This window comes from Phoca vitulina, unplaced genomic scaffold (genome assembly GCF_004348235.1).
Source record: "Phoca vitulina isolate PV1807 unplaced genomic scaffold, GSC_HSeal_1.0 scaffold13, whole genome shotgun sequence".
Lineage (NCBI taxonomy): Eukaryota > Metazoa > Chordata > Mammalia > Carnivora > Phocidae > Phoca > Phoca vitulina.
This window is the reverse complement of record NW_022589716.1, coordinates 45,027,740-45,155,578: the sequence shown is the minus strand read 5'-3', so window position 1 is coordinate 45,155,578 and position 127,839 is coordinate 45,027,740. Positions and strand designations below refer to the sequence as shown.

General features: G+C 45.6%; 4 protein-coding genes across 6 annotated transcripts in view; 2 read left to right on the top strand and 2 right to left on the bottom strand.

Annotated features, from left to right (window-relative positions):
- EFCC1 (EF-hand and coiled-coil domain containing 1) overlaps positions 1 to 8,807 on the bottom strand; it is a 60,305-nt gene extending 51,498 nt beyond the window's left edge. For all 3 annotated transcript variants that reach the window (XR_004300402.1, XM_032412023.1, XM_032412024.1), the window contains exons 1-2: positions 8,048 to 8,807; positions 6,298 to 6,581 (exon numbers count right to left, since the gene is read on the bottom strand). Coding sequence is in view for 2 of the 3 variants with exons in the window: in XM_032412023.1 (XP_032267914.1) it covers positions 6,298 to 6,581; positions 8,048 to 8,767 (1,004 nt within the window). In the remaining variant the exon portion in view is untranslated. The remainder of the gene's footprint in view (positions 1 to 6,297; positions 6,582 to 8,047) is intronic.
- Positions 8,808 to 20,130: 11,323 nt separating this feature from the next.
- On the top strand, positions 20,131 to 85,105 carry CFAP92 (cilia and flagella associated protein 92 (putative)). Its single transcript, XM_032412021.1, has 17 exons — positions 20,131 to 20,402; positions 21,027 to 21,321; positions 22,497 to 22,687; positions 23,272 to 23,476; positions 26,940 to 27,071; positions 28,007 to 28,094; positions 29,376 to 29,500; positions 32,901 to 32,975; positions 33,059 to 33,205; positions 37,921 to 38,105; positions 52,453 to 53,357; positions 61,180 to 61,374; positions 63,395 to 63,692; positions 79,818 to 79,982; positions 80,562 to 80,774; positions 80,855 to 80,999; positions 84,895 to 85,105. The coding sequence occupies exons 2-17, from the start codon at positions 21,060 to 21,062 to the stop codon at positions 84,927 to 84,929; spliced, it is 3,366 nt and encodes a 1,121-aa protein (XP_032267912.1). The 5' UTR covers positions 20,131 to 20,402; positions 21,027 to 21,059; the 3' UTR covers positions 84,930 to 85,105.
- On the bottom strand, positions 82,896 to 127,507 carry ACAD9 (acyl-CoA dehydrogenase family member 9). The gene is made up of 18 exons (XM_032412022.1): positions 127,297 to 127,507; positions 122,167 to 122,260; positions 105,048 to 105,149; positions 101,298 to 101,404; positions 100,120 to 100,220; positions 99,186 to 99,264; positions 98,170 to 98,344; positions 95,877 to 95,950; positions 91,768 to 91,843; positions 90,342 to 90,412; positions 89,952 to 90,071; positions 88,990 to 89,118; positions 86,844 to 86,923; positions 86,044 to 86,170; positions 85,770 to 85,847; positions 85,117 to 85,245; positions 84,215 to 84,287; positions 82,896 to 83,422 (listed from the first exon to the last, which is right to left on the bottom strand). The coding sequence occupies exons 1-18, from the start codon at positions 127,462 to 127,464 to the stop codon at positions 83,322 to 83,324; spliced, it is 1,884 nt and encodes a 627-aa protein (XP_032267913.1). The 5' UTR covers positions 127,465 to 127,507; the 3' UTR covers positions 82,896 to 83,321.
- On the top strand, positions 108,291 to 108,739 carry LOC116636844 (small nuclear ribonucleoprotein E-like). Its single transcript, XM_032412033.1, has one exon. It carries the CDS (start codon positions 108,329 to 108,331, stop codon positions 108,605 to 108,607), a length of 279 nt encoding a protein of 92 aa, XP_032267924.1. The 5' UTR covers positions 108,291 to 108,328; the 3' UTR covers positions 108,608 to 108,739.
- Positions 127,508 to 127,839: the final 332 nt, after the last annotated feature.

Genomic DNA, 127,839 nt, shown 5'->3' with positions numbered 1-127,839 from the left:
TTTCATCTTTCTATTCCAGACAACAAAGCCACGGAGGCCAGGCGGAGGCCCCTCCCCCCTGCTCCAGCTGAGCTTGGTTTTTCAGTCTCCTTTTATGTGAGTTTGAGCCCAGCCCCTGCCCAGGGGTGTTGGCCCCAGGCTGCCTGCCCAGGTGTCCTGAAGGCCCAGCTGCCCCTCAGCGCAAAGCCAAGGCAGGCGCAGCAGGCAAATGGCCGACACACCGGGGCTTCGAGAGAAGGTGGAGATGCCCACAAACCCCCAGTCGCCCGAGTCAAGGGCAGATCCTCCAGGAGCACCACTCCTCCTGAAGCAGGATCTGTCCACTGGACCACTCGCTCAGGGCTCACCTTGTGCTGGAGTCCCATATGCCCACACCCTCCTCACCAAGACATGTTTCGGGTCAGTGTCCACCTGCATGCTCAAGCGTCCATTCATTCGCCATCTTGGGAGCCCGGGGCTGGGTGCTGGCCTAAAGAAATGCCAACACGGGCTACCTTGGTGAGGGTGCAGAGTACCCCTAGCCACCCCAAAGCGTTCAGCAACCTGGAAAAGCCAACTTTGAGACAAGCCTGTTCTGCGTCTAACCAGGCTTTCTCCTGGGGCCTCCACCATCCAGGAAGGCTCCAGCTGCCACAGGTGGCCTGTTTTTTGAGACAAGAAAAGGGATTTGGGCCACAAGCTCCAGAGAGAGGCAAGGGTGGGGGGCGTGTGCTGTTTAACACACATGGGCTATGCTCCTCCTTGATTCTCCTGGGAAGAGCTCAGTCCTAGAGTTCGATGGGGCTGGCTGTGGCTCCAGCAGGGGGTATGTGACCAAGGTTTCACCAATCAGAATATCAAATTGTCTTGGCCCCCCTGATGCGTTTAGGGATGAACATGTGTCCAAGTTGGTTCAATAATTTCCAGTTCCAGGAATTCCATGGGATGGCTCAGATGAGAGATGATCTTTCTACTGGACTTGGAGCTTTGAAGAGGTAAGCACCCCAAAGGCTACCAGGGGAGAGAACTTGCCTGAGAGCAAAGCAGAGCTTCTATATTCTGGTGACATTGTTGAGTACCTGGATCCAGCCATGCCTGAAGCTGGATGGCTACCCTTTCCAGGAGACACTTTTTTTTTTTTTTAAAGATTTTATTTATTTATTTGACAGAGAGAGATACAGCGAGAGAGGGAACACAAGCAGGGGGAGTGGGAGAGGGAGAAGCAGGCTTCCCGCAGAGCAGGGAGCCCGATGCGGGGCTCGATCCCAGGACCCTGGGATCATGACCTGAGCCAAAGGCAGACGCTTAACGACTGAGTCACCCAGGCGCCCCGACACTTTTTTTTTTTAACCCAAGTCAGTTAGAGGCAGGCTTTCAGGCATTCATCTAAGAGAGATGGCTAATAGGAAGAAAGAGAAAACAGAGAAGAGAAAGGTGGAGAGTGACTGGGTATAATTTGGGAGAAGTAACAGTGAAACACCCTTGTTAGATGTGGGGTCAAATGACATCTCATGAATCGTGATGTCAAATATTTATATCAAACTATCAATGTAACGTAATCTGTACACTCCCCCCCAAATCATCAGTAAGGTCTACTGTGCTCAAAAATATGTTGGGAGGAGAGACTATTTTGTGGGATTGGAAGAAGAATCTGAGTCTCTCCTCTGAGATGTGGTGTGACCAGCTGTGGGAAGTGAGAGCTTAGAGGCTGTGATGGAACAGGTAATCCTTCCTGGCTGATTGGGCTGGGTCAGGTGAGCCCCTGGGTTTTGGCCTGAAGAGCGCTTTGATTCCTGGAATACTTCTATATGATCCGGGACTCCCACAGCTGGGGCCCCTCTGCACCCAGCACATTTGTGTCCTAACATGCGTGTTCATGACCTGCTCCCCTCAGGCCCCAGAAGAGCTTCCGAGGGCAATGGACACATCTGTGCCGTTCCTGGTTACCCGAGGTATCCACTTTCTCCATAGAAGCTGCATAGGAAATGTGGAACTAATAAGTGAGCATCTCCAATTGCTTAAATATTTACTCTCCATTCTCTTAGGTTCCTGGCCAGGATGGTGCATTGAGGTGCTAGGGGAGGTTCCCTTTCCATGTACAAATACATAGAAGTACTGGATAAAATATAACCACTTAAAAGAATACAGAGCCAAGGGGCGCGTGGGTGGCTCAGTCGGTTAAGCATCTGCCTTCGGCTCAGGTCATGATCCCAGGGGTTCTGGGATCCAGCCCCGTGTCGGGCTCCCTGCTCAGTGGGGAACCTGCTTCTCCCTCTCCCGCTCCCCCTGTTTGTGCTCTCTCCTCTTACTCTCTTGCTTTCTCTCAAATAAATAAATAAAATCTTAAAAAAAAAAAAAGAATGCAGAGGCAAGGTTAAGAACAAGAAGGAGATCAGATCTCCAGCTTGCATGGGATGCAGGAGATGGACCTGAAATGCCCACAGAGGGGTCAGGACTGGGGTTCTAATGCCCAATGGGGATAGCTACTGAAGACCTCGCCTGGTGAGTTCATACAAGGAGGCTCCTGCATGAAGCTAGGGGCCCTCCAGAGGCTGTCTCATCCAGGAGCAGAGGTGAGAAGAACCCTACTTACTGGCCTTGGGATGGTGCTCAATTTCTCCCGACCTGTGTAGTTATGAAACTTCAAGCCAAGAAATGAAATTAGAAACTGGCCCAGAATCAGGCCCTGGTGGGACAGCTCTGGACGGAACTCCACAACCTTGGTGATGGGTGGATTCTCCACGATCATGGCTTCTGCCAAACAGGGGGTTACTGTCAACGATCACAATAGCACACCGAGAACTTGTCATTATCACAGAAAGAGCAGAGATAAAACACCAGGGAAAGCTCAGATGTTGTGGCAATCCCAAAGAGACTGGAAAAGAAGAATGTTTAAATGAGAAAGAGATGAAGGACTGGAGAGAACCCACAACACAAGGACTGAGCGGGATGGGAAAGAATGTGCAGTTTTGAAAAAGAAATACATGGAAGTCCGGGAAATGAGCAAGGGAGTCATTGAGATATCATTTTAGGGCGACAGTAGAGAAGAGGAAAGGACATTTATTCGGAGTTGGGAGACTCACCAGGTGCTGAAACAGCCAAGTGTTGGTTAGGAGACCACCCCCATGGCTCTATTTCCTCATTTGAAAAAAGGTGGCATAATACCAGCCTCCGAGCGTTATGAGAAGATCAGAGCGGGTCAGTTTCTGTGACAGCCCTGGAAAAGTGTGAGTCGGGTCATGCATGCTAACCAAATGGCTTCAAGCTGTCATTCCCAGGAGGGATTTCAGTCATTGGCACTGTTTTCCCCCCAGAGATACATCTGCAGAACACCTGGAGGCACTTGAGAGTGACGTCACTTAAGAGGGGGTGCTGGGGCTCTAGTCTTTGGGGTATGGTGCTCCTTCCATCCCCCAGTACCTCTACACTGCAGGCCCAATGGGTCTGGCCACGGAGGGAGGAGGTTCAGCTTAACAAGCAGGGGACGTCTTAGTTCCAGCCCCCCTGCAGGCTATGAAAGGTCCTGCAGATGTTTGGGGTGGGGCGTGGGGGATGGGGGGAGTCCAGGAGGACTTGTGCACGTTGCCAGGCTGGCCTGGGGTATGTGGCTTTGGGCTGTTCGGGCTGGGGTTTGGATCCTAGCTTGTCACTTGCTGTGCCACACCGGCAAGTTGCTTCCTCTCTGGCCTTGGTTTTCTCATCTGTGAAGTGCAGATGATAATTAATACCTTTCTCTTAGGCCAGTTGAGGGGCTCATTTGAGCGAATGTGGGGAAAGTGTCCGGCATCACGCCTGGTACACAGGTGATGCTCAATGCATGTCCTTGGCTGTTCTATGCCCTCCCCTTTCCTTTCTTCAAAGGAGAGCTTTGGGGCAAGTCAGCCCATAGACTCTGCCCATAGAAAGCAGGCAGAGGAGAGGTCTGCCTCCTGGGGCTGGGCATGGGTTAGGGGGCGTGTTTGTATAGGGACGGGAAAACAAGCAGCAGAGCCATCTCCTAATCACCATGACCTCCACACCATGTCACTCATTCTCTGGCCCTCAGTTTTCTCATTCACTGGACATCTCCTTGGAGACTGCAATAACTGCTCCTCTTTTTCCTCACCAAGAGAACCCAATTGTGTTTGGGGCATCAATATGGCCAGATCCTCCTGCAGATAGGAGCAGCCACGTGACGCGGTTCTGGCCCAGGAGATGGAGGTGCAAATTCTGATGGGGTGTAGGGGTATCTCTCCCTGAACACAAAGGCAAAGCTCACTTGAAGAAAGCCTTCCCCACCCTCAACCTTGCCCGTCCTCCTCATGCCTGAACAGCAGACATGAGGCCTGCAGCTATGGCAGCCATCTTGTAACTGTGCGTCAACAACAAAGGGTAAGGTGGAAAGAAAGAAAGAACACAGGCTGTAGGGGCAGGCCGACCTTACTTTTCCACTTCCTGGCTGGGTGGCCTCGGGTGCGTTACTTCACTTCTCAGAGCCTCACTTCCCACCGTCTGTAAAATGGGGATAACACCTCTACCTTGCACAGTTCTTGTGAGGATGAAATGGTGCCATGGATACAAATCCACCTTTTCTACTGTAAAGGGCTATCCAGATGTTCGTAGTGGCTCTTACATCATGCTGTAGAGGACAGTTACTTTAGGGTAAAACAAAGAAGAGACCCTTTATTTCTCCTCTTGGAGAAAGTTCCAAGGCTGGACACGGGCCCCAAGCCAGCCAGCCCAGCTCTTGAGCCGATCAGCTATGCAAACAGGAAGTGGCTATCCAAACATTTGGAGCTGCAGGACGCTGGCCCAGAATGGGCCTCTTCATGGAGGCCTCTCTCCACATTGTGCCTTCTCATCTCCCAGCTGTGAGCACCTCCAAAGTCAAGGAGGGAGGTCCCTCCTCTAAGGGCCTAGGTTCAAAGCCTCCCCTTCTGGTTGCCCTGCCCACCAGCCTGGGCCAGGCCACCTTCCTTTCCAGCTGGAGGATGGCAACAGCCCCTCTGTGGGCTCCCCACTGTCTCTTGCTCTTCCCTCTCCTCCCACCTCTTTGTCACAACTGTAGCCAGGGCAATTTTTTTTGAAATGCAAATCAGTTCTTGTCACCCTCTTGCTGAAAACTTCCGTGTTCTCTTTGAGGGAAAGATTGAAGTTCCTGACACAACCGTCCAGGCCCTGGATGGCCTGGCCTCTGCCTGTCTCTCCAGTTTTCCTCCTCCAGCCACCCTGGCCTCCTTTTAGTTTCTGGAATGTGCCAAGGTCCCTGCTGTCTCAGGGCTTTGCCTGTAGTGTTCCCATTTTCTAGAACACTCTCACCTTCTCCCCTCCTCCTCTCTCTGGCCCATCTTGCCACATGACATCCTATTCTGAGCTCTCAGCTCAAGTGTCACCTCAGGGGCTGGCTGAGGCTGCAGCAAGCATGATGAAGGTCCTGCTCTGCCCCCCACCACATTCATCCAGCCTGTTGCCATTCATCTAGTCACATGCTGATCTCACACGCTCAGTAGGGGCTACTCAGGGCAGGGATTTCGGGTTGCCTTGTTCCCAGTCACATCCCTGCTACCTGGCATGGCCTCTGTATGGAGCCAGTGCCCAGTCAGGCAGGCAGGTGTGCCTTATGATTCAGAACGGAGATGGAGCTGTTTACTGAGCACCTACTGTGTGCCAGGTGGGACCCCGCGGCCTCTTCACAGCGGCCCTGGCAGGCAGGGACTAGAGTCCCTGTGTTCTACCAAAAGGGGAAACAGAAGCTCCAAGAGGGGCAGTGACTTGCCCAAGGTCACACACCTGGCAGAGGCCCGGCTAGGATCTGACACTCCGGCCCACGCCCAGCTTCCTGCCTGGCGGAGCTAGCACCAGGGATCATTGCACATCTGTTTCCTCCTCTGTAGAACGGGGATGAGGCGGGACCTACCTCACAGGGCTGTTGTGAGGATTCAGTCGGCTAGGCCCCTCAAGGGCTCCGCTCAGAGCCGGGCACGCATTAAGCGCTCAGCGACTGTGAGCTATCATCATCATGGGTATCGTGTTGGTCAAAGAAATAAAAATAACTACATCCTCTTGGGACCCACGAAAGGGCAAGTGGAAGGTCTTTGTGGGTGAAAAGGCACATGAATGGATGGGTGGGTGGAGAGCAAGCGAACGAGGGAACGAATGACTGAAGACATGAAGAACAGCCGAGCCCACGGAGGGATCCACGCGCGAACGTGTGAACGAACAGAGGAACACGAGAACGAGCGTGTGTGCGGGGAGGATGCAGCCCTGAGGTCTGGGAGACCCGGGGCTGACTTGGGGCGCCCGGGCCGCGTCCTCCCCCCGCCGCCCCCCCATGCTCACCTGTACCGCCGCAGCTCGCCCTCCAGCCGCCGCACCCAGCGCTGCAGGCCGGGCACCTGTCGCGCCAGCGCCTCGAGCTCGCGCACGCGGCCCAGGCTGCGCAGCACCGCCTCCCGGGCCTCCTCGGCGCGCCGCCGCACCTCGGCCTGGCCCTGGCGCAGCCGCCCCGCGCGGGCCTCGGCCGCCGCCAGAGCGTCCCGCGCCTGCCGCAGCTCCCGCGCCGCCGCCTCGGGCCCGCCGCGCCCCGCCTCCTGCGCGCCCGCCTGGCTCTTCCAGAGGCCGACCTGCGGGGACAGGGCCGCGCGGACCGCGGTGAGCGCCTCGCCTCGGCCACCCGCCACGACCGCGGCCACCGTGCCCGCGCCCCCCCGGAGCTCCCACGGTGCACGTTTATTGCGCGCACTGCCTACCGCTCCTGGGCCGGTCTGAGCTCGTTTAATCCTCGCAACAGCCCAAATGAGGCAGGAGCTCTAATTATCCCCTTTTTCCTGGGTGAGGGAAACTGAGCCACAATGCCCAGTATTCTCATCTTTGCGCGGTACCAATAATTCCCGAACTTCACGACTCTTCTCTTCTCTTCTTCTGTGACTCCTCCGATCCCTAGACTCGAGGAACAATCTAAGCGTCTCAAAAAGGCGTTTCTGGACCTCCCCGGTGTCTGGTCAATAGACTCTTCTTGAGGGTGGGGTTTTTGTCTGTCTTGTTTACCAATGTGTCCCCGACGCCTTAACCAGGTCTGGCACACAGTAGGTGCTCAGTAAATACCTGGAGAATGAATGATCCTGGACCATCTTGCTGCGCACCATGGGAGTCATTTCCCACTCCCACCCTTTGCTTCTCTTGTGCTCCTAGGCCGCCAGCCCTTGCCTGTCCATAGCTATGACCCCTGAAAGCGGCACCCTGCCACTCCTCCGCATACGCAGCCTGCCCTCTGCCGCTCAGGGCTGGTGACTGGGCAATGGGCAGAGTGGGGCTAATGCAAGTCAGCTCCCTCCTGACCTATGGTCCCTTGGGGCAGAGGCTCTTCTCTTCCTCCTCCCACCCCCATCGCCCTTGGCTGAGCACAGTGCTTGAGCATAGTGCTTAAGTGTTTGTTGACTGAATCCCAGATGCTTGGGCTCGGTCCATATCTCACTCAGTGCTTCCTTCTCAACATCCTAGAGGTCTGGCCCTGAAGGGGTTCGGTGGCCAGTGACTGCCTGATGAACAGTGACACTATCTATTTAGCACCTGGCCCTGGCCCTGAGGGAGGCCCATAAATACTTGCTGAATGACCCAATGAGCCGCCAGTCTACACATTAGGCAGGAAGCTCCTTAAGGGTGGGGACAGGGCCTTTTTCACCCTTTATCTCCTAACCCACCCTTCATCTCCTAACCCACCCTTCAGCCCCAGCCTGGTACCACAGAGAGCTCAAGACGCCTGCTGAATGACTGAATGTGCGAGATGGCCCAGGTTTCCTGGGAGAGTTCAACTACTGGGTTAGAAGAGGCAAGATGACATAGTGAGGGTGGGGGGACGGCGTGGGATGGTGATCCGGGTGGGACGGGGTTTTAGAGGTGGAACGGGTGGGGGGGCTGGAGTGGGTTGAATGCAATGGGGGTGGGATAGGGGGAGGACGCAAGTGAGCCGAAGTGGGGTGGGGCTGCCCTCTCTTCCCCCTTCCACTTCGTCAGCGGGTCCCGGGCTGCTCAAACGACCCCCGCCCGCCTCCAGTCACGGCCGCCCCCCTCCCTCCGCGCCGGCGCGCACCTGCAGCGCTAGACAGCGCGCGTCACTGCTCTGCAGCGCGGCACGCAGGTCCTCCACCAGCTCGCGCAGGCTGCTGTTCTCCTCCTCCAACCGCGCCAGGCGCTCGCCGTCCCGGCCGCCGTCGGGGCCGCCGTCCGGGGCGGGCGTGCGGGGCGGACGGCGGCGGCGGCGCGGGCGGCGCAGGCGGATCTGCGTCTCGATGTGCTCGCTTAGAGCGCCGCGGGGCAGCCGGGGCCCTGCGCGGGTGCCGAAGTAGCCGCAGAGGCGCGCGTGGAACTGGCGGAAGGTGAGCTCGGGCGGCTCCGCGCGCAGCGCCAGGCGCGCCTCCTCTTCGGCATCCGCGTCCCCGTCGGTGGCCACCCCAGCGGCCGTGTCGCCAGCGGTCGCATCCCCCGGCTTCGTGTCTCGGGCGGCCGCCTCCCCGGAGGCCTCCCCGGCGGCGGCGCCCTCGGCGCGCAGCCCCAGCACGGCGCAGAGAGCGCGGAAGTCAGCGCGGGGCAGGCGGCCGGCGCCGCGGCAGTCCAGGTGGTGGAAGACCTCTTGCAGGTACTGGTCCAGGCCGGTGGCCAGCACCACGATCTCGTTCTCCACGCCGCGGTCCAGCCCGTAGTGGTGCGCCAGGGCGCTCAGCAGCCACTGGGTGCGCCGCGCGGGTCGCCGGTACGGGTCACCCGCCGCGCCCTCCATGCCGGCCTCCCGGCCCGGGCCGCTCGGCTGCATCGCTGCGGCGCGTCGCTCCTCCGGTCCCTCCGCCCCGCCACTTCCAGGGGCGGCCCCAGAGTTCTTCGAAAGGAGGGGCTTAGCGGTCGCGGTCTGGTTGGAGCGGCGCGGAGGGCCGTGTCCAGCAGCTGCGCTGGCTTGGCCGGGCGTCTGTGTTTACTCGGGTTGGTTAGGAGGAGGCTGGGGTAGGGGGCCTGGTCCCTCTCTGTCTCGCTTCTGCGGGTGACCCAGCTCTCTTCTCTCCTCATCACTCCAGGGGCTTCCCTGGCGTCTCCTTTTCCCTTCCCACTCCCGGCTCTGTCGGCTTTCAACTCCCGCACCCTCTGTCCCACCCACCCTGCGCTGAGAGTTGGCCCCGGGACCGGCGCGAGGCGTGGGCGCAGGATAGGAAGCCGGGGAGAGAGGGAGGGTAGCTGCCTGGTCTTGTTGCTGGGGGTGTGTCCCCCAAGCCCACGTGTCATTCCACCCCTTCTCCGGAAAGTCTTCCGAGGGTAGCCCCGGGAGCTGGCTCTAATCGCCCTCTCCCCGCGCAGGTGCGGAGAAGCCCCTCTCCCCCTATGTTCAGATACAGGGTTCCCAAACTCGTGTCACTCCACCATAGATGGTGCAGAGGCTCACGTGGTAACTAGAGCAGAGAGACAGGGTTGGAGAAGTAAGTGGACTGCTTTAGGGACATCCCGCTGGTAAGAAGTCGATCTGAGATGGACCCTTGTTCTCTAAGCTCTGTGTGTGTTTGGTGGGGAGTTGGGAGGCGGGGATAGAAAAGTGGTTTCCAGCCCTCACCTTTGTGCCTGTGGATGCTGAGTTGGCGATGCGATCTGAGTTCCGTCTCTGAGCTGGGGTTATGCTAACAGGGTTGTTCGGCCAACATTTTCTCTGGTACCTTACAACACATTTCTGGAAGGTGAAAGAAAAACTACTTCTCCGGGGAGACCTAGGCTGTTTTTCCTTTCTCTTTCACGAGATGTCATGCACCTGTTACCTGCACTGGGACCCGATATCCAGCCACGTTGGAACAAGAGGCAGACTTTATTCAACTGTCCTTGGCTGTAAGATGGGCAGAATCTGGCTTTCTGTATAACTCTAGGAATTTAAATGCTAAATCCTGGAATTTGAGGGGCGCCTGGGTGGTTCAGTTGGTTAAGCGACTGCCTTTGGCTCAGGTCATAATCCTGGAGTCCCTGAATCGAGTCCCGCATCTGGCTCCCTGCTTGGTAGGGAGTCTGCTTCGCCCTCTGACCCTATCCCCTCTCATGTGCTCTCTCTCTCAAATAAATAAATAAAATCTTTAAAAAATATATATAAATCCTGGAATTTGAAAAGGCACTAAAATTCTGTCTCCTGGGCTGCAGTATCCCAGAATCAGCACTTTTTTGGGGCAAATCCCTACTCATTCTTGAAGATTTAGCCCAAGGGATGGAGTTAGATGCTTCTCCCCAGCCATTTTGGACATAATTTTTTTTTTTTAATTATAAAAGTAATAGCATTTTGACAAAAAGTTTTACATCAATTCCACTTCTTGGGCACCTGGGTGCCTCAGTCGTTAAGCGTCTGCCTTCGGCTCAGATCATGATCCCAGGGTCCTGGGATCAAGTCCCACATCGGGCTTCCTGCTCGGCGGGAAGCCTGCTTCTCCCTCTCCCACTCCCCCTGCTTGTGTTCCTGCTCTCGCTATCTGTCTCTGTCAAATAAATAAAATCTTTAAAACAAAACAAAACAAAATAAATTCCACTTCTTGGCTCCTGCCTTAGAAAAAGACACATGCACAGGATGTTCACTGTATCATTGTTTATAATATTGAGAAACTAGAGACAACCTGGTACTCATCAGTGCATCAGCCATGATGAATCACCAAAAAGGGATGAGTGAAATAAGCAAGTTGCAGCCTCCTATGTACAATGTTATGATTTCTATAACAATAACAACAAAGCCACACCAAAGGGTATTAAATATTATGTAACTGCATAGAAAAAGATGGAAGTAGGGGCGCCTGGGTGGCTCAGTTGGTTAAGCCTCTGCCTTTGGCTCAGGTCATGATCTCGGGCTTCTGGGATCAAGTCCCACGTGGGGCTCCTTGCTCAGCGGGAAGTCTGCTTCTCCCTCTTCCCCCCCATGTTCTCTCTCAAATAAATAAATAAAATCTTTAACAAATCAAAATAGAAAAAGATGGAAGGAGTCAAAACTGATGCAGTGGTTATTTCTGGGGATCAAAGATGTTTAGCCTTTGCTGTAACATTTCCCTTTTTGCCAAGACGATTTCTTTCTTTCTTTTGGGGAGGACACACCTTATTTACCATTTACATACCATAAAATTCACCCACTGAAGGGTGTAAATAAATGCTTTTATTTTTATTTTTTTAAAAATTTTATTTATTTATTTGACAGAGAGACACAGCGAGAGAGGGAACACAGCAGGGGGAGTGGGAGAGGGAGAGGGAGAAGCAGGCTTCCCACCGAAAATAAATGCTTTTAGTACATTTGTAGAGTCTAGAGACATCACAATCTAACTTCATAACATTCTCATCACTCATTTCCCAAAACCCTTGGACTGGTTAGCTCATTTTCTCCTTCACCTTCCCCCCCCCCCCCCCTCGTCCTGTGCTAGGCAACCACTACTTCCTGTTTCTATAGATTTGTCTATCCTGGACATTTCATATAAATGGAATCATACCGTATGTGACTGATTCCTTTTTGAAAACATGAACAGTCTTGTTTTCCAGGTTCACCCACACTGTAGCATGTATCAGTACACCCTTCCTTTTTATGGCGGAGTAATACTCCATGGTGTGGCTAGACCATGTTTTTTGCTTCTCTCTTCATCAGTTGATGGACATTTGGGTTGTTCCCACCTTTTGGCTGTTCTAAATAGCACTGCTGTGAACATTCACGTGCAAGTTTTTGCGTGGACATGTTTTCATTTGTCTTGTGTGTAGACCCAGGAGTGAGGCCTCTGCTTGGACGGTAGTTTTATGTTTAATTTGTGAGGAACTGCCAAACTGTTTTTCATGATGGCTGTACCATTTACCTTCCTAACAGCCATGTTTTCGTGTGTTTCCTGACGGGTTAAGCAACACGGATGTTCTCAGTCCTCCATCTCACCTCACAGGGCCCCAGGCCTTCCTCAGCGAGTTCCTGCCGTCTCCCATTCTTCTCTGTGTTCACACCCCGCATGCAGTGTCTCATGCTCTACCCTCACAACACATCCTGAATCCCACTGCCTCGCTGCACCCCACGGGTACCACACGGAGCCAGCCCCCCAGCATCTCTCACCTGTATTCTTGCAGCAAGCTCCCCCGAGAACTGCCTGTGGGCTCCTACAGTCTGTTCTCCAAGCCAGAGGATCCCCTCCTCTCTGCTCAGGAACCCCTAATTCTTTCCCTCTCACAGGGACTTAAGGCAAAGTGCTCACATTCCCCCCAGCCTCCCCCTCATCTCCTGCCATTGCCCTTTACCCCTGACCTCCTTGCTGTTCTTCTAACTCACTTCAGGGTATTTGCAGCTGCTTCCCCCAGATGTTTACCTCCTCAGGCCATCACCTCCTCAGTGAGGCCTTTGGTGACCCCGAAGGCACTCTGCGCCTCTGACAGACTCTGTCTCCCTGTGTGCTGTCTGTCTCCCTGTGTTAAACTGTCAGTCAGCCGTGAGGGTAGCAAAACACGTCTGTTCCCCTGGAACCGTGTCACTGAAAGGAGACAATCAGCCTCTAACTTCCTTCTCAGCTGCCTCCCTGGTTGCCTTCGGGAATGGTGGTGTGTATGGCCTTCCACATATTTTCTTTGCCTGTAGATGATATGTATACTTTTTATTTGTATTATTTATTATGTATATTTTTTCAAGGCAGCTATTATGCTGCGTTGCTGTTGATCTGTGGGCCTCGCATGAGGTCTGAGCTTCAGGAGGCCAGGAACCTGGTGTCCCTCGTCCCAGCAGGGGCCTGGCACAGCGTAGGCGCTGATAATGTCGGTTCGTATGAACACACATTTGTAGCAGTGAACTCACTGCATCATATGGGAAGACTGCCTCTGGTCGGGGTTTGGTGGGATTTGGTGTCCTTTGATCCAGCGATGTTGGAATCAGGGAGACTCCAGACGTTGGTAGTTGATTGGATCCCCAGCTGGACCGCAGAAGCTTCTAGGCCTGGAGCCCCATGGCCTGTGGGTCTGCCTTGTACATTTAGGACAGGACTCTGGAACTTGGCTCTGGACCCCTGAGTTGCATCTGTGCAGTTGAATCCGATTTGATTTCATGTTAGTGCTGAGAGCAGGCAATGAAGCAAGAATGCTGCGCTCCCCACTGCCCCGGGCACTGCAGCTGGGGGCTGCTTCTGGCGAGGGAATCCTTTGAACAGTAACGTTCCTGGGCCAGTCAACATTGAAAAGAAAGCCTTTAAATATCAGGCCATGGAGCGTTGCCTGGGCCTCCGCCCCCCGCAGCTCAGCGGGGGCCAGGGAAGTCAGGGTTGATAATGGTGCACTGTCAGGCCTGTCTGTCTGCCGGGCAGTGTTACCAGGCGCCTCTGAAATCATTCCGGTCAGACCCACAAGGTTTTTGTTGAAGGTTTGAAGTGAGCAAACTCAGAGGTCTCCTGGGCTCTTTTGTCTGAGCTGGGGGATGGGTGTGTGTCTGCGGGGGGGAGCGCAGAAGCCCTGGCAAAGAGATGATTTTCTGAAGTCAGTTCACTATTGTTCGAGCCATTTCAAAAAGTATATTGTTTAAAGTGTCTTTAAACATCCCAGAAAAAATGCTTGTTAGCACAAATCACCACCAGAAGAGGGGATCCCAGATACTCCTGATGTATTTGTTTTGAGGCATTTTCCATGCATTTGGGCATGAAAGAACTTCCCTGGGGTGGTTGTTACACGACTATATACATCTGTCAAAGCACTTAAAAAGGGTGAATTTTACAGGATGTGAACTGTAGCTCATTAAACTCAACATAAAGAAACACGGTTGAAATGTTGTTGCTGGGATCTTCGCACATCGACCATACTTCCTAAACAGCCTGGCCATCATTAATATTCCTTTGCAAATGTTCTCGAACACCACTCATGTTCCGTCTCACGACTGAGCTGTGAGGTTCTCCATCGTCGTCCCCCAGGGATGGCTCATCAAGGTGGTTTGCAGTTTTTCTCCATTAAAACACCGTGAACTGTTGCCTCTGTGTCCTGAGTGATTTACTACAGCGCCAGGGAGTTGGAACATTTTCTGTGCTCTTGATACTGTCAAATTGTTTTTCAGAAAGCTTTTGTCATTCTGTGCGGCCCCCGGAGTGTCTGGGAGTGTCTGGGAGCCATCATTTTTAGTGACAAAGCTTTTATATTTTCAGGAGTCTTGGTTAGTAGATTTACGTAATGTTCAGACACCAAGTTTTACTTCTATTAAAAATCAGACTGAACTAGGCAAAGATTTCTTAGATACAACACAGAGTGAATGGTCCAAAAATGAAAAAAAAATCAGTAAATTGGACCTCATCAAAATTCAAAACTTTTGCACTTCAAACAGTGGTGGTAAGGACACCATTAAGAAAGTGAAAGGACCGGCAGGAGACCAGGAGAAAATATTTGCAAAACATAGATCCCATAAAGGACTTGTATTCAGACTTTACAAACAACTCCTACAACTCAATAAGAAGAAAAACAACCCAATCAAAAAGGGAGCAAAAGACAGGAACAGACATTTTACCAAAGAGGATATATGGATGGCCAATAAGTCCATAAAAAGATCTCAGTATCATTAGTCATTAGGGAAATACAAAGTAAAACCACAATGGAATACTATTTCGTACTCATGAGAATTCATAATAAGTTAGACTGACAATAAATGGTTTCTGGAGGGTGTGGAGAGATGGGAACATTCATACTATGATGGTGGGAACATGAAACAGTGCAGCCACTTTGGAAAAACAGTTTGGCAGTTTTCCAAAAAGAGCATGAAACTGCTGATGTGGAAATACTGGGGTTCAGGAGCGAATGGTCAGGAAAGAATTCTTGAGACGTCTTCAATGCAAAAAAGTGGTTTTATTAAAGCATGAGGACAGGACCCGTGGGCAGAAAGAGCTGCGTTGGGGTTGTGACAGGTGACTGATTATATACTTTCAAGTTGGGAGGGGGGTTAGGGATAGCGTAAGTCTCTAAGGAATTTTGGAAACAAAGTTTCCAGGACCTTGAGGGGCTAGCTGTTGGTAGGAAAAGGTCAATTATTACTGTCTAGTAAAACCTTAGTCATGAGACCCTTCAGATATATATCAGTGTGCCATATGCTTGGGGGATGATTGCCAACAGTTATCTTGGTTGGGGGAGGTAGAGATAAAGGAAGTTTCCAAAGGAATTTTTTTTAATCTTTTTAAAAAATTAATATATAATGTATTATTTGTTTCAAGGGTACAGGTCTGTGATTCATCAGTCTTACACAACACCCAGCGCTCACCATAGCACATACCCTCCCCATTGTCTATCACCCAGCCACCCCATCCCTCCCACCCCCCTCCCATCCCCAACCCTCAGTTGGTTTCCTATGATTAAGAGTCTCTTATGGTTTGTCTACCTCTCTGGTTTCAACTTGTTTCATTTTTTTCCTCTCTTCCTCTATGATCCTCTTGTTTCTCAAATTCCACATATTAGTGAGATCATAACGATAATTGTCTTTCTCTGATTGACTTATTTCGCTTAGCATAATACCCTCTAGTTCCATTCATGTCGTTGCAAATGGCAAGATTTCATTTTTTGGTGGCTGCATAATATTTCATTGTGTATATATATATATATATATACCAATCTTCTTTATCCATTCATCTGTCGATGGACATCTGGGCTCTTTCCATAGTTTGGCTATTGTGGACATTGCTGCTATAAACACTGGGGTGCAGGTGCCCCGTCGGATCACTACATTTGTATCTTTGTATCTACTATCCCTAGTAGTGCAGTTGTTGGGTCATAGGGTAGCGCTATTTTCATTTTTCTTTTAAAGATTTTATTTATTTATTTAATTGACAGAGAGAGAGAGGGAGAGAGAGACAGCGAGAGAGGGAACACAAGCAGGGGGAGGGTCAGAGGGAGAAGCAGGCTTCCCGCCAAGCAGGGAGCCCGATGTGGGGCTCGATCCCAGGACCCTGAGATCATGACCTGAGCTGAAGGCAGTTGCTTAACCAACTGAGCCACCTAGGCGCCCCCTCTATTTTCAATTTTTTGAGGAACCTCCATACTGTTTTCTAGAGTGGCTGCACCAGTTTGCATTCCCACCAACGGTGTAGGAGGGTTCCCCTTTCTCCGCATCCTCACCAACATCTGTTGTTTCCTGAGTTGTTAATTTTAGCCATTCTGACCAGTGTGAGGTGGTATCTCATTGTGGTTTTGATTTGTATTTCCCTGATGCCAAGTGATGTTGAGCATTTTTTCATATGTCTTTTGGCCATTTGGATGTCTTCTTTGTAGAAATGTCTGTTCATGTCTTCTGCCCATTTCTTGATTGGATTATTTGTTCCTTGGGTGTTGAATTTGATAAGTTCTTTATAGATTTTGGATACTAGCCCTTTATCTGATAGGTCATTTGCAAATATCTTCTCCCATTCTGTTGGCTGTCTTTTGGTTTTGTTGACTGCCAAAGGAATATTTATATGTAAAACGAGAATTACAGGATCCTGGAGGTCTGGCCGATGTTAAGCTAAGGTTGCCTTTTGCCTCTAGCAAAGTATTAACAAGGAGGCAGTTGAGTTCCTAGAGGAAGGTCACTCTGCCTGTCTCAAGGACTTGTCAGTGGGCTGTAGGTAGTAAGGGAATTTAATTCTTTTTCTTTTGCCTTTGTTCCCCACATCACTACCACATCACCCAACTATTTTACTCCAAGTGTCTACCCAAGAGAAGTGAACACATCTGTCCACACAGAGACCTTTCATGGGTGTGTTCATGACAACATTTTTCATAAATGTCTAAATGTTCAACCTCAATGTCTATTAACTGATGATCGGATGGAAAAAATGCAGTATATTGCACAATGGACCGTTATTCAACCACAAAAAGGAATGAAGTATTAATTAATGCTACAGGGTAAAAGAACTTCAAAAACATTCTGCTAAGCGAAAGAAGCCAGTCACAAAGCCAAGCCACGTATCATATGACTCCATCTATATGAAATGTCCAGAAAGGTCACATTTTTTGAGATAGAAAGTAGATTAGTGGTGGCCTGGGGCTGGGGCTCAGAACAGAGATTAATCGTAAATGTGCATGAAGGGTCTTATTAGGGAGATAAAAATGTTCCAAAACTTATTTATGGTGATGATTTCATCACTTGGTAAAGTTACTTAAAATCATTGAATTCTATACTTGAAATGGGTGAATTTTATGATATAAAATATACCTCAACAGAGCTATTAAAAAGGGGGGCTAGAGATGGCAAGGAGAAGGTGGGTATAGCTGTTCCCCAAATATACACCCAGCTGCCGGAGGCTTGGGAGAACTTCAGAAAACCCTCTGGGTGCCCATGGAAGCTTTGGGGTTCCTCTACCCTGAGAGGACAAAGGACGCAGTGATTGAATGCCTTCAAATTGCTCCCATCCAAGGGATGCCTCTCTGCACTGTGGCTTTGCCCTTCCTCCTATCCAGATGTGGAGTCAGTTCTTCATCCCCTTGAGTCTTGGCTGGCCCTTGTGACTTGCTCTGGTCAACGGATATGGCCAAAGTGACACTGTGCCATTTTAAGCCTATGTCTCAAGAGACCTTGTAGCTTGCACCTTTGCTTTCTTGGACCCCTGCCCTGAGAATGCCTTCTGAGGGAGCTAGTCCAGCCTGGTGGAGCATGAGGGGCCACATGGGGGGCAGAGGGGGAATTGAAGTCCCCCAGCCAAGGTCACCAACTGCCAGACATTTGAGGCCATCTTGGACCTTCCAGCCCTATCGATACAGATCATACAGACCAGTGAGTGAGCCCCGGCCCCACCAGTGAAGAACCACGCAGCTGATCCAGAGAACTGTCACAAATAAAGGGGCTGTTGTTTTATGCCATTAAGTACTGGGATGCTTTCTTATGCAGCGATAGGCATCTGGGACACATACTTTGACTTTGCCTGTCCCGAAGCCATCTTTGTTGCGGTGAGGTTGTGGACCCACCTCTCACATCTGAGTACCAGGCTGCACACCTTTGCCCTGACTCCATCCCATGACCTCTGGGGCTTGACCTAGATATCATTTCTTTCAGGGCAGTGGTTATAAACCTTGGCTATGCAGTAGAATCTTGGGGGAGGTAACTTTGAAAATTATGAGGTATATTACAGTCATTTATTATTGTGCAATAAATCATCCTAAACCTCAGTGTCTTAAGACAACAATAATTTACTTTGGTCATAAATCTGCAATTTGGGGAGGGCCTGGTGCTAACAGCTGTTTCTGCTACATACAGTGTCAGTTGGGGTAGCTCAAAGGCTGGGAGCCGGGATCATCTGAAGCCTGGCACTCTTGCATGTCTGGTGGTTGAGGCTGGGAGTCAGCTGGGAACTGTTGGCCAGAACATCTACATGTGGACATAACATAGTGGCTGGATTCTTAGAATGAGCTCCCCAAGAGAACAAGGCAGACGTACATGGAGTTTGGATGAGCTGGCCTCAGAAGTCCTAGTGTCACTTCTACCATACTGTGTTGGCTGAGATGGTCACAGAGGTCTATCTGGGTTCAAGGGGGAAGGGCCTAGACCCACCACTGGATGGGAGGAGTACCAACATCACTCTGTAAGAACTTCTGGAAGGAAATCTATTGAGGTGGCTAGCTTTGGAAAATACGATCTGTTTCTGGTTCCTAAGCCCCACCCCTGGAGAATCAGTACTGAAGGTCTGGAGTGAAGCCTCAGGAATGAAGTTTTTACATGTTCCCAGGTGATTCTGTTGTATATGCAGGACCAGGCGATGGCCCTTTGTCTAAGACCCAGGGCCCCTCAATCCTGAACTCAGAGCTGTCCCCACAGGAGGTGCAGCAGAGATTGGCTGCTTGCCCGGCATGGTAGTGTGACCAAGGACCCTTTGGAGGGAAACCAGCCTCAGGCCAGCAGGGGGGACCCCAGGAGCAAGAGGCCTGCTCTTGTGCAAGGGAGGGTGGTGTCCCTAACCGGCCCTTATTAATGGGACCTTTTGGGAGCTGGTGTATCCCAGTAGCCTTCTTCCAACCGTGTGTGTGTCTCGTTGGCACTTCCTGGCTTATAGACGGTAGTCTCCAGGCTGCTGGTGGTACAGTACGATAGGGTGGCATGGCATTTGGTGGGCAGAGTTTCAGTCCTTCTCCCCAGGATGCTCACTGCCATTTGGTGATTTCCCCTCACAGCTGTTCTCCAGCTTCAGTTTGTTTAGACTGAGTCAACCTGAGGAATGTTGGAGGACTGCAGTTGGTGGGCAGTATTCTAGGAGGGGCTGCCCTCAGCCCCTGGGGGTGGACTACGGAGGCAGGAGATGGGAGGCAGGGGACCTGGGTTCCAGCTCCAGCTCTGCTACAGTTTTGCTCTTTAGCCTTGGGTAGGTCATATCTCCCCTCAGAGCCTCAGTTTCCCCAACAGTCACATGTGTGGAGCCTCAGCTCCCATTCTCTTAAATGACCTGCGTGGAGTGGAGCTGCACTCCCTTACCAGAAAACCTAATGTGGCTCCCCATTGCCCATAGTCTTGGAGCCCTGTCTGCCCTCCACACCTGTGTACCAGGGGCCCTGCCCACCACTCCAGCCTCATCATCCCTTCCCTGAACGTGCCATGCACCTTCACCCCTCTGGGCTTTTGTATATACCGTTCCCTCTGCCTGGAATACTTTCTCTTGCTTTCACTGCCTGGCAAACCCCAAAGTTTGGCTTTTATCATCTCCTCCATGAAGCCTGCCCCCTCCTGCTAGTTACCTCTGTGGTGTGTCCCTGCACCCTACCCCTTGGGTATTCTGTGATCTACATTGGGATCAACAGCTAGCCTCCCAGCTGGGGGGTGGGGCGGGGATTGAGAGGGGAGTGTTTGCAGACCAGCCCAGGCTTTGGAGTCAGTCTGGATTTCAGTCCAGCGCTGCTGCGACACACTCGCCGGTGTGACCTCAGGCAGGTCGCCCCGCCAATCTAAGCCTCAGTTTCCTCATCCCTGAGTTGGGGCTCATGATCACTAAACAGAATTCTCATGATTTTTTAAGGACATCGGCGACAGAAGCAGAGAGTCTATGTGAAAGAGGTTTGGGGCGGGGTAGAGTTATCAGTGTTTCAGAGCTCATTGCTTCCCTCGCCTTTATCGAAGAACGTGGAGGTATAGGGGGAGCCGAGCCCCCTGTACTGTAGGTAAGGGGGAGGCGTATAATAGGTGCTCACGTTCAGAGTAGGAATATCCTTAGAGATTGGATGAATGAATGAGTGAATGAAACGAGGCAACTAGTTTCTGAATTTGGATACACCTTTTTGCCAGACCTTGTCTGTGCACCTGGTCCGGGGACGGCAGCCGAGGCGGGAAGTCCCGCCCCCAGGAGCCCCGCCCCCGGAGGAGCCCCGCCCCGGGGCCGGAGCCACGCCCGTCTCCTAGCAACTGTCAAACATAATTGCGCAGCGGCGTCCTGCTCCGGTGGGTAGACTGCGTCCTTGGAGCCTTCTCGCCTGGGGGCCGTGACGCCCAGGCTGCTGCCCAGCGCCTCCCCTCGCAGGTACCGAAGGTCCCTCTCTACCTGCCGCTCCAGCTGGGCACCCCGTCCTAAACAAAACGTTAGCCCGGGTTCCTCCTCCATGGACCCTGAGCTTGTGCCCTGAACCCAGCACTCAGGGCCCATTCGTGCCTTGCCTCGGGGGTTCGCCCCCTCTTTGACCTCACCAGACTCTTGCACGTGCTGTCCCCTTGCCCGGTTCGCCTGTCCCCACATTGCAAACTCATCCTGGGCTTTGGCGCTGCCCTCACCCTGAGGCCTCCCCTAGTGGAAGCACAGGGTTTTCTCCCAACTTTGCGGTTCTTGGGTAATTGCACTTAGCTGGAGCTGGCATTCCAGAGTGCCAATGATCGACTCGTGAAAGGAGGAGCAGCTGGGGCTGGGGGAGGATAGAGACTCAAGTTGGAGAAACGGGTTGCTTGTTATCATGATTACTGCAAGCCACCATTCTCTGTGGTTCATTGTTGAGTGCCTACTGCATGCCAGGCAGTGTCTGAGGCCTTGGCCGTTCAAACCAGGACGGGACAGGGGAAGGGAAGGAGGGGAAGGGTGGGTCATCCTGAAAGAGGCAGGGCTTACCTCCTGGGAACAGAGGGAGGTGACAGCAGCGCCTTTATTTTCTTGCAGCCAGGAGTGCCACGCCCGTGGGTGCTCTGCAGAATGTCGCTGCATGCCTGGGAGTGGGAGGATGAGGACAGGGCGAGCATGGGGCCCATGTCCTCCATGGCCAGCTTTTACCAGTCTGGGAGTGAGTGTGATATGGAGGAGTACCTGAAGGTCAAAGCCCAAGCCCAGGAGTCAGACTCTGAGCACCCATGCAGCAGCGAGTCCTCATATGGGCCTGCCAGCACCTTCAACTCCGATGTGCCCCAGGTCGTCCCCTGCAAATTCATCATCTCACTGGCCTTCCCGGTGAACACTGGTAAGTGCTGGAGCAGAATCCCAACACTCTCCGCAAAATGGGCTGCGCTAATGACCTTCTCGCAGAAGTTTGGGGCACCTGAGCTCCCTCCACTGGCTTCCCCAAGTGAGGTGGCCAATGCCAGCAGCAGAGGTCAGGAAGGAAACTGCAATTTTAGGGGGCCCATTGTGGGCCAGACAAGTGAGTGATTAAATAGGCTTCACATGCTTAATCCTCTCAACAACCCTAAAAAGCAGGTGGTATTATTTCTGCTTTTTGTGGATGAGTAAATGAGAAAGACGTTACAGCATGGGTTCTCATAATCTGGCTGTGCATCACCAAATTCCTTGTTTAAATTCTCAGATGTATTGAATGAAAATCTCTGAGTGTATAGGTATATCAATTACATGTTGCCCCCCAAATTCTGTGTAACAAACCCAAACAACTCCCCAAGTCAGGGGCTTCAGACTGGAATCCCTTGTTCTCCTGGATAAGCAGGTCAGCGGCTCCAGGCTAGGGTCCCTGCGGTGGCTCTGCTCTGCTCCCCGTGTCTCTCATCCTCCTCTTGGACCTGTGGGTCAGCCAGACACATTCTTGTTATAGAAAGGCAGAGACACATGAGAGGGCAAGCCCAGACAACCCAGAACTCTTCAAGTCTTTGGGCATCTCCCACCTGCTCACATTTTTTTGGCCAAAGGGAGTCACATGATTGAACCTCTAAGATTAGGGGCAGAGAAAAGAACTCCACTTTTGATGTATATCTATTTTTGTCTACTTGCACTAACCCCCCTGAAGATTAATTTCAGCTTCTCCTTGTAGTTCTATCCATTCTTGCCTCAGATATTTTGGAGGCTCTTTGGTTAGATGTATATATATACCATGTTTAGAATTGACCCGTCTTCTTGGTGACTTGAACTGTTTTTACCACCAAGACCAGGGGGGAGGCAGGTGAAGCGCCACAGGTGAAAAATGTAAGGAGGCGCTCCCTCTCAGCGTCATGCAGTGAATTTCTGCACCCTGTTACTCCACTGGCTAGGGGGCCTGGACCTGCATCTCAGCCCCAAGTGGGGCAGACAGCATGGGGGTGGGCGGCCTCCCACAGCATCAGGCTCTTTTTTGGTTCCAGGGAACTGTGGAGACGGGTGTGCTTTCCCATGTGAGGTTCAAACAAGACTCATTAAATCCATGTCTTCTAGGTTATAAAGGAAAATATACAATTTTGATGGAAAAATATAGGAAACACCCTAAAATGGACAAACCTGCTGCAAAGGTTCGGCGTTACTACCACATTGAGTATTTCCTTCTGCCCGATGATGCGGAGCCTAAAAAAGTTGACATGGTGGTGTTTCCAATGGTGGCCAAAGTGTTCCTGGATTCAGGAGTCAAGGTGTGTGTGTGTGTGTGTGTGTGTGTGTGTGTGTACACACCTCACATACAGTCTAATACTACAGAAAGTGTGCTTGCTTCCCTTGGAGCTTGCTAGAAATGCAGGATATGCACTGACCTCCTAATACCCATTACCAGACTATTTATATATCTTTATCTAGTCATTTCTGTGGTGTTTCAAAAGTTTTTGAAACTTTGGTGTTTTCAAAAGTTTTTGCCGCTCTTGTGATTTCCTTCTCTGTGTGAGTACCTGTGTGTATCCGTGTGTGTGCGTACCTGCCTGCCCGCACACACACCCACCCGCCTGCCTGTGGCCTGACTCTGGGTCAGTGCTTGGAAGTTACTGGAAAGGGCACGATTGGCAGGTAATTGCTTTGACTCTGTCTTTTCCGATGACCCCAGACGTGTGACGGGGCCCCGGCCAGGACAGCCATTTCCTGATGTGAGGTGGGGGCTGGGGGAGCGCCAGGCACAGAAGGCAGACAGGTGGAGGGCAGCGCCCTGGAGGACGAGGCTGGTGGGCGTAACCTCAGGCTGCTAAGGCTCCCAGTCCTGCACTTAGAGCCTCTTGGTGTTCTTTTACAGACAGTGAGGCCATGGCACGAAGGGGACAAAGCCTGGGTGTCATGGACCCAAACTTTTAACATCAACGTGACGAAGGAATTACTAAAGAAAATTAATTGTCACAAAATAACCTTGAAGGTCTGGGACACTAAGGACAAGGTTTCGAGAAAAGTCAGGTATTACCGGTTAAAGAATACTGGGTATTCAGAAGATACAGGATCTTGCGGTAAGTCAGGTATTTGTGTTTTGTTTGAAACGTTTCTCGAGGCGTGTGACTTCTCACCGGTAACAGGATCAAAACCAGTGTCCCCTCCTTTACTTCATCTCACTTTCCCGGGGCATATGTGGCTTCGAGTGTCAGTGGTGTGTCATCCCTCCAGGACAGGCTTGAGCATCAGGAAGTACTGCCCCCTGGAGTTGTGTTTGGGGGTGGGCGGTGTCTGTGTGCATATGCATTGGTCACCACCTCTACCTCCGTCACATTTCTGGACTTCCTGTCCCCAGGCAGCACCCACATGTGCATTCCCCACCGGCCTGTCTCCTGGCTGAGTATTGGGTGTTCACTGACAAAAAAACACCAGGAAACAAGAGAAAACTTAAGAATCCCATGACCCTGAGACCACCATATTAGTCTTTTCATATAGACCCTCGAGATTCTTATTCTTATTCTCACAAACAGGGGATGGGGCAGAGGGAGAGGGAGAAGGAGGTTCCCCACTGAGCAGGAAGCCCGACGCAGGGCTCTATCCCAGGACCCTGAGACCATGACCCGAGCTGAAGGCAGATGCCAACTGACTGAACCACCCAGGCGCCCCGGGTAAATATTTTATCAATGCCAGAAAGTCCCCTTTTGAGCTCACCTCCAAGGAGAGAGCTAGTAGGAGTGGAAAGATCCAGGCTTTGAAGTCAGCCAGCTCAATTCAACCTGTCTCCCTTCTTGAACTAGCCAATGACCTTGGGCACCTTCCCACTTCCTCTGCTTATATGCCCCGAGGCAGGGTGATGGGAGTGCACCCCCCCCCCCAGCAATAAAGAGAGTGTGTGTTGTCTATATTTAAAAACTAAAATGCTGCCAATTAAACTATGCTGTGGGGTTAATTGTAAGATGCATCCAGTTTTTAGAGACGTCAAAATGTCACGGGGATGTGCATCCAAGAATGGAAGGAGTGTGTACTATTATCACTGTTGTTGGTGGCTCCAGATAAGTATAGTTACCCCCATTTTACAGTGAGCAAAGGCGACTGACACCTGCTTGAAGTGTGTCACAGCGCCAGAATCAGAACCCATTTTTTGGTGACTAGAAACCCTCTGCTTTCTCTGGCTTTCTAGCCTGCCTTCTTGGGGAGCCTTTCTGGCACCAGGGACTTGGCACTTCTGACTGTTCATCTTTCACTTACATCTGGGGTTTCTTACCCTAGGTGCTGTTGGCATTTTGGATCAGATAATTTCTTTTTGTGGGAGCCGTCCTGGGCACTGAAGGATGCTCAGCAGCATCCATGACCTCCACCTGCTGGATGCCTGTAGTAGCCTCCCAGTTGTGACAACCAAAATTTTCTTCAGACGTTGCCAAAGGTCTCTTGGGGAGGGGAGCAGAATCACCCCTGGCTGAGAATCATTGGTTTATATCTAAACTACTCATTGTAGGGTTTCTGTGTGAGAAAATGGGATTCAAGGTGACTTCCTTGCTTGGACCAAACGAAAGACCCACGTCTTCAAAGCATGGGGTTCAAGACCACCTGCGTTAGATGCATTTGGAGGGCTGCCCAAATGCAGATTCCAGGGCCTGCCCCAGAGCTGCTGAGCCAGAATTTCTGGTAAACATCTGCCCTGAAGTGAGCTCACATTGGAGCAGGGGTGCTGGGGCAGGTGTATCAGGAAGGATTCCTGGAGAAGGGGCCATGGGAGCCAAGTGTGGAAGGGTAAATGGAGTCAGCTGGCAGGAAAAGGGAGGAGGAAGGGTGTTCTAGACCCTGCAGGGAGGGCCATGGGCCTTTGTGAGTGTTCTTGAAATGATAGCACTTCCCCCTCCCCAAGCCCCATCTCACGCCTGACATCACTGCCTCTTACGTTAAATCATTTCTTTCCATAAGCAGTGTATGTTCACTATGTAAAACAATTTAGGAATTGACTAGCATATGGGCGCCCAGGTGGCTCAGTCGGTTGGGTGTCCAACTCGTGATTTCCGCTCAGGTCAGGATCTCGGAGTCGTGGGATGATGGTCTCAGTGGGGAGTTGGCTTCTCTCCCTCTGCCCCTCCCCATGGACGTTCTCTCTCTCCTTCTGAAATAAATAATCTAAAAAAAAAAATTGACTAGCACAAGGGAGAAAGAAATAAGATCACATGATGCTTGACCAGAGGTAGTCATTGCTATCATTTCCCTGTGCATTTTATATGTAAGTAGAAAGAATATTTTAATGAAAATGCATCTGGTGTACATGTTGTCTTAAGTCCTGCCTTTTTTCACTTTAAAAGGTATCTTCTTGAAACTCTTGTCTGTGGGAGGGCAGAAACAGCACGAGAGGTTTGGCTCATGTTCCAAAGAGGATGGGAAATGTATTTGGGTGAACCATAGGTCCCATGCCCAGAACTGGTTAGTTTTCAGCCTGCTGGTCTTGAATGGAACATCCCATCAAAAGTCAGCATTTTTCCTCTATTAAATCTGCTCGGCTTCTTGTTTCTCAGTTACTGGACAAAGACTGCACCATTCATGAAGCCCCTAAGTCATATGTGACCCCGGCTATGCCCTTAGCTCTTGGCCATCACTCCACCCAACACCTGGTTAGTGTTCCTGGCTGTGTGGTGTCCTTTGGGACTCTCTACCCCTCAGCTGGCTCCTCCCTCTGCATCCAGGTCTCTTCCCCATCTCCTCTCTCCTACCACTGTTCCCTGACTTGTCTATAGCCCTGCTTTGACCTTGGCACTTCATTGCTCTGAACCTTTTTATGGCCGCCCAGTGGCTTAGGGAACCAGGTCCGTCTTCTGAGTCTGGTCTTGAAGGCATCCTCTAATTTGTTCCCCAAGCCTCTTTTCTCGCTGCTATTCTTACCTTCACTCCTGGTCCCTGAAAACACTAGGGTTTTCCCCGTTGTGAGACCTGCCTTCAGCTATGGGGCCGTACCTTGCGGGCTCTTAGCCTCATCTCTTTCTCCACAATTGGTATCTGTTGCAATCCAATTGCATCTCTTCTTTTCTTCACCTCTTTCTTGTAGCTTCCATTATCTGCATTCATTATTCCTCACATGTTGGTTGCTGCCACAAGCATACAGAGTCCCGTATTGATAGAAGTGAAAGATAGAGGGCTCATCTCCCTAGCTGTCTGCAAGGAGCCCTGGGGGGTAGTTCTGGCTTAATAAGTACCAGCTCTCTGACCACAGGAAAGTTATGTGTCCTACTCCCCATCTGTAAACTAGGGGAAGTGGGAGTGCCTTCCTTCAAGTGAAGTGCGATGATTAAATGGAAGGACGCATGTCAAGTATGTAATGGTCTTATTTGGAAGAAGCCATTGCCAGTTGAGGATTGGATTTCCTGATATTTTGAAGCAGTGCCTAGGCAACTGCTCCTGGAGGGCAGGGGCCCTGCCTGTCTTATCCACCTGCTCCGTCTACAGCACTAGGAGAGTGCCGTACACATAGAAGGTGTTTGGTAAGCATTTCTGATTGATTGAGTCAATGGTTCTCCTACATTCTAGAGGAAGTGAAAAATTTGGTTTTAAATCAGAGAAGATTATCTGCACAGGCCCCACACATCAAAGAGGAGTGGAACCAGGAGGATGCACGAGAAAAGGCAGAAAAAGCAGGAAAACACATCAAGTCTTTGCATGGTGAGTGGACATGACTTTGTGGACAAGCTGGGGGAAGTCGATGGCAGGGAAGGGGATAGATGGGTGTTGCTGGCGTCGTGCATGTATACTGGGATCCTTCCTGTGTATCAGCAACTCCTGCTGGTGCTGGTTCACTCTAGAACCCAGCGCTGTTTCAGTGCGGGAATCACTTTTGTTGTTGATCCCTTCTTTTTGTTTAATTTTTATTTCATGACTTACAAAACTTTTCTAACTATAGAAGTTATATATGTGTGGTTTGTTTTTGTTTTTGTTTTTGTTTTTGTTTTTAGAAAACGTCAGTGAATATAGAAAGTATAAAACAAGCAGGGAAATCAATCTATAGTTCTATCACCAGGAACAAGCATTGTAATTTTTTGGTTATCATGGCAAATTCCTTTGTTGTGAGATTTTTTTTTACATAGATAGGGTTGTTCTGGATACATAATTTTGTATTTTGAGATTTTGTATTCTGAGATTAATATGCACTTTCCTATTAACATGCACTTTCCTATTTACTTAAGAACTTTGCATAAACTCCATTTGTGGCGACTACATAATTTTTCATCTGCTGGTAGCACGGTAACATTCCCTGTAGGTGGGGATGTAGGGATCTTGGGAGTGTTACCAGTATCCTCTAATGTAAACAGTGTTGAATTGGACAACTGAATAGATAATAGACTTTTTTTTCCTTTGTTTTCCCTCTGTGGGATATTATATAAGAAATTGGAGGCTTCCTCTTGTCTCCATTTGTCCAAATAATCCTAATTAGTCTGTATATTCATTCATTTACTCGTTTATTATTAACCAGCCTTTTTATGCTCACCACACACCCATCCCTCTGCTTGGTGACTGCCATTACAAAATGAGTAAAGGGCCCTCATTTCTTAATGAACTAGAATGGAACAGGAAGTCCATTTGCTAATAAATATTATCAGATTCTCACCCAGCAGAGTCTGAAACTTTTCCCAAGATCTCCGAGGAATATGAAAAGATACCCAGAATGGAAGATCTTGCCACAGTTCGGTAAGGATGGACCCATGTTATTTTAGGGAGTGGGAGTGGAACCCCCTCTTGTATAAGCTGTACAGACTCTCACCAGGAGTCATGTGGATTTTTAGTAACTTAGTCAGAGCTCATGCAATCCAGGTGAAATTAAAGGAATAGAGAAAGGAATGCTGTGTTTATGAGTGCAAACATGCACTGTGCTTTTGCACATGTTGGTTTATCTCAATCCTCATCATGGTCAGTCTGTGAGGTGGTATTACTATCTCCGTTTTCTTCACAGCATAACAGAGTGGTTAGTGATTTGCTCAAAGTTTTAAAACTGGAATTCTTGGGAATCTTGGGAGTGTTGGTAAAGCCAGGACTCCAGCCCATATCTTCAGATCACTGAGTCCACAGCGTTTCCTGCTGTAAGTGCAGTTGCTCTTAGAGCCTAAGAAGGATCTGGAGATTCCTTGGATGCTGTGGGGACCAGAGGTAGAATGGACGCCCAGCTGGTGGCTTGGGAGAATGGGATGGGGAGAACAAAGGGTCTATGCCATTAAAAATTTTTGACTTTTAAAAAATTGTTTTTTGTGTTGAATTTATGCACTAATTTGAGAAGAATTGACATTTTTACATTGTGAGCCTCTCCCATCCATGATTATGGTATATCTTTTCACCTAATTCAGCTCCTCCTTTATGATTTTTAATAGAGTTAATTTTTTTTTCTTCCTATAGATGTTGGTTAATTCCTGTAAATGAATTCCTGGATATTTTAGAGTTTTGACTGCTTTCATAAAAATATATTATTTTCCATAATATTTCTAGTCAGTTAGAAATTGATAGTAAAAGTGTGGTCTGCTGAGCAACAGCATTGGCATTACTGGGAACTTGTTAGAAATGTGGAACGTCAGATCCACCCCAGGCTTACTGAACCATACCTGCATTTTATTTAACAGCATTTCCAGGTGATTCATATGCACATTGAAATTTAAGAAGCATCGGTTAGAGGAATGCAATGTCATTTTTTAAAAATCTGCTCACAGGATGCCTGGGTGGCACAATCAGTTAAGCGTCTGCCTTGGGCTCAAGTCATGATCCCAGAGTCCTGGGATTGAGCCCCACATCAGGCTTCTTGCTCAGCGGGGAGCCTGCTTCTCCCTCTGCCTGCCACTCCTCCTGCTTGTGCTCTTTCTCTCTGACAAATAAATAAATAAAATCTAAAATAAAAATCTCACATATGGTGCAGTAAATAGATTCTTAGATTTGGTCCCTGATTTTTTTCACCTTCATTTATTTTTCTCTCTGTGTATTTTCTAGATGGAGTATTTCGAGAGAAACAGCTCTTTCTTTGGGAGCAGCATCTGGGATGGAGATGAAGGAATTAACTGAGAGATCATCATTTAACAGCTTAACAAACATGTTAGAAAAGCAAAAATTTCAAAGTAAGTTAGGATGGGATTTTGGAATTTTATAATATAACTAGACTTAGAAGAATTATGAAATATTTCAAATTTAGAATACTTCAGAAAGATTCTTTGATATCTGGCCAAATGTTACTTGAAAGTAAAAGAACACTACATACACTTTCAACTTACCTATTCTGTCTCGCCTCACCCAGGCATTCCATCCCACCTCATCCCATTCACTTACCCGCATCATCCCACCCATCCGCACAACATCCCTTCCCACTCCACCAGTGTTTCCGTGCTCCTGACTCACGATGTCGTGAACATGGGGGGCATGAAAATCCCTAATGTTGAATGTAGACTTTCAAATAAATAACTACATTCCTATGTGATAGATGCTGTGGTAGGGTAGGTAGGTATGTTGCGGAAGCACAAGAGTCGGGTTTATGGAAAGACTCTCGGAAGATAAGCAGTTATTTGCTTCTCATGGTGGAATGAGGGAAATAGCATCCCAGGTCGCAGGAACCACTCATGCAGAAGCTTGTAGTCTTAGGAACAGACCGAGAGGCAAGGGTCCTCAGAAGCCACTACACTGACCTCTTCATTCTTGACCTTGTTCTCCTCACCAGTTTTTCAGCAACAGTTAGGTTTCCAGTATGAGGTGGAATATTCTAGAGCCCTTGCACTTGCTGCCTCCTGGGATGGTCCACTTCCTGTTTGTACAGCTGTAACTGCTACAAATCATTTCCTTAACTCTCTATCAATTAATCTGCTTTTCCTGGTTCGAGTTCAACACTCCAAAGCTGCAGAGAGAAGTGACTGCTTGAGGCGGGCTCTCTGCCAGGCGTCGGAAACACAGTTGCTCACATTCCTTTTTTAAGGCCCTAAAAGACTAGTCCATACTTTCATATCTGAACACCTTCGACTTAGTTTCTGAGTTTTCTCTTTTCCAGATTAAATAGCCTTGCTTTTCAGAAATACTCTTTAAGCATTTTAATGAGATTTTCAAACCATCTTTTTTATTTTGAAAAAAAAATAGAAGAGTACACAAAAAATAAACAATGTATGTACAATTTAGGTGTTAATATTTTGCCAGATTTCCTTCATTTCTTTCTTGCTCTTTCCTTCTTTCTCCTTGCTCTGTCCTCTTCTTTCTTTCTTCCTTTCTTCCTTTGTTTCTTTCCTTCCTTCCTTCATTCCTCCCTCTCTCCATCCCTCTCATCCTCCCTTCCTTCTTTCTTTTTGAAAAAGAAAAGTTTACAGATACAGGGTGTCTCTTTTGCACCCTGTGCTTTCAAGAAGCATACCCTAGGGGGGCGCCTGGGTGGGTCAGTCAGTTAAGCATCTGCCTTTGGTTCAGGTCGAGATCCCAGGGTGCTGGGATTGAGCCCCGAATCGGGCTCCCTGCTTAGGCCGGAATCTGCTTCTTTCTCCCCCCTACTTGTGCTCTCTCTCTTTTTCTCTCAAATAAATAAATAAAATCTTAAAAAAAAAAAAAAGCATACCCTATCCTACATAGAAATTGGTGTGACCCTTCCCTGCCACCCCATTCTTTCTGACACATTCATACAATGTTGTGTTGATTTTTGTTTTTATGAGTTGCGGAAATGATTTCATACTGTACATATCTTCCTGCAACTTGCTCTTTGCATCATCTTGATTTTTAAAGTTCATTTGTGTCCATATATGTAAGTCCAGCTCCTTCCTTGTGACATAGCCCCATCAGATGGCTATGCCATCCTTCACCCGTGGACTCCCCACCGAGGGACATTTGAGTTGTCTCCCATTTCCCGCTGTCACCAACACTGTGATAGCAAGCATTCTTGTGCAGGTCTCTGTGTGCCTGTGCCAGAGAGTCTAGGGCATCTGCCCAGTGGGGTCACAGGGCATGCGAAGTGCACCCTGACCCCTCAGGAGGTGTTGCTGGTTTCTACTCTCTGGATTGTACCTCTTTGCCCTCCTGACAGAAGTCCTGAGAATTCCAGCTTTTCCACATTATCAGCCATGCTTGACATGGTCAGGGGCTTACTTCCTAATTCCTCATGGGGTTGATAGCATCTCATATGCTTATTTGGTCACAGTCTTATGTGATTTACCTATTCCTGTTTCTTTGCTTATTTTTCTGTTGGGTCTTATGCTTTTTTTTAATTTTTATTTTATTTTTTGAAAGATTTTGTCACAGAGAGAAACAGAGAGAGAGAGTGAGTGCAAGCAGGGGGAGCAGCAGGCAGAGGGAGCCCTATGCCGAACTAGAGCCCAGGACCCCGGGATCATGACCTGAGCTGAAGGCAGACGCTTAACCGACTGAGCCACCCAGGCCTTCCATTACACTTTTTTTTTTTTTTTTTTTTTAAGATTTTATTTATTTGAGAGAGAAAGAGCATGAGTGGTGGAGAGGAGCAGAGGGAGAGGGAGAAACAGACTCCCCACTGAGCAGGGAGCCTGAATTGGGGGCTTGGGGCTCGATTCCAGGATCCCAAGATCATGACCTGAGCTGAAGGCAGATGCTTAACTGACTGAGCCACCCAGGCACCCCTGAGTTTTACATTTTTTCTTACTGATCCATAAGCTTTATTCTTTAAATCTTCTGGATAATTATCATGGTTACTTACATGCACTGTAAACATCATAGGCCAGGGTCTGCAACTTACCCTTTTACTTTATTTGTGCTGTCTTGTTTTGCATACCAGTTATGTAACTATTCCTTTCTAGTTCGTATTTTTGGTAATGTTTAAGAAATCCTCCTCATCCGGACATCAGTAGAGTCTCCTATATATTCTTCTAATTATTTTGAAGTTTTTTGTTTTGCACCATTAGTCTGCCTTTCATTTTGCATATGGCACGAGGTGCCCAATAATTTCATTTGCCTCCAAATGGATAGTCAGTATAATTAATTGACTAGTCCATCCTTTCCCACTGATCTGAAATGCCACCTCTGATATCTGTTAAGTCCCCTTATACATGCAGTGTATTTCTGGGCTTTCTATAGTCTGTTCCATTGGTCTTTGTATCACAGAACAAATAGCTCATGGCTTCAATTACGTTAGATATGTATGTCTCCTCTTTTCTCCCCTGGATGAGCTTAGCACAGAGCTGAATATTTCATGTACCTTTGCTCATTTACTCTTCTCAACACCCTACAAGGCAGGTGCTATTGCCCCCATTCTACAGATGAAGTGATTGAGGCTCAGGATGGTTAAGGATGGGGGAGACCTGGTTCTGGAACCTTGGTGGTTCAACTCCAAAGCCCAAACCTCAGCCCTACACTGTGGTTAAGAGCTGACTTGGGGGAGAAGTTTGGTATGTGGCGGTGCTGATCATCATCCAACCTCAGCCCCCTCTGCCTGTGTTCTCGGGTTGGACCGGGTGGGAGATCAGGACGGCCCTCACGTTCTTCCTGCATGTAACTGACAATCGGTCTGCTATCTACACATAGACACATTTTCTGGTTGCTGGGGAAGGGCAGCCGCACAAAGGACAACCTCTGCCTTCAGGGATCTTCCAGAACCTTGTAGGTATGCATGTATGCTTTCACATATGGTAGCTTGGGTATGAGCTCCTTTGAACGCTTATGTCCTTCCTTTGATTTCACAGTTAAACAGAAAGACTCAGAGGGGAGAAAGAAGAGCCAGAAGAAAAGGAAGAAGTCTCGAGCAGAAGAGGAAACTGACCTCAAGGTGGAAGGAAACTGGAAGCATGGTACCTTCTCCACTGAGCTGGTGGTGATGCCGCTCCTCGCAGGTGCTTACCCCTGGTCCCAACAGGTTCTGGTTGTCTTGTCCTGTGTGGCTAGAATGTCCATAAACAGGATGCTCGCATTGACCAAGCCTCTGTTCTGCCACCTAGCTTCACGCTCACAGTCACTTCAGCAAAAGTGCAGGCAAGCGTCTCTGTTGTACAGAGGAGGAGGAGGAGGCACAGGGAGGTCAGACGTATAGTTCAAGATCACACAGCAAGTAAGGGCGAGGCCAGGGTTTGAACTCAGGCCTGATTCCAAAGAAACCTGTGAGAATAGTTGTGCTGATTTTGTTTGCTAAATAAGATGCTGCTTTTTATAAACACCATCCTACAGATTTTTATGAAAACATCTGGTAGAGGAAATGAGGGAAGGAGCCAGTATTTCTGTCCCGTCCTGCTCATGGCAAACACTGAGCCTCCCAGTAAGCTTGGAGGGCGGCTCTAGGGGTGCCTGTCCTTTGTCCTGTGAGGAATCAAAACTCGGAGAAGGCAAAGCTACTCACTTGAGGTCACATAGCTCATGGGCAGAACAGGGGTTTCGTTCTTTGCTTTGTAAGATCTATCACAATTTGGAAACTAGGTTTTCTACGGTTTGACAAATAATAAGAAGGTATGCATGTTATATCCCTAGGTTTTGACAATGGAAAGCTCAGAATGTATTTTGGGTAAAATTATATGACTTCATTTTTAAAATAGTAACATGGAGGGGAAACCCTCTTTCTTTTCAGAGAAAATCATTTCAAGCCTATTTCATTGTAGGCAGGTTTTTTTTTTGGCCATCAGGGTGAATGTGCGCCCTCTACTGGCCAATCTGCAGAAATCTAGGCTACTATCTTGAGCTGGAACGAACCCTTGCAGCGGCTTGAGGTTTTACCTCGTGAAAGTCAGCATCAAGTTCCACAGGGCCAGGAAAATCAAATTCTCACAAGCTCTTGTGTTGTTGATACATCTTGAGGAAATACGATTAATTTTTTAGTTTTCACTTTCTTTTTTTTTTTCAAGAATTTATTTATTTATTTGACAGAGAGAGACATAGCGAGAGAGGGAACACAAGCAGGGGGAGTGGGAGAGGGAGAAGCAGGCCTCCCACCGAGCAGGGAGCCTGATGTGGGGCTCGATCCCAGGACCCTGGGATCATGACCTGAGCCGAAGGCAGACGCTTAAAGACTGAGCCACCCAGGCGCCCCTAGTTTTCACTTTTATATGGATTTTTGAAAATCCGCTTTCACCTAAAGTTGGGCCTTTCAGGCTGTCTTAGCTTTCCCGTGGCATTGGAGTCTTTTCTAGAGAAATGAATTTTCAGAGACGCATACCCACTCTCAGGCTGTGCCCCAGGAGGACCCAGCCTCCGCACAGCGCTTGCACGCTCCTGCCCGGGGCACACGTCGCTGGGGAACACCTTGTGGGCTGAATCCCCAAGAGAAACCCAAGCCTATAGGTGGGTGAGCTCCGGGTGATCCGCTGACTTTGGGTCGAGGTTGATTTTGCTGCTTAATTTTGCTGTGGGAGGAAGGAGAAGCTCAGATGGTCTCAACCATCCTGGCGTGACTTTTTCCAGCAGGGTGAAGCCCAGAAGTGTCTGGGCTTGCCCTCTCTCTAACCTGCACTGTCACGGCCCTGTAAGGAGACAATGATTCCAAGAGCACCAGTGACAAACGGACTTTGAATCTTGGCTCAGCCACTGCCCAGCAAGTTGCCCACGTTCTCTGAGTCCTTCGACTCCATGTCCTCATCTGTAGAATAGGGGTGAGAATTTCTACCCCGGGAGGCTGCAGGAAGGATCACGTGAGATAATGTGTATAAACTTGCACACAGTAGGACTCAGAGAGGTTACTGGTGTGGAGGTGGCAGCTGCTTGTTCAGAACATTTGGGTGGGCTGGGTGCAGGGTGCTGGGCCTCCAGCAAGGAAGGCAGAGAGGTAAACCTCCTCCCTTGTGCCGATAGCATGGTTTATGGTCCTAAGCTAAGAAGGACCTTGGCTCGGCAGGCCAGCTGGATGTTTGTTTTTGCCATAGAATAACAGCATAAGATCATTCCAAAACCAGCATGATAATTTTTGGTAATCATCTTCGATTTCAAATTAGGCCCTAGGCTTTGCATCCCCTAGTGGTGAATATTTGTTGGCCAGTGACCCATTAAGAGTTTCGAAAGACTCTGGAAAGAACTCTTATTTTTTGTTGCGTAGTGGAGGGGCCAACTGTCACCAGGCAGGCCTGGTTTGGACATGGGTCCCACCGCTTATTGGCCAAGAGACCTTGGATGACTTCTGAACATTTCCGGACCTTAGTTTCTCTGTCTACGAAGCAGAGACGGTAGCAGCCACACAGGGCTGTTCTGAGGATCCAGTGACGTTAAGGCACGCTCAAGTCTGGATGTTGTAGATGCATGCACCTTGCGGGGTCCGTTCCCGGGCTCCTTTTCTCTTACTCTGGAGCTGGGCTCCTCAGCCTGGGCACTTATGCCCCCAGGGGGACATTGGGTCATATGAGGAGGTAGTTTTGGTTGTCACAGGTGGGAGCAGAGGGAAGCTGCTGTCCCGTAATGCACAGGACAGTCCCCACAGCCGAGAATCTCTGTCCTCAAGTATCTGTGGTTTTGAGTTTGTGAAACCCTACCCTGGAGTTGTGGCTGACGCCTCCCTAAATTTCTGAATGATGATTTGAGTGCACGTTTGCACTGGAGATTTCTTCTCAACGGGGCAATCTTTTCCATGAAAAGGTTTACAGAGTTCTAGAATACAAATCATGATTAGTTATGGCCTTAATGAGTGAGCTTTGTTGAAGAGAAAGTCGTGGGAGCCCTGGGGGCTGCCCCCAGGAGCTGCACGTGGCCCCATGCTCAGGCCCATGCGCTCAGCTGCACACCCCGGGCCCGTGACTTGTTTTGGAAGGGAAGCTCTTTCTGAGCATGAGTGACTGGGCCTTCGTGTGCCCTACAAATACATTTACAAGCCTTGTGAAAGGAGCAGAGCTGATCTTTTTGAGCACCCGCTATATGCTAGGCAGTGTTCCCAGCAACTTCTCCTACATAAACCCTCTTAATCCTTCACCCTAAGCATGGTGGGCTCTCTGCCCATTTTGCACAGGAGGAAATTAAGCCCCACAGAGCCTCTAACTTGTTGTAGGCCATGTGACTATAAGATAAGAGAGCCAGGATGTGAGCCTAGGACTCTCTGTACAGCTGGAGGATTTGATCTCCCCCCCAACCCCCACACCGATATGTCTCCACCTGGTAAAATGTATGGACCCCTTTCATGAGAAAAATACTCTCCCAGCTATGTGTGTGCCACGTGGTGGCTCCGTTCACCCACTTGCGCCTTTTCCCTACTTGCGCTACCACAACACTGTCCTAGCCGGAGGTGTGCCGTGTTTGATTCGGCTCCGATGTACCAGTTATGATCTACATCAGGACCTATGCTTTTCTCGGTGGACCACACCTGTTAAAGCAGCACCACTGGCCTCCATGACAGAGACCCTGGCATTATGTGTTCTTGAATGTGTTCTGTTCTAAAGTAATTGCCTGGAGCAGCACTCTCCAAGAGGACTTTCTGCAGTGATGGAAATGTTCCAGATCTGTGTTGTCTGGTCCAGTAGCTCATAGCTACACATGGCTACTGAGCATTTGAAATGTGACTCATGTGATGAAGGAACTGCATTTTAAATTGTATTTAATTGTATTTATTTATTTATTTATTTATTTACAAAGATTTTTTTAATTTGTCAGAGAGAGAGTGCAAGCTGAGGAAGAAGCAGGCTCCCCGCTGAGCAGGGAGTCTGATGCAGGACTTGATCCCAGGACCCTGGGATCCTGACCTGAGCCGAAGGCAGATGCTTAACCAACTGAGCAACCCAGGCATCCCTAAATTGTATTTAATTTTAATTTTAATTTAAGTAGCCACAAATGGCCAGTAGTTACTATACTAGAACAGTGGTTCTGAATCACCTGGGGAGCTTTTATTATGTTTTTTTTTAAAGATTTTATTTATTTATTTGAGAGAGAGTGAGAGAGCACAAGCTTGGGGGCGAGGCAGAGGGAGAGGGAGAAACAGACTTCCCACTGAGCAGGGAGGCCGACGTGGGACCTGATCCCAGTACTCTGGGATCATGACCTGATCAGAAGGCAGACACCCAACTGACTAAGCCACCCAGGTGTCTCACTTGGGGAGCTTTTAAAAACCCTAGCATGGGGACGCCTGGGTGGCTCAGTCGGTTGGGTGTCTACCTTTGGCTCGGGTCATGATTGGGCTCCTTGCTCGGCGGGGAGTCTGCTTCTCCCTCTGCCTGCTTCTCTCCCTGCTTGTGCTCTCTCTCTCTGACAAATAAATAAAGTCTTAAAAAATAAAAATAAAAATAAAAACCCTAGCATGGAGGCTACATCTCAGACCAAGTAAATCAGACTGCTTGAGGGTACCACCTAAGCATCGATATCCCTATAGATGATTCAGGAAATGCTTATATTACAAGATGATCATCAAGATTAAATCACAACAATTAAATTCTCTTAGGGAACTTATGGGACCTCAGTTTGAGAAACTGGCATATAATATGCTGGTAGTAGGTGTTTGCCAATTCCTTTTTTTTTTTTTTTTTTTAAGTTTTCTTCTTTTGGTTATAATTTAACATTGGCTCTTCTCAGGTTGCCTGAACCCTTTGTACTTGTTTTGGGCTGTCATGAGTAACAGTCTAATGCTGTGTGTATTTCCCTCCCCACCCCCCAGGATGGCAAACTGTTGTGAGTCGTGGCAGGGGGAAGTCTGCCAGCATTTTAGATTGTTTTTTGACTTTAAAAACAGAAGTTCCTATCATGACTGAGGAGCAAAAACAGGACTTAAATCCCCTGACCATAAAGATCAAGTGTGTTTCCTGCCTTCCATCACAACCTGTTCCCCTCCATGAACTAGAGGTAAGAATGAGCCAGAAAAACTGATTGGAGAGCTCTTTTTCCCATCTGGTTGCCCATTACATGTCATCTCTAATTCCCCTCAGTGGCCTTCTGTGAGATGGATCATCATCCCCATTTCACCATTTAGGATCTCACAGCAAGACATGAGAGATTAGGTTCCTGGGTTTAGGAGCTACCAACTCTTGATGTCTCCCCACTACACCAAAGGTGTCCTTCAGATGCAGGTAGTGATCCTCCCTTCAGAAGGAGCCCCCAGATTTCATGGATACAGCAGCAGTGCTCACATAGATGCCACTCATTTTGAACCAACTAGGTATAGTACTGATGTTTATCCTGGGAGTTCCCTTTTTCCTATTGTAGGATCCTTTTTTCCTGGATTCTGTCTTCCTCTTGCTTTGTTTGCTCTCTGATTTTGCTGGAACACATCTTCCTGTAGCTTCTTGAGAAAAGGTTAATGAGAGATACTTGTTTTGAGGTCTCACGTGTCTGAAAATATCTTTATTCTACCCTTACACTTGATTGATATTTTAGCTGGGTATAGAATTCTCATTTTCCTTCAGTTTTGAAGGCATTGTTCTATCCTCTTTTATGTTCCATGTTGAACCTTTGTATTTGCTTTTTTTCTTCTCTCAAAGCTGTAGGATCTTCTTTTTGTTTTCTGAAACTGCTTGATTATGTGTCTTGGTGTGGGCATACCATATATTATACTTCCATTTTGAAATAAAAATTCAGAGGAAGTTGCAAAGGTAGATCCTATGTACACTTTGCACAGTTTTTTTCAGTGGTTATGTCTTATATACCAATAGTATAATATCAGAATCAGGATATTGATAAATGTGTGTGTAGTTCTCTGCCATTTTATCACATGCATGGATTTATGTAACTGTCACTGCACTTAAGATACAGAACTATTCCACCACCACAAAGTTCTCTCATGCTACCCTTTTATAGTCACAACCTCTACCTAACCTTGCACCATCCCTAACCACTAACGTGTTTTCCATTTATATAATTTTGTCAGTTTGAGAATGTTATTGTTGTGGGTTGAATTGTGTTCCCTCAAAACGGTATGTTGAACACTTAACTGCCAGCAACTCAGAATGTGACTTTATTTAGAAATTGGGTCTTTACAGAGTTAATCAAGTTAAAATGAGGTCATTAGGATAGGCCCTAATCCAATATCACTGATGTCCTTATGAAAAAGGGAAATTTGGATGTAGAGACCAACATAGACAGAAGACAAAGAATATATGAAGAGATGTAGGGAGAATGCCATGTAGTGAGTAGTTATATTGTCACAAGCCAGGAAATGTCTGGGGCTACCAGAAGCTGGAAGAGGCAAGGAAGGATGCTCCCTTAGCAACTTCAGAGGGAACATGGCCTTGCTGACACCATGATTTTGCACTTTTAGCCTCCAGAACTGTGAGACAATGAAATTCTGTTGTACTAAGTCACCCAGTTTGTGGTATTATGGCAGTCCTAGGAAATGAACAGTTATATAAATGGAAACATCCAGTATGTGACCTTTTGAGATTGGCTCCCCCGCCCCATTCAGCATAATGCCCTTGCATTTAGCTGAGTCATTTTTTTAATTTACTTTTAATTGTTTTTAAGACCATTTACATTTAGTGTAATTATTGATATTTTAGAGCTTAAGTCTGCCATTTTAATATTTTCTGTTTTCTCTGGTTTTTGTTTTCTTTTTCCTGCCTTCCTGTGGGTTTTTTAGAATTTAATTTTGATTTATATTATTTTTATTTTTGAATGTATAGGTTTTTAGTGGTTACTCCAGAAATTACATTATGCATACATAACTTATCACAGTCTACTGGTGTCAACATCTTTCCAGTTTGAGTGAAGTATAGAAACCTTACCTTCCTTCAAATCTGTTTACCCTATCTCATTTATAATTGTCTTAAATATTTCCTCTATATAGACTGAGAACCACATCGGACGATGTTATACTTTTTGCTTCAACTGTCAAGTGTAATTTAGAAAACTCAAGAGGAGAAGGAAAGTGTATTGTATTTACCTATAGATTTGCTCTTTCTAATGTTCATTTCTCCTTTCTGATGTTCCAAGATTTCTTTTTCTTTTTCTTTTTAAATTATTTCTGTTTCAGGAACTTCCTTTAGTCATTCTTTTAGGGTAGATGTGCTGACAACAAATTCTCTTAGTTTTTCTTTGTCTGAGGATGTCTTTATTTCTCCTCTATTCCTGAAGGCTAGCTTCATTTGATTTAGAATTTGGGGTTGACATTTCTTTTTATTCAGCATTTGAAAAAAGTTATGCCACTTCCTTTTGACCTCTATGGTTTTTTGATGAGAAATCAACTGTCATTTGAGTTGTTCTTTCCCAATACGCTGGGTGGCACTTATCTTTTGCAGCTTTCAAGTTTTTTTTCTCTTTGTCTCTGGTTTTCAGAAGTTTGACTGTGATGTCTCAGTATAGATTTTTTGGGGGTTTATCCTGTTGGGTTCACTCAGTTTTCTGAGACTTAGGCTTATGTCTTTTGCCATAAAATCACAAATTTGGGAAATTTCAGCCATTCTTTTTAAAAAATATTTATTTTGAAGGGGGGGCAGAGGAAGAGAAAGAGGGAGGGAAGCGGACTCCTCGCTGAGCATGGAGCCTGACGTGGGGCTTGATCACAAGATCCCAAGATCATGATCTGAGCCATATACTCATATAAGTATATGAGAGTCATATACTTAACTGACTGAGCCACCCAGGCATCCCAGCCATTATTTCTTTAAATACCTTTTAGCACTACCCTTTTTCTGCTCTCCTTCTGGGAATCCAATGTCATTACTATTAGTTCATTTATTATAGTCTCACAGGTCCCTGAAGTTTTGTTCATTTGTTTTTAGTCTGTTTTCCTCTATGTTCTTCAGATTGGATAATTTATATTGTTTTATCTTCAAGTTCACCAAGTCTTTTCTCTGTCCCTTCCATTCTGTTATTGAGCCCATCCACTGGTTTTTAAATTTTTAGTTATTGTATTTTTCAATTCTAAAATTTCCATTTGGTTCTTTATATCTTCTATTTCTTTGATAGGACTTTTAATTTTTTTCATTTGATTCAATCATGTTCACACTTGCTTTAAAATTCCTGTCAGATAATTCCAAGATGTATCATTTTGGTGTTAGCATCTGTTGATTGTCATTTCTTGTTTAAGATGGGATTTCCCTGGTTCTTGGTATGATAAATGATTTTTAAATTATATCTTCGACATATTAAATATTAAGTTATGAGACTCTGGATCCTATTTAAATCTTCTGTTTTAAATGTTCTGCCAGTGGAAGAAGGGGAATGCTGTCTTATTTCTGTCAGGTGGAGGTGGCAGGCCAGGTTCCCCACTCAGCAACCATGTCCTAGGAGCAGGGATGCCTTGCTACTACATGCTTCCCACATGATCTTCGCTAACCACCACAGTGGTGGGGAGGCCACATTACTGCTGGATGGTGGGGAAAGATTTTGGCTTCCACTCTGCCTCCCTCGATGCCTTGTTACTGCTGGGCAGGGGTGAAAACCTTGACTCCCCACTTGATCTTTTCTCATGGCACCCAAGTCAGGGGAATTGTTACAGTCGGACAAGGGTGGAAATCTGGGTTTCCCATTTGACTTTTGCTTATGGGAGTGGGGTGGGCCTGGTTTTCTTCATGGTGCTTGCCTGGGGTAGGGCAGTTACTAGCCTAAAAGTTTTCTGGCTCACTAAGCTGCCCCATTCTTGTTTCTTTGGCTGGAGAGAGAAGACTTTGGGATTTTTCCTACCTACTCCCATTAGCATTTCTGAGTTTCTGTCTTCTCCAGCACCTAGTCTAGAATATGTGAGACAAGTAGAAACCCCAGAGAACTCATCACTTGTTGTTCCTCAGGTCCCACAGTCCTTAACCTTCTTCTCTCCATCCTTCTGAGTCTCCTTATGTTTGTTTTACATATAAAGCCCAGAGTTTAAAGAATCTGTACTTAGCAGGAGAAATAGGAAAAAGTGTGTCTATTTCATTGTGGTCCAGAACAGGAAGCCTGTTGGTATAGAGATGTAGATATACATTTAAAATTTTTAAAAATATTTTATTTTTAAGTAATTTCTACACCTAATGTGGAGCTTGAACTTACAACCCCGAGATTAAGAGTTGCATGCTCCACCTGAGCCAGCCAGGTGCCCCTAGAGATAGATATTTTTTGTTTTTATTTTAATCACCTGGTGCTCATCATGTCACATGCACTCCTTAATTCCCATTACCTATTTCACCCATCTCCCTCACCTCCCCTTTAGGAACCATCAGTTTGTTCTTGGAAGTTAAGAGTCTGTTTCTTGTGTTGTCTTTCTTTCTCTTTTTCCCTTTGCTCATTTGTTTTGTTTCTTAAATTCCACATATGAGTGAAATCATATGTGGTATTTATCTTTCTCTGACTGACTTATTTCACTTAGCATTATACTCTCTAGTTCTATCCATGTTGTTGCAAATGGCAAGATTTCATTTTTTATGGCTGAATAATATTCCATTGTATATATATACACCACATCTTCTTTACCCATCCATCAGTGGACACTTGGGCTGCTTCCATAATTTGGCTATTGTAGATAATGCTGCTATAAACATCAGAGTGTATGTATCACTTTGAATTCGTTTGTTTTTTTTTTTTTTTAATTCTTTGGATAATACCTAGTAGTGTGCTTGCTGGATCATAGGGTAGTTCTATTGTTAACTTTTTGAGGAAACTCTATGCTGTTTTCCAGAATGGCTGCACCAGTTTGCAAATTCTACCCACAGTGCAAGAGGGTTCTTCTTTCTCCACATCTTCACTAACTCCTGTTGTTTCTTGTGTTTTTTATTTTAGTCATTCTTTTTTGGGGGGGAGGGGGAGTGTGCGAGCATGGGGGGAAGGGCAGAGGGAGAGGGAGAGAGAATCTTAAGCAGAGTTCATGTTCAAGTTGGAGCCTGACATGGGATTCAATCTCACAACCCTGAGATCATGACCTGAACCGAAATCAAGAGTCAGACACTTAACTGAGCCACCCAGGTGCCCCTGATTTTAGCCATTCTGACAGGTGGGAAGTGATATCTCATTGTAGTTTTGATTTGCATTTCACCGATGATAAGTGGTGATGAGCATCTTTTCTGTATCTGTTGGCTATCTGTATGTCTTCTTTGGAAAAATGTCTGTTCATGTCTTCTGCCCATTTTTAAACTGGATTATTGGGGGGGGTGTTGAGTTGTATAAGTTCTTTATATATTTTGGATAATTTTATCAGTTATATCATTTGCAAATATCTTCTCCCATTCCACAGGTTGCCTTTTAGTTTTGTTGATTGTTTTCCTTCGTCATGCAGTTTTTTTTTAATGTAGTCCCAATAGTTAATTTTGCTTTTGTTTCCCTTGCCTCAGGAGACATATCTAGAAAAAAGTTGCTACAACGAATGTTAAAAAGTTACTGCCTTGTTCTCATCTAGGATTTTTATGGTTTCATCACTCACATTTAGGTCTTTAATCCATTTTTGGATTTATTTTTGTGTGTGCTCTAAGAAAGTGATCCAGTTTCATTCTTTTGCATGTAGCTGTCCAGTTTTCCCAACACCATTGGTTGAAGAGACTGTCTTTTTCCCATTGGATATTCTTTCCTGCTTTGTCAAAGATTGACCATATAGTTGTAGGTTTACCTCTGGGTTTTCTATCCTCTTCTATTGATCTGTGTGTCTATTTTTGTGCCAGTACCATACTGTTTTGATTACTACAGTTTTGTAGCATAACTTGAAGTCTGGAATTGTGATGCCTCCCGCTTTGCTTTTCTTTTTCAAGATTGCTTTGGCTATTTGGGGTCTTTTCTGGTTCCATACAAATTTTAGGATTGTTTGTTCTAGTTATGTGAAAAATGCTGTTGGTATTTTGATAGGGATTGCATTAAATGTGTGGATTCCTTTGGATAGTATAAACATTTTAACAGTATTTGTTCTTCCAATCCATGAGCATAGAATGTCTTTCCATGTCTTTGGGTCATCTTATCTTGAATTTCCTTCATCAATGTTTTTATAGTTTTCAGAGTACAAGTCTTTCATCTCTTTGGTTAAGTTTATTCTTAGATATTTTATTGTTTTTGGTGTAATTGTAAATGGGATTGTTTTTTAATTTCACTTTCTGCTGCTTCATTATTAGTGTATGGAAATGCAATGGATTTCTTTACATTGGTTTTGTATCCTTCGTCTTTACCGAATTTGTTTATCGGTTCTAGCGGGGTTTTTTTGGTGGAGTCTTTCAGGTTTTCTATATATTGCATCATGTCCTCTGCAGATAGTGAAAGTTTTACTTCATCCTTATGGATTTCGATGCTTTTTATTTCTTTTTGTTGTCTGTTTGCTGTAGCTAGGACTTCCAGGACTATGTTGAATAAAAGTGATGAGAGTGGACATATTTGTCTCTTCCTGACCTTAGGGGAATGACTTTCAGGTTTTCACCATTGAGAATGATATTAGCCATGGGTTTTTCATATAAGGCCTTTATTATGTTGGGGTATGTCCCCTGTAAACCTACTTTGTGGAGGGTTTTTTTTCATGAATAATGTACTTTGTTAAATGATTTTTCTGTATCAAAATGATCATATGGTTCTTATCATTTCTCTTATTGTTGTGATGCATCACATTGATTGATTTGCAAATACTGAACCACCCTTGCAACCCAGGAATAAATCCCACTTGATTGTGGTGAATGATTTTTTTAATGTATTGTTGGATTCGGTTTGCTATTATTTTTTTGAGGAATTTTGCATTCTATGTTCATCAGAGATAATGCCCTATAGTTCTCTTTTTCTCTGGTATCTTTATTGGGTTTTGGTATAAGGGTAATGCTGGCCTCATAGAACGAATTTGGAAGTTTTTCTTTCTTTTCTATTCTTTGAAATGGTTTGAGAAGAATAGGTATTAACTCTTCTTAAATGTCTGGTAGAATTTTCCTGTGAAGGAAATGGTCCTGGACTTTTGTTTGTTGGGAGTTTTGTGATTACTGACTCAGTTTCTTTGCTGGTAATTGGTCTGTTCAAATTTTCGATTTCTTCTTGATTCAGTTTTGGTAGGTTATATGTTTCTAGGAATTTATCCATTTCTTCTAGGTTGTCCAATTTGTTGGCATATAGTTTTCATAATATTCTCTTATACTTGTTTGTATTTCTGTGGTATTGGTTATCTCCCCTCTCTTATATATGACTTTATTTAATTAGGTCCTCTCTCCCTCTCTCTTTGTTGAGAAGTCTGGCTAGGGGGTTATCAATTTTATTGATTATTGTTGATGAACCGGTTTCATTGATCTGTTTTATTGTTTTTTTGTTTAGTTTCTATGTCATTTTTTCTCTGCTCTAATCTTTATTATATCCTTCCTTCTGCTGGCTTTAAGTTTTGTTTGTTGTTCTTTTTCTAGCTCCTTTAGGTGTAAGGTTAGGTTGTTTAGTTGAGATTTTTCTCACTTCTTGAGGTAGGTCTGTATTGCTATAAACATCCTCCCTAGAATAATTTTTGCTGTGTCACAAAGGCTTTGAACTTTGTGTTTTTGTTTTCATTTGTTTCCATGTACTTTTTAATTTCTTCTTTTATTTCCCAGTTGACTCATTCATGTTTAGTAGCATGTTATTTAACCTCCATGTGTTTGTGGTCTTTCCAGGTTTCTTCTTGTAATTGACTTCTAGTTTCATAGCATTGTGTTCAGAAAAGATGCATGGTATGATTTCGATGTTCTTGAATTTGTTGAGTCTTATTTTGTGGCCTAATATGTGATCTATTCTGGAGAATGTTTCATGTGCACTTGAAAAAAAATGTGTATTCTGTTTTAGGATGGAATGTTTTTTTTTTTTTTTAAGATTTTATTTATCCATTTGAGAGAGAGAGAACACAAGCTGGAGCTGAGGGGCAGCAGGAGAGGGAGAAGCATGCTCCCCACTGAGCAGAGAGCCCAATGTAGGGCTCGATCCCAGGACCCTAAATCATGATCTGAGCTGAAGGCAGACACTTAACTGACTGAGCCACCCAGGTGCCCCTAGTATGGAATGTTCTGAACGTATCTGTTAGATCCATCTGGTACAATGTGTCATTCAAAGCCATTGTTTCCTTGTTGATTTTCTATTTAGATGATCTCTACATTGATGGAAGTGTTAAAGCCCCCTACTATTAATTCATTATTATCAATTAGTTCCTTTATGCTTGTTATTAACTATTTTATGTGTTTGGGTGCTCTTATGTTGGGTGCATAAATATTTACAGCTGTTAGATCTTCTTGTTGGGTTGTCCTCTTTATGATTATATAGTGCCCTTCTTTGTCTCTTGTTACAGTCTTTGTTTTAAAGTCTATTTTATCCAATGTAAGTACTGCTACTTCAGCTTTCTTTTGACATCCATTTGCATGATAGATGTTTCTCCACCCCCTTACTTTCAATCTGCAGGTGCCTTTAGGTCTACAATGAGTCTTTTGTATTGATAGTTCTGTATTTATTGCTATTTTATTACTTGTTTTATGGTTGTTTCTGAAGATTTTCTCTGATTCTTTCTTGTCTTTCTCTCTTTCGTGGTTTGATGATTTTCTTTAGTGATATATTTGGGTTTCTTTCTCTTTATTCTTTGCATATTTATTAATGGTTTTGATTTGTGGTTACCATTATGTTTGTATAGCAGTTTATATTAAGTTGATGGTTGCTTAAGTTTGAACCTATTTTTTACTCCACTCCCCTCTATGTTTTAGTGCCCTATGGTGTCATATTTTACATCCTTTTATTTTATGAATCCCTTGACTGATATTTACAGAAATGCTTATTTTTAATCCTCTGGTTTTTTTGTTTGTTTGTTTTTTACTTTTCATACTCACTTGTGTTCTTTCCATTCAAAGAGTTCCTTTTATTATTTCTTGCAGGGCTTATTCAGTAGTCATGAATTCCTTTAGTTTTTGTTTGAGAAACTCTATTTGTCCTTCTATTCTGAATGATAGCCTTGCTGGATAGAGTATTCTTGGCTGTAGATTTTTCCCTTTCAGCACTTTGAAGATATCTTACCAGTCCCTTCTGGCCTGCAAAATTTCTGCTGAAAAATTTGCTAATAGCCTTGTGGAGTTTCCCTTGTATGTAACTGTCTTCTTTTTCTCTTGCTGCTTTAAAATTTTTCTCTTTATCGCTACTTTTTGCCATTTTAATTACTATGTGTCTTTGTATGGACCTCCTTGAGTTGATTTTTGGGGGTGACTCTGTGCCTCCTGGATCTGGATATCTGTTTCCTTCTCCAGATTAGGGAAGTTTTTAGCTATTATTTCTTCAAATAAATTTTCTGACCCCTTTTCTCTCTCTTCTTCTGGGATCCCTATAATGCGAATGTTATTATGGAGTCACTGAGTTCCCTAAGACTATTCTCAATTTGTGTATTTTTCATCTCATTTGCTCATCTTGGTTACTTTCCATTACTGTCTTCCAGGTCATTAATTCATTCCTCTGCTTCACCTAGCATTTTATTTATTCCATCAAATGTATTTTAAATTTAATTTATTGTGTTCTTCATCTCTGATTGATTCTTTTTTATCTCATTGTTAAGGATTTCACTGATGTCCTCCACTATTTTCTCAAATCCAGTGAGTATCTTTATGATCATTACTTTAAATTCTCTGTCAGGCATATTACTTTTATCCGTTTCACTTAGGTCTCTTGCTGTGGTTTGGTCCTATTCTTTAATTTGGACATATTTCTTTGTCTCCTCATTTTGTTTAACTCTCTGTGTCTGTTTCTGTGTGTTAGGAAAGTCAGCTACTTCTCCTGCTCTTGAAGGTAACAGCCTTATGAAGAAGAGGTCCTGTAGTGCCCTGCAGTGCAGTGTCCCCTGTTGCCCAGGACCTGGCGCTTCCAGGGAATGTCTCCTGTGTGTGCTGCCTATGCCTTGCTGTTGAGTCCTGCCCCCCGCCCCCCGCCTTTTTTTCAGTCCAGTTGTCTGCAGAGGCTCTCTTTGCCTGTTATGGGCAGTATTTGGTTCCCAGCAGGGGTGCAGTGCATTTTAACTAGGTGTACACTGGCTCCTTCTGAAATGAGACCTGCTGACACAGCTGCTGCCACTGGAACTGAGGTCCAGCAAAATACCAGGTCACGAGGTGAGGTGTTGGTGGAGTTTGTGCCAGTTTTCTGGGGGAGGGGCCCTGCAGTGTGGGTACTGAGGCAAGCATGAGTGGGAAGGGTGGACCTGCCGAAGTGCGGGGAGTGGGGCAGAGGGCTTGGTGTAAGCAAGTTAGATAGTGAGTGTCAGTGGTGCACTGGTTCCCACAGATGGCCTCGTGTTTATGCTGGGGGGCAGGGGAAGGAAATGGCGCCTGCCAACTCCTTTGTTCCTGGAGAGGTCTTCCAGTGATCCCTGCCTCTCTGGGCCATGCTCTCAGATGAGTAAATCACTCTGACTCTCATCTGTGCCCCCCCCACACCTGCCATGGCATTTTTTTAAACTGCTGCTTCTAGGCTATATCTGCATGGGTTGTTTGTCATGCTGTCTCTTTAAGGGCAAGGACTCTTCTTCCTAATGCCTTCCAGGCTCCCCCAGGACTGAGCCTGCTGATTTTTAAAATTCCAGGCTTTAAGTCCCACTGGTTGTAAGAACTCATGAAATTTGGCCCCCCTTGCTTTCAGTGCCAAATGTTAAGGGGATTTGTCTTCCCCTTGTGGGCTCCCCAGTAAGCAAGTCCATTTTTCACTCTTCTCCTCACCACTGGCTCCTTCTGCGCCACAGATGGCCACAGTCCGTCTCACTCCCCAGCTCTGTCTTTCTCCTTCTTACCTTCTTTGATGTGGTCTCTTCTCTACCTTTAGTTTTGGAGTTTGTTCTGTCCATCTTCAGATCGTTTTCTGGGCTATTTACGCTGAAGTGAGTGTTATCTAGTTGTATCCATGGGAAGAGGCATGCTTAGGGTCCTCCTATTCTGCCATCTTCCCAGCCTCCTCAAATATCTTTTCTACATATTTCTTTTCTTCTTCTGGAACTCTGATGATACAAATGTTAGACCTTTTGATATTGTCCCACAAGTCCCTGAGGCTCAGTTTACTTTTACTTTTCAATCTTTTTTCTCTCTGTGTTCAGATTGCATACTTTATTTTAAAAAAAGATTGATTTATTTATTTTAGAGAGAGAAGTAGAGAGTGTGTGTGTGTTGGGGGGTGGGGATAAAGGCAGAGGGAGAGAGCGTCCCTAGCAGACTCCGTGCTGAGCGCAGAGCCCAACATGGGGCTTGATCTCATGACCCTGACATCACGACCTGAGCTGAAACCAAGAGTCAGAAACTTAACCAACTGTGCTACCCAGGCGCCACTCAGATTGCATACTTTATATTGATCTATACTCAAGTTCACTACTTATTCATTTCTCTGCCATCTCCATTTTGTTCTTTGGATCATCCAGCGAATTTTTAATTTTAGGTATTATATTTTTCATTTATAAAATTTCCATTTGGTTCTTCATTATAGATTCCATTTGCTGAGACTGGCTACCTTCCATTTGTTTCAAGAATGTTTGCAGTTACTTGGAGAATGTTTATAATTGTCTTAAAGTTTTCATCAGATAATTCCAGTATTCAAGTCATCTCAGAGTTCGCATCTGTTTGTCTCTCCCCTTGATAATTGGTCAGCATTCCCGCTTCTTTGTATGTCAAGTAATTTTGAATTATATGTTAGACATTTTAAATATTATGTTGTGAGACCCTGGGTCTTGTTTAAATCCTATGGAGAATGTTGGCTTTTTGTTTTATTAGACAGTAACCTTAGGGTCAAGCTGTAATTTCCAATTTACCTTCTGTGACTGTGGTTTTAAGGCCAGTTCAGTTTTCAAAGATTTTGTAGTGAAATCCAAGTCTGTCCTGCATGTACAGTATTCAGGGGCCAGTCAGACCTGTGCCGTGGTCTCTGCAGTTCAGTTCTCAAAACCCCTGGTATGCTGCTTAAGGCCAGATCCACACATGCACAGTTCAGGGATAAGCCCAAGTTTACACATAACTTTATGGAACGCCTTTCTTGATTTCCCCCCTTTCTACACTCTCCAGGTCCTAAGGAATCCTCTTCCTGGTCCGCTGGCTTGAAAGGTGTACCTTTAGTGTTTCCACTCTGACATGCCTTCCTTGGACTCAGTCTGCCTCTGAGGACAGGTGGTGGGAAGATATGTAGAGTAAAAACAATATTGAGGGTTTACCACATACTTTTTGTATCACAGTTCCTCTGGTCAAAAAGGATTTCCCTCTCTCAGATTTTTAGGTCCCTGCCCAGCTGCTGCCACTGCCATCAGAGTGTAGCTTTGGAACTTGAACTTGCATGAGGGCAGGGCCAGGAGAGAAAAACAACATAGATCCCTCCAAACTCCCACTCTTTCTATCCTATGGGGGTCCTTCCTCCCATTCCTTAGAACAGAAAGAGAGGGCTTCTCTTAGAGCTCTGACTGTCCGTGCCTGCTGCACAATTCTGGGATTCAGGCTTCCTTCTGAGTCCAGTCTGTGACATACAGGAGGAAAATAAACCCAGGAAACTCATAGCTACGTTGGTTGTACTTTGAGTTTGGTTTCCATTCCCCATTTGCCCATTACCTTTTACTTTTCAGGGGCCTCTGATAGCTGCTCCACACATTCTGTCTATGGTTTCTGGTTGCATTCACTGGGAGATTCAGGGTGGGGTGTGCTTATTCCACTTAACCAAATTTTAAAGTTCATCTTTTACCATTCTTAATTTTTTCTCTTTTACTATTGTTTTATAGATGTTCTTTTTATATTCTGTATACAAGTCCTTTGTTAGATATATATGTATTGTACATATTTTATACCAGTCTAGGGCTTGACTTTATTTGATAAAGCCCATTTTATCAGCTTTGGCTGTTATAGTGTTTTTTGTGTCCTGTCAAAGAAATATTTTCCCATGTTCATGAAGATTCTCTCCTGTGTCTTCTTCTTGAAGATGTATAATTTTAGCTTTATATTTAGGTCTATGATTCATCTAGAATTAATTGCATTTTCCTATCCATGAAAATTTATATTTCTCTATTTAGATTTTCTTTAATATCTCTCTGCACTATTTTGTTCTTTTCAGTGTACAGGTCTTACACATTTTTCATTGCATTTCTTTCAAGCATTTTATGTTTTTATGCTATTGTAGGTGATATTTTAAAATTATTCATTGCTAGTAAATAGAAATACAATAGATTTGACCTTGATGACATTCCTTTTTATACACATAACTAAACAAATATATTTAGTTTATGTATCTGATCATTCTAATATCTTATGCCATTGTGCAACCAATTTTGCTAGTAGTACCTTTTACCTTAGGTATTTTGTAATTTTTACTGTGGTTACACATTTAATTGAACTTTCTCCATGGGGATTCTTTGAGGCCTAGGTTGAAAGTAGATTTCTCTAGAAGGTTTTTTTTTTTTTTAAGATTTTATTTAATTAATTAATTAATTTATTTATTTGACAGAGAGAGAGATAGCAAGAGAGGGAACACAAGCAGGGGGAGTGGGAGAGAGGGAGAGACAGGCTTCCCGCTGAGCAGGGAGCCCAATGCAGGGCTTGATACCAGGACCCTGGGATCATGACCTGAGCCGAAGGCAGACGCTTAACAACTGAGCCACCCAGGCGCCCCTCTAGAAGGTTTTTTGATAACTTCACCAGGTACCTGGGAGCATACCAACCCAGGATTATTTAAAAGTTTCAGTGTAAAATAAATAGTACACTTGGAGTATGAATTCAGATCACAAACTTGCATAAGGGTTAACTTTTGATTATAAAATTTTAGCATCAAGATTAAAATATGCAAGATACCCTGTTTTCTGTCCCTCCTTTCCATCTCATTTTCCATGCCCTGTTAAACCCCAGACCTCTGAGCCCTTCTTCACCTTGTTGTAGCTTTCTGCTTAGATACCTATTAATATGCCAAAGGTGATCTTATGCCAACCCTCCAGATGTCTGGGAAATATGGATTACCTTTTCTAAAAACCACTTATCTCCACCTTTTCTGCACCTAGCTTTGGGCTTGGAAGTAAAAATACAGATGTGCAAAATGCACATGGCCTGTCTTCATGGCACTCAGTTTGGGAGGAGGAAATAGTGACTTAATACTTATTAAGCCCCTGTCTTGTGTCAGCCACCATCTTGGTGCTTTCATGTATGTCACTTAATCCTGGGGATGACCTAGCAGAGCAGGCTCTTTCATTGGTACTTTTGTGGGTGAGGAAATCCAGGCCACAGGGGCTGCAGGTGGCAAATGTGGCACTAGGATTTGAGCCCCCTGTGGGAGCCTACCTTTAAAAGGGAGGCAGAGTGACCACCACTGCAGCCTGTTGATCTGTTGTCATTTCATTCCCTCCTAGAGGCTGTGCATCCCTGTGTACTGCAAGTACCAGTTCTTTAAGACTCCAGTTCACAGAACAGAGGGGCGTCCCCATGGAATCCACATCCACTTCCAGGACATCAATGTCATCTTTCTCGGGGCAATGCAGCCCAGTGACCTGAGGGAATATCTGGAGGGGCCCCCCATGGTGGTGCAAGTTCATGACAGGGACCGCAAGTTAGAGGAGTATTTCCGGAAGCCCACCTTGTTTGGGGATGACCCCTTGGATGCATACCTCAACCTCCAGTCCCTCATCTCTCCGGAAGAGACAGAGAGCAACCCCTTTGAATCCCACAACAAAATATGGGACCCTTATGGGGTTGCCCAGGTCAGTTTTGCCGACCTTCTCCTTGGCCACAAGTACTTGAACTTGGTCGTCCCCATCCACAGCTGTGAGCCCAAGCCCACACACCGTGGCCAGAATGGCAGAAGCAGGAAGGTTGTGGGGTTTCGGGTCCCCACAGATGGCTTCCAGCACAACCCAATGCCGATGGGTAATTACCTCGAGGCCAACTCTATGCTCAAGCTGCGGGTGGACATTGCTGTGCCACTGCAGGCCAGGGCTGAAGCCCCTGATCCAGAATTTACAGGTACCCAGTTTGGCCGCATCGTTTTCGTGTTTGACTCCAAGAAGATCTCCCTCCTCCATGACCTGCTGCAGGACATCACCATGATCAATGCCAAGGCCCTTGATCTGGAGGCGTACCCTATCAGGAACATTCAGCAGATCCTGTCAGCCTTTAAGATGCGGGTGAAGATCCAGGAAAGGCAGGACCTGGATGTGCTCACTGGCTTCCACCTGCTGGATGGGAAGATCCACCTTCTCATTCTGGAGGGTTTAGCTGACCAAGGCTTGAAGCGGTTATGGGACAGCCATCAAAGCCGGTGGGTGTGTGGTTTTTTGTGTTTCGTGTAAAAGTCATGATGTCGGGATACTGAGTGAGTGGAGTGGGGAAATCTTTTGAAGCCAGGTTCAGGTTTAGTGTCCTCATCTTAAGGATGAGAGAAAGAAACGTTGATCCAGTTCCTCTCGGGGTTTATTATAGAGCACTTCACAGGGCTCCATAATTGGCCTTGATCCCAGGAGGAATTGCTTGCCTTTAGATGAAGGGAAGACTTTAGGGGCATGTAGAAGAGAGGGTGGTTCAGGAAAATGGGCCCTCCCTTCAGACTTTTGAGGGGCCTACTTGGCTAACAGGGAGAAGAAAGTTCTGTATGGCCCTAAGATGGACACCACAGAGGAATAGATTTCCACCTGGTCTAAGGAGACCTATCTGATTATTTTGAGGCTGGAGAAGCTGCCTAGGCTGCAGAAAGTTTCCCTTCCCTGATGATCTTCAGGAGCACCTGATGACTGCTCAATGGGAATATTGTAGAGACAATTAAAGTTTCAGATTCTGGGCTGGAGCAGGTGGCCCCTTATGGTCCTTCCATTTTTTAGTTTTGGCTTCATGACAATTCTCTTTTCCTTTCGTTATTTGCAAGTATCCTAGTTTGGGTTTAAAGGACCTCTTTTCTTTATTTTTATTTTTTAGATTTTATTTATTTGAGAGAGAGTGAGAGAACAAGTTGTGGGGGAGGAGCAGAGGGAGAGGGAGAAACAAACTTCCTGCTGAGTGCAGAGTCAAACGTGGGGCTCAATCCCAGGACCCTGAGATCATGACCTGAGCCAAAGTCAGACGCTTAACCGACTGAACCACCCAGGTGCCCCAGGACCTCCCTTTTTTGGTCTGGGAACTCCCCCTCTCTGTCTTCAGAGTTCAGATGCCTCAGGACCCAGATGCTGACAACAGCAGGTAGTCCTGAGGTTGAGTCCATTCATCCAGGAGGGGAGAGCAGCCCTGTGGGGACCTGTCTTGATGTGTTGGTAAGCCGAGAGGCACTGTGGAGAAGCTGGCATTGTGTCTAGTTACCTGCCTAAGAGAACTGAAAACAGGTCCATACAAAAAACTTGTATGTGAATGTTCACAGCAGCATTATTTATAATAGTCAAAAAAGTGGAAACAACTCAAATGTCCATTAACCAATGAACAAAATGTGATATGTCCATATAATAGAATAATATTCAGCCATGAAAAAGGAATGAAGTACTGATATACACACTTCAACATGGATGAACCTTGAAAACATACTGAGTAAAAGATGCCAGACATAAAAGGCCATATGTTGTATGATTCTGTTTATGTGAAATGTCTAGAATAGTCAAATCTACAGAGATAGAAGATTAGTGGTTCCCAAGGTCTCAGGGGAGGGACGAAGAAGTTAATGGGTACAGTTTCTTCTTGGGGTGATGAAAATTTTCTAGAATTGGTATTTATGATTGCACAACATTGTTAATATATTAAAAACCACTGAATTGTACAATTAAAAAGGGTGAATTACAACTAAAAAGGGTATGCAGTAAAGAATCCTGCCTTGCCCAAAAGGTCTGGCCTTTGCTTTTGGCTTCTGGGAGGTGATATATGTCATACCTAATAGGAGTGCCTTTGCTTAGGTTGGGGGATGACTACACCAGAACTTAGGATAGGATGGGACCACCGCACCTGACAGTCATAGGATAGAGGTTGGCCATGCCAGAAAGACCACCAGTGTGATTTTGGGTTAGGGCTTTGGTCTTGCAGTGTCAGTTGATCTGGAGATTGAGATTGCCATGTGGGCAGTCAAGCAATTAATCAGTCATGCCTCTGTAATGGATCCCAAATAAGAACTCTATATACCAAGGCTCAGGGGAACTTCTCTGTGCATATTGTCCCTCAGCAATGTTACAAGGGCAACGCATCCTGATTCCATGAAGAAAGAGCAATGGAAACTTGGTGTTCAGAACCATCCTAGACTCTGCCCTATGTGTCTCTTCCTCTGGCTGATTTTAATCTGTATCCTTTCCCTGTAATAAGCTGTGAGTGTGAGTATAACAGCTTTCAGTAAATTCTGTGAGTTCTTGTAGCAAATTGATGAGCCTGAGGGTGGTATTAGGAACCCCTTGAACTTCAGTTGGTATCAGAAGTCAGGGCAGTTTGGGGAACTATGACCTCAAACTTGGCAGTTTGGGTAAGTCAGGGGGTATGGTATGTGAATTATATCTCAATGAACAATTTTGTCCCAGTAGAAGAAATAATATAAAATATGTTCACTGGCCCCAGTTCAGTTAAATTACAAATAAAAAATCATTAACCAGGAAAAAAATTTCACACGCTTGGAAATTAACAAATACCTCCAAATAAGCCATGGGTCAAAAGCAAAACTGTAATAGAAATTAGACATTATTGAATTGAACAATAATGAAAATAGTATAATATCTAAATTTGTGGGGTGATGTTAAAGTGTTAGAGGAAACTTTATAGACTCAAATGCTTATATTAGAAAAGAAGAAAGGCTGAAAATTAATGATAGATGTTACAGACATTGAAATAAGTGTTTTAAACTGTCAATAAGTTTAAATATGTATAAGAAATTCCAAGAATATAAAAAACATTTTCAGATAAGATAGTTTAATGAGGTTTCTGGATACAAACATTAATGTAAAAATCTATTGAATTTCTGAATACCATCTACATACAAAAAATTATTTTTTAAAAAAGTTGATGCTTTTAAAGTATAAAAATATGAAATTCACATGAATAAATTCAACAAAAAGGATTAGAATATCTCTATCATGCATATTATAGAACTTTTAGAAACATTAAAGAAAAATAAGTGAAGAGACCTACCATGTTCATGGAATCGAACACTCAGTATTATAGAGGTGTCAGTTACCCGCAAACCAGATATATCGATTCAAAGCAATCCCAATTTTAAAAGTATGGAGCTTGAAAAACTGATTTAAAAATTTATATCATCATGTAAAAAAAAAAAACACTCTTGAATAAGAACAAGATGGGAGAACTTGTTCTACAAGGTATCAAGGCTTCTTATAAAACTCTAGTGATTAAGACAATTTATTGGATCAGGGATAGACAAGTAGACATATGGAATATAATAGAAAATCCAAATACAGACCTACATGTAAGCAGTCGCTTGACATACGACGTGTGACATTGCAAGATCAGCAGCAAATGAATATACTAAAACCATTGAATTGTACACATTAAAAGGGTGAATTTAGATGATTTGATACCACTTCACACAGACCAGTTTGGCTGGAATTAAACATGTCAGATAATAATAGCAAGTGTTGACAAGGATGTGGAGAAATCAGAATTGTCATTCACTGCTGGTAAGAATTAGATGAATTAGATGGTAAAGTCACTTTGGAAAACAGTCTGGCAGTTCCTCAAATGACTAAAAAGAGTTACTGTATGACCCAGCAGTCCCACTTCTAGGTAAATGCCCAAGATAACTGAGAACATATGTCCACACTAAATAGTATATAACTGTTTATAAGAGCACTATAATAGCCATTAGATGGAAACAATCCAAATGTCCAATAACTGATGAATGGCTAAGCAAAATGTGACATAGAAATACAATGAACTATTATTTGGACATAAAAAGTAGTGAAATACTGACTCACATTACAACATGGATAACCCTTGAAAACATTAAGCGAAGTGAAAGGAGCCAGTCACAGAAGACCACATATTGGATGAGTCATTTATATGAAATGTCCAAAATAGGCAAACCTATAGAGACAGAAAGAGGATCAGTGAATACTTAGGGCTGTGGGTCAAGGGGTGAGAGTATAGGGGGTGATAGGTAGTGGGTACAGGTTTCTTTTTTAGGTGATAAGAAAGCTTGAAAATTGTGAAGATGGTTGCATGTATCTGTGAATAGACTAAAGATGATTGAATTATACACATTAAATGGATGAATTATATGGCACCTGAATTAAATCTCAATTGAAAAATACCTCTAGCAGACAAAAAAAATCTGTGAGGAAAGGAGAAACTTTTCAAAAAATGGTGTTGGCAAAATTGTCCATAGAAAAAAGGAAAATAATTTCCTACATCAAACCATTCACAAAAGTCAATTCCAGCTGCATTAAAAATCTGTGTACATTTTCAACTTTTGAAAGAATTATAGATTCATAGGAAGTTTAAAGACTATTACAGAGATCCCACATACCATTTCCCCACATTGGTTACATCTTACTTAACTATAGTGCAATATCTAAGCCAGGAGACCAATGCCAATACAATGTGTGGGTTGTTTGTGCCAGTTTATCACATACAAATTTGTGTGACCACTACTATAATGAAGATCTTGAACTAGTATATCACCACAGAGAGCTCCCTCATGCTGTGTGTTCATAGCCATGCCCACCCTTTTTAACTATCTTGTTTTCCATCTCCTTAATTTTTTCATCTGTATGTGATCTTACATATTAGTGGAATCATATAGTGGATGACCTTAGGAGATTGTTTTTTTCCACTCAGCATAAAGTGCTAGAGATGCACATTCTTGCATGTATCCATAGTTTGCTCCCTTTTGTTGCTGGGTAGTGTTTCATGGAATGGATGTACCACAGTTTCACCATCCATCTGTTGAGGGACATTTTGGTTAGATTATTACAAATGAAGCTGCTGTGAACAATAATTTACAAGTTTTTGGGTGGACATGTTTTCTTTTCTTTTTAATTGGATTATAATTGATTTACAATATTATATTAGTTTCAGGTGTACAAGACAGTGATTTGATATTTTTATACATTGCAAAATGATCACCACGGTAAATCCAGTTACCATCCGTCACTGTACAAAGTTATTATAATATTATTGACTCTATTCCCTATGCTGCACATTACATCCCTGTGACTTATTTATTTATTTATTTTAAGATTTTATTTATTTATTTGACAGAGAGAGACACAGCGAGAGAGGGAACACAAGCAGGGGGAGTGGGAGAGGGAGAAGCAGGCTCCCCACAGAGCGGGGAGCCCGATGTGGGACTCGATCCCAGGACCCTGGGATCATGACCTGAGCCGAAGGCAGTTGCTTAACCGACTGAGCCACCCAGGCGTCCTGTGACTTATTTATTTTAAAACTGGAAGTTTGTACCTCTTAATCCCCATCACCTGTTTCACCCATTCCTCCCCCACTCCCAGCCCCAGAGCTACCAATTTGATCTCTATACCTGTGGAATGTTTTGTTTTGTTTGTTTGTGCTGGTTTTTAGATTTCACATGTAAGTGAAATCATACAGTATTTGTCTATCTCTGTCTGACTTATTTCACTGAGCATAATACCCTTTAGGTTCATTCATGTTGTTGCAAATGGCAAGATCTCATTCTTTTATATGGCTGAGTAATATTTCATTACACACGCACACCCCCCACATCTTTATCCATTCACCTATTGATGGACAGTTAGATTGCTTCTATATCCTGGTTATTGCAATAATGCTGCAATGAACATAGTGGTGCACATATCTTTTTGAGTTAGTGTTTTCATTTTCTTTTGGCCGAGTACCCAGTAGTGGAATTGCTGGATGATAAAGTAGTTCTGTTTTTAAATTTTGAGGAATCTCTATGCTGTTTTCCACAGTGGCTGCACCAGTTTGCATTCCCACCCATAGTGCACAAGAGTTCCCTTTTCTCCACATCCTCCGTCACCAACACTTGTTATTTCTTGTGTTTTTGATAATAGTCATCTGACAGGTGTGAGGTGGTATCCCATTGCGGTTGTGATTTGCATTTCCCTGATGTTCAGGGATGTTGAGGTCTTTTCATTGTGTCTGTTGGCCATCAGCTTCTATTTAGCCGCTCTGCCCATTTTTTAATTGGGTTGTTTGTTTTTTTGTTGTTTTTGTTACTGAGTCATATGAGTTCTTTATATATTGTGGATATCAATCCCTTAGTAGGTATATTGCTTGCAAGTAGCTTCTCCCATTCAATAGGTCACCTATTCTTTTTGTTCGTTTCCTTCACTGTGCAAAAGCTTTTTAGTGTGATGTAGTTACATTTGTTTATTTTTGCTTTTGTTGCCCTCGCCTGAGGAGACATAACCAAAAAAATGTTACTTAGACCAATGTCAAAGAGCTTATTGCCTGCGTTTTCTTCTAGGAGTTTTATGGTTTTATTTAGGTCTTTAATCCATTTGAGTTGGTGTTTGGTGTAAGAAAGTGGTTCAGTTTCATTCTGTGCATGTAGCTGTCCAGTTTTCCCAGCACCAGTTGTTGAAGAGACTGTTTTCCCATTGAATATTCTTGCCTCCTTTGTCATGCATTAATTGACGTGTTAATCCTACGTTTATTTCTGGGCTCTTCATTGTGCTCCGTTGATCTGCGTGTCTGTGTTTGCCAGTGCCATACTGTCTTGATGACTACAGCTCTGTAGTGTAACTTGAAATCTGGAATTGTGATACCTCCAGTTTTGTTTTTCTTTTCAAGATTGGTGGTTCCATACAAATTTTAGGATTGTTTGTTCTAGCTCTGTGAAAAATGCTATTGGTATTTTGATAGGGACTGCATTGAATGTGTGGATTGCTTTGGGTAGTATAGACATTTTAACAATATTTGTTCTTCCAGTCCATGAGCATGGAGTGTCTTTCCATTTGTTTGTGTCATCTTCAGTGTCTTCCTTTCCAATCTGTATTTCCTTTGTGTGATGGAGAGGACCTGCAGTACTGTTACACATATAAGAGTGGTGACATCCTAGTCTTGTTTCTGATCTTTGATGGAAGATATTAGTCTTTCCGCATCACAAATATGATGTTAGGTGTAGGTTTTTTGTAGATGTCCTTTATCAATTGGAGGAAGTTCCCCTCTGTTCCTAATTCACTGAGAGTTTCCTAATTTGCTGGTTCACACAATTCACAAAAATTCCAGATAGATTAAAACCCATTTGGAATAATTATAGATTCACAATCAGTTGCAAAAATGATATAGAGTAGTTCCATGCACCCAGTACCTAATTTCCTCCAATGGCAACATCTGACAAAAATAGAATGCCTTATTGATGGACACAGTGCAGTCGACTAGGCCACAATTACCTGATCTTATTCAGAGTTCACCAGAAAAGAAAAATCCATTTCCGAAAAGCAAAATGAGAAAGCTTTTAGATGAGTAGGATAAAGGAAGATTTCTTGAACAAGACAGAAGTACACAGGATAAAGGAAAAAGATGCTGGATCTGGCTACGTTAAAGTGAATAAATTCTGTTCATCCAAAGAGATCATAAAAATTATGAAAAGACAGACTGAGAAAAAAATTATTTGCAGTGTGTGGAGCTGGTATCCTGAATGTAAAAACACCCATGAATCAATAAGAAAATGAAAACAGGCCAAGGGAAGAGTGGGCAAAAGACTTGAACAGGTACTTCACCAAAGGGGAAACCCCATGACCAAACACAGAGTCAACGAGGGGATAGGCAGGGTCTCTGCTGCCTTCCCTCAGTTTCCACCAGGGGCAGGAGCAGCAAGTACCAACACAGGGGGGTGGCGTAGCGGGGTGTGCTTAGAAACTCTGCCAGGCCGGGAGTGCCAGCGAGCCAGGTGTGAGCAGGGACGGAGAATGGGAGCAGGGGCAGGGCGAGAGGAAAATGAGGCAGGGTTCAGCATTTTCACTGCCAAGGTTTGGAAAGATCATCTATCAGCTGTTTTATTATTTTTTTCAGATGATTTATTATTAATGCATTCCTTTTGTTCGTGTGTTTTTAAACAAGCAAAAAGAGAAAGAAAAAGGAAAAGAAAAAAGTTCTGCCAAAGGGCAAAACCGTGGAGCATTCCAGGAGGCCACAGAGCAGCGCTAAAGCCCTGCCCCGTGGCCTCCTTGCAGAGTCACCAAAGCAGAACAGGGCAGATCCAAGGTGCTCTACAACTCGGCGCTGCGGTTCCACCACCGCCTCTACGCCGACCTGGAGACCATCCTATACCAAGTGCACCTCTTCAAGCCGCTGTCACAGCTCATGAAGTGCTCGGCGCTCTGCATCCGCAACAGCGTTCTACAGAAGGCCTTCCAGGCCCTGACCAGGTGCACCAGGCTGCCACGGGGGTGAAGGCCACCTCCCTGGGGGTACCCATGGTGGGGGGTGCACCGGGGCGGTGCAGGAGCCCCTCCAGGGGCCAGGGGCAGAGGCAGAGGGAGAAGCAGGCTCCCCGCAGAGCAGGGAGCCTGATACGGGGCTCGATCCCAGGACCCTGGGATCATGACCTGAGCCGAAGGCAGACGCTTAACGACTGAGCCACCCAGATGCCCCAGTTTTTATTATTCTTTATGCCCAAAGGAGCCGAGCCAGGAGTGGAATTCAGTTCCAAGGGACCCTGAGCCTGTGTCATTCCCAGTGACTATTCCACATGCTCTCCCAGGGGGGGTTTGGAAACACTGGGGAAAGAAGGGCAATTTACTCCAACACAGGTCACACGAAGCTCTCTGCTGTTCTTGGGGAATAGCCTGGAACAGCCTGAGCAGTGAGTGATGAGGACCAGAACCAGATCCACCAGGCCTGCAACAGTTTTCTCTACCAACTGAATGTTTGCTTTTCTTTGCTTCTTCCCTAACCTCCTGTGCAGAAAGGTATCCTCCAAAGATCTAGATCTTCCACTGTGTGCCTGCCTTTACCTGTGCTGTTCCTTCTACTCCAGTACTGGGGACCTCCCCCCCTGCCCTGCCCCCAGGCCTTCTGCTGGTGACCCTGTGAAGCCGTGAGCTCCTCCCGCTGGATTGAGTGTGGCTCATGCTCTGGGAGGGCCTTCTCCATTCATGTAGGGAGCAGGAGGGCTGAGCGAGGCACCCCCAGTTTGGAGGGGAGACTGACAAAGCGTAGTGCAGTGGGACCCCTGGGACCATGGCCAGCCTGTGTTGGGCTTTGTGGGGGCAGTGAAGGACAGTAGCTGGTTCTTTCAGGAAGTCACGAAGGGCTGACCTTGAGCGGCAGTGAGCAGGCCTTCATCGGGTAGACAGTCCACTCACTGTAGTCTGGGGCTGGGGGTGCAAACCATCTCTTTAGGCTTTAAAGCCAGCAACAGCCCTGGCTGAGAGTTGGCTCCCAGCTTATCAAGTGTATTAATAAAGGAGAGGGTGGAGCCAGGAGAGAGAGGAAGGGAGAGAGCCCAGCGATGCGGAGAGAGGGGACTTAGTCCTATTATCCCCCACCTCTCCACCTGCAGCTCTGCCTGAGGGGCCAGGCAGGTGTGGGTTGTGAACCCCACAACGGCAGGCCGAAGCTGCAAGTCAAGAAGGGTGGACGGTGCAGTGGGCCCCAGCAGGCTCGTGCTGGGGAGGTGCTGGAGCATTTGGGTGTCCAGAGCCTTGGGGGTCAGTGAGGGGACGCTGGGCCCTGCCCTGCCTTAGGGAAAGGGAAGAAAACTGCTATTTATTAAGCATTCACAGCATCCCAGGTAGCTGCACATTCATCATGGCTTTATTGCATCTGAAAGGCCAAGGGGTGGGCCAGGGACCTCAGCTGGTGAAAGGCAGAGACCGTCCTCAGGCATGCGCCTCACGCTGGACCTCAGAAGTGCCAGAGACACTGAGCAGCAAATAACAGCTCCTGACATGGATTCTGCAGAGTGTCAGTGTGAACCAAGTGCCCACGGCACAGCGAGCCCCTGGGAGAGGGCAGCGAGGAGGACTCTCAGGGCAGGGGTGGGAGGGTGACCGCTCAGTCCTTGAGCTTTGCTGAGATACGAGGCTGAGTGTACAGTGCCCTCTTCCTGTGGCGGGAGATCTACACCCCTGATGGCTAGCTGGTTGGGCTGCTCCCTGGTGGGGTGTGGGTTGGTGACAGGCATGGAATAAGGCCACAGTAGCAGAAAAATAATCAGAGTGGACTGTGGGAAGCCTTTAACTTCTGGGGGCTGGGAGGAGAGCAAAAAGGAGGCATTCTCTTTTGTGGGCTCGTCCAGGTGGAATCGAAGCTTTGCATCTCTGAGTTCTGTGACCTGGGATGAGCTAAACAGCTCCTGAGCTTCATGTTCTCTTGGAAGACGGGACTGGTTTGATGGATCTTGAAAGGTAGGTGAGGCCATGTGGGTGGCCCTCTGCCTTGCAGGATCTACAGCATCTGCCATCACTGCACCAAGCTCAGGGAGGTGATCACCAGAGACCTGCTGCCGTCCTCCACCATGGTCAAGGACTTGAGCCAAGAGCTGGGGCTGCCCATCTCACGAGACGATCTCACAGATGGAAAAGTGATGGTCTTGCCATCTCAGCCGGCCCCCTGTCTTGAGCGCTTCCTAAGTCGGAAATCCACCCTCGCTTACGAGATCCAAGCCCACAGGGACAAGTACCTGCAGGGGCGGAACACCATGGTGCTAACTGACAAAGGCCGGGAGCCCAGCCTGATCCAGGTGGGCGCTCTCTCCTCCCCAGGTCAGGGGTCCCAGGCCTTGGCTCCACGTGGGGCTGTCCAGTCACCGGCGGGGAGATATAGGCTAGATAATGGGTGCCTGTATCTGCTCTCCTGGGATCCTGGGCCGGGTGGGCGTGAGGACAGGCCGCGGGGCTGGGCCGGGTCAGAAGCGCGCACTCCCAGCCCTCAGGGCCCCGTCCTCCCTGCGAGTGAAAAGAACGCTCTTTACCTTGGCCCCAGAGTTCATCTTGAAGGAAGAACTGGGGTGTGTGTGTGTCTGGTGTGTTAAATGTGTAAGAAGAACAGAATAGGAGCTCAGGAGCTGCTGAGCTGTAAGAAGGCTGGGTGCGCTGTGTGGCCTGAACGGCCGGGGAGAGCCTCCCTCATTCCACACCAACCGAAAAGCTGCGACTTGAAGTTGTCCATCCAGGGGCTCTGTGCAGCGCCCCCACCCCAATCTCTAGGAAAAAGAAAGTCTCTCAGAAGTTTGTAAGCTTTCAAAGTGTATATTGTTTATGAAAACCAGTGAAGAGGCTTTTTCCCCATTAGTGTTCAGGTTTTTACAAAAGGACCAGTTCTTGGATCTGTCAATCTGCTTTTTCTGTTTTTCTATTTTCTAATTAACTTTAGCTTTTATTTTTTATAATATTTTAAAACTGTATTTTTTTTCCTTTTTTCTAGCTTCTTTAAATTTTTTTTATTATTGAAGTATAATTGGCATACAATGTTATGTCAGTTACAGGTGCGCGTGATTAGATGCTTCTATACATTACTCAGTGCTCATCACAGTAAGCGTAGTCACCATACAACATTATTACAATATTGTTGACCATATTGAATCCCTGCAACTTATTTTCTAACTGGAGGTTTGTACCTCTTAATGCCCTTTATCTATCTCACCCATCCCCCCACCCACTTCCCCTTTGGCAACTACAAGTTCTCTGTATTTAAGAGTCTATTTGTTTTTGTTGTTGTTCATTTTTATTTTTTAGATCCCACATATAAGTGAAATCATATGGTATTTGTCTTTCTCTGACTGACTAATTTCACTTAGCGTAACACCCTCTAGGTCCATCCACCTCATTGCAAATGGCAAGATCTCATTCTTTTTTATGGCTGAGTAATATTCCATATATATACATATACATACATATACACACACGCACACACACACCACATTTCCTTTATCCATTCATCAGTCGATGGACACTTGGGCTGCTTCCATATCTTGGCTGTTGTAAATTATGCTGCTATAAACATAGAGGTGCATATTATCTTTTCAAATTAGTGTTTTCATCTTTTTTTTTCTTTAAGATTTTATGTATTTATTTGACAGAGACAGACACAGTGAGAGAGGGAACACAAGCAGGGGGAGTGGGAGAGGGAGAAGCAGGCTCCCCACTGAGCAGGGAGCCTGACGTGGGGCTCGATCCCAGGACCCTGGGACCATGACCTGAGCCAAAGTCAGACGCTTAACAACTGAGCCACCCAGGCGTCCCTGGTGTTTTCATTTTCTTTGAGTAAATACCCAGTAGTGGAATTACTAGATGATATGGTAGTTATGTTTTTAATTTTTTGAGGTACTTCCATATTGTCTTTCACAGTGGCTGCACCTTTCTAGCTTCTCTTTTTTTTAAAGATTTTATTTATTTATTTGAGAGAGACCATGAGCAGGGGCGGGGGATGGGGGCAGGGGCAGAGGAAGAGGAAGAAGCACACTCCCTACTGAGCAGGGAGCCCGATGCGGGGCTTGATCCCAGTACCCCGGGATCATGACCTGAGCCAAAGGCAGATGCTTAACTGACAGAGCAACTCAGGCGCCCCTACCTTTCTAGCTTCTTGAGTTGACTATTTCATTCATTTTTATTTTTTCTTGTTTAATAAGAAAGGCTACAAATTTCCTCTGTATATATCCTTGGCCATATTTTGTAAAGTGTAATATGTACTGTATGTTCTGATTGTTATTTGCCTTAAATTCCTTATAAATTACAAAACAAGACCGAGGTACAGGCCTATAAAAAAGTCAAACAACTGAGAGTATTAGCAATCTTCCCTTACTCCCTTATTTTACCTTCTCAGTGCACTTATATATGTACACTCACGTGGGCACACACACACACAAGTACATGAATATATCACATCCACTTATGGGTTAGTACTGTTTTCTTAATGTCATTTAACAAAAGGTCTGAAGATTTTACAATAATAGGGCTATACAAAATTTTATAATATGTTTGTACAATTTACTTAATATCTTCATATCACCTATATTTTGTTGAAACCATTTGGAAATATTGTTCCAGAGTTTTAAAAAATTGTTTCTGTTGTTTTAGTTATTGCTAATTTCAAATGACCTTATCCATACTATAATCAATAACTGAAACCCAACCATAATTTAATTTTGTTCTATTTTTACTCTGAGGTATAATTTTCATATAAAATTTAATCATTGTAAGGCATATAAATCAATAATTTTTTTTTAGAAATTTATTTTGGTTTGGCAGTGTAAGATTTTTAAAATTTATTTGTCAGAGAGAGAGAGGGAAAGAGCACAAGCAGGGCGAGCTGCAGGCAGAGGAGAAGCCGGCTCCCCACTGAGCTAGGAGCCTGATGCAGGACTCAATCCCAGGACCCTGGGATCATGATCTGAGTTGAAGGCAGACGCTCAACCAACTCAACCACCCAGGCGTCCCTAATCAATAATTTTTAAGTAAATGTATGGAATTGTACAACCATCACAATCCAGTTTTAGAACAGTTCCATCCCCATAAAGTTTTTCCTTCTGCCTGTTTGAAGTCAATCCCTGCTCCCACCTCCAGCCACAGGTAAACACTGATCTGTTTTTTGTCTCTACAGATTTGCCATTTCTAGACATTTCATGTAAATGCAATCAGACAATATGTGACCTTTTGTGCCTGGCTTTTTTCACTGAGCATCACTTGAGGTTCATCCATGTTGCAGAATGTATCAATAGTTCCTTTTTTAAATTCATTGAATGTATCACATTTTTAATTTACTCATTCCCCACGTGGTGAAATTTGTATTGTTTCTAGTTTGGGACTATTATGAATATCGCTGCTATGAACATTTGCAAACAGATCATTACATGAAAATGTTTTCATTTCTCTTGGGTACAAACCCAGATATAGAATTGCTGGGTCATGTGGTAAATTTAACATTTTAAGGAATTTTAAAGCAGTTTTACAATGAAGTTGCACCATTTTACACCGCAGAACGCAGCGCATGAGGGTTTTGGTTTCTCCACATCCTCACCAACTCTTGTTATTGCCAGTCTTTTTGATTAGAGCCATTCTATTGGGTGTGTGTAATGGTACCTGATTGTGGTTTTAACTTGCATGTTATAATCATTAATGATTTTGGATAGCTCTTAATGTACTTATTAATGATTTATCTCTGGTAACTTCATATATTTACATGCATTTTAAAATCAGGTTGTCTTCTTGTTGAGTTGCAAGAGTTTTTTATTCTGGGTATATTTGCTTAACCAAAACTATGATTTGCAAATATTTTCTCTGTATCTGTGGCTTGTCTCTTTACTTTTTTAATTGTGTAAGGAAAAACTCTTGAAGTGTGAAGGCTTTTAATTTTGATGAATTCCAATTTATCAGTGTTTTACTCTTATTGATCATGCTTTTGGTGACATAGCTAGGAGCTCTGCCTAACCCAAGGTCACAAAGATTTTCTCCTCTGCCTTCTTCTAGGCAATTTAGAGTTAGCTTACTTTTAGGCCTTTGAACCATTTTGATCAATTTGTGGTGTGTGTGTGATGCAAGGTAGGGGTCTAAATTCATCTTTTTGCATGTGGATAGCACCACTTCTTTTTTTTTAAGATTTATTTATCTGAGAGAGAGCATGCATGCATGGGAGGGGCAGAGGGAGAGGCAGAGGGAGAGGGAATCTCAGGCAGACTCCTTGCTGAGCACAGAGCCTGATGCGGGTCTTGATCCCATGACCCTGAGATCAGGACCTGAGCTGAAACCAAGAGTTGGACTCTTAACCAGCTGTGCCACCCAGGTGCCCCTCTAGCACCATTTTTCAAAAAAGATGAACTATCTCCCCCCCCATTGAATTGCCTTGGCACCTTTGTCAAGAATCAGTTAACCATAAATGCAAGAGTTTATTTCTAGGCACTGTTATTACATTCCATTGACTTAGATGTCTATACCAGGCCCACATCATCTTGATTACTATAGCTTTACAGGGAGTTTTGAAATTGGGTTGTGTAAGTCCTTTAACTTCTTTTTCAAAATTGTTAGACTATTTTGGGTCCTTCACATTTCTGTATAATTTGCAAATTTCTACCAAAAAACAAAACAAAAACAAAAACCCCCAAAACCAAACTTACAGGGATTTTCATAAGGCTTGTGTTGATTCTATAGATCAATTTTAGGAAGAATTGCCATGCTGTCAGTTTTGAAGCTGTTAATCCATAAACATTGAATGTTTATACTTTTATTTGGGTCTTCTTTAATATCCTTCAGTAAGTTTTGTAGTTGTCACATACAAGTCTTACACCTCATGAAATTAATGCTGTTATGAATGGAATCATTTAATTCTTGAATTGTTGCAAGAATATAGAAATCCAATTGATTTTTGTATATTGCTTTCATATCCTGAAATTTTTTGAAGTTGGATCATGTCATCCATGGGTAAAGACCATTTTACTTCTTCCTTCCCAATCTGAATACCCTTCCTTCCTTCCTGCATTAGTCTGTGCAGATTGCCATACAGAACTTACCACAGGTTGGGTGGCTTAAACATCAGAAATTATTTTTCTCTGCATATATTGAGGTTCTCTCCTTTATTTATACAGTGTATTACATATGTGATGTTTGGATGTTAACACAATCTTGCATTCCTGGGATACATCCCACTTGGTCATGGCACATGATCTTTTATCTGTGTATTTCTGAATTTAGTTTGCTAATATTTTGTATTTTTCTTGTGATAGCTTTGTCTGACCTTGGTACCCATGTAATATTGGCCCTGTAAAATGAGTTGGTGTTTCCTCCCCTTCTATTTTCTGGAAATATGTGAAATGTTGGCATTCATTCTCTCAGTATTTGGTAGAACTAACCAGTGAAGCCGTCTAAGCCTGAGCTTTTCTTGGTGGGTAGATTTTAAATGACTCATTTGATCTCTTTACCCTACTTGGGGTTCATTGAGCTTCCCTAGATCCATAGGTTAATGTTTTGGGCCTTAATTTCTTCAATAGTTTTTTCTGCTTCTTCCTCCCTCCCCCTTCTCAGACTTCCATTATGTGCATGTTGGTTCACTTAATGTCCCACAGGTCTTGAGGCACTATTAATATAAAAAAATTCTTTTGTTTCCAATCCTCAGATTGGATAATCTCTATCTTTAGGTTCAGATTCTTTGTCAGCTTAAATCTGTTATGTCCCCCTAGTGAATTTTTCATTTCAGTTACTGTACAACTTCACAGTCTTCATTTAGCTTTTTATAAAATATCTCTTATTCAGGTTGTCTATTTCTTGAGTCATTGTATATTTCCTTAAATTTCTGAAATAATTTTCTTTAGTTTTTGTTTTTTTAAAGATTTTATTTATTTATTTGACACAAAGAGACAGATAGCAAGAGAGGGAACACAAACAGGAGGAGTGGGAGAGGGAGAAGCAGGCTTCCCATCAAGTAGGGAGCCCGATGTGGGGCTCGATACCAGGACCCCGGGACCACGATCCGAGCGAAGGAAGACGCTTAACAACTGAGCCACCGAGGGGCCCTAGTTTGTTTGTTTTTATAACAGCTGCATTGAGGTCTTTTTCTGTTAAGTCAACCAGCTTAATCCACTGGACAGTTTCTAATGACTGCTTTATCTTCCTGAATAAGGTTTACACCTTACTATTTCTTTTTGTGTCTCATAATTTTTGATTGAGAACTGGACATTTAAAATGTATTGCAGCAACTCTGGATTCTGCTTTTTCTCCCTAGGGGTGGTGGTGGTGGCTGTCATTTAATAACTTGCCTGCACAAAATCTGTGGAATCTGTCTCCTCAGATATCAGCAAGCTCTGATATCTTTGCTGGTTTTGTTTTTATTTATTTTTATTTTTTTAAGATTTTATTTATTTGTCAGAGAGAACAAGCAGGGGGAGTGGCAGTCAGAGGGAGAAGCAGGCTCCCCACTGAGCAAGGAGCCTGATGTGGGACTTGATCCCAGGACCCTGGGATCATGACCTGAGCCGAAGGCAGACACTTAATGGACTGAGCCACCCAGGCGCCCCTGTTTTGTTTTTAGAGAGAGTGTGCATGCACATGAGTGTCGGGGTAGGTGCAGAGGGAGAGAGAGAATCTTAAGCAGGCTCCACACCGTGGGGCTTGGTCTCATGACCCAAACCGAAAGCTAGAGTCTGTCGCTTAACTGACTGAGCTACCCAGGCACCCTTCTTTGCTGGTCTTTAAATTGTTTTTATTTTAAGCCTGGCTTCCTTGGGGTCACCCCTGTGTCTGCATCAGTGATCAGCCAGTAAATGGTTAGAAGTTTGCACACCTCTAGCCAGCCAGGTTTCCAGTCTTTATCAATGGATCTGTGTGTGGGTAGGGGCATGCACTTCAAAGTTGGCTCTGGCTTTGACTTTTCACTGGGCCCTCTCAGGTCTCCTCTGCATGTGCAGGCAGGCAGTCAGCAAGGGATATATGAAGAGCATGTCAAGGTCCTTTGTGGCTATCTCATTTCCTGCATCTCCCTGTTGAATTTTGATTAATTTGCTTGCCTGTTGCTTGCCCCATATAGGATTGCAACCTCAGGCCTGCTGAGCAGCTGGCCTGCTCTGTTTGTTTGCCCCTGAGATTGCTATTGTTGCTTATAATTAGCCAAGCATGTGGGGTTTTTCAAGCTGCAGTTCAAGTCAAGTAAATCTGCATTCAAGTGAGCAGTGCAGCCCCTGATTTTCATGACTTGGACACCCTAGCAGAACTAGTGGTGTAAGTGCCCCGGGGTGGAAAGAATGACACCAACTCTTACTGTTTTTTCCTGAAGTTCACATTTTTATGAGTAAACACATCTAAGTTTTTTGTATGTCTTTGGACAATTTCCAATTGTTGCTTTTGACAATTTTGTCCAATTTTGTTGTTTTTTTGAGGAGAGGATTGAGCTCCTTACTCTACCATAATAGAAGTCCTATCTTCCTCCTTACTACCATTTTACTTATTTCTATTTGCTATAATGTGTGTGTGTGTTTGGGGGTGGGGTGGGGCGTTGTGTCTACTTTATCCTTCGCTTTACTATTTTTTTTTTTTTAGATTTTTATTTATTTGAGAGAGAGAGAGAGAGAGGGAGAGAGCACAGCAGGGGGAGCAGCAGAGTGCTGAGCTGTTTTTAAGATTATACTTTCAAATCCCTGCACACAACCCTCCTCACAACCCCCACCAAATCCATCGCTTTCTAAAATCAATAATTACGAGTAGGTCTGATGCCCATCTGATCCTTTTTCCTTTTTATTTTATTTATTTTTTAATTTTTTTTTAATATTTTATTTATTTGACAGAGAGAGACACAGCGAGAGAGGGAACACAAGCAGGGGGAGTGGGAGAGGGAGAAGCAGCCTTCCCGCCGAGCAGGGAGCCCGATGTGGGGCTCAATCCCAGGACCCTGGGATCATGACCTGAGCCGAAGGCAGACGCTTAAAGACTGAGCCACCCAGGCGCCCCTTTTTAAATTTATTTTTAAAAGATTTTATTTATTTATTTGACAGAGACACAGCAAGAGAGGGAACAACACAAGCAGGGGGAGTGGGAGAGGGAGAAGCAGGCTTCCTGCCGAGCAGGGAGCCCGATGCGGGGCTCGATCCCAGGACCCTGGGATCATAACCTGAGCCGAAGGCAGTCGCTTAACCAACTGAGCCACCCAGGCGCCCCCCTTTTTCCTTTTTAAACTATCACTTCCTCTGGAGTCTTTTACAATTTTCTCTTAATCCTTAGTGTTCACTCTAGATGTCCAAGTGGCAGCTTGTTTTTCACCGAAACTTAAAGAGCTTTCCTCCATTTTGTTTTCCCTTTTAATTTGTACTTGTTGGTATCTTACATTGAATTCTGCTCTACCTTCCAATTCTCTAATTTGATCTTCCCCTGTGACATCTATGTTAGTTAATTTATAATTTTAAATTGCCTCAGTCATGTTTTTACTTTACAGAAATTCTCATGAGTTCGTTTTATTTTCATGAATAAGTTAACTTTTTTTTTTTTTTAAAGATTTTTTTATTTATTTACTTGAGAGAGAGAATGAGAGAGAGAGAGAGAGCACATGAAAGGAGGGAGGGTCAGAGGGAGAAGCAGACTCCCTGCTGAGCAGGGAGCCCGATGTGGGACTCGATCCAGGGACTCCAGGATCATGACCTGAGCCGAAGGCAGTCGCTTAACCAACTGAGCCACCCAGGCGCCCGATGAATAAGTTAACTTTTATTAAATATACATATAAGAGCATATGTGTGTGTGCTGTTAAAAATAATAAACCCATTATCCAGCTCAAGAAATCAAGCATTATCAATACTTTTATAGTTTTTTGTGTGCAGTTTCCCATCTCTTAGCTCTTACCCAGAAGTTACCATTATCCTAAATTTCATCTTTCACTTGCTTTTCTCTTAAGGCCTACTGCCTACATTTATATGTTTTTGTGTGCTCATTTTATTTTTTTATTGCAGTATAGTTGAGACTGCATGCATATATATCCATAAACATTTTTAGATTTGCATATCTTTGAATGCTAAAAAATGGAATGATACTGGATATAATCTTATGCAGTTTTAATTTTTGCTTCAACCATGTTTATGTGTCTAAGTGTAGGAATATACCACAATTTATTAATGGGCATTTGTATTCTTATGTTTTGCTATTTAAACAAACATTTTTAACATAGGTATGCAAGACTTTTTTGAGATGTATACTTAAGATTAGAATTGCTAAGTTGTACTTCTGCTTGCCTGGGTAATACTTTCTTTTCCAAAATGCTTATACCATTATATACCTGCCAACCATGCAGGACTTTCTATTTTCCTACTTCTATGCTCACATCTCTTATAGTCAGACTTAAATTATTGCTAGTCTCTAATGCATAATAGTATCTATGAAGGTTTTAATTTGCATTTCATTGTTTACTAGTGCATATTTATGAATATGTTTTCATAAATTTGGTAATTTCTTATTTATAAATGTGTTCCTTTTAACTTTAGGTGGTTTTATTTTAATGTTCTCAGTGCTAACAATGGCATTTTATAAACATTGCAAATCTCTTTTGGTGCTTGACTTCACTCTCTTACTGGTGTCTTTTAATGGACAAAAGTTATTTTGTAAAATTTCCATTTCTTTTATGACTTAAATTTTTTGCCTTATTTAAAATCTTTTCCTATCCCAAAGTCATACAACTATTCTGTTTCCTTCTAAAAAGATTTAAATTTTTGTTCATCATATTTAAATTTTATCTGGAATTTTTCTTTAAAGATTTGAGATAGAGTGAGAGCGAGGAAGGGAGAGAGCATGAGCAGGGGTTGGGGGGGGCACAGAGGGAAAGGGAGAAGCAGGCTGTCCACTGAGCAGGGAGCCTGACATGGGGCTCGATCCCAGGACCCTGAGATCATGACTTGAGCCAAAGGCAGACTGAGCCACCTAGGCACCCCTGGAATTTACTTTTCGTATGAAGGTAGGAATCTGATTTCATTTCTTCCACATGATCAATGGTACCAGCTCTTTGCTTAAAAGCCCATCCCTTCCCCAGTGATACATACTGCCAATTCGGTCAGGTCAAGTTGCTCTTTATACATGAGTTTGTTTATGGGTATTTGAGATCTTTATTGAAATTGCACTTACAAATGCATTATTTTCTTCAAAGAATCAGTATCTCTGTTGCTTTTTTTATTTCTATATTGTACACTTATTTTCTACTTAATTGATTTCTACTCTTATTCCTTCCTACTTTTGTTGGCTCGAATTTGCTCTGCTTTTTCTAATTTCTTCAGATGGATATTTAGATAATTTTCAGACATGAATCATTTTATTATAACATTCATTTTGGCTAAAAACTTCTTATGAACATTAAGTGCATCCTCCAAGTTTTTTTTTTTTTTAAAGATTTTTATTTATTTATTTGACAGAGAGATAGGGACAGCAGGAACACAAGCAAGGGGAGTGGGAGAGGGAGAAGCAGGCTTCCTGCTGAGCAGGGAGCCCGATGCAGGGCTCAATGCGGGGCTCAATCCCAGGACCCTGGGATCATGACCTGGGCTGAAGGCAGACACTTAATGACTGAGCCACCCAGGCGCCCCAGTGCATCCCCCAAGTTTTTAAACATCATATTTTCATGATGACTCAGTTAAAAATATTTTCTATTTTCCATTTTCATTTGTTCTTTGATCCATGGGTTAGTTAATAGTATACACAATTTCCAAATACTTTAGGATTTTTGTTACCTCTTTTTGTTATTCAGTTCTACCTTGACTGCATTATCAGAGAATATATTCTGTATAATTTCTATCCTTTGTTGATATTTGATTTACGGTCCAAAATAGGTTAGTCCTAGAAAGTGTTCCAGAGTACTTGAAAAACAAAATGTATCCTGTAGGTGTTGACAGTGTTCCAAATACATCAACTTTGGTGTTTCCCCCCCCGCAATCTATATTCTTATCTTTAAATTTTGTCTCTTCTCTCAGTTACTAGGGGAAGTCTATTAAAATCTCCAAATATGATTACAGATTTCTTTATCCTCTCCTGGTTTTGCTTTATATCTGCCAAGCTTATGTTTTAAATATACACAAATTTCAGATTGCTTTATCCTGTTGATTTCTTTTATAAATACGATAGGTCTTTTTGTCTCTGGTACTACTTTTTAGATGTATACATTAAATACAGTAAAATTAATAAATCTTAGGTATACAGTCTCATTTTTATCTACGTACATATCTATAAAACCATCAACACAGATCAGGGTGTTGATTCTATCAATCCAGGAAGTACCATGCTTCTGACCAGTTAACTACTATCTTGAGATCTACTTTCTTAGCAAACTCCAAATATACCATACAGCACTATTAACTACAGTTACCATGCTATACATGACATCCCCGTGATTTACTTATTGTATAACGGTGAGTTTGTCTCTTTTGACCACATTTATCCAACTCACCCACTCTCCACCTCCAGCAACCACCAATCTGTTGTGTATCTCTGAGTTCATAGTTTTTAGATTCCTCGAGTTCACTCAGTATCTTATTTTAGCATAATGCCCTCAAGGCCCATCTATATTGTCACAGAAGTCAAGATTTCCTTCTATTTTATGGCTGAGTAATATTGCATTGGATATACACACATGCACGTACACGTGTGCACGCGCACACACACACACTCCATCTTCTTTGTCCATTCACCCATTGATAGACACTTAGGTTTCTTCCATGTCTCGGCTGTTGTAAATAATGCTGCAATGAACATGGGGGTGCATTTATCTTTTTGAGTTAGTGTTTTTGTTTCCTTCAGATGAATAACCAGAAGTGGAATTGCTGAATCACATGGTATTTCTAACTTTGAGGATCCTTCATACTATTTCCATAGTGGCTGCACCAATTTACATTCCTATCAGGAGTGCACCATGTTCCATTTTCTCCACACCCTTGTCAATACCTGTTATTTCTTGTCTTTTTTTTTTTTTTTTAAGATTTTATTTAATTGAAATTAGACAGAGAATGAGATAGAGCATGAGAGGGGGGAGGGTCAGAGGGAGAAGCAGACTCCCTGCTGACAGCAGGGAGCCCGATGCGGACTCGATCCTGGGACTCCAAGATCATGACCTGCGTCGAAGGCAGTCGCTTAACCAACTGAGCCACCCAGGCGTCCCATTTCTTGTCTTTTTAATAATAGTCGTTCTAACAAGTGTGAGGTGAAATCTCTTTGTGGTTTTGATTTCCACTTCCCTGACGATTAGTGATGTTAAGCACTTTTTCACTTACCTGTTGGCCATTTGCATATCTTCTCTGGAAAAATGTCTATTCAGATCCTCTGCCCATTTTTTTAATCAGGTATGTTTTGTTATCTTTTGGTTTTTCGCTATTGCATTATAGGAGTTCTTTATTTTGGATATTAACCCCTTACAGGTTAGTAAGTTCCCTTTTCATTTTGTTGGTTTCTTTTGCTGTGCAGAAGTTTTTTAGTTCGATGTTGTCCCAGTTCTTTATTTTTGCTTTTGTTGTCAAATCCAAAAAAAAAAAATCACTGCTAAGACTGATGTCAAGGAGCTAACTACCTATTGTTTTCTTCTAGGAACTTTATTAGTTTCAGGTCTTAGGTTCAAGACTTTAATACATTTTGAGTTGATTTTGTGGATGGCATAAGATAGTGGTCCAATTTCCTTTTTTTTTTGGTATGTGACTGTCCTATTTTCCCAGAACCATTTATTGAAAAGACTGTCATTTCTCCATTGTGTATTATTGGCTCCTTTGTTGTAAATTGTATATATGTGGGTTTATTTCTGGGCTCTCTATTCTATTCCATTGACTTGTGTGTTTTTATGGCAATACTGCACTTCTTTGATTACTATAGCTTTGTAATATAGTTAGTTGAATCAGGAAATGATGCCTCCAGTTTTGTTCTTTTTCAAGATTGCTTTGGCTATTCAGGGTCTTTTGTGGTTCCATAAAAATTTTAGAATTGTTCTGTGAAAAATGCCATTGGAATTTGCATAGGGATTATATTGAATCAGTAGATTGCCTTGGGGTGTTTCCATTAAATGGTGAACAATGCATAGGAAAAATTGTAGAGGCTCTTCATGATATCTTCTTCCGGAGAGGATTTAATTTTCTCGTAGCAGGCAAATAAAGGACAAATTCTCTTAAACAGGTTTATCCCTTCTTTGCCCATATTTCTAAAGCATAGATTTTCTGAATTCTGAACTGTGCACTCTGAAATCCAATTTTTGTTTCCCTAGCATGGTGACATTTTCCAAAATATCTGCTTAACATTTGAACCTCTTAGCTGCTTTTTCTGCTTGGGGTCTTTTTATCTGCTTCATTCATCTTATTCATGTGCAATTTAGGAATCAGCAAATACTTTGAGAGCAAACTGTATAGGGAAGGAAAAAAGGATTCAATGTACTTCTGCTCTCCAGATTCTTGGCCCCTCAAATCCTGAGTTCTTCGCTCGCTCTACAGTGATGTCAAGCAGATGTCCATTTCTCTCTGCAATCCTGTCAGTTGTTGCTTAATATATTTTGAGACCACATTGTTAGGTGCACAGGGATGTTCATGATAGTTATACCTTCTTGCTCTTTTTCTCAATATACAATGTCTTTTGTGGCCTCTTGATAGATTTTTATCTAGAATTATGTGGTCTGATAGTAAGAATGCCACTCCAGTTTTGCTTGTCTTGTCTTTGTGATTCCTTTTTGCCTAGTTTATATTCTTCTACCCTTGAATTCCAACCCTGTATCTTTTTGTCTAAAGCAGTTTTTAAAAGATTTATTTTGTAAGTAATCGCTACACCCAGTGTGGTGCGTTTTGAACTCATGACCCTGAGATCAAGAGTCCCATGTTCTACTGACTGAGCCAGCCACGTGCCCCTAAAGCAGTTTTTATAAACAGCATACTGTTAGGTTTTTTTTTTTTAAATCTGAGATTGATTAATTGGCAAACAACCCGTTTACTGAGAATATTGTTAGGTTAGGCTTTTGAGGGACCACCTCATTTTCTTTTAAATTCCTTCTATTTGGTTCTTTTGACAAACCAGGTTTTTTTTTCGGATTTAAAAGTTTGCATTGTTTCTAAGGTGGTTGTCCTAAAGACCACATTCATTTTGATATATTCCTACTGAATTCTGAGACTTTTTATATTAAATTTCTTTTATAAGCCAAATAGCACATTTAGAGCCCCTTTTATCTTTTCCTACTCACACCCTACCATCCCTTTTATATATCAGTCTCCAGAATTCCAGTTCTAGGTTATTATACCTTCCTTGGTCCTTTTCAGAAAAGAAAACTACTAGGATACTGGACACCATTACTTGCTACCTTTGTCCAAATACTCCTGGGTTTCCTCCTCCCTTTTGGATCTTTTCCGAGTGTATTTCCAAAGGAAAGTCTCTGCACAAACTTCCCAAGCCTTGTACACCTGACACTGCTGTCAGTGAATGGCCGTTTTGCCTGGGTGTACAGCTGAGCTTCAAGTTCTTCACCTTGTTCACAGTGCTGCTGTTCACAGGTGGCCTGCTCGTTCTCTGGCCGTTTTCAAAATCTGTCTTTGCCCTTGTGGTCTTACAAGTCACTGTGTGCCCAGGCCTGGCATTTTCCTTATCTATTCTGAGGCTCCTTCTTTCTTAAAATCTCCTACTCCTGCTTTCCCCTTCCTTTTGGGGCTTATTTGGATATTTCCACTTCGGTTCCCAGTCTCTAAACTCAGGCTTTCTAATTTTATCTCAAGCTGGTTCCCAGTCCACTAATTGATTCTACAGCTGCCCCACTTCCACGGGGCGTCTCGCTCGCTTGCGCCCTTTATTTCAACTCTGTTTTACACCCACTATTTGCGTTTCTTTAATCAGCTGCTTTTAAGAATGATTATTACATTTGCCTTAAATTTTTACCCCATCTCTTCCAGTAGCTTGGCTTCAGTTCAGTTTGTGTCTGTGGTCTTTTATGCTGGTTCTACTTCTCAGGCATCTAGTTCCTTTGGCTGTGGATTCCAAATTTCCCTGCAGCCCTCAGCTCCAGGGCAGGGAATCCCAGGTGTCCAGAACTGCTGACCACTGTTCTCACCTCACCACGTGATCTCTTTTGGCCAGAACTTCCATTTTAAACTCTAAGGAAGAAATATCATGAAAGGAGAACTGTCTCCCTCAGTCGTAATACACTAGCTCTAAGGTTTGGAAGGAGCAGGGGACTTGCACTTTTGTGAAAGGAGACGGACTCATTCAAACCAACCCTCCCACTGAAAACACCTAGAAGAACTGGACAGAACACTCATGCTGATTGAAGCTCTGTGTGTGCCATTACAAGGCCCCAGCTTAGATGGCCCCTCTGGCATAGTCCTCTTGAAGGTGCTCACAGGCCGAAGTTTTGTCCCGGTCTCTCCTCCAGGCCCTGTTGCTCCCAGCTGTAGGGGTCTTGTTGCCTTGACTTTTTTTTTTTTAATTTTTTTATTGTTATGTTAATCCCCATACATTACATCATTAGTTTTAGATATAGTGTTCCATGATTCATTGTTTGTGCATAACACCCAGTGCTCCATGCAGAACGTGCCCTCTTTAATACCCATCACCAGGCTAACCCATCCTCCCACCCCCCTCCCCTCTAGAACCCTGTTTGTTTTTCAGAGTCCATCGTCTCTCATGGTTCTTCTGTTGCCTTGACTTTTGACTCCTGTGTGTGAGTCACAGATTTATTGAATCTTTCCCTTGATTATCTTGCATTCTTTACAGAAATTCCTCAAAGATTCCAAAGCTAAGACACTGGGGCTTGGCCTAAAGAAGTGGATAATGTGAGTCAAGGTCACATCTTCAGCTTAAAAAAAGAATTTTTTTTTTCCAAAGCAAAAGATGGTGATTTTGCTGAAGGTTAATAGGCAAGTGATGGGCAAGCTACGCTACACCGTACTTAAGAGTGCAACTCTTTCTTTTTGGGGTCCCAGCCACCTTTCCCTGCCACCTTCTGTTCTCTCTCCTCACTGCAGCTTTCATTCACAAAGGAAGCTGACAGACCATCTTGGGGGCTCTGGAGCGAAGGTGACACTCCCGATGTAGTCAGCACTAAAAGGTGACCATGGGCAGGGATGGCAGTCCTTGCTGCTTGAGGTCATAATCTTCCGTGTATATGCCACAAAAGCTTCAAGCTTCTCCCACTTCTGACCATCTGAGCCCCAAATGCTATCTGTGGCTGGGTGTTGTGTATTCCAGTTACTTTGACCTTAGGCAAATCTCATTTCTGCCCCTGACTTCCACCACGGACAGTGAGGGGTTGGAGCAGATGGCCCTTTGGTAGGGTTCTGTGATGGAATGGCAGCTCCAGAATTCGAGACGTGATACCTGCACTGTGGCCATGTCCCACAGATCACCTTGCTCACCACAAGCTGGCAGCTGGTGTTCAGGGGCCTGTGTGTAATGACTGGTGTCTCTTTCTTCAGAAAAATATTACTGGAGCCTACCAGGTTAGCAAGAAGCCTTCAAAGTCTGTGGTGAAGGTGATCAGAATTTCAGCCCCTGCCAAAGACGCTGTTTATAACTACAGTATCCAGACCCTGAACTCCACAGGGCTTGCTAAGAAGGAGCTGTATCGAGAGATGGCCAAGGTGAGTGAGAGGCCCAGAGAGGGAGGCAGGCAGTCCATGCTTACCTAACTCCAGACAGAAGAGTATTTGGCTAACCCAGTGAGCTCTTCCTGCTTTTGACCGTACCGCCTGGAGGTGAGCAGGGGCTCGCCAGTGTGCACAAGAAAGCCAAGCAGCGAGAGGAGGGAGACCAGGGCACCACGTACTGGGGGGAGACGTGTTCTGTTCCCACACTCTATGGGAATGCTCCACACACAAGGGTGAGCCGAGAGATCCTCAACATAGACTCCTATGTACCTGGCTGCAAACAAGTGCAGGGTCCTCACCTCTGGAAAGCATTTCATTGCTGTCACCCCAAAGGAAAAGCCTTGGCAGGCTTCCACCATGTTAGCTTTAGGGAAGGGCTGCTCTGTCAAAGAGAACAGGAACGTGACCCTCACAGTTCAGTTATTCTGAACGACCCAGCTGTGTTGTCAGGAACTGTCATTATGCCCCAATGTGCCACCGTTTCCGACGCTTGCTTGGAGATCAGAGGGCCAGTCAGCCCCAACCATGGCTGCTATCAGCCCTTCCATCCTCGTGTCTGCCCCTTGTTTCCAGGAGCCATGGAAGAGATTCACGTACTCCCAGAAGTACCTCTCAGCCATGGTGGAGCCTCAGGACTCCGAGGAAGAGGAGAAGAAAGCCAAGAAGAAATCCCGCCAGGCCTGGCTCACGGCCAACGGATTCCAACTGACAGGTCTTCACAGAAGCCCTGAAAGCAACCGTCACCCCAGACTGCCGCCCACTGGCACCATCGCAGAGCTGAACGAGGTCCACAGGGTGGGGTGGGGCCTCAGGTGGGGTGTCTGCAGGGCCCTCCCTCCTAACTTACTGGGGTGTTTGCCATGTAGGAGTGGAGGGAAAATGCCCGGTTTGCTAACGTGCTGGATCGAGAGAGGTGGAGTTGGGACCGGCGCCAGCAGGACTTTGACCTGTATAAGAAGCCACCGCTTTTCCTTGAGCTGCCCCCTCCTCCAGCACCAAGGCCTGCAACAGGTAACAGCGACCTCTGCGAGGTGGAGCCTCCTGACGCTGCGTGCAGTCAGGATTTCTGCTGCTTCGCATCTCTGGCCTTTTTGTTTTACCTAAAGCTAGGAAGTTGAGTCAGAATAGGTCTGGCATTAATGTGCTGGGCTGGAACTCAGGAGCCCTGGATTCTAGCTCCAGCTGTAATACTAACTTGCTGGATGACGTTGGGCAAGTCCCTTCACTGCTCCTGGTCCCTGGAACCACACCAGATGGTTTGAGAGAGCACGTGCGTGTGCAAGTGGGGGCGGGGCAGAAAGAGAATCCTCAAGCTGACTCCTCGCTGAGCGTGGAGCCTAACACAGGGCTTGAACCCATGATCCTGAGATCATGGCCTGAGCCAAAATCAACAGCCGCCCGCTTACCCAACTGAGCCACCCAGGCACGTCTCTGGGCCTGGTTTCTTAGCTATAAAACACCTAAGTTGGGAGATCAGTCTAAGGGCTTTCTGAGCCCCAACACACATTACCCATGTCTAGATGCCTGGCCAGCAGCTGGGGGCAGAGGCTCTGGGCACCTCTGGGACCTTCTAACTCCCTTCCTGCTCCATGATGTTGCCATTTCCGTGTGGGGGAGGGAGGCTAGAAGCACGGGTCCCTCTCATCCTTCTGTTTATGAAGATGGGCCTCCAGATCATTTACAGGTTGACAGAGAACCTAAATTTGCTGGTTGCCAGAAACTTTGTTCAGGGAGAAAGAGAGAGGAGTTTATATGGACAAGGTCTGCCAGAGAAGCCTTTCTCAGAAAGCCAGAGCAGATAAACAAAATGGATTTCTTTCCTCCCCCAACCCCTGAGGGCAGCTGGTAACAGCTCCATGGAACAGGAGGAAGTGCCGACAAGCTGCTGAAATTTGTCTCCCCCACTGTCTGGCCCTTGCTGCCTCCCTTCAGAACAGGCTCCGGGTTCTGGGGTGGCGTGAAGGTCTCCTGCTACCTGTTGGCGTGGTCCAGCCCAGCAATGCCAGATTGCCTCCTTGGCCCAAGTGCTGCCGCTGGGCTCCACCGCAGGCCTCCCCAGCCCGTGCTCCCTGGGCATGTCCGGCAGCCTGCGCCTGCTGACAGCACGCCACAGATGCGCGCTGGGGCCTCTCCTCCCCACCACGTTTAAAGGAAACTCGGAAATGGCAGGTGGGAAAGGGAGATTTGAACCAGGGGTGCCCATGCCACAGGGCCTACAGTGAAGCCCCCTTTCCCAAAGGGCTGCCTGCGGCATGGGGTCTGGACGGCTGCTTCCCAAGCTTCCCTGGCGCCGTACCAGATTCGTACTCTCGATTTTGTACACGGTGCTTCCTTGCCAACAAAACACTTTAAGACCTTCAGGTTTCACTGGAAAGTTACCTGCAATGTCACAAGATCCATCAGCTTTTACCTTTTGAAGATTAGTTACCCAGTCCCTGGCAGAGCGCTCAGGCCAGCCCAGGTGTCCGCACAGCAGACCAACTGGTACTTGAAGGGAACAGAAAGAGCCTGGCCTTCTCCTCCCACCTCAAGACAACAGCTGTAGTGGGTTTTCTGGAGCCCCACACAGCCCAGAATGGAGCCTAGAAAAACGCAAAGGCCTATTAGTGCCACCTCCAGATTCCGCGTCGTCCCCCTCAGGAGTGGAGGCTGAGCTCTGTGCAGACAGCACAGAGAGGCCCCGGCAGGAAGGAGCATGTGCTGTCATGTAGCAGCGTGTGCGGTTTTCACCCAGCACCGGAGGAGGACCACAGACAGGCTCGATAATCCCAGGGCACCGGCTCCCTCAGCATGCAGGGCCCTCTTCCCGCAGGGCGAAGACAAAGCGCACTGGAGGCCATCCCCGGAGGGCGGATCTCAGGGTTCTGAGGAAAAACAGGATCAGTACAGCACAAACGCGAGAGGGCTAAACAAACACAAACTTGTGCATTTTATATTTTTTGTTAGTAAGTGCATCTGTTCCACGTACACAGTTTGTAGGCTGTTTCTTGGAGAATGCAGTCTACAAGAATGTGTGGTCTAGCAGAAGTGGCCATCCATGTCCCTGCCAGTCTCCTGCCACAGAGGCAGCAACACGAGCCCATTGCCAGTGTGACGTCTCCTAAACTAGCGGAAGCCCCTCAAATCCCAGGTGTCACCAACTGCATTCTGTCTCTTCAGCACCTGGGACCAGGTCAAGCAGCAGTGCCTGCAGGGCAAAGCATAAGGAGGCACCCTCAGGCCAGGAGAAAGCCCCTCTGGTGTACAGGGGGAAGAAATGGCTCCACTGTCCGGAGAAAGTTGTCCATTGATGGGCCATGGCCTGGGGGCAGCAGGGAACACTGTCCCTTTGCTTCAGGACGTCCTATCCAGAGGGTGGGCACAGACGTAGGCTTGCTTCTCGAGGATCTGCTGGGACACTTTCTTAATCTGCTCATCTAGATTTTCTGGAGAATCTGGGAAGAAAAAAGAATAGGCTTGTGAGGACAGAGTATTGCTAGGGATGCTGTGTTTCTGTTTTGTTTTAAAGTTGGCCCACCCACTGTGAAGGAACCCTAAAGTTAACTCTCCTCCTCCACACCCCTAGGAGGTGATTCTGGCTGCAGGGAGAAACCGGGATGGGAACAAAGGGCTCATCCTGTTAATCCCTGAGAACTCTGGATCTTGTGGGAGCAGGGGCTGGAGAAGGACCCTCTTGCCAGTCAAGCCTACAAGAGGAGCAACCATGTCTTCCCGCAACAGCACGGAACAGACACGCTGGCACCCAGAGCCAGGAGCTGCACGCAATTGTGTGCTCCTCTCCTCCATCACTTGGCAACAGGGCTGGGCTCTATAGCAGGGGACACATGACACGGAGCCCTGAGGCCAAAACAACTCTAAGGGTCAGAAGAATCTGAGCCAGGTGTTCTCAGACATGGCCAAGGGGCTAAGGTAGAAGAGGAGCATTCCAGACCAACAGCCCTATGAGCCAAGCGCCTGCAGAGGCTAGGGCCAAAGCCTGGAACATATGCGAGGAGGGCAGCTGCCAGACTCGGGCCAGGCACGTCGGGCCACAGCTGTGGGAGCTCTGACAGTCTTCACCTGCAGGTGCATGCTCCTATCTGGCAGGCCCTGCTGGAGATGCACCCGACCCTACCAGCCATCACTCAAGGGAGAGCTTGGTGAGCAGCCAGCAGGCCCTGGGAGCCTGGCCATCAACAGTCAGCTGACTCTGGCCCACACCTCCCTCCCAAGGCCACCCTACTTACACTTGTCCAGCTGGGACAGGGTGAAGAGATTCTGGTAGTAAGCTTCTGCACAGAAGATGTTGGCCAGCAGAACCTGCCAGAATCAAGGTTGAAGAGGATGACGTAGGGCACCCCCCACCCCACCCCGGTGTGTGAGTTTTATTTTTTTATTTTTTTTTAAAGATTTTATTTATTTGACAGAGAGAGACACAGCGAGAGAGGGAACATAAGCAGGGGGAGTGGGAGAGGGAGAAGCAGGCTTCCCGTCGAGCAGGGAGCCCGATGCGGGGCTCCATCCCAGGACCCTGGGATCATGACCTGAGCCGAAGGCAGACGCTTAACGACTGAGTCACCCAGGCGCCCCTGGTGTGTGAGTTTTAAGGAACTCAGCCAAACTCAGCAGCTTGGCTGGGGTCAAAAGGCCTGGCTCAGGAGTCAGAGTCTTAGGTTCTAATTCCAGCCCTGACCCAACTAGCTCTGTCCCCAAGAGCAAATTACTCAATACTTCTGAGCCTCAGTGTCTTCTACGGCAGGAAGGCCATCATAATCCTAGTGCCCACAGGCTGTTGTGGGACAATGCACATAAAGACCCAGCACACAGTCAGTGACTGCATCCAGCCCCTCAGGCAGGGTGAGGAAGGGAGACGGGGTGAGGGCACAAGGTCTGGGATCCCATCACTCACCTACCCCTCTTCCCTCAGGTAGAAAGACAAAAGGGAGTGGCCCCGTGGCCTGAGCAGCACAGACCTTCTCATCAGAGCTGACCACCAGTGCTGGCCACGGCCACAACTCAGCAAACCTGCCAGCCTCCTGGGACCATGCCTGGGCCGAGGCCCTTGACTTGCCCATGCCCCCCACTGACCCCCTTCCCCAACCACGGGCTTCATTAAAGTGCAGGGGATAAAGCCAGCAGAGAGGCTCACCTCGTGGTCGTGATTTCGGATCCCCACTCGGATCGAGCGGCTGGCCCTCGACAGCACGGCCGTCATGCCGTACAGGTTGATGAGGATGTTGGCTACCCGCTTCAGGATCATCTGCTCCTCCATGATGGTCTGTGAACACAGAGCCCGGGTGGAGACTCGCAACTCAGGGCCTCCCTCCCTGGGCACATCTTCAGCCATCTTCAAGACTCATTTCATGCCTCAGTGAAGGGGGGCTGACACTGCCTCTCCCTTTGGGTTGTGAGAGGCTGGCTCACTGGCTGCCTTGTTTTCCCTTCTGTCTAGATTTGGGCATGGGTCAAGACAAGACCAGGTCCCAGAAACCTGGCTGAGACCACTGGCTGTTGCTTACTGTGCTTCATGTCACCCTGAGCAGCAACAGCCTCACAGAGCAGGGTCCTAGATTTGGGCCCAGGCAGGGCTGCCCTCCCTACTCCAAGGAACCTCTCTTTACCAGGAAGGCACCCACCCAAGTGTCCCCCAGGAACAGGCAGCCCCACCCCACCCCTTCATGGTGAACAAGATTTCTTTCTAGGCTTGGTCCCAAAGGCAGACACTTGGGAAAACATCCCATCTCTCCCTGACCCCCAAGTCGGAGGGCCTGCCATCCCCAGATCTGGCAGGGGCCTGGGTACCTTGCCAAAGCGGAGGAGCAGTGTCTCCACAGTGCGGCCAAAGTAATACACGTTCTCCTCGAGCTTGCTGGCACTGTCCTAAGTATGCCAGGGGAAAGACCACTTAGCGACATCTCCCCCACAGTGCCCATCCCACCTGGCTGGGGCTCTGGGGCCCAGGGGCTCTGCTACCAGGCTGGGCCATCCTCCCCAACACCCTGGTCACAGCCCTCTGGAAGGGGATATCCATCAGGAGGGCACCCACATGGGGGGTATGCCACGTGTGCCCACTCACTGCGACACTGGGGTGCACCGCTCCCAGCTTCCCTGTCAACCCCAGATCCACGGTTCGGCCCAGGGAGTCTCGCAGCCTCTGGCTGACGGTCTCAACGATAGTGGTCATGTTGCCCCGTTTAAGCTCTCTGCAGAAAGCCCACGGCCCTGTGACCTCAGGCCCCACCGCTGGTTCCCATTGCCCAGCAACACCCATTCCCTCTGACTATCCAAGGCATTCAAGGGACCAACTCAGGATCCAGGTGCTGCCCTGCCCTGGGCCTGCTGGATGCCCAAGACCTCCCTGCCTGTCAGAGAACAGCTGGTCTCTGAGGTGGAGCCACACAGAGTGCTCAGTCACAGTCACAGCCAGCCCCCAAGGGGTGCTCTGGGGTGAAGGAGTCTGCAAAATGCTCTGAGCAGCCCATACTGGGCTCCAGCAGTGATTTCTAAGTGCTCCAGGCTCACGATGGGGGGCAAGAGGAGCAAGAGAGTGAGAGAAGAGAGCAGTCTCGTGTTAGCCTTCAAGCCCAGCGCCTGTTGGAGGGATAGTTCTCGTTCTCCAGGTTCTGAAAACAAAGCTCCCTGCAGCGTGGGAGACGGGAACTGCCGGGGGAGGAGGGTAGTGAGGCAGCTGGTCCCACTTATCACCTGCAGATGAAGGCCAAACTCTAGAGCCTGGCTTTTAAGGCTCCGGTCCCCTTCCCTCCCTCCAGCCAGCCTCTGACTACATGGCTCCATGGCCCCCATCCCAGGACAGGGCAGCCCCCCCCTTGCCGCCCCAGGATGGACCTCTGATGGGCACACGGGGTTGGCACCTACTTGATCCTTGCAGTCAGGACGCGGCCGGCATGCTGCAGGCCTGTCAGGGCAATGTACATCCGGAGAATCTCGTTGGTTCCCTGTGGCCAGATCAGTATGGAGGTCAAGCTGGCCCCATTGGGATGGCCCTGTTTGTGCTGTGCATGTAACTGGGTTGGCCACCCCACTGCCCACTTGCCAGTGCCATGGAAGCTGCCGCTCTGGAAGCAGCCTCCCACTGGGAACAGGGCTGTGAGCTGAGGGTGAGGGCAACACGCTGGCTACCCCTCCACAGGGACGAGCAGGGGGCTGACCAGACGGCCTTGGCCTCCCTCAGGGTCTACCACCTCTCTGTGAACAACCAGACAGGAGTCATTCCTTTTTCCAAGCCTCCAATTTGGCTTCTTTAAAATGGGAGAAATCACCTTCCCCAGGAGGGAGGGGTGCTGGTGCCCAGGCGCAGCAAATGCTGGGAGGGTGCCACCAGATTCCTCAGGGAAGCCCCCGGCCACTGAGCACGAGGGCTGGCTGCTCCCCAGTGCCAGGGACCCATACCCAGAGGGCCGCCTCTCCCCTGCTGCTGCACCTGCGCGCACTGCTCACCACCTGGGATGGCGTCCGGGAGGCGGGCCACACCTCTGCCCCACGTGCACAGTGCGCTGCAGGTCACACGGCCAGCGCTGGGCACTGAAGCCTGCAGCCAGGCTGGGCCGTGGACAGGACACTCCCACGGGAGAGAAGAGGAGCTTGGAGGCCTGCAGGCTAAGGTGTGCCCCATCCTGCACAGTCTCCAGACTGGAGCATTTGCTTCATACTGAGGGCTCCGTGGCCCTCCGTGCCCCCCCGTCAGGACCAAATTCAACCGGCCAAGGGGAAAGGGCTTTAGAAGAAGCAGTCCTGGGGCAGCAGGGATGGGACATGTCCCTATGCCCTTGGGAAAGTGCCCCTTGTGCCCTCAGGCTGGTCACATCACGTCCTGTCTCTAAGGAAGAGGACCAAGGGCTGGGATGCTGGGGGGCATGCCAGGAACAAGAACAGCCATGAGGTCTTCCCCCTGGGTTGGGGAGCCCAGGAGCTGGGCCCCACATGCATGAGATCTGAAGGTGTCCTTCAGAAACCACACTGGTTGCTCAGGCTCCAAGCCTCATCTATGGGCCTGCCTCCTGCACACCCTACGACCATCCTAAAATTCCATCCATCTCTCTCTACAGCCTCTGAAGTCAAGCCCTCTCTTCTGCAGCATGCATCCGGCCTCTACAACCCTCCCCCCACCCCCATCAGCCCCTGGGGAATTTCCCAGAACGGGAATGCATTCAAGTCATTCCCTGCTCAGAAACCTCTGATGGCTTCCAGTGCCTGCACAGTAAGATCCAAATTCTTCTGCTTATCAGTCAAGGCCCTCCATAGCCTGGCTACTTGTCTCCCCTTCTCATCTACCCTCTACCCCCACCCCCATCAACTTTTCTACTACCTGCCCCAGCTCCCCCCTACTAGGACTATTCACTGTTCCCACAAAGACTTGCTTATTCTACCCAGCACTGGCAGGTAAGGCCTGATCGGGCCTGACACATTCCATCTCCCTGTCCTTGGCCTAAACCACCCTCCCCTTGGCCAGGTCACAGTTGTTTCTGCCCCCAAAGGCTACGTACACTTGCTTCCTGAGACTCCAGCCCACTGTAGGGGGAGGTGCCGCTCGGGCCCTCACTGCGTGGGTATTCCACAGTCCACCCTGGTCAGTCAGGCCATTCAGTCAGACCGCAAGCTCCCCAAAAGCTTCTCTGTGGCCCCAACCCCCCTTTTCTTACCCCACCCGGGGTCTCCCCCTCACTGAATTCCCTTTTTAGGCTTGTGAACCCATGGAGGGGGGCAGCAATTAGAGAGGGAGGTGTCAGGGCTGGGGAAGCCTGTAGAGAGGACACTGCTGAGTTGCCTCCGTATCCTGAGGAGGAAAGCCAGACCCAGAATGAGCCCTGGAGGCATAACCAGACCTCCCGTGGGATCTCTGCTTGTCCCACCACCACCAACGGAAGTGCAGACTCAGCAGAAAGGGCCCTCGTTTGGCCCCTCAGCCTCCCCTCCACCCCCTGGGAAATGGGGCTATGCAGAGGCGTTGAGGAAGGGCAGATGAGAGCACTCAGGGTGGGTGGCGGGATTGTTGGGCACTCACCTCAAAGATGAGCAGGATGCGGCTGTCACGCAGAAAGCGCTCATACGGGTAGTCCTTCACGTAGCCTGAGCCCCCGAGGATCTGCAGTGCCTCGCTCACACACTGCCAGGCGCCCTCTGAGCTGAACACCTGCCACAGAGCCAGGACCCAGTTAGCACGGGAGTGGCAGTGCCGGGTGCCTTCCACAAGGGGGGTCTCAGCCAGGGCAGGTTGGCTGGGGATGGAGTGGGAGGCTCGGCGTGGAGAACCTGGCTCTAGGACGAGATTGACCCAGGTAGCAGCCCTGTCAGAGTCTCACTGGGTGGCCTCGGGCACGTCCTTTTCTTCCTGGATCACAGTAACCAGCCGTGGCTCCCCACCCACCATGACTCTTCCTACCTCTGAGGCTTCCTTGGGGTGGAAGGGCCCACTCCATACCTTCCACATGGAGAAAACTCCTGTCCTTTTAAAACCCACCTCAGACTCCCTCTCCAGGAGGCCTGACCCTGCCCACCCAGCCCCATTCACCCACAGCTCGCTCCTCTGCATGTGAGCTGCTTGGCTTGACACCTGGCTGTGGGTGACACGCAAAAGTGAAAGGCCGTCCACCCACAATAAAAGTCCTTCTCAAGAAAGCTCAGCTGCTATGGCATACCAATGGGAAATTATAACACACGGCCTATATTTTCTCCATCTGCTATCAACTGGTGACAACTTGGCATAAACTGTGCTGGGGAGACACTGTCCTGTCCTATAAACACACTCAACTGGGCACTGTTCTTTCCTGTTTCTCCCGTGCCATGCTGGCCTCCCCAGCTGCATCCTAGGGCCATGCCTGGCACATGGTGGGGATGTCATAAATACTGGATCAATGATAAACTGACCTATAAGCTTGCGAGAAGAGGCAGACGGCAGGGAACACTGGGTCTGAAAGGCCGCAGCTAAGGAGCTATTCTGGGTCTCTCAGGCTGGGCAGGGATTACCTTCACCATGGCAGCCTCGATGGAGCAGTCAGGAAACCCTGGTTGGTCCAGCATCCCCGCAGTGAGGTAGGCCATGCTTTCCATTACATAAGCCTTCTGAGCCATGAGGGCAAACTTCTCCTGGGGTGTTCAGAAAAAAACACAATCAAGAAACAATTTGCATGTGCTGAGACCCAGATGTGCCAGCCAGCAGAGAAAGTAATGAAGTCCAGAGCCTCAATGCCCAAGAGCACCAAGCCCCAGCATTCATGACAGCGAGCCACATTAAATAAAGCCTTATCTTGTCTTCTTCCCAATCACTGCACGGGAGTCACGAGCACAGACCACACAGGCACACTTTTCATGCCCACACGTGAAACCAACACATGCAGCGCCCATAACCTTCAGTACCTGAATTAGTCCAAATTCACTGAGGTTCCTGTTGAACTGTTTCCTCGTGCAGGCATATGCAGCAGTCATTTCTGAAGAAGAGCAGAGTCATTAAAAAGAACCATTTTCCGGCTATCCTAAAACGATTTCCTAAGGCTATCATCATTACCCTGCAAACACTCAGGCAGGAACTATGAGAAACGGGTCTGCTGAGACCAAACACCCTGCCAGACAGCGCTGCCCCTTCCTAGCGTATCTGGCCAGACAGGCCTGAATCTGGCCCTTTTTCTTACCAGATGACAGGCCGGGCCAAGCAACCACCATCCCTGAACATCACCACTGACCTCACAGCATTGCTGCCAAGGCTGCCAGAGCTGCAGGTGTTAAGTAAGGCACCCAGCATGGAGCCAGGGCCCTGGAAGCACCCGACAGGAGGAGCAGGCTCACGCCTGTCACAGCTGTCCATCACCAGAGCAGGAGGGCAGCCTGTCGTGTGTAAAGCGGCCTCCCAGTGGTCAGCGGCAAATGCCAGCCCCTCCCCCTGCAGTCAGCCTCCTCAAGAGTCTACCTCCTTTGGGGGCAGGCCGACCATGAGAGCCCCCATGAAGCTCTTGCATGGAGGAGTTTTCCTGATGGGGAAGCAGAGGCCCAGGGCACTTCAGGGCCTTGGGAGCAGCTTAGCAAAGTGAGCCGAGGCCTGAGTTTGGAGTCTGACAGGATCAGCTTTTAGACACAAATGAGTAGCCTTGGACTAATCACTTACCCTCTCTGAGCCTCAGGCTCCTCATCTAGGAAATGGAGGTAAGAGGTGAAAACAAAGCCTCCCTGTCCCCACCTGGCCCTGAACTCTGAGGAACTTCATAAGCACTACATCAGCACCCCCACAGCCAGGGCCCCATGCCTTTCCCTGCAGTTACCTCCACAAAGCTAAGATGATAATGACATCCATGCCCAACAAAAACCCTACAGGGTTGTTCTAAGTTCACTGACAAAAAATTCTAGGTTTCAGGTATGCTGACAGAAAAAACAAAGGGAAGATCCTGAGGCTAAGTGATCGGAGTTCCACTCCTCACCCACTGACTCTCCCACTGAATTAGCACTGATGTCTTCCTCACATCTGGATGTTTGTGAAGTAGCTCTGTTCTTAGTGGTCAGAGCAGCAACCCCTCTTGACCTCTGATGGTCCGCTCCCCCACTCCCCTGATCCTTTGTGAGCAGGTAAAACAGAGGAGTGTGAAAAAGGAACATTAACCACTTGGGGGCAGATTGACCACATTTTTTGGTCTAAACCAAAGTCCGAATCTTAAACTGCAGCTGGGCTGTCTGTCCATCCGAAGGCCTGGCTCAGCAGCAGCCTGTGTAAGGACATGGTAGAGCCTCCAGGGTGGAGTGGGGGCTGCAGGGGCAAGACTGGGCCACAAAAGGCTCCTGTCCCTGACTTACCTACCAATCAATTTCTTGAGCATCCCGGCCACAGTGCTGCCCATGCTGAACCGCCCACTGTTGAGGATGTTCATGGCCACCTGCAGGGAGAAAGGGGGCGGCTAAGACTGCACTCCCCAAGTGACCTGCTCACCCCTGCTGTGCTGGGAAAAGCCCAAAGGTCCTGGAGGACCACAGGTAACAGACCACAGCGCTGCTTGTCTATTTTTACCAGATGGTTTCTTGAGGACAAAAGGCAAGTCTCTAGAGAATTCTGTGCCCGCATCTAGGAAAGTTAATCGTCCTGCCAATCCCCACCAGGCTAGGAGACAGTGTGGTCCCGACACATCACAACAAGGTAACTCAGTCACAAACATCCTTGGAGTCACCTCCTGATAAAGGAACCAGACAACATTATTCCAGTAGAACAGGCCAATTCTTAGTCCTCAGAGGAGGGGCAGAAACTAAGACCTACTGGGTACACCCTGCACGCTACCAAGACTTTCCCACCGGCATGAGCCTCCTGAAGGACAGTAGTAACCCGCCAAGCCCCTCCCACGCCTGTGATGCCCAACTAGGAGGCCTCAAAGACAGGCTGGGGCTGAGGGCAGAAAGGAGTCTGTGAACACCACAGTTCTCCTAAAAGCTCAACTCCAAGCGTATTACTGCTTTTCACTGAATGCTTATGTGTGACTTGGATGAATAAATTATGCAACTGATTCTGAATTTATGATCACTTGTTAACCTGAACGGGAGAATCTCAAAGCAGACATTGTGAGGTTGGAAACTGCTCCAATGACTTGGGGGGAGGGGGGGTGGGCGCAAGTGCAGATTCCACCTGCTGAGTCCTAGGGGACTGGGGAATGCAGGAACAAGGCCCGGCCTTGGGGGCTGAATGAGGGAGCAGGTGCGGTTATGTCCCACCACAGTGTGATACCCAGATCCTGCCCTGCCTACTCTGGGGGCCATGCCTCTGATCTCAGACCGCCTGAGTCTCAGGCCTCGGGTGTGCACTGGTCTCGGGACCTGCCAGGACTATGAGGAGCAAGTGAATTCTCCCACCTCATCCCCTCTGCCCACATGGGCTTGTAAAAGCCGGTTCACGGTTTTATGAAAGCAATCCATTTCACGGCCCCTTCAGAATTTCTTCTTACGCTCATTAAAAAAAAAAAGAGAGAGAAAGAAAGAAAAAAGGATTTGAGACTAGATCTCATTCCCCAGAGGATCAAAGACCTAACAGATTTTGCCCTTTTTCAAGACGGCTCCTGAGCTCAAATATCAACCCTCCTCAACCATGGGGCCTCCCCTCCTGCCTATGAGGCACCTGCCCGCTTTACGAGCTTCTCTCCCGCAGATGTCTCCTTACAACGGCATTCTACACCACACTTTGCCAGAAGCGAGACACAATCCACACTTCCAACAGCCCCTGCCTGGGCAGTTCACTGACTGCCGCCATACCTCAAAGGTCTGACTATCGATAAAACCTCTGACTGGGTGCCTGGGTGGCTCAGTCGGTAAGCGTCTGCCTTCGGCTCAGGTCATGATCCCAGGGTCCTGGGATAGAGCCCCGCATCGGGCTCCCTGCTTGGCGGGAAGCCTGCTTCTCCCTCTCCCACTCCCCCTGCTTGTGTTCCCTCTCTCGCTGTGTCTCTGTCAAATAAATAAATAAAATCTTTAAAAAAACAAAAAACCTCTGACTACCCAGAGGAGGAGACTCTTCCTTTTCTCCCACTTTGGCCAGGCGATTTTCACCTGGCCTCTGATCATTTTGTGGTCTCTGGGATCACTCACTTTTTAGCATTTAGGCCAACGGGCAAGCAATCCTCCTAATAACAAAGAAAGGGCTTTGGAAATCTATTTTCTTTTGTATATTAAAATAATTGTTTTTACATCTAACACAATGGGGAAAATGTCTCAATGCAGTGTGGAAAGGACTAGGGCAAGGGGCATTCCCATACAGGAACCAGCCCAACTCTCCACATGTAACCTGGCAGTGGGGGCCAACAATTAAAAATGCTTGTGCCCTGAGCTGGAAAGCCTACTGCTGGGTGTTTAAACTGTGGAAGTAATCAGACAAGTGTGCACAGATACAAGCAAGGAGATAGACCATGCAATATGGTTCTGAGTAGGAAAGAAGAGAAAACAGTGTTAAATGCCCGACGCTGGGAATATCAAATGTGCCACCACCATACAAAGAAATACTCTGCAGCGTAAAATATTAGCAATATACATTTACTAGCATGAAGACAGTATTAGGATTTCTTGATAAATGAAAAAATACAGGTTATATTACACGAATAGCATTACCAAATGTTTAAGAGACGTATGCTCTTTAAAAAGGTCTAGAAAGGGGCACCTGGGTGGCTCAGTCAGTTAAGCGTCTGACTCTTGATCTCAGCTCAGGTCGTGATCTCAGGGTTGTGAGTTCAAGCCCCATGTTGGGCTCCATGCTGGAATGGAGCCTACTTTAACTAGCTTAAATAAATAAATAAATAAAAAGGTCTAGAAAGATGAGCACCCAAACTGAACGATGAATAGCAACTCTCTTAGAATCAAGCTTCAGCTAATTTCATTTTTTCCATCTATATTCTCTCATCTGTATATAATATCTGAGTTACACAAATAAACATACCACTACGCACACACTGCTCCCTTTTTGTCCTTTCACCTCTCAAGTCATTTGGTCCACATTCACCAAGCAGCCTCCAGCCAGGAGCTTTGGCTGAACGCATTTATCAGATTCTCATAATACCCAGGAATGGAGAAAGGTATTGCTGTGATCCCTGCTTCACAGCCAAGGTGGGTGGGGCTCCCCAGAGCGAAGATACTTGCCCAGGTCACCTGGTAAATTAGGGCTGGGAAACAATAAAGACAGCCAGTTGGCAAAGGAGGGGGCCTGGGTGGCTCAGTGGGAGCGTGCGACTCTTGATTTCGGGGTCATGAGTTCAACCCCACGTTGGGTGTAGAGATTACTAATAAATAAGCTTTAAAAAAAAATGGGCAAAGGATCTGAAAATACATTTCTCTAAAGAAGATGTATAAATGGCCAATAAGCACATGAAAAGATGCTCAACCTGATCACTCATTAGGAAAATCTAAGTCAAACCACAATGAGATACCACTTCACACCCTCTGGGATGGCTATAATTTTAAAAATGCCCAATAACAAGTATCGGTGAGGATGTGGAGAAACTGGACCGTCCTACGCTGCTGCTGGCAAGGTAAGTGGTGCAGCCACTATGGAAAACAGTCTGGCAGTTCCTCAAAAAGAACATACCGTCACCATATGACCCAGCAAAGTTCCTTCTAGGTATATATACCCAAAAGAACTGAAAACATACTGTTTACGCAAAGACTTGTATATGGATGTTCATAGTAGCATTATTGATAATAGTCCCAATGTGGAAACAGTCCAAATGTCCATGAGCTCACGAATGGACAGATGTGGTGTGTCCCTACAATGGAATATTATTCAGCTACAGAAAGGAATGACAAGTGCTACAGCATGGATAAACCTTGAAAACATTATGCTAAGTGAAAGAAGCCAGACACAAAAGGTCGCATATGGATTCCATTTACACGGAATGTTCAAAATAGGCAAATCCATAGAAACAGAAAGTAAAGTAGTGATTACCAAAGACTGGGAAAGGGGAAATGAGAAGATATGGCATTTCTTTCTGGGGTGATGAAAATGTTCCAGAATTAGACCATGGTGATGGTTGTACAACACAGTGAATATACTAAATAATACCCACGTGTACATTTGAAAATTAGTAAGTTTATGTGATATGAGTTTTAGGTCAATTAAAAAATAATAAATCTGACTCTAAGACAGGACCCATGGCTATGCACTCAGAGAGCCTGAGCTTCCTCAGTGCCCACTGGCCTGCTTTCTTTCACTTGCTGGAGAGAGGAATCCTATCCCTACTTGAGGCAAGGGAAGACTCGCAGTACCACACACTCCCTCTTCTGGGAGCCACCTTCTCCAACTGCTGATTTCCCGGAGAACTACACACAGTCACCTGGCAAGCACGCGCTGGTTGGCTATAAGCAGGGATGGGACAGGGGGCTGGGGGCCAACAAGCTACACCATGAACCCGCATGGCCCTCACGGGGGCTGCTCCCATGACGCACCTTAAACCCGCCTCCGACTTCTCCAAGGACATTTTCGATGGGCACCTTGGTGTTTTCAAAATGCACCTCACAAGCTGAAAAAGATGAAATTGAAGGCCTTACCTGATGAATGCAGAGCACTTGCACTGGACCCATAGGCATGAAATGTAATTCATTCATTTGTTCACTCATTCAATCTCCAGCTACTGAAAGAATAGTACAGAGATATGGTTCCTGTCCACGTGGAGCCCCTACTTTGCTCGGGACATGATGATGTTTAAGTACTACAGATGAAATAGAGAGTGGTGACAGAATCAGAGGTTGGAGAGGGGGCAGATAGTAACATTTTTGTTAGGGGTTTCCATCAGGCTTTTCTAAGGGGACACTTGGCAGATGTTTGGAGGAGTACGAGCCAGAGGCAGAACCATGGAAGTGGACGGCACAGGCCTTCTAAGGTGCCTGGATTCAATGGGAGTGTGGGTCCCACTTAACTCAGATGCACTCGCAGCCTGCCTCTGTGCTCTGCGGAAGCGGACGGCCTTTCCCTGCCTTGCCCAGCCAGCTGTCGCCAGGGGCACGGAGCCCAGCCAACACGAGCCCCGGCTGTCCCTGTGCTGGTGTGGTCCAGCTCAGCCCGCCAGGGGCTCCTGTGAGCTGCTGTGAGAACAAGCCCCAGCAGGGTACACACGCAGCCGACTGGGGCCCCACCCACAGCCTGGAGCAGGCTGCCTAGCACCCGCAGGCTGCAAGAACGGCTCACTGGCAGCTGAGCGCTCGGGTGGTTTCTCAGACAGGGGGACGGGGGCAGCCCCCGAAGTCAGGAAGCGCTTGGCGTGCAGAGGCAGGCAGAGAAGGGAAAGCGTGGCCGCGGTGAGGACAGAGGCGGGAGGGAACAGGGGCTTTTGCACCATGTTTTCCGTAGCAGCATTTTCACAGGCTGTCACATACAGCAGCTCCCAGCAACTTAACACCGGAAAAAAAGGGAGCCTCGCCTCAGGACAAAGAAGGTCACGGCTCAAGAGTAGCCAAACAGCAAGTGACCAGGTCTGCTGACTTTTTATTCTACTATTCCAATGGCTTGGCTGTGAAATACAATGAAATCATCTCTCTGGCTGCTGGTCCTATTTTATAACAGATGGGCTACAGGGCCAGGCCCTTGTCCCAGTGACTCTAATTCCTTTACAGGCTGCTGAGTGTGGGGAGGACTCTGCCTCCCTCTCTGACCTCACTTTGGGCCACTCTATCCACTCTTGTGGGGCCACTGACGATCCCAGGACACCACCTACCCTGACTTCAGTGCGGACGCCGGCCCAGCAGTGGTGCAGGCTGCCACCCTGCTCTCTCCCTCACCCGGGTCACTCTGACCACCTTCTCCCCACCAGCACGTCATGCTCTTTGTCTTGGGCCTTTGAGCATGCTCCTTCCTCTGCTGGAAGGTTCTAAGTAAGTATCAATAGGCAGCATGAGCCTGGTGGTAGGTAACACCTGCTTCCACGTGCACGAAGCATTATACAGATGTCATAACACTCCCTTCCCGGGTCATGTCACCAGGTGCATTCTAGTAGCACTCCTTTCCGTTAGGTGAGGAAACGGAAGCATAGGAAAATAAATGAGCTTGTTTGAGCTCACGGAGTTTCTAGGCAGTGGAGCCAGGTCAGAGCTCAGCGCCCTCTGACCCTGCTGAACCAGGCTGCTATGGCAAATATTGCCATCCAGAACCCAGAATCCCTAAAGAAGAGGTGGCAGACAGGAGCGGGTCTGGAGGGGCCACCTGCAGTCCCCTGAAGCAGAGATACCCCATGATCCGAACTAGGAGCCCCAAGAAGCAGTCTTGTAAGGACTCCATGGCAGTGCTGGTCGGGTCGGAAGCCACTTACAGGACACCAGCTTCATGGGGACCAAGTGCTGCTCAGGGGATGCAGGTGGCCCCGGGTGGATATGAGGGAGAGTGAGAGGAAGGAGGAGGGTCCAGGCAGGAAAGATGGGGTGTCCTGCGGTGGAATGTTTACCTAGGACACCCCTCTGCCTCCTTGGTGTCCATTACAGCCTCCCTCACAGGGCAAAGTGCTCACAGGGAGATCACTACAGCCTCCACATGGAGAGGGGCACACGCAACATATGTTAAAAGAATAAATTAGCTTCAAGGCGCTCCTCAGCATTGCCACAGAGTCACTGCGGCATTCTTAATGTGATTTTACTGACATGTTTATATGGAACCAAAACTATTTACATCTCATTTGATCTGGAATTTGGATGGGGCCGAAGGGTGCCCCCCCCCACATACTCCCCCCCGCCCTGCACGCACGCTACTTACTGTTGGAGCCGCGTATGCCTAACTTATCCTCAGGCTTCCCGTTAGTGACTCCACCGAAGGCTCTCTCTACTATGAATGCTGTGATTTTGTCTCTTACTGAGCTGTCGGAATCAACAACCTCTGTCTTTGCAAACACAGTAAAAATATTGGCCAGTCCTCCATTGGTGATCCAGACCTGAGGGAAGAAAGAGCAAGGGCTTTGGAGAAAACCAAACTTATGCACCCCCCATCAGCTCCACCCTTTGCCACAGGACACCCCAGCGGCCTGTAAAACTTCAGGCCAGAAACATAAAGCTCCTGGCTCTGGGGAAGCCGAGCCTGTGTGGACAGAAGACGGGGGTTCACCCCAGGCTCCCCAAGAGGCACAGGTGGCCATGTTTGTGTGTCTGCACACAAAAGGGAAGCCAATGGTACTGAGCCAGCTCAAGCTCCAGAACCAAGCAGCCAGGGTTCCTCAAGAAAGCAGAGCAGGCAGGCAGGAAGGAGAGGGGAAGAAGGAAGGGGGTAGGGAGAGAGAAAGATAAGGAGACTTCTCAACAAACTGCAATGTATGGAACTTATCTGGACCTTGATTCAAGCAAACTGTCAGAAAATAAAAAGGTAAGAGACAATCAGGGAAACTGGAATGCTGACTAGACAAAGAAATGATCAATTTTCAAATGTGAGAATGGCATTTTGACTTTGTATTTAAAAGAGTCTCATCTTGTAGAGACACTCTGAAACTCTCAGAGACGCGACGCAGGCGTGGCCGTGCTGATGGAGGAAACAAGGCGGGCTGGGGGTAGGAGCTGCTGAAGCCAGTGCCGGCGGCGAGGAAGCTCGTTATACTAAACTTTTACATGTGTTTGAAATCTGGTTGCTTCACCTCCCTGAGCCACAGTTTCTTTTTCCAGAAAAAGAGAGTCGCATCCCCCCAAGAGCTGATGTGTACGTGCTTTACGACCCGCGGTGTGTGGGAGTGGTCAGTGCGTGGTGAAGGCTGTGGCTGAGGGCCCGAGCAGGCCACAGAGCGCTACCTTGGAGCCATTGAGGATGTAGTGCTTCTTATCCTCACTCAGCGTGGCCCTGGACTTGATGGAGGCCGCGTCACTCCCACTGTGGAAACAGAAACACGCAGCTGAGGCGAGCGTCGCTGGGGACGAGGAACAGTTCTGGGGGGCGACAAATGGAGGGTTTGGTACCTTAACACAGGAGTTGGCTAACTTTTAAAAATAAAGGGCCAGTTAATAAACGTATTCAGCTTTGCAGGCTACAGGATGTCTGTTCCAGCTGCTCAACTCTGCCGCTGCGGCAGGAAGGGGCCACAGACAACCTGCAAACAAAGGGCATGCTCCAGCAAAGCCTTATTTACAAAGACAGGTGGCAGGCTGGATTTGGCCGCCCCCGCCTCACCACACGAAAGAGTGGCAGTGAAAACAACCTGGCCTTAGGCTGAAATGTGGGGATGTATGCGTAGAACGAGCTCATCTGAGCTCCTGTGAGGAGGACTGCAGGGCACCCCTGGTTCCCAAGTGACGGGAAGCAGGATGGAGTGTGGTCCAAGTAACGGACTTGTCAGTAGAAGTCCTGAGTCCTAAGCAGGCTGTGTGACCTTGGGGTGATGACACCACCTCACTGAACCTAACCTGTTCAGTGGGGACAGTACCGCCTGGCAAGTTGCTTAGGAGCCTGAATGCACTATCCTATGTGAGGGGTACTGCAGACCACAAAACAACTATCTGACGGGTGCTGTCAAGTACGTCATCTCATTTGTAAGTCTCACTGGGACAGGAAACAAGGTGAAGATAAGGGAATTTGAAAGAAAAGTTGCTGAGTCGACACTCTGCAAGATTCAGGGACGGAAGAGAGAAAAGCCACCACCTATTCACCAAAACCCACAGCCCTTGTCCTAGGGCACCCGGAAGATGCCCCGGGAGGCTGCCACGTGGCACCTCTTGCCAAGGGCCAGACCTGCTTGGCTCCGTCAGACAGAAGGCAGCGATGTGCTCCCCCGATGCCAGTTTGGGCAGGTATTTGGCCTTCTGCTCCTTGGTGCCAGCCAAGATGATCCCCTAAACCAAACACAAACAAGGCTGCTGTCAGCTGTGGGGAGAAAAGAAGTATGTGAAACATGCTTGTAGAACACGGCCCCTCCTGGAGAAAACAGCTCCTGCAGGAGGAAATACCGTGGGCTCAGAGCCGGCGGCTCCAAGGGAGAAGTGGAGAGCTGCTGTCAAGCGGGAGGAGTGCGCTGCCGAGGAGCCACCCTGAAGTGCGCACTCCAGCGTGGCCTGGGCCTGCGGCACCAGCCACGGCTCTGGGTCGGACTCAGGGATCGTCATCACTGCTCCTCCACTTCCAGGCTGGGTGGCCTTGGGCCAGGGATGTCCCTCCTCTGAGCCTCCTTCCTCTCAACTCCACACTAGGGGTAATGCTACCCACCGGAGGGGCGTCTGGATGATAGCCTGTGTCTACAGGAGTGCCGGGGCCACGCCTGGCAGAAAGAAGGTACACAGGCAGTGTCCGAGCCGTCCCACCCTCCTTCTCAGTGCCACGGGGAGAAGTGTGCCCCTTCCACCTGAAGACTGCCGCAACACAAGTGCTCTTGGGGCGGGGGGGCCAAGCACACTGTTCACGTGGCTCCTTTCACTTTCTACAAAGTGAGCAGAGACACTGAGTAGCGGGCCAGTCACTGAAAGCTGTGTGTCCATGGCCCTGCCCTAAAATGCTCCAAGCCCGGGGATAAGGAAGACATGTGCACAAACAGCAGGGAGGACACACTGGGCCCTGGTGACTCCCGAGCTCAGCAGGGGAGGCTCGCTTGCAGCGGTGAGGCGAAGACAGGCTCCTCGGAGGCAGTGGCAGCTGCTGTGGGCCTCAAAGGATGGGTCAGAGGCGACGGGGACAGAAGGAAGATTCCAAGGGAAGGCACAGTGTGATCAAAGCAACGCGGCTTGTGTGGGGACCAAGTGCCGTCCTGGGTAGCTAGAGAGAGGAGGATCACAGGGGAGTGCTGCAGGGCCCCCTCCGAGACCCTGAGACAGCAAGCCCAAGTCACTTCCTGGTCAAAGTGAGCAAGCCTCCTGTCTCCATACCCCCACGTGACTCCAGACCTTTACATAGCATCAGAAGGAAACCCTAGACTTGACCTTGAGGCCAATAGCCTGGTGTGCTGCCAGGGTCACAGCGATCGAGGCATCCAGGCCGACAATTTCTCCTAGACGTGCGTACATGGTGTTGGAGAGGCCCAGGCCACCTAGAGAAGAAACAGACTAGCTTTACTTATGGTCCAGACCCAAATTTCTCCCATTAAAGGCAAAGGGCTCGACTGCTTTTCCTGTTTATAAATACCACATTACCAATTTAAGAAATCACAGTACAGAAAGGTACAAAGAAAACAAAATTACCCATAAACTTATCAGAGCATTTTTGAGTACATCCCTTCAGATTTTTGCTAGGCATATAAGCATAAATAGACATATGTTTTTATTATAAAAAGGTAACATTTAATACAAAAAGAGTACCTTCACACGCATTAAATCATTTAAAATCTTCTGTCACAGATCTTTATAAACCTGACAGCTGTCTGGCAACCCACTCCCAGTATCCAGTGGGCTCTAGGACAGGTTTTCTCTGCCTCAGCACTGCTGACATTTTGGGATGGATTATTCTTTGCTGTGGGGAACTGTCCACTGCACTACAGGACATTTGGCAGCACCCTTGGCCTCCACCCAAGAGGTGCCAGTAACTCCCTTTCCCCTAGGTTTAACAGTCAAAAATGTCTCTAGCATTGCCAAACATTCCCTGGGGAGGTTAAGTCAACCTGGATAGAAATCACTTTTCTAGGGGCGCCTGGGTGGCTCAGTCATTAAGCGTCTGCCTTCAGCTCAGGTCATGATCCCAGGGTCCTTTGGATCAAGCCCCGCATCGGGCTCCCTGCTCACCGGGAAGCCTGTTTCTCCCTCTCCCGCTCCCCCTGCTTGTGTTCCCTCTCTCACTGTCCCTCACTCTGTCAAAAAATAAATAAATCTTTAAAAAAAAAAAAAAAGAAATCACTCTTCTAGGAAGAAGACAAAGATTAAAAAAACAAAAACTCCACTGAGCTGATGCATTTTGCATTTCATCTTCAACTTCTAGAGGGGGCTAGGTGGCCTCCATGTGTCTTAAAAATGATAGATTGGGGCATAGGGTCACGTGGCCAACAAGAGCAGAGCCGGGCCTTCAATTCGGGAGGGGGTCCCAGCCCTGGAGCCACCGCACAGCCCAACTGCAGAGCGTGCCACTCACACATAGAGGGAAGGATGGCCCTGCCTGATGCGTAGTTCCCCAGGGTTCCGTACCCGGGGAAGGTCAGGGCTCCACAGTATCCCATCCTCACTCCTGCCATTACACAAAACTGTAAAACAAAACACTTTTGTTCCTACTCATTTCATATCCTGAGGGTCACTACTGTTTAAAAAAAAACCAAAAACCTTCTGATGTTTTTCCACTAACATAGGTATCACCACAATCATGGAGGAACAGCAATCCCATGGAGACAGATGACAAGTAGGTGGAGACTGCTGGCTGGGGAGAAGGTGAGGGGCAGGAAGGAACCACACACTAGGCAGCATGCAGGGAACTGGGGGAGAAAAATCCAGGCTGGGTTGCCAAAAAGGCCTCCATTTTCCAGGATGGTGGTTTCCAGCCAGTCTTTAGAATGCTTCAGACTGGGAACATTTCCCCCAAAATTTGGGGGCACAAACATAAGGTTGCTGTTGTCTTATTTTCCCAAGAAAAGATAAAAAAAAAGAAAAAGAAAAAAAAGAAAGCGAAAAAGCCCCAAACTCATCTCAGGAAAGAAAGAACACTTTCACACCAGTGAGTAGGACAGGAAACAAGAATAAGAGGTGCAGTGCTGTATCACCTCATGCCCCCCCCCCCCCCCCCCCCCCACATGCTGGCACAAAACACACGCAGCTGGAGAAAGACACATCCCAAACGGACACGAAGTGTTTGCAGATAAAATTAAGTACTTCTCCCCAATCAAGAGGCAATTTAAAAATGCTCCTGAAGGGGAAATATATATTATCACTAACCTATGTGTCTAGAGGTTTTCTTCTGCCACTTGTTTTCTCCAAGCACTTATTTATTTTTTTGGCTGACAGACCCACCACGGTTCTCTGGCTCTGCCCCCACCTTCATTCTGTTCTAAGATTCACTGTGGACTGCACACTAGGGCAGACGATTGCCCTGTGCCTTGTGAGCTGGGACACTGACGAGCCTCGGCTGTCTGGGCAGAGCTCAGTTTCCCCCCACCGCACACGGAGGCTGCAGATTTGGGCAAGGAGACCAGGACGCGCAGCTTCCTCCACAGAGGCTCGAGCTGCTGTGTTCCGCCACGAGGGGAGGCGACAGCAGTGACGGTTTCACGTCTTCTTGCAGATGGGGCAGTGTTGTTTTTACACATTTAGAAATGTGAGGAGAGGTATGTCATAAATGACAAGTAAGATACATTGTTTAACAGCTTAAAATGCTGCAATCAACATCCACATGAACGAAGATGTAACCTAATTAAAATCTGCCTCCAAATCAAATCAGGCATGCACTAGTTGGTCCTAAATGTTCACATCTCATCTCAGACCGGAGGACCAGCTCCAGGCTGGGTACCAGTGGGAACTTACTCTACAGACACCGAGGGCCCCCCAACCCTGGCTGCGGAGGTGATGAGGAACAACACAGGCCTAACTTTAGTCTCTGGAGATAAACCAGGCAGGGGGACAGAACGTCAAGAAAACCTCCTGACTTCTCTATCTTGCTCTGCAAAACCTAACTCACAACCTGGTTGGAAAAATGCCCAAAATATTAAATGTCCAAATGACCAGCTCAAAGACAAGAAATAGGCCCAAGCCTTTAAAGCACCATAGACAGCTCTTTCCCCTAAAGAGGGCTCTTAGTCGATCCAAGGGGGAAGTGAGTCCAGAGAAAGCTCAAGCAGAGGGCTCAGCAACGGGTGCAGCGTACGGGCTATGGAACCCGGAGCCACACTTCTATGTCAAAGGGGACTGAGAGTAAAATTAAATGGTGTGTGTGTGTGCATGGTGTGACTGTTACTCTGCTCCTGTTCTTCTTTCCCCTACCCCTCCACCCCACTTCTTGCTGTCCCCTTAATCCCTACACAATTTAGATGACCAACTCTAGATTAGGCAGAAGAAGAGACAGCGGTAGTGACTGGCCAAATCTAAGAAGGCAGAATCACACTGGGATCCTGGGGAGAAAGGCCTGATCTTTCATCTGGGGGCTAAAAACATCACTACAATGACCCAGGAATTACAGGGACAACCCAGAGCACAACGGGCCCTGCTCGAATGTTCTCAGTGATCTAATCTCCCACCTCAATGCACCTGTGTCCTATAGCCATGCACCTTCTTCCTCTGCACCAGGATAGGAAGCAACTGGCAGACCCCGACACCTGAGCTCTCAGCCTATGGTCATCCCTCCAACAAAAAGGGCTCGCAGCTCTGGGGCAATTCCTTTGTGGAGAGACCAGAGGGCCTCACGGTGCAGATGACGCTGGAATCGGCCAATGTGGCTTTGAGGTTATACACACCTCCTTCTCTGCTGCCCACAAGGACCTGGAGAGCACAGACACCCTGCAGTGGTCCTTAGCCATGCCAAATGAACACGGTGCAGGCCTCAACAGTTCTTCCTGCTCCTAAGTCCCTTAGTCCACACATTCACCTGCCAGTGACCCCAGATTTGGTCCATGGTGGGTGTTTTTAATTCCAGCGGTTTTATAGTTTGATCCTGGACATACTGCATTTAAAGGCCACCTTTCCCAAACAGAACCCTTTCCTGGACAAATATGGGGTACTTTCTTAAGAGCCAAACCAGCAGGGTGGTGTTTTCCCTTTACTTACCATATTCTTCTGGGACTTGCAACCCAAAAAGCCCCAGGCTCTTCAATTTCTCTAACGTTTCTTTTGGGATTTTTCCCTCCCGGTCAATTCTCTGAGAGTCCACTGCCAAGAGGAAATATTTTGATTAAGCAAAATATAAGCTATGTCTACAAAGATGAACAGAACAATTTTTTTTTTTAAAGATTTTATTTATTTATTTTGAGAGAGAGAGAGAATGAAAGAGAGAGCACATGAGAGGGGGGAGGGTCAGAGGGAGAAGCAGACTCCCTGCCGAGCAGGGAGCCCGATGTGGGACTTGATCCAGGGACTCCAGGATCATGACCTGAGCCGAAGGCAGTCGCTTAACCAACTGAGCCACCCAGGCGCCCGAACAGAACAATTTTTGTATCGCATACAATCCCAGGGTCAGAAACTTCAAAATTGACATGTCTAGTCAGTTATTCGTCATGTGTTCAATTTCACCTAATTAGCCCAGCCAGCATTATTATTTCGAAAAATGGGCTGTACCAGGTAGTGTTCTCTTTCTTGATCTGGGTGCCATTCACATGGGTGTAATTCACTGTGTAAAACTGCAGCAGGTTATATAAACTTTTCTGAAGGCACATATATACCTGAATTTTTTATTACCATTACCTTCTAGAAAATTAGAAACTAAGTACACAACTTCCAGAACTGTCCTAAAAATGTCAGGCTAGATAGCCAAACTCTGGGTAATACCTGGACCCATGTCTAACTAGTTTTCAGAAACCACAACTCTTTCACCATAGCCAACAAATTCTGAGGACAGTTTAATCTGTTCGACACCTACTCACGTCCATTAGCGCAGAATAGAGCAATCACTAGCATTAGGTCTATAATTATATACCTTGTATGTACACATTTTTGCCTGAATCAAGTTAATTAAAATCTTCTTTCAAATTGGCAGCATATTAAAGTTCACTATTATTATAAATTTTAAAAACCACCATAACCTACACTTGGGAATTTTTATGCACATGGATCACTAATGAGAAATATGGATTCCCCGAGAGTCCACACCCCTCATTTTTTTTGTTTTTTTTACAACTTTATTGACATATACAAGTGGCATATAATAAACCACATATTTACAATATGTATTTTTTGAACTCTGACATGTTTGCCCATAAAACTACTCCCACCAAATAAATAATAAAAACTTCCTTTTCCACAAAGAGTTTCCTCATGCTCCTTTGTGATCAGTCCCTCAGTCCATTTCCATCTCTAGGCAACCACTAATCATCTCCTTTTTGTCTATAGATTAGTTTGCATTTTTGAGTTTTAAATCACATAGCAGGTAGTCTTTTGATCTGGCTTCTTTGACTCAGGATGATTCTGAGATTCATCTACATTACTGCATGTATCAATACTTTATCATAATACTTTTTATTGTTCAATATTCTACTGTATAGGTATAAAACAGTTTATCCATTCACCTTTCGATGGGTATTTGGATGGCTCTTGGGTTTTGGTTCTTAGAAATAAAGCTTCTATGGGCATTCATATTCGAGTTTTTATGTAGCTCTGTTTTCATTTCTCTTGGGTCACTACTTTGGAGTGGGATGGCTGGGCTGTACAATACGGTATGCACAGTAAGAAACTGTCAGGATCTGGGGAGACTCCTGCTTCCAAGATGGAGTAACAGGGACTGGAATTATCACCTTGCCTCAACATACTAAACATACAAGGCATGCATAAGAGCAACGAGCAACGTGTCACTAGTAGAGAATGAGGCCTAGACCACGAATTCTCAACAAGGGCAACAGCACCCCCAAAGGTAATAAAAATTGGTTCGGGAGTGGGGCAGCAAAAAGTATTTTTTTAATGGATAAAGAACAGAAATACAAATAATACACAGAAATATGGTATAACTTGGCAATGGAATATTATGCAGCCATCAAAAGGAATGAGATCTTGCCATTTGCAACGACGTGGATGGAACTGGAGGGTATTATGCTGAGCGAAATAAGTCAAACAGAGAAAGACATGTATCATATGACCTCACTGATATGAGGAATTCTTAATCTCAGGAAACAAACTGGGGGTTGCTGGAGTGGGGGGGGGGGGGGGGGGGATGGGGTGACTGGGTGATGGACACTGGGGAGGGTATGTGCTCTGGTAAGTGCGGTGAATTGTGCAAAACTGTTGAGTCTCAGATCTGTACCTCTGAAACAAATAATGCAATAGATGTTAAGAAAGAAAAAAAGAAGAAGAAGAATGTAGCAGGAGGGGAAGAATGAAGGGGGGGAAATCGGAGGGGGAGAAGAACCATGAGAGACGATGGACTCTGAAAAACAAACTGAGGGTTCTAGAGGGGAGGGGGGTGGGAGGATGGGTTAGCCTGGTGATGGGTATTGAGGAGGGCACGTTCTGCATGGAGCACTGGGTGTTATGCACAAACAATGAATCATGGAACACTATATCTAAAACTGATGATGTAATGTATGGGGATTAACATAACAATAAAAAATTAAAAAAAAAAAGAAATATGGTATAACTTGGAATTAAAATTTCATGAGTGGGGTGTAAACAGGGAAAAAATGTCTAAAAAGGGTTTGGGGGGGAGGGTCAATAATGAAAAACAGGTTGAGAAACCCTGCTCTACAGGCTGTTCCGCTCCCACCTAACAGTGCTTACAAAGCAAGCCTTGACCAAAACCAAAGACACCACCAAAATTAGAGTTCCTGAGGGAACACTGATACAAAAACCCTCAACAAAATACTAACAAACTGAATTCAGTAATACATTAACTGGATCTTTCATTATGATCAAATGGGATTTATCTGGGCATATAAGGATGGTTCAATATCTGCAAATCAATGTGCTACATCACATTAACAAAAAGAAGGTTAAAAATCATGGCACCTCAACAGATGCCAAAAAAAGCACTTAATACAATTCAACATTCATTTCTGATAAAAACTCTCAACAAAGTAGGTGTAGAGGGAATTTAACTCAACATAATAAAGGCCACATAGGACAAACCCATAGCTAACATCACACTCAACTGTGAAAAGGTGAGAGCTTTTCCTCTAGGATCAGGTACGACACAAGGATGCCCACACGTGCCACTTTTGTTCAACATAGTACCAGAAGTCCTAGCCACAGCAATCAGACAAGGAAAATAAATAAAAGGCATGAAAATTGGTAAGGAAGAACTAAAACTGTCACTATTTGCAGATGACAGGATACAATACATAGAAAACCCTAAAGACGATTCCAGTGCTTTCTGAGGTAGTGTGCGGTCTTTGTCGGCTTCCACCATGGCGTACTGTGGCCAGGGCCAGAAAGTGCAGAAGGCGATGGTTCAGCCCATCAACCTCATCTTCAGATACTTGCAAAATACATCTCGAATTCAGGTGTGGCTTTATGAGCAAGTGAACATGCAAATAGAGGGCTATATCATTGGTTTTGATGAGTACATGAACCTCGTATTAGATGATGCCAAAGAGATTCATTCTAAAACAAAGTCAAGAAAACAACTGGGTTGGATCATGCTAAAAGGAGATAATATTACCCTGCTCCAGGGTGTCTCCAACTAGAAATGATCAGTGAAGTGAAAAATTCTTGAGAAGGCCATGTAGTTTGTTTTTTTAGATGTCCTTTGTTGTTGAGTGTAGTTCCAAAACATCTGTTCTTATTGTTTTGATTACCTTTATGTTATTACCAGAGGACAATAAATGCTGTGGGATTGCATTTAACAAAAAAAAAAAAAAAAGGAAACCCTAAAGACTCCTCCAAAAAACTATTAGAAAAAATGAATTCAGTAAAGTTGAAGGATAGAAAATTTACATAAAAATGCTGCATTTCTATATACTAATAATGAACGATCACAAAGAGAAATTAAGGGGCACCTGGGTGGCTCAGTCGGTTAGGCATCTGCCTTCAGCCTAGGTCATGATCCCAAGGTCCTGGGATCGAGCCCCATGTCAGGCTCCCTGCTCAGTGGAGAGCCTGCTTCTCCCTCTCCCTCTGCCTGCCACTCTCCCTGCTTGTGCTCCCTCTCTCACTCTGTCAAATGAATAAATAAAATCTTAAAAAAAAAGAGAGAGAGAGAAATTAAGAAAACAATCCCATTTACAACTGCATCGAAAAGAATAAAATACCTAGGGATAAATTTAACTAAGGAGGTAAAAGACCTGTATTCTGGAAACTATTAAAACAGTGAGCAAAGAAACTAAAGATGACAAAAATAAATGGAAAGACATAGAGGCATTCCTCATTTTAACTGCACTTCACAGATACTGCATTTTTTACAAATTGAGGGTTTGCGGCAACCCTATGACAAGCAAGTCTACTGTGCCATTTTTCCAACAGCATTTGCTCATTTCATGTCTCTCTGTCATATTTTGTATTTCTCACAAAACTTCAAGCCTTTTCATTATTATTTTATTTGTTATGATGATGTGTGGTCAGTGATCTTTAATGTTACTACTGTAATTGTTTTGGGGTACCATGAACTCAACCCATGTGAGACAGTGTGAGCTTAATTGATAAATGTACAATCTGACTGCTGCACCAACCAGCCATTCCCAGTCTCTCTCCCTCTCCTCTAGCCTCCCTCTTCCCTGAGACACATATTAAAAATAGGCTGATTAGTTACCCTACAATGGCCTCTAAGTATTCAAGTGAAAAAAAGAGTCGCATATTCTCTCACTTTCATTCAAAAGCTAGAAATGATTCAGCTTAGTGAGGAAGGCATGTCAAGGCCAAGAGCTAGGCCTCTGGTGCCAAACAGCCAAGTTGTGAATGCAAATGGAAAGCTTCTGAAGGAAGTTAAAAGTGCTACTCCAGTGAACACAAAAGGTAAGAAGTGAGATAGCCTTACTGCTGACGCGGGGAAGGCTGTAAGTGGTCTGGATAGATCAAACGAGCCACGTTCCCTTAAGCCAAAGTCTACTCTAGAAAAAGGCCCTAAGTCTCTTCAATCTATGAAGGCTGACAGAAGTGAGCAACCTGCAGAAGAAAAGTCTGAAGCTAGCAGAGGTTGGTTCATGAGGTTTAAGGAAAGAAGCCGTCTCCATAACGTGAAAGTACAAGGTGAAGCAGCAAGTCCTGATGTAGAAGCTGCAGCAATATCCAGGCAGCACCCTCCACCAGCAAAAAGGCTACACTTTACTGGAAGCTCAAGGTGATGGTTAGCATTTTTTAACAATACAATGTGTTTTTTTTTTTTTAAGATTTTTTATTTTTAAGTAATCTCTACACCCAATGTCGGGCTCAAACTTACAACCGCAAGATCAAGAGTCGCATGCTCTAACTAGAATTTAAATAAAAACATGAAAAAAAAGTCTCATGCCCTACTGACTGAGCCAGCCAGGTACCCCAGCAATAAAGCATTTTTAAATTAAAGGTATGTACATTTTTTGGGCGCCTGGGTGGCTCAGTCAGTTAAGCGTCTGCCTTTGGCTCAGGTCATGATCCCAGGGTCCTGAAATCGAGTTATCATACTGGGCTCCGTGCTCAGTGGAGAGCCTGTTTCTCCCTCTCCCTCTGCTCCCCCTGCTCTCTCTCTGTCAAATAAATAAATAAAATCTTAAAAAAAAAAAGTATGTACATTTTTAAAGACATAAATGCTAGTGTACACTATTTAATAGACTGCAATATAGTGTAAACATAACTTTTATATGCACTGGGAAAACAAAAAATTCATTTGACTCATTTTAGTGGGATTTGCTTTATTGTGGTAGTCTGGAACCAAACCTGCAGTATCTCTGAGGTATGCCTATACCATGCTCACAGATTGGAAGAATATCGTTAAAATGTCAACACTATCCAAAGAAATCTACAGATTGAATGCAATATGTACCAAAATAACAGTGGCATTTTTCACAGAAACTAGAATAAATAATCCTAAAATTTGCATGGAACCACAAAAGACCCTAAATAGCCAAAGCGACCTTGAGAAAGAGGAATAAAGCTGGAGGTATCACAGTCCATGTTCAAACTACACCACAAAGCGATAGTAATGAACACAGTATGGTACTAGCACAAGAACAGACATATAGCTCAACGAGAACAGAGTCCAGAAATAAACCCACACTTTTACGGTCAATTAGTCTTTGACAAAAGGGGCAGGAATATACAAAGGGGGGAAAAGACCGTATCCTCAATAAACAGTGTTGGGAAAACTGGACAGCTACATTCAAAACAATGTAACTGGACCATTTTCTTACACCATATACAAAAATAAACTCAAAATTGATTAAAGATTTAAATATAAGACCAGAAACCATAAATTTCTTAGAAGAAAACACAGGCAGTAAGCTCTTAGACACTGGTCGGAGCAATAATTTTTTGGACCTGTCTCCTCAGGCAAGGGCAACAAAAGCAAAAATAAACAAATGGGACTACCAAACTAAAAAGCTTTTGCACAGCAAAGAAAACCATCAATAAAATGAAAAGGCAACCTACTGAATGGGAGAAGGCATTTGCAAGTAATATAACCAATAAAGGGTTCATATCCAAAATATATAAAGAACTCACAACTCCATGTCAAAAACCAAACAATACAACTAAAAAAAGAGCAGAGAATGTGAAAGACCTTTCTCCAAAGACAACATACAGATGACCAATAGATACAAGATGCTGAACATCACTAATCATCAGAGAAAAGCAATTCAAAACCACAATGAAATATCATCTCAGACATGTCAGAATGGTTAGTATCAAAAAGATAAGAAACAACAGGTGTTGGTGAGGATGTGGAGAAAAAGGAACTCTCGTGCACTGTTGGTGGGAATGCAAACTGGTGCAGCCACTATGGAAAGTGGTATGGAAGTTCCTCAAAAAATTAAAAACAGAACTACCATACAATCCAGTAATTCGCTTCTGGGTATTTGTTTGAAGAAAGCAAAACACTAACTTGAAAAAATTCATACACCTCTATCTTTACTACAACATTATTAACAATAGCCAAAATACAGAAGCGACCTAAGCGTCCATCGATAGATGAATGGATGAAGAAGATGTAGTATACATAAACAACTCAGCCATAAGAGAAATGAAATCACGTCATTTGCGACAAGATGAATAGATTTAGAGGGTATCATACTAAGTGAAATGATGAGCAAGACAGAAAAAGACCATACAGGGGCGCCTGGGTGGCTCAGTCGTTAAGTGTCTGCCTTCAGCTCAGGTCATGATCCCAGGGTCCTGGGATCGAGCCCCGCATCGGGCTCCCTGCTCTGCAGGAAGCCTGCTTCTCCCTCTCCCACTCCCCCTGCTTGTGTTCCCTCTCTCGCTGTGTCTCTATCAAATAAATAAATAAAATCTTAAAAAAAAAAAAGAAAAAGAAAAAGACCATACAATTTCACTTATATGTGGAATCTAAAAACCAAAACAACCAAAACAGAAACAGACTCACAGACACAGAGAACAATATGGTGGTTGCCAGAGGAGAGGAGGGATGTAGGGAGAGGCAAAATAGGTGAAGGGAAATAAAAGACACAAACTTCCAGTTATGAAATAAATAAGACATGGGGATATAATGTACAACATAAAGAATACAGTTAATAATATGTAACAACTTTGTATGACAACTGATAGTAGCTAGATTTATACTGGTGATCACTTTGTAATGTATATAAACATTGTATCACTATGCTGTACACCTAAAACTAATATAATACTGTATGTCGATTACATTTCAATTATAAATATAATAACAAAATAAAATCATTTCACTCTGAGAAAGTAAAGGATAAACTGGTCCTCGGGTAGTAATAAATAATTCAATTTAACTGTATTGTTATAAACAATATAGGACCCTAGCTTATATTCAAAATAATTTGAAGTTTAACAGGCATTATCAATTGTGTCTGGGGACCAGTTTTATTTGCAATAATTTTGGTATATAAATATGAATATTTCATATTTCATTTCTTGTCAACTGGTATATAAAATCTCCACACTTCCTACTCTGCTCTCATTTCCACATAAAAGAATAGCCACAGACAACATATGAACAATCAATAAAAAAACTTTAACTTACTCTTTGGGTAGTGGGGGAGAAAGAAACCCTTCAAAGGATCAAACTGTTCCCAAGTAATTTAATGTGCCCTAGAACAAAGCTTAATAACATATCAAACACACACACACACACACACATGCACACCTAGCACAAATGATGTAGAATCCACAATGACTGGCACCCAGGAGAAAACCACCAGGTACTTGAAGAAGCAGGGAAATACAACTGATAGTGAAAAGAAAAAGCAATCAGTTGAACATGACTCATAAGTAACACAGATAACAAACAAAGACATTAAAAGGGCGGTTATAACTATATTCCAAATGCTTGAGAAAGTAGAAGATACAAGCATGTTATGGAGGCACAGAAGAAATAAAAAGACACAAGTTGAACTTCTAGAGATGAAAGCCATGGGGTGAGATCACCAGCAGAGGAAACGCTGTAGAAAAGGTTAGTGCACATGAAGATGTAACAACAACTACACAAAATATGAGACAAAATAACAGCCTCAGTGAGCCATGCGAAACTCTGAGTGCATGCATGCATACACACACACACACACACACACACACACACACACACACACACACACACTTGGGAGTCCCCAAAGGAGAGGAGGGGTGGGGAGAGTGGGGAATGTGGTATGGGTAGTGATAAAAATATATTTAAAGAAATAATGGCCAAAAGCTAATCAAAGTTGATCAATATGATCAACACACAGGCCAAAGACGTTCAAAGAATCCCAAGCAAAAGAAACAGGAAGAAAACTACACCAACATACATTATGATCAATTTCCCTAGACCCACTCAAAAGCAACCAGAGAAAAAAGAAACACTGTGTAAAAATGGTAAGATGGTGGCAGACACCTCACTGGAATAAATGTTAATTCAGAAGACAGTGGAGCAACACCTATAAAGGGCTGAAAGAAAAAAAAAAGGGGGGGGGTGCCGAAAGAAAAATACTGTCAACAGTGAAATCTTTTCTGATGACAGACTTTTCAGAAATATAAAAGCTGAAAATATTCATCCTGCAAAACTCCACAAGAAACAGGAAAAGAAGTCTTTTCCCACAGATGAGGGATGGTACCAAAAGGAAATCTGGTTATACAAGAGAAAATGAAGATCATTAGAAATAGTAAGTAGATGAATAAATATAAAATCATTTTTTCTCATTTAAAAAATTACACTGGAAGGGCACCTGGGTGGCTCAGTTGGTTAAGCGTCTGCTTTTGGCTCAGGTTGTGATCCCGAGGTCCTGGGATCGAGTCCCACATCAGGCTCCCTGCTCAATGGGGAGCCTACTTCTCCCTCTGTCTCTCAGATAAATAATAAATAAATAAAATAAAAAAAAATAAAATAAATTTAAAAACAAAAGAATTTTTTTAAATAAAAAATTACACTGGGGCACCTGGCTGGCTCAGTTGGAGGAGTATGCAACTCTTGATCTCGGGGTTGAGCCCCACATGGGGTGTAGAGATTACTTAAATAAATAAAACTTAAAAAAAAATAAAGCCTTTAAAAAAATGAAAAATTACAGTAAAAATAATAACAGCATCATGAAAAAATTCTGAAAATAGTAGTGATCATGGTACAAAATATGAAATAATGCCACTGAATTTATACTTAACAAGGATTGAAATGGTAAATTTTATGTTATGTACATTTTACCACCATTAAAAAGAAGGAAAGAAAGAAAAGAAAAACAGCAAGGTATTGTAGGGTTTATAATAAATATAGAAATAAAATATATGAAACAATAGCAGATGGTCTGCGAAAGCAAGAATGTTATAAGGTTCCTATAGAAAATGTGAAGGGATATAATAATAGCTCAAAATAGACTTTGATAAGACTTATATACCATAAACTCTAAAGCAACCACTTAAAAAAACAAGAGGTATAACTAGTAAATCAACAGAAGAGATGAAATGGAAATATAAAAATATTCTATTAATCCAAAAGAAAGCAAAATCAGAAGAAAAAGGGAAAAAAAGACTGGGCAAATAAACAACTAGATGATAGAGTTAAACCCAACTATATATATATATAGTTTTAATGTGAATATTGATACATATATTATAATGCATATTCACATTAAAACAATCATATATCAAAAACCAATTAAAAGGTATAGACTATCAGATCAGATTTTTAAAAAGACAACATTCTACGAAGTTGCCTGTAAGAAGTACATGTTATTTTTATTTTAAACTTTTATTTTGAAGAAAATTTCAGATTTAAAGAAAAGTTGCAAAATAGTATAGACTTCCTGAATACTCTTCACCCTGCTTCTAACAGAACCTTGTAGAACCATGGTAAAATTCTCAAAATTAGGAAATTGACATGCATACAATATTACTAAATTACAGAATTAATTTCACCTCTTGTCCATTAATGTCTTTTTTCTGTTCTAGGATTCATTCTGGATCCTACATTGTGTTTAGTTGTGATGTCTCCTTCCTACCCTCCAGTCTGTGACAGTTCTTCAAGATTTCCTTGTCTTTCACGACCTTGATACTTTTTTAAGATTTTTTAAAAATTTGAGAGACGGGGAGGGGTGGGAGAGGAAGAGGGAAAGAGAGAGAGAGTACGAGCTCGAGCACACAACTAGGGGGGAGGGGCAGAGGGAGGGAGAAGGAGACTCCCTACTGAGCATGGAGCCCAATGCGGGACTTGAGTCCAGGACCCTGGGATCATGACCTGAGCTGAAGGCAGATGCTTAACTGACTGAGCCACCCAGGCACCCCATGACCCTGATACTTTTGAAACACTGGTTACTTTGTACAGGGTCTTTCAATTTGGGTTTGCCTGATGTTCTGACAGTTAGATTGAAGTTGTATGTTTTGGGCAAGAATATCACAGGGGTTATGCGCTCCTCTCAGGATCTGATAAATCCTATCGGGGTACATGAGGTCACTAAGTTTTATTACTGGGGATACTAACCTTGAACACTTGTTTAAGGTTGTGTTTGCCAAGATTCTCCATATAAAGTTACTATTTTTCCCTTTGTAATTAGTAAATATCATAGGGAACTACTTTGAGATTATATAAACTGTTTCTCCTCCAACTTTCACCCATTAACACTAGCATCCATTAGTGGAACTTGCCTATACCAATTTTACTACAGCGTGTACTTCATGATAATTTTGTATTTCTACAATCCCTTCTATGCTTATTAAGTCGAGGAGAAACTCACGTTGAGTATAAAAGCACAAATCAGTTAAGAGGACAGAAAAGAATATAACATACTAAGACCAATCAAAAGACAGCTGGAGTAGCATAGTAACACCAAAGTAGATTTCTCAACAAATGCTATTACCAGGGATTAAAAAGATCATTTCATAAGGAGTCATTTCATCATGAGAATATCATAATCCTGAATTTTCATCCACCTAATAATGGATCCTTAAAATACATTAAGAAAAAACTGATAGAAATGAGAAGGAAAAAACCACACAACCATAGCTGGAAAAGTCCTTCTCTCATTAACTGATAGAAAGAGTGGATAAAAAATTTGCAAGGATACATCTGAACAACACTGTCAGCCAATTTTGTCCTAATTAACATTTATAGAGCATTCAACCAAACAATGGGAGAATATTGTCTTCAAGTGCACATGGAAGAACATCTACAAAGTAGACCATACTATGACCATAAAACAGATCTCAATAAATTTAAGAGGACTCAAATTATACAAAGTATATTCTCTGACTACAATGGACTACTTTTCAGAAATCAACAATGGGAATATCACTACAAATCCTACAGACTTTAAGAGGATAAAGAGATAAGAAAAGATTATAAACAACTTTAAGCCAGTAAGTCCAACAACTTGTTAAATAGACAAATTCCTTAATAGTTATGAATGATCAAAATTCACAAAAGAAATTATGTAACCTAAATAGCCTTATATCTATTAAAGCAATTGAATTAATTAGGGGCGCCTGGGTGACTCAGTCGGTTATGTGTCTGACGTTGGCTCAGGTCATGATCTTAGGGTCCTGAGTTCAAGCCCTGCATCGGGCTCCACACTCAGTAGGGAGTCTGCTTGTCCCTCTTCCTCTCCCCCTGCTCGTGCTGTCAAATAAATAAATAAAATCTTAAAAAAGAAAAAGAATTAGTAAAAACTTTTCCATTAAGAAAACTCAAGGCTCAAATGGTTTCACTGGTGAATTCTGCCAAATATTTAAGGAAGGAATCATACCAATTTTACATAAAGTCTTACAGGAACTTGAAGAGGAGGAAACACTTCCTAACTTAGTCTATGCGGCATTATTCTAATTAAAAATTGGATTGTCTGGTTTTTGTTTTTGTTTTTTTGCTATTGAGTTGCAGGAGTTCTCTGTATTAGATTATTAACCCCATATGTGATATACGGTTTTTACAAATATTTTCTCCCATTCCCTTAGGTGACGTGCATAAGTTTCTAAGTTTGCTATAGTCCCACATGTTGATTTTTGCTTTTGTTGACTGTACTTTTCATGTTTGTTTTGTTTTGTTCTGAATTGCTGTTGGCTGTGTCTGTGCCAAGGATGTGCCCCAGGTATAAACCTAAGGTCTTCTTAGGTCTTTCCTGAGTCTATGCCTTTCCCTGGGCACGTGTGGTGACTTTATAATTCCCCCTGTATATGTGGTTGCTTTGAATGTCCTTGTCTTCAATCTGCCTCCCAAAAGAGGAAAAAAAAAATGAAAGGGGGGGGACAAAAAAAGGCACAGCATCTTATATCCGCTGGAAGTCACTTCGGCCACAAGGGTAAGGGCTTGCAACAGTAAGAGAAGGTAGAAAAATGGCCTCTGCCTCTTGGTCTGTACCTCTGTGATCAGAAACAGTAATCAGAACACAGACCCCTAATATTTGATGGACAAGGTCTTTTTTTTTTTTTTTTTTTTGCTACTCTGGCTCCCACAAGCCAAATGCTAGCTGCTCCAGGAATAAGTGCACAGCTGCCTGCTTTCGGGCTGAAGGTGGGAGATGGGTAGCTGCTACTGTGCTCAGAGCTAACTGACCAAAATTAACTGCAATTTACTATCCATGCTCCCCTGGAAACTGCAAGCCTTCAACAGACTTGAGTTCCAAAAACAGTTACATTACATAGATTCTGCCATTGCAGTTGTTGTCTAGGTGGGGAGACAGATTCCTGGTGCTTCCTACTCTGCTACTGTCCCACAATCTTCTGGTAAATTTATTTTTGGCAAAGGTACCAAGTGTATTAAATGGGGAAAGGATAATCTTTTCAACAAATGTTGCTGGAGCAATTGGATAGTCATATGCAAAAAGTCCTGAAATTTTACCTCATGTCATATGTAAAATTAACTGGAAAGGGGTCATAAATCTGAATGTTGACAGTTAAAAATATGAACCTTCTAAAGGAAAATGAGACAAAAATCATCCTGACCTTAGGTTCAGCAGATTTCTTACATAAAATACAAAAAAAGAGAACCAGTGAAGAAAAAATTGCACTTCACATTAAAAACTTTTGCTAATAAAATGAAAAAAATCAAGCCACAGACTAGGAGAAAATTTTTGCTAAACTGGAGAGAAGACTTGTATCTAGAATAAAGACTTCCTATAGCTCAACAATAGTTAAGACAATCCCATTTTTTTAATGCATAAAATATTTGAAGGACATTTCACTAAAGAAGATATACTGATGGCAAATAAGCACACGGTAAGATGCCGACATTATTAGTTATTAGGGAAATGAAAATTATAACCACAATGAGATACCACAACACACCCATTAGAATGAGACTTGGAGTAACTGGAACTTTAATAACTGGTGGGAATGTAAAGTGGTAACCACTTTGGAAAACAGTTTGGCAGTTACTTAAAAAGTTAAACATGAACCTATCTTACAATCCAGATATTCCACTCCTTCATACCTCCCCAAGAGAAATGTGAGTATATGCCTGTCTACACCAGACTCATAGAAAAATATTCACAGTATCTTTTGTGATAGCTAAAATCTGGATACATACTGAATGTCAATTAATAGGTAAGCGAATAAACAAACTGTGGTACATCCAGACAAAGAAATACTACTCAGTGTTAAAAAGGAATGAACTAGGAGTGCCTGGGTGGCTTAGTCAGTTAAGCATCTGACTCTTGATTTCGGCTCAGGTCAGGATCTCAGGATTGTGAGACTGACCCCATGTTGGGCTCCATGCTGGGCGTGGAGCCTGCTTAAGATTCTCTCTCTCCCTCTGCCCCTCCCCCGCTAAAAAAAAGGGAATGAACTATTAGTACATGCAACATGGATAAACTCAAAATTATACCAGAAGCAGCTATGCAAAAACATATGTAATGTAGAATTCTATTTAAATAGAATTCCAGGAAATGCAAACTAATTTACAGTGACACAGAGCTGATCAGTGGTTGCCTGGGGACAGGTGGGGATGAGAAGGGGATGAGAAGGGCCTGAGAAAGCATTTAGGGGTAATGGATATGTTTATTAACTTGTATTGATGGCCCCTTGGGGGTACCTATGTTTTTTAAAGCAGAACATTATTATATTTGAATACGCAACTTCTATACAACCAAAAAGTAAAACATCACAGTAAAATGAGAGCACATGGTATTTCATTTGTAATGCATGGCAAATAGTTAACATCCTTAGTCATAAATGATCTCTTAGAAACCAGTAACAAAAACACTAATATTCTAAGGGAAATGAAAAAAAAAAAACACAGAGGAAAATGAAGTAACAAGTGATTAGTAACGTTTAAGGACATATGAAGATGACTAAACTGAACAGTAAGAAAAGCAATTTTTTTTGGAATACCACACTGTCAAATATTTAAACATTGACATGTAATGTTTGTACTGTTTAAGAAAACAGAAGTCTCATAAACAAACACTGGGAGACAAGATTGATGAGGACAATCTATACCATTTGGGGAAAATTTCTACTTTTGACTCAGAATATAAATTTTGGATATATTTAATTCCAATAAGGTGGAAATACTAGGACTATTTCAACAAATTAGCCAGAGAAATTTAAAATAATTGATATATAAAGCATGTAAGGGGCGCCTGGGTGGCTCAGTCGTTAAGCGACTGCCTTCGGCTCAGGTCATGATCCCAGGGTCCTGGGATCGAGCCCCACATCGGGCTCCCTGCTCTGCATGAAGCCTGCTTCTCCCTCTTCTACCCCCCCGCTTGTGTTCCCTCTCTCGCTGTGTCTCTGTCAAATAAATAAATAAAATCTTTTAAAAAAATAAAAAATAAATAAAGCATGTAACTGCCTAGAAAATTTGTACCTAATATATGGGTCCAAAAGACTACTAGCATAACAATGTGTTCATCAACATGGGGGTATATATATATCAAAATTTATTAAACACTATACTTTGAATAGGTGCAATAATCAATTATACCTCTGTAAAGCTTATGAAAACGCTGACAAATCAGAGAGTAAAAGTTTAAGTAAAAGAACAAGGAACTAAAAAAAGATACAAGTAGGAAGATAACCACTAGAACAAAAACAGAAATATTTCTAAATAAAAGATATTTATACACAAGAAAGGGACTTTTAAAACCAGCAACAGAACAAGAGTTAGTGTGGGGAGGGGGGGTGCACACGGACAGAAATACTTCAAGGGGGTTCACAGGGCCAAAGCTATTTTAATAATAGTAAAATATTCTTTGCCTTTTTAATTCTAATTCTATCATGAGTGTACAATGGGGTTTTCCTGGAACTGTAAGAATTATATCACAGATTAAATGCAGAAAGTTATGAGAATCCAGCTGGATTCTACCTGGTTCTGGCTAGATTCTGATCTGTTGTTACATATAATAATAAGCTGAATATTAAAAAGATCTGCAAAACTATAAAACCATACTCATTTTTTTTGTTTGTGAATAAATATTATTTCTCATTTAAAATATTGTTTCTGTTAACATGTACTGGGCTTTCATGATTTTTAAATAAAGTAATAAATGAACATACTATTTTTTAAATTTCTCAGTTTTAATCTTCTAGCAGGGCACATATTCATAAATAAAACCCACATAAAGAAGATCCTGTGGGGGCGCCTGGGTGGCTCAGTCGTTAGGTGTCTGCCTTCGGCTCAGGTCATGATCCCAGGGTCCTGGGATCAAGCCCCGCATTGGGCTCCCTGCTCAGTGGGAAGCCTGCTTCTCCCTCTCCCACTCCCCCTGCTTGTGTTCCCTCTCGCTATATCTGTCAAATAAATAAATAAAATCTTAAAAAAAAAAAAAAAAGAACCCTTTGGGGTCCTCAGTGCTAGAGAAATACTACTGTCAGTCAATCATCACTGAACTCCCCAGAGAGTTCCCTTGGCCAAGATGCAGCCCTGTCAAAGGACTGGCTGAACGGTCTAAAGGAGGGCTCTTCAGGCTAAACTGGTGCCCTCGACCTGCAGTCTGCAGGCTGCTAGATATTCCTGGTTCATAACAAGCTCAGAGAGAGCAAACCTTTAAAAACACTTACAGCAATTTTATATTGCCACACAACCAAGCACATGATCAACGGATTTATATTTTGTAGGTCTTTTTTTTTTCCTTCCATTTTTCTAGTTGTTCATTTTACTGTATTTTACAAAAGTGTTGGTTTGCAACAGTCTGGAAATATTTAAAAGCGATCACTCACCACATATACATTGAGAAACACTGAACTAGGTGTCTTCTAATTAAATAGCAATTGGGATGATTCTTTTTTTTTAATTCTTTATTTAAATTCACTTTAATTAACCTACAGTGTATTAGTTTCAGAGGTGGAATTCAGTGATTCATCAGTTGTACTTAACACCCAGTGCTCATTACATCAAGTGCCCTCCTTAATGCCCATCACCCAGTTACCCCAAACCCCCACCTACCTCCCCTCCAGCAACCCTCAGTGCGTTTCCTAGAGTTAAGAGTCTCTTATGGTTTGTCTCCCTGATTTTGTTTGATTTTATTTTTCTTCCCTCCCGCAATGTTCATCTGTTCTCTTTCTTAAATTTCAAAGCAAGTGGGATGATTCTTAAAGCAAAATATTTTCAATAGATATTATTTCTACATGATTAATGACATTCAAGAGAGCTTCCCCTATGTATACTGCTTCTAATGTATATATCAAATCAACTGTCCTTAAAATGGAAATTAATAATGATAAAGAAGATCATACATACCCTCTTCAGTGAAGAATTTTTCTACAGGTCCCACAAACTGATTGATTTCATTAAGTTCATCTTGGCTAACTTCTGGAAACGGGAAAACTTCTTTCTAAAAATGATAAACATTTACTAAAAATTTAATTTTTAGCAACCTCCCATCATGGTAATATCAGTCAAAAGGGGAGGAAACAGAGTTGCTAGATTCCGTATGTGGCACTCATTGACGGAAGTAGAATGCAGATCCTGGAACCACCGAGACGGATCTTCTGCCCAGCTTTCCCTATCAGTAACAAGTTCCACTGAGTGTCCCATGAAACAAAGAGCCCTAACATTTCAAAGCCCTGGGTTCTGTTCCCTGATTTGCACTGCAGCCTGCTAACTGGGTGGCCTTAGCCAAACCCCTTCCCCTCTCCACGCTTCCACTGTCCTACCCATAACATGCAGGTAAATATTTACTCAAGGGTGTGGGGAGGATTGTGAAAGGCAATAGGATAGGAAAGCTCTCTACTGAAATGTAAAATTCTACGCTGGTTATTTTGGGAGTTCGAAGATGCTGCACTGACAAGAATACATGGTGGTGACGAGGCCTCCCATCTCGCCAGGTTCTCACCTGGCTACGCACTCCAGCCTCCGTCCCTCCTGTTCCGAGGACATCTACTCGCAGGAGATCACTGCAGGAGACCCAGCTGTTGAGCCACATCAACCTGAATTCAACTCTGGCTCTACCACTTATATGTATGACTTGGCCTTTCTCAGGGTCAGCTTCCCTCTCCTCAGAAGGGGAGGCTCAAAAGAGATAAGGTGTGTCCTAGAATATGAAGAAGCTGTTAATTATTTGTATAAGACACTGGCTCTGCTCTCATTTCTGCCTCACAGCCTGGAAAAGAGCTGAGCTTCAAGTCTGTCTCAAACTGTTAAATGGCCAATGTTTCTGGCTGACCTAGGATTCCTCACTAGGCCATCATTATATGTTGCCTAAAATCCTCCTTCTGTGTCCTTAGCTCCTCTGGCTTTCTGGGTTCCTGCTACCCCTGCAGTTGCCAGAACAGCTCAAGGACTTGGATGAGTACTTGGATTTGGTCTCACAACAGCTGAGAAGTGATGTCCCAGGCCACAGGCTGCCAGCCCCCAGGAGCCCTGCCTCTCCTCATGGCACCTCCCACCGAGTGTTCAAGAAAGGTCTTCAAAGCAGAGGAGTCCTCAGTCTTCCCCCGCCAGCCCCTTGTGTATCCAGTCAGCCACTGAAGCCTGTCCACTCTAGTAACATGCTCGCAAGTCTGTTTTCTCCTCTCAGGACCCAGGACTACAGGCTTGTGGTGGGTCCCTATCCAAAAGTGACAGCAGACTTAAAGGAATTCCTGCCCCCCAACCCTGCCCCGGGCCACCCCTGACCCTCCCCTCCAGATGGTCTAGACGGAAAATATGCTGAGACTTTCATCACTCTACAGCCTCTCAGAACAAAGCCAGCTGCTTAGCTGAACATACAGAGGTTCAACCCAGGCCCTTCAGAGCTTCACTGGCTCCTGTGGGCTTGTGCAACAGGTGGTGTTAGAGGAAGATGATTCCCTTCTGATACCAGTGAGCACACCAGGTGAGAAGAGATGAGCCTGGCAACTAGTTGGCCCTCACCTACAACCAAAGGGTAACTGCTGCAGGAAGAGAGAGCTCAAGTGCATATAAGAACAAATCTCTGACAGCAATGTTCAAAAACCCAGTGGGGTGCCTCAGGGGTGCTGGGCTTGATTTCTATCAACGGTTTTTAAATTTTTTGAAGCAGTGGAACCGGTTTCTCAAATAAGTCTACTACAGAAGCCAAATACGTAAAACAGGTAAAAGCCGAGCTGCTAAGTTTGAGGCTGTGGGTGGGAAGGTCACCCAAATGCCTCCCATTCAACTCCCCACTGGCCCCTGCAGTAACCCCTGGGACATTTCCAGGAATAGCAAGGGGCCAACCGAGGGCAGTGTGACAGCTATAGGTCTAGAGGACCTTGAAGGTTTTTCTTTTTCAGAGATTCTAAGCACGTCAGATGCCATGTTCCTGCTCAAACCGCAGTAATGCTATGAATGAGAGGATGTCAGCTTGAATCAGGGCAGTAGCACTGGGGGGGCTTAAAAGTGGTCAGATTCTAAATATATCCCAAAGGTAGAGAAAACAGGATTTGCTGTTGGCTTAGACGTGGATTACAAGAATAAGAGGCATCCAAGGGGACTCCAGGTGCTTGGCCTGAACAAGTGGGACAACGGAGCCACCACCATCGACGATAAAGATGACTGGGGGGAGGAGCAAGATTGGGTGGTAACACCAGGAACTCAGTTTCAGATACGCTAAATCTGAGGTGCCGATTAGACATCTAAGTGGAGCTTTTGGGTAGAAAGGTAGACATCAAGAGCCTGGAGTTCAGGTGAGAAATCTGAGCTGGAGAAATATATTAGAGTCGTCAGGATACCGATGATATTTAAAGCCACAATACTAAATTAGATTAAAGGAAGAGTTGTGGATAAAAAGAGAAGTCTATAGACTGAGCCTCAGAAAACCCCAACTTTGAAACACAGAACCATACATACAGAGAACAAACTAATGGGTGCGAGAGGAGAAGGAGGTAGGAGGATGGGAAAAATGGGTGAAGACAAGTGGGAAGTACAGGCTTCCTGGGATGAAAAGGTACAGCATAGGGAATCTAGTCAATGGTACTGTGACAGTGTTGTACGGTGACAGGTGGCAGCTACACTTGTGATGAGCCTAAGTATAGACTTGTCAAATGACTATGTTGTACACCTGCAACTAATGTAACATTGTGTGTCAACCATATTTCAATTAAAAAAAGAAAAAAGTTTCAACTGAAACTAATATAATAACACTGTATGCTAACTATACTGGAGTGTATAATGCTAAGTGAAATAAGCCAGTCAGGGAAGACAAATACCGTATGATTGCACTAATATGTGGAATTTAAGAAACAAATGAGCAAAGAGGAAAAAAGAGAGAGACAGACTAAGACTCTTTTTAAAGATTTTACTTATTTAAGAGACAGAGGGAACTAGAGAGAGAGAGAGTGCGCACAGAGAGGGAGAGTGGGAGGGAGAAGCAGACTCCCTGCTGAGCAGGGAGCCCACCGCAGGACTCAATCCCAGAACCCTGGGATCATGTCCTGAGCCAAAGGCAGATGCTTAACCAACTGAGCCACCCAGGCGCCCCAAGAAAGACACTCTTAACTGAAGAGAACAGATGGTTGCCAGAGCATAGGTGAGTGGAGGAATGCGAAATAGGTGAAGGGGAATTAGAGTACACTTACATGATAAGCACTGAATAATGATTAGAATTGTTGAATAACTATATTGTACACCTCAAACTAATGTACCACTGTATGCTAACTACACTGGTATTAAAAATTAAAAACAATTAAAAAAAAAAGAAAATTCCCAACTCTGACTGGGCTAATCAGAAAGACCGGCCAACGTTTAGAGGTTAAGGAGCCAAGAAAGAACCAGCATAGGAGACTGAGAAGGATCAGCCAATGAAGTCAACAGAAAAGCCAGGAGAGAATGGTTTTTTAGAAGCTAGGAATGATGAACTGTGTCAAGGAAGATGAGAACAGACCACTAGATTTGACAACATGGAGGTCACTAACTGACCTCACAAGAGAGCAGCTTTAGCAGATTGTTAAGGACAAAAGCTGGAATGGTCTGAGTTCAAGATGCAGCAGAGAGGGAACAATCACTGATGTAGATGAGAAAGGAGAGAATTACTGGATCAATGCCCTTGAGTAGGTGAGAAGGCATGGGGTCTAGTGATCAGGCTGGTTTTTGCTAAGAGTAGATAGTAGATAGTAGATAGTTCATCCATAGCAATCGAGTGTAGACCCTAGGGGCACACATGTGGGGAGGAGGGGTAAATTCGGTGGTGGAGGTTCTCCTTTGACTGCATGTACTTCCTCAGTGAAACAAGAAGCCAAGCTGATGGGTAAGTGAGGATGGGGGACATGGTACATGAAGCTTGGAGAAAAAGAAGCATGAAAGATTTGTGTTTTTTCACCAATGTGCTGGAAGGCATGATGGACGTTCCAGGACCGAGTGCCCCAATAGCCCCAGGTTCTGGGAAAAATGGTTTCTCAAACGTTAAAAACGGGCTTTGCACTTCCTAGCAGGGCAAGCCACTCTGAGTTTCAACTTCTGCACCTGTATCGCCTGACTGATTAGAGGAACAGTCTAAGAAAAGCCAGAGAATAACTCCTTAAAACAACACAGTACCAGCCAACATTTCAGCCTACCTCAAAACATTTTAAACACATTTTTTTTCCTTTGCTTTGCACGGCACTTTTAGGGGAGGGCAAGTACCACTTTCACTATTTTGTAGATTTGTAAACTCAGGCACAGGAAAGTGAAATGAGTAACTCAAGGTCACAGACTACTAAGTGGTGAAGCCGGCAAACATTACCTATTCTGCTGCCTCTTGCACCGACACGGTACCTGACAGTTTAAAAAGCATTTCCGCGCACTGCAAATCTCATTTTACAACTCATCTGTGAGGCAGAACATATAACTAGCTTCATTTTAAGGCTGAAAGAACTGAGGCTGAAAGTCACAGAACCAAGGTCAAATCCATTAACAAGAGGATGACGAGTGCTCGATGAGTGCCGCCTACTGAGTAACAGCTAGGTTACTACTGGGTTCTACCACCTACGGAAGGGACCGGGTGTGGAAGGCGCCTTGGAGCCTGCCTGCTGAGGCAAGGTGAGGCGCTGGAACTCAAGCTGTGAAAGCTAAGGAGCCGCTGGAAACGGACAGGAGAGCGCTACGGTCACGGTCTGAGCTGTTTAGGAAACGAGAGGAAGCCCCGCCCATTTCCGGGGCAGAACGCTGAGTTGAGGGTTGCCCAGTGACCACCTCGCCTAGGGTTTCCCAAATTGACCTAACAAGAATTAGCTGTCAGAACTGTAGACTGAGTGTCAGGGCCCCGTAAAGGGCTCTTCCCTTTCGCTGGAAAGATTCTAGTGGGACTCAGGAACTTGGGAGTTTTAGCACACCCCCCGCCTGGCGGGCGTATTTGTCAGCCAGGTGTGGGGACTCTCACTTCGACCCCTCTTTCCTTGCTAAATGGCAAAACGCGGGAGGCAAGAGCGAGGGTCGGCCAGCGCTCGGCGTTACCTTCTCGATTTTGCCCAGGAAGAGCTCCTTGGCGAAAGCTCGGCTCGGCGGACTAGTGCGCAGCAGGCGCCGGCTCGTGGCGAAAGCCACCAGAGCGCGGGAGGCACGCGCCGCTACCGCCCTGCGCAAGAAGAGGGCCGCGACACCCATGCTGCCCGACGTGGCCATCCAAGCGCCCACAAGTCTTAAAGCCTCAGTCACATTCACCCTACAGGCGCCTCCCGATGACGCCACTGGCCTGGGCCACGCCCCTGGCTTGCACCACCCCTCCCGTCGCCATTGCGCTTGCGCGGCCTCCCATGAGCCGGGGGTGTAAAGGGGGAGGTTGAAGGGGCGGGCCGGCGCCATGTTGCCAGCTTCTAGCTGGGCTGTTAATGGCAGCGGGAAGGGCTTTAATTTCAAGTACTGGTGGGTGGCTGCGTCAGTGCCGGCAGGGGGAAACTTCTCAGCGCTCGGGAGCCGAAGCGGAGGCCCAGCTGTCTCCACTTGCTTTCCTGCTGCCAGTTGGGGCAACGAGGACGTGGCAAATCCAAGGAAAAGGAC

Bases quoted from the DNA above. Each gene is read 5' to 3' on its own strand.
- CFAP92 (XM_032412021.1), top strand. From the start codon at position 21,060: ATGTCGCTGCATGCCTGGGAGTGGGAGGATGAGGACAGGGCGAGCATG. The intron at 22,688-23,271 runs GTGTGTGTGTGT...GTTCTTTTACAG, and splicing joins TCCTGGATTCAGGAGTCAAG to ACAGTGAGGCCATGGCACGA. The intron at 32,976-33,058 runs GTAGGTATGCAT...TTGATTTCACAG, and splicing joins CAGGGATCTTCCAGAACCTT to TTAAACAGAAAGACTCAGAG.
- LOC116636844 (XM_032412033.1), top strand. From the start codon at position 108,329: ATGGCGTACTGTGGCCAGGGCCAGAAAGTGCAGAAGGCGATGGTTCAG.
- ACAD9 (XM_032412022.1), bottom strand. From the start codon at position 127,464: ATGGCCACGTCGGGCAGCATGGGTGTCGCGGCCCTCTTCTTGCGCAGG. The intron at 105,150-122,166 runs GTATGTATGATC...TCCTCTTGGCAG, and splicing joins AAAATTCTTCACTGAAGAGG to TGGACTCTCAGAGAATTGAC. The intron at 85,848-86,043 runs GTGAGTGGGCAC...TGGCATACTTAG, and splicing joins CGGTGCACCCCAGTGTCGCA to GACAGTGCCAGCAAGCTCGA.